The sequence below is a fragment of the Bos indicus genome, chromosome 1 (genome assembly GCF_029378745.1).
Source record: "Bos indicus isolate NIAB-ARS_2022 breed Sahiwal x Tharparkar chromosome 1, NIAB-ARS_B.indTharparkar_mat_pri_1.0, whole genome shotgun sequence".
In the NCBI taxonomy this organism is placed as follows: Eukaryota; Metazoa; Chordata; class Mammalia; order Artiodactyla; family Bovidae; genus Bos; species Bos indicus.
The window spans coordinates 22,619,730-22,763,908 of record NC_091760.1 but is presented as its reverse complement, the minus strand read 5'-3'; the positions used below and the strand labels follow the sequence as shown (position 1 = coordinate 22,763,908).

At 39.8% G+C, this 144,179-nt stretch overlaps 1 long non-coding RNA gene across 1 annotated transcript; it reads right to left on the bottom strand.

Annotated features, from left to right (window-relative positions):
- Nucleotides 1-115,570: 115,570 nt before the first annotated feature.
- Nucleotides 115,571-117,414, bottom strand: LOC139178213 (uncharacterized). The gene is made up of 2 exons (XR_011562640.1): nt 117,345-117,414; nt 115,571-115,762 (listed from the first exon to the last, which is right to left on the bottom strand). It is a non-coding gene; the product is annotated as an uncharacterized lncRNA (long non-coding RNA).
- Nucleotides 117,415-144,179: the final 26,765 nt, after the last annotated feature.

The following is a 144,179-nucleotide window of genomic DNA, read 5'->3' as shown; positions in this document are numbered from 1 at the left end:
ATCTTCCTGACCCATGGATTGAACCCGAATCTCTTGTATTTCAGGCAGATTCTTTACCATCTGCACCACCAGGAAAGCCCTACTGGAAGTATATGAGAATACAAGACACAGGTTTGGATTTCATTTTAATAGTCTACGAGTTGAAAAGTAACCAATTTTCTTTAGTCTAGGAATGGAAATGTACCTGGTAAGGAGGAAACTTAGCTAGCGCCATCGTGCCAAGCTGTCTGCTTTGGTAAGGAAAAAAATCTGCAAACTGAAAAATACCGTGAGACAAAACAAAACCAAACCCAAAAACCCAAACGCCTCCTATGTCAATCGTCAATCCTACAGGCTAGAAATTGTTGAGAAATGTACAAATGGTGACAGAGTTCTTTTTGCATACTACTCTGTCACTTTCTGTCTTTCCTTCCATTGTCACTGGGACTGTGAATGTACAGTAGTAACACTACCAGCGACTGACAAGCGGAACACAACCTAACAGGGTCATCTGGGAGGACCCCTTCTCACTAAGGAATTTTTATATCAGGGCTTCCTAGGTGGCGCTAGTGGTAACAAATCTGCCTGCGAATGCAGGAGACACAGGAGACGTGGGTTGGAAAGATCCCCTGAAGGAGGGCTTGGCAACCCACTCCAGTATTCTTGCCTAGAGAAGCTCATAGAGAGAAAAGCCTGGCTGGCTACAGTCCATAGGGTTGCACAGAGTCGGACACGACTGCAGCGACTTGGCACGCAAGCATATCAATGGAAAAGGAGAATAGACTTCCCCAAAGATGGTGGAGGAGCTCAGAGCTCAGGCTTGAGTCTGCCTGCTAAGCAAGGTAGCTGCGTGATTTGGGGAAGTTAATAAAACAATGCCTTAGTTTGCTCATCTCTAAAATGAGAATAACATAGTACACGTTCCTAGGGCTAAAGAGAGGATTAAATAAATTAAGATATGAGAAGCACTTAATAAAGCCTCTAAACCACAGGAAGTGCTACATCTGTTACCTTATATGTTGTTGTTATAGTAAGAAAATTTGAGGAAGACACCAGGTTTCACTTTAAAGTATGGATAATTGAATAACTTTTTATACCAGCTCCCTACAATGCAGTGAGAAGAAAATTAATTATGGATGAATTTCAGCAAAACTAAGGACTTCAAACCAATGCAAATATGGATTCTCCCTAATTTAGAAATTCCTCCTTCACATGGACTTGATATCAACTGTATGTTACTCATTTATTTGCTCAACAAATATTTATAGACCACTTAATGTATGGCATGATGCTGAAGCTGAAGCTCCAATACTTTGGCCACCTGATGCGAAGAACCTACTCCTTGAAAAAGACCCTTATCCTGGGACAGATTGAAGGCAGGGGGAGAAGAGGGCAACAGAGGATGAGACAGTTGGATGGTGTCATTGACTCAATGGACCTGAGTTTGAGCAAACTCCAGGAGATAGTGAAGGATAGGGAAGCCTGGTGCACTGGAGTCCATGGGGTTGCAAAGAGTCCAACACAGCTTAGCAACTGAACAACAATGTATGGTAAGCATTAGTGTAGAGGTTGGAATACCATAATGAACAAATATTACCTGAAAGAATGACTGGAGAGAGTAACATGGAAACTCACATTACCATATGAAAAATAGATAGCCAATGGGAATTTGCTGTATGACTCAGGGAACTCCAGCAGGGGCTCTGTAACAACCCAGAGAGGCAGAATGGGGAGGGAGATGGGAGAGAGTTCAAGAGGGAGGGGACACATGTATACCTATAGCTGATTCATGGTGATGGTATTTGGCAGAAAACAACAAAATTCTGTAAAGCAATTTTCCCTCAATTAAAAGATAGATAAATTTAAATTTAAAAAGTAAATAAATTTTGTATTTAGACTTTTGTCTGATGTTAGGTCCATGGCATGTGGTTCAAAGGGCCAAGTCGGTCTAGATGTCTATAATGGGGGTTTGAGGAAAATGTAAAGGTGCAAGTATCTAAAAGTCAAAAACCAGATGAACCAAAAGGTGGGAAAGGATGCCACAAGGGAAATACGAGGAGGCCAAAGGTGAGCTTGGTCATTTTGAAAATGTGCTTAAGTCTGTACTACAGAGAATAGACTGTTGCTCTTCCATTCTCTCTTCCTTCTCCTTCCTTACTCATCCATTTGTGACTATGACTTCCATGCTTCTGGACTAAATAGACATGCATAGAATGCCTGAGGGTCCTAACTATGACATAGGACATTATTTCTATTTTATGTGGTAATGACTTAAGCAAACTATTTGGAAATAAAGTTTTGAGAGCACAATCCATTTGCCTGTTGGAGTCTGTATTTTTATTATTGTTCTGATAATTTCTGGTTCTGATAGTCAGTGCCATGAATGTAGGAGAAAAAATGTTGATATTTTCATTTTCTTTATGTGTCCTACTTCCAGTTTTTTTTCCCCTGTGGAATTATTACATAGGTTAAAGGTATTAACTTTATTTTCAATAGTGAATTCCAAAATAACTCAGGGAACAACAAAAGGGACAGATGGATGGTTTATACTTGAAAAAGAGATTAATTTACTCAAATAGTACATGGCTTCAAATTGAAGAGATTTGCACATAAACAAAGCCAGAAAATGAAAAAGAGAAATCTAGTCTATTCCTGTCTCCAGAATTTGCTACCAGTATGGGTCAGTAAATGACAATACTTTCACATGTATTCCTTTTCTCATTAAAAAAAAAAAAATTGGAGAGTGAGAAATGAAACAAAAAGACAATTTGTTACACTCAGAAAAAGTTTTGTGGAAAATTCGGATTCTCAAAATTGTTTTGATTTTTTTCTTTTCCATATTAATCAATGGTTATTATTCCAAAGCTAGATATTATCTGGTTCTGCCATATGATGATGATTCAAGTAACTGACAATAAAAATATTGTGTAGTTTTCATTAACACATCAAATAAACATCAAAAAATGCTCAATTTATGATGTTAAAAGTAATGTTGTCTGAGAAAGCAATAGCACATAATGGCCACTGTCATCTTGCTACTCCAAATCACCAGGGAAATAAAAATCAAGTTTTCTTACATAGGAACTTATTTTAGATATGTTTTTTTGCCCAGAATTTCCCTAGTGCTGTTTGGCATTTGATTTTTACCACCAGCGTTCTCCTCCCTATGTATCTTTGAACTAATTTTGTGAAAGAGACTGGGATCTCATACATGTCTTTTTGTGTGCTTGCTTCCAAAACACACAATTTAGCATTGCAAAATTTTGGATGTCCAGATGTCTCATACACTTTTCGTGTGATTTGTAACTTGAGGGTTGGAACACTTTCATAAATAAGCTGCCATGTTCTGAAGCCAATCCCTGTTCTTCTGGTGTCTGATGGGGGACCTGGGTATAGTGAATGGGATTAGACAGATGCCTCTTCTTTCAAAAATCTCTTCTCTTCACTGTTTTTGAGATTTGTGCTTGTTCATTACTTGAGTCAATGAAGTGAGCTCCTTTTCTCCTGCGGACTGACGTGAACATTGAGGAAATGAGATTTGGGGGAGATGACACAGAAAAAGGAAGGAGGGACAGTTGTGTGTGTGTGTGTGTGTGTGTGTGTGTGCATACTACACTGGAGGTAGCTAACAGCTAGAAGATAGTATGAAGGAATGAGATAACTTGAGTTGAGAGAAGGTAGGTTTCTGAAAATAGGGGACAGGCTAAGAAAAAGAAATGTATAGACTGTCAATGGCCAGTTCTCTCCTTGATGTTTTATCTGGGCCCTGGGGACATCTTTGAAAGCCACTGAACACCAGGGATTTTAGAATTTGTTCCAACATGTTTTGTTGGGAAAATACCTCGGAGGACAGAGAATGGGGATGGAGACTGTATTTTACCAATGACAAACATAATAGTCAAAACGTTCTTGATTGGATGAAAATAATTGAATAAGCACATATGACTGGTTCTAAATGAACTGAGGGCTTTGCAGGGTGTGCATTAATAGTTATGCTCTTTATCCCAGACATCTGTATAAAATGTGATGAGCTACTTATTAGCAGTGGACTGACTTTCTCCATGATCTCATCTTCATACACAGACTGAAATTCCCCAGCTGTGACTTACAGAAATCCTTGCTCATGTGCTATGTCATGCTCCTTCCTTATTTCAACAAATATTGACTAAGCACCTACAACATTTTAAGGAATATATCAAGTACTAAAGATACAGTAGTGAACTTGGTGCCTTTTGAAAATTTATAGTCTGGGGAAGGCAGATATTAAACACAATGTTACACTAATAGAATTATTTAAGAGCTATTGTGCTAGATCCAAGGAAGAAACATGAAACGTCATGAGAACGTATAACAGAGGGAAGCAAACTTAGTCTGCGGAACTTAGGAAGACTTGCCTACTAGGAGTTAAAAGGTTAGGGGTCCATGTGCCCCCCATCCTGAATCCCCCTCCCACCTCCTTCCCATGGCTGATGCATGTCAATGTATGGCAAAAACCATTACAATATTGTAATTAGCCTCAAATTTAAATAATTAATTTTAAAAAAAGTTAGGGGCCCAATGATCGAATGTAAGGCATTAATGGTCCCAGCAAAGGGAAAACATAGGTAGGGACCCTGACTCTTTTTTTTAAACTTTAAAATTATAGACCCACAAGAAGTTGCAAAAGGAATGTGTAGTGAACCCTTCACTAGTCTCTTCCTATGGTAGCCTCTTAACTGTAGTGTAATATGAAAACAAACAAAAAAATGATATTGGCCTAAGGGTATGATAGAAGCAACTAGTCTCCAGTTGTGACTCAGTTGTCACCAGTTTTGATGCACACTCACTTGTGTGTGCATGCATGTGTGTAGTTCATGCTGCTTGGCCCCAGGTAAACAGTTGTGTAACTCCTGCCTCAGTCAGGGTACGGAAGCATTCCATCATCACAAAGGACCTTCCTCTTGTTTTTTCTTTAGTACCTCACCAATGCCTGTCTCTGTTCCCTAGAAACCATTCGTCTTCTGTCTCTACAATTTTCTCATTTAGAAAATATTGCATCAATGGAATCATACAGTATACAACCTTTTGGAGATTGGCTTTTCTCACTAATTGTGATGCCCTTGAGACCTGTCCAAGGTTGAATGTGTCAATAGCTCATTCCTTTGTATTGCAAAGTAGTATTCCATTGTATGGATGTATCAGATTTTATTAACTCACTGGAGGGCATCTGGGTTACTTTCAGTTTAAGGCTATTATAAATAAAGCCTCTATGAACATTTATGTACCCTAATGCACTTTGAGGAGTGAAGAAAAGGCTATTGTTGTTCAGCACAAAATGAGGCTTGTTAGCAGCCCAATTATACAAAGCCACAAATCCTTTTCTGGACATGGACTATAGAAGTTCAGAAATGAATGAATAAATAATAAGAGGAAACTGCATGTAAACACAGAGTGTTTTAAGGACTCTGACTTTTGCTGTTATATCAGATATCCAGATGGTTGCCGTTTCTTTTTCTTTTTTTTTAATCTGTTTGTACATAATGAGGTGGTCAGACTTGAATACTAGTTTACAGATGGATGGGGGGGTATTCTATACTTGAGATAACTAATTAAGACATAATCTCTAAAAACAGGCTTACAAAAACTTTTCTTCCCTCTGTTCACTGAGAAAAAAACTTATATTTAGCCAAAGAATTTTATTGGAAGGACCAAATTGAAAACTGTCAGCTCAGATTCTGCAGCCTAAGGAAGATTCTGCCTAGTGGTATGTTGATTAAGAATGCAGAAAAGCAAACTGGGAAAACATGAGTATATTGGGTTTTCTTTAAATTAGCAGGCATGGAAAAAATGGGCTACGAGAATCCCAATCAAGCCAAGTGTCTGCAGAGAACAGGTGATCTCTGACCAGAGGAAGCATGGTTTGAAAATTGAAAACATTTACCTACTTCCTCAGCATTCACTTTCTTGAGCATATTTAATTCAACCATTTTGAGGGAGGAGGTTTTTCAGTGAGATGAAAAGAGAAAACCACCAAGGAGATTTTAGAGTCAAACCAACCCTATTTTAAGTCAGTTTATCAAAACAGTTGTTCCTAAAGGGTTTTCTGCTTATTTGAACTTCTGAGTTTTCCTGTGTCTAGAACACATCCTTACCTCTTTTTGCCAACCTGGCTTCTATCAGTCCTTCTATGAAACTTTCCATTAGAGTGATAATTTCTTTCATTGACTTCCCATTATAGTTACAGGATCATGCAGGTTTAGACTTAACAGCTGTTATATTGTCACAATTCTTAGTCATGTATGCCCAACCAAATTTAATCTACTTAAATACTAAAGCAAATTAACAAAATATAAAGTTTGAAAAATGAGGGAGGAGCATATGGGGGAATATCCATAGTATCATTGCTCAGATTTTCCATTTCAAAAATCTTTCAAAATACTAATAATGCTCAATGTTGGAGAAATGAAGGAAAATATACACACTAATACACTCTTGGTGGGTATTTTCACTGGGACTAGTCTTTCAGGAAAAGCATGTGGACTCTTAAAATTTTGTATATTTAGGCCTAATACACACACTTCTATGAATTTTTACCGAGGTAATAATTTGAGATACATACACAAATTTTACCTATAAGATTGTTTTTTGAAATATTATTCATGACATAGAAAAATAAAAATAATTTGAAAGAGAATTGAATAAATTAATTTTTTGCAAGCATTAAATTTCAAAGAGTATTTAATGACATGAGAAAATTCTCATGTAATAAAAAAAAAATGCAATTACAGAGGACACACAGCTGTATATATCCTGTTCAAATCAGATCCAATCCAGGCTCCTTTCTGTTTCTCTTTTCTTTCTTATTTCAGCAGTTTTGCAAAAATATCCTTTGCATCTGGGAAAATTGGGAATTGCTTTGGAAACTCACATTCTGGCTTCAAAATCTAACACACATCTATGGTTAATTTCAAATAATTGGAACAAAATACATTCAACACTAAACCCATAAATCTAAAACTACAGAGAACAGAAGTTAATCTTTTGTCAGTTGTGCATTGTAAATGTTAGTTATTACTGTACTCATTAGAAGAGATTTCCACTAATAAAATGACAAATTAACCCACTTTATTGTACCATGATCTATATTATATTGTATATAAAGCCATATTACACTTGCATATTACCTTGGAAATTATTTTGTTCCTGTAGCTGAACCTCGATATAACTTGTTCTGTCTGGAAGTAGTTGTGTGACAATAGAAAGTCTTTTTACTTTCTGGATCTCAGTCTCCTTTCCTGTGAAATGAGTAGAAGCAGTCTGTCACATTCCCAAGGCTATTTATGTCCTTTTGTTTGGGTGTGTACCTGCACTGGTATGTTTGTGTAAACTTAAAAAGATGTAAATTTTGAATAATAGATGAGGAATTTGAAGCATATCAGCTCTAATAACTCTTCAAGACATGATTTTTTTGACTCTGTGATTTCATGGCATATATTTTTTCTCTTGTAATGTTGTTTACCTCTTTGGAACCGGTGATGTGTCTTCTACTGACTTCTCTTCAGGTGCCTTAAAGAACACAAATACTTGTGGATAAAACAAGTTCTTATTATGAAGGCTGAGATTTAAAAGTTTGAGAACACTTCATGTTGTGAAGGATAGGAGGAAACAGGCATTGTTGAAAACTGTTGGTGGGAATATAGATTGACTTTGGAAGGCAGTTAGGAATAATCTACCTGAATTTAAAATGAATATACCCTCTATTTAGCCATATTTAGCTAAGAATATTGTAGAAGGCGATGGCACCCCACTCCAGTACTCTTGCCTGGAAAATCCCATGGACGGAGGAGCCTGGTAGGCTGCAGTCCATGGGGTTGCGAAGAGTCGGACATGACTGAGCGACTTCCCTTTCACTTTTCACTTTCATGCATTGGAGAAGGAAATGGCAACCCACTCCAGTGTTCTTGTCTAGAGAATCCGAGGGACAGGGGAGCCTGGTGGGCTGCCGTCTATGGGGTCGCACAGAGTCAGACATGACTGAAGTGACTTAGCAGCAGCAGCTAAGAATATACTACAATTATCCTTGAAAGTATAAAGAGATTTATGTAAAAGGATATCCTTTGTAACATTCTCTCTAACAGGGAAAAAGGCATACAACTCAAAATGAGTATTGGATACATAAAGAACGGTTCAGTCATACAATGGAAAACTATTTGGCTCTTCAAAAGAATGAGTTGTATGTATCAAAATGGAAAGATGTCTAAGATATGACAGTAAATGAAAATAGCACATTGAAGAACAATTCGTATGGTGTAAATTTGTGCTAAAAGAAATATGTATTCACATAAATTTGAATAGTAAACTATTAAAATTTTGTAAAGGAGTCCTTAGGAGCAGTTGTCTCTAGGAAATGGAACTGAGAGGGGTATGTCTTGTTTTTACATATTGTTTAAATTGTTTACCATAGATATGCATTGTTCTTATAATAATGAAAGAGCAATTTTCACTTATAAGATTAGAACTAATAGATAAATTAACAAAGTTGTAATTATCATTTTTGTGCTAGATACAGTTCTCTTTTTTTGCACTATTTAATTTGGGGAGACTCCCAGAAATGTAGTGCTCAGTCATTGATATAAAAAATTATACATCAGATTGTTTTCCAAAGAATTGTACCATTTTAATATATTACTAGCACTATACGGAGAAAACGATGGCACCCCACTCTAGTACTCTTGCCTGGAAAATCCCATGGACGGAGGAGCCTGGTGGGCTGCAGTCCATGGGGTGGCTAAGAGTAGGACACGACTGAACCACTTCGCTTTCACTTTTCCCTTTCATGCATTGGAGAAGGAAATGGCCACCCACTCCAGTGTTCTTGCCTGGAGAATCCCAGGGATGGGGGAGCCTGGTGGGCTGCCGTCTATGGGGTCGCACAGAGTCAGACACGACTGAAGTGACTTAGCAGCAGCAGCAGCACTGTATAAGAGTAACAGAGTAATAGCTTTACTAGTATTATTTCTATAACAATTATTTTTATTAATTTGCAATGCAAATGTCAAATTTAATTACTGTTTTTATTCTATTAGCATTTGTGCTGCCCCATTTCCCATTTATTTTACTGTTGATAATTATGCTAAGGAAAAATCCTAAATACAAACAATAACAACAAAGAAATTTTATGACAAAGATTTTTATTCTAGAAATACCAACAATGGTAACAACTTAAAATCCATGAGAAACAGTTAATTATAGTATATCAACTCTACACCAAGGGATTATATGGTTATTATTTAGTTATTAACTGTATATGCCAACAATATAATAATGCAGAAGGAGTAAATGAAAAAAGTTAACATATAATTACTGAGTTGTTGGAGTTATGTAAGAATTATATAATCAACCATTTGTAGAAATAACAATGGAAGGAAAGCGAAATTAATTAAAACAGCATTTTTCTATTTGTTCAAAATTTACAGAGTTCGAATTGAATTAAACAAAGGCTATGTAAGTGTCTATTGGTACAAGGTTAAGGTCAGTGCTCAATAAAGACTAGTGCCCCTTCTACACTTGCTATAAAATAGAGAATTATAAATTCCACACTTTGCCTCTTTTGTATGTTGGGAAAACCAAAATTTTCTGTCATAAAAGTGAAGATCTACTCCTTTATCTCCTTCCTAATCTTTTTCTCAGTCATGCCCGATAGGACTGTGGATCCCCAGATGGTAATTCTGTACATGACTAAAATAAAATATAAAATAAACAAAAATTTTTCTCCATAGAATGCAGAAAAATGTAAGGTAGTCTGTGTTGCTCCAGAAAATTGTAAAGGTATAGAAAAGGACTGTTAACAGTCCTACCATATTGAAGAGAAAAAGCAGTGATATGGATGCCTAACATTTTGATGGATAATGAAAAGACAATTTCTCTTTCCTCTATGAAGAGCCATGACTTATGAGGTTAGAGTGAAAGCCACATACTGACTCATGGAATTGAGACTTGCACTAAAAATTAAGAACACACTAGCTTCAACTTTTCATTTATTTATCAAAATTGGCAAAAGAAACTTTTAATGATCTAGTTTGGGGATTATTTTGATTCTAAATTTGCAGTTGTTTTTCCTGAAATATCTGCGACTGTTGAAAGGAAGCAAAAGATTGTATTTCAGGGAAGGACTGGGGATGGGGTGACTGAGGAGAGGGAAGTTCAAATAGGAATATCTCTTCCAAAATGTATATGACAATCAAAGAAAAAGCTCAGTGATGGGATAAAGACTCAATCTCAGAGTCTGAAGATAGCATTCTACAATATGGTTAACTTAAGTATAAAAACAATCAAGAAGTATAGCTTATCTGAATACAAGCATTATTCTATTTGTTGAAAAGATGGTACAGAAAATTTAAAATTTTCTATTATAATTTGAGGAATGGTTGACCTCCAAAAAGATGTACCACAGCATCAATTACACACTCCATGTATTTTCTTTAATTTGTTAACAGTAAACTTTATCTGCAGCATGATCACTTATTGTACACAACATGCAAATGCAGTAAAATTGAAATATAGCTTAGCAATTTGTAACATTGTAAAGCCATAAATTATAAAATATGACCACTAAATATTTTGGTTTAATGGGCCTGGTGTTCTACTACATATTTATTTCAACTCACTCTTAAAATGTCAAAAATCTGCTTTAGTTCCAAATGTAGAACTATTAATTTTATGGCCTAATATCTGATTAAATGTAACTGTGCTTCTAAGAGTGTATAGGTTCCAAGCATTAGACGGGCTGTCTAATTCCATCATTTTAAGTGGAATTGAACTCCATCTTGCCAAATATGATAATATCCTGAGGGAGACAGGGGACAAATGAAACAACAGAGATGTTTGAAGGCTCTGTGAATTGATGGCCTCTACTTGGGAGGCTAAACAGAACATTTTAATAGCTCTAGTACCCATTCTGGGTAAGATAATGTAAAAGGGAAGAGAAAGAGTTTTTAGTGATTTCTCTTTCCTTGAGAAACCTGTTATCAGTGTCAATAGACTTCAAGATAAAATACATAACCAACAATAACTCTGTGCAATATGTTGTAATAAATGGGAAAATAATTTGAAAAAGAATGGATACTTGTATATGTATGGGGGCTTCCTCAGTAGCTCAGGAGTGAAGAATCTGCCTGCAATGCAGGAGTCAAGACTCAGAGACATGGGTTTGACTCCTGGATTGGGAACATCCACTGGAGGAGGAAAGTGAAAGTGAAAGTCTCTCAGTTATGTCCGACTTTTTGAATTCTCCAGGCCAGAATACTGGAGTGGGTAGCCTTTCCCTTCTCCAGGGGATCTTCCCAACCCAGGGAATAAATCCAGGTCTCTCGTATTGCGGGCAGATTCTTTATCAGCTGAGCCACAAGGGAAGCCTGGAGGAGGAAATGGCACCCACTTCAGCCCAGTCCCTGGTGGCTCAGACGGTAAAGCGTCTGCCTACAATGCAGGAGACCTGGGTTCGATCCCTGTATTGGGAAGATGCTCTGGAGAAGGAAATGGCAACCCACTCCAGTACTCTTGCCTGGAAATTCCCATGGATGGAAGGCCCTGGTAGGCTACAGTCCATGGGGTCGCAAAGATTTGGACACGACTGAGAGACTTTACCTTACCAGTAATCTGGCATGAAGAATCCCATGGACAGAGTAGCTTAGTGGGCTACAGTCCATGGGGTTGCAAAGTGTCGGCCATGAAAATGAAAGTAACTTTCACAACACACATGTGTATATCTGAATCACTTTGTTGTACACCTGAAGCTAACACAACATTGCTGAATCAACTGTTCTCCAATATAAAACAGAAATTTTAAAAATGCATAAGAAAAAAGTAAGTTTATGAAGTGAAAACAGAATGACTGCACACCCAGGAATAGGAGTGGGCTCTGAGGCTGTATAACTTCCAGTAGGCAGTTCTAAGACTGTTTCCTGATGGCTAGCTTTTGAGGTAATGGCATTCTTAGTCTGAGAAAAAGGGCACAGACAGGCTTATATTCATGGCCCTTGAGAATCCTGCTGACTGGTTCATTACATAGAACTGGCAACTGACTCCTAAGATAAAAGTTCTTGATGGCTTTCCAAGCCAGAGAAAGGGCGCTGAGTGACACATATAAATATATAAGGGAGAAAGGAGGGCGAGCTTGAATGGCAGTGACCTTTTCATGAAAGGTTTATGGAAGAGGTACTAGCTCTAAAACCTTAGACTGCATTCTGAAGAATTTGTCCACCACTAAACAAATGGTGAGGATTCTCCTCCTAAAGGGGGGAATTTGGGATATCTTTATACATACATGACAAAACTTTTGAAATAGCATAGTCTTAGAAGTGGATCATTGCATTAGACTACTGCATATATTCTTTTTCCTAGTCCTAGTACTAGATTCCTGTGAGACTTTGGGAAAATTTCTTGACGATTTTTTTTTAACAACCATTATTTTATTTCTGAGTATTGTGTATCTGTTGCCTAGTTGCTGATTTATATTATGCATGTAATAAAATACATTGAGTTCCACAGAAGAAATATATAATTAAGCAAATCATATTCAAATTTAGCTATTTTAAGATACAAATGGAAAACGTCTAAGTAGTGACTACCCTTTTCAAATGTAATTTTTTTCAGAAAAAATCTCTCAAAATCTACATGATGATAATTCACTTCAATTGTCCTTAGTCCTATACTTTTTACATCAACTAAACAATAAGAAACATTTCAGTTAGAGATTATTATATTATTATATTATATTATTATTATTATAATAGGCCCTAGGTCCTCTTAGGTTTTAAAAATCATTGACATTATAAATCTTTGGAATGCATCTACAGGAGAGAAACTTCTGGAAAAAAATTGAAGTATGGTGTTTAAAAGTAAACTTTCTGTGGAGATAATTGATAGCTATCTATATATTGATAGATAATGATAGATAATTGATAGGTGGATAAGATATACTATCATTCCATACTAATTCTATAAGTATGGAATGATACTTTATCTTATTTTTATTTAATACAATTCAGTCCTCATTGCTGTCACCAATTTCTGCAAGCATTTTAGCATCTTTCACTGATGTTGTATGAGCATTAAGCTTTTATACTTACCATGTTATTATCTTACTGTTAATTATATATCATAGATACTGTCTTTAAAATTCTCCTAATTTCTAAAAAAGATAATTGAAAATTATTTCTAGTGGTTTGTACAATTCAAATGTTTCCATAAAAATTCTAATGAAACAAGTTAGTAAGGTCCTTATTCTTCTGTATTTTCAGAAAGAAACAATGATTATGTTGTATATTTCAACTCCTTATGACAATGATTCTAATATGCTTCTCTATTTTGTTCTATGGAAAAATGGCTAGCTTAATAAATTTAATTTTAAATGATTCTAATGAAGTATTTATATACCAACCTTAAGATGACTATAACAGAGCCAAAAAAGTAGGTAAAACTTCATAAATGCTTACTGATGTGATCTAATCAGCCATTTACATTTGTGGAATTCAGATCAGAAGACATGAGAAAGTGTACATTCATGTGAGAAGAGAGCATAGAAAGATGACATACTTAGGAAAAAGAGAAGACAGTTGTAGAGAATTAAATTGATGTTAATAGATAACAATAGAAAAGCTTTACAAATAGTTTTCTCCTTAAAACAGAAAGAATACGAGAAATATGATGTGTATAAAATATGACAGCAACAATTCTCTTTTAATGATAATAATAAAAACCTAAAAAATTAAGATAAAAACAGCTACTACCATATCAAAACACTGTGACAGCTCATTTAATTTAAATGTGAGAAAATATTTTCATATCATATGAAATCATGTGTAAAATAATTGCTATACAGGATTTAGAGAAAATTGCAAACAATGAGAGTTTTTGTTTTCTTCAATAACTGTTTGATGATAGAGAATAGACAGTGAAGTAGAAAAAAGGAAGGGAAGGGAGAGGAAGGAAAGAGGGAAAGAGCAACATAACTTGAGGATACACAATGGGAATTAATGTGCTCTACTTGGGAGCCTAACCACAACATATTAATACCTAGTAATAGGACCCACATTCTGGGTAAGATAATCTGGAAGTGAAATCAAATGCTATTGAATATAAAATCTCTTGAGGTCTATACACAAGTTCCTAATGGACACTTCTATTTAACTCTATCACAGCCACTCTGAAGTCTGAAGTCTACATTCTAAATTTAATTCACTACCCCTCTCCTACCTCCGCCTCTATATTCCCTCCTGCTAGGTACCATTTCCCAGATCTATCCAGTAGATAACACTGGTGTGCTTACTCACACCTACCTTTGCTTCAAATGCTACTTGCTATTGCTTCAATATTGATGTTCTATTTCTACTGCCTCAACTTTCATAGTCCCTGTTCATTTCCTTTTTATTGAAGTACAGTTGATTTACAATGTTGTGCCAATCTCTGACTCAGTTTTACACAGGGATAATCCCTGTCTTATACTACTATTATCTTTCTGTGGATTTGGTCACGCCACTCTCTTACTGAAAAACCTACTCTGAGCAGAGATTAGATTAGGTGGGTATCTGCCACCCCCAGCCTGGCATTTGACTTCCAGATAAAATTAGCAAGAACTCTTCCTCTGCCCTGATTTCATGACTTATTGGCCAAAGCCTTCTCCAAGACTTTTAAAAATGCCTGTAGGAATTAAATTCTCTAGTCACCTCAGCCTCTGGGCCTTGCCTTCTTAATGTGTCTTATACAACTAACTCAGCCCACTCGATTTTCACAAACACTAAAATCCCTACTTACATAAATATTACAAATTCAATGAACTTGGAGATTTGGGAGAAAGACTGGAGAGTGAATTACACATTATGAATAAAAATAACTTTACATGGAACAAAGAGATAATCATTCTTAAAATATACCTCATTTACCCTTAAAATATCCCTCATTTATCCCTAAAATATCCCTTGCTGTGACTATTTACTAATGTGTTTATGAACTCTCCCCCTGCCCACTTTTCTTTATCTTGTTGAATTCTCCCTTCATTCCTCTGTTTCTGATCTGCTTACTAAGAACTCCAATTTCTTCTCTTTTCATTTTTTAGCAACTTTGGCTAACCTCTTCCCAGCTTCATGTAAGTTAAACCCATCAGACTTATTCAATAAAACACACAGACAGACTAAAGGGCCTGTCATTTGATTTGCTCCTCTCTTAGAGGGCAGCTATTGTCATAAAATCAGAGAAAATAGGTGAATTTAAAAAAAAAGTCATAAAAATAGACATCACCAAAGAGTCCTACTTACTATCTGATAAAATCCAGACTCCTTACTTTATTCCATGAGAACCGACTTTCTACCATATTTTCAGTTTTTCTTTTGATGGTTTCCCAATGTTCTAATTCTCCAGGTTCAAGAAACTTCTCATCTTTCCTCAAATACAACAGATCCTTTGTGAAATTTATTTCTCTTTCCTGGACAGTTCATACTACCTTTCTTTTCTTAATGGACTCCTACTCATGCTTCAAGATCCTTCTCAGGTGACCTCCTAGCCCCTGTGCAAAGTTAGTTTTGATCTCATGCAAAACATGCAGTTTACTTTATTTTATTTAAAAAAGTTTTTATTTTATTTTAGAGTACAGTTGATTTACAACATTTTGTTAAAGTGTACAGCAAAGTGATTCAGTTATACATTTACATACATATATTCTTTTTCATATTCTTTTCCCATGTAGGTTATTAGAGAATATATACAGATCATTGGACTTCCCTGGTGGCTCAAACAGTAAAGAATCTACTTGCAATGCAAGAGACCTGGATTTAATCCCTGGGTTGGGACGATCCCCTAGAGAAGGAAATGGCAACCCACTCCAGTGTCTTTGCCAGGAGAATTCCATGGACAAAGGAGCCTGGTGGGCTACAGTCCATAGGGGTCGCAAAGAGTCAGACACGTCTGAGCAACTAACATTTATACAGGTTATTACAGAATATTAAATAGAGTTCCCTGTGCTATACAGTAGGTCCTAGTTGATTACCCATTTTATACATAGTAATGGGTCTATGTTAATCCCAATCTCCCAATTCATCCCTTTTCCCCTGCACTTTCCCCCTTGGAAACATGTTTGTTTTCAAAATCTGTGAGTCTCTTTCTGTTTTGTAAATAAATTCATTTGTATCATTTTTCTAGATTCTACATATGTGATATTATATGATATTTGTCTTCGTCTGACCTACTTCACTTAGTAGGTCCATTTCTAGGTCCATCCATGTTACTGAAATTGGCATTATTTCATTCTTTTTTCATGGCTTAGTAAAATTCCCTTGTATATATGTACCACATTTTCTTTAAGCACATGCATTTTAATTGTTGGAAAATATGTATGCCTCCTTTGAAAGAATGGGCGCTGTTTCACTAGTCATAGGCTGCATTCTGGAAAAGTAAAGCAGTCTTGATATTTTATTCTGCTTATTTTGCTGTTTAGCCACTAAGTTGTGTCTAATTCTTTTGTGACCCTGTGGACTGTAGCCCACCAGTTCCTCTGTCCATGGGATTTTCCAAGCAAAAATACTGGAGTAGTTGCCATTTTCTTCTCCAGGGGCTCTTCCTGATCCTGGGATCAAACGCACATCTCCTGCATTGACAGGTGGATTCCTTACCACTTAGCCACTAAGGAAGCCCGTTCTTTCACTATCTTTGAGTGAAAGTGGTCGACATGACAATATTTCTTACATGTTTTATTCACATAATCTTATCCCTTTAAAGATGCATTATTATTATTTTAATTTTTATTTTATATTGGAGTAAAGTTGAATGGCATCACCAACTGAGTGGACATAAGTTAGAATACACTCCAGAAGATAGTGAAGGACAGGGAAACCTGGCATGCTGTGGTCCATGGGGTCACAAAGAGTTGGACACGACTTAGCAACTGAACAACAATAACGGATGATTTACAATGTTCTGTTAGTTTCAGGTGTACAGCAAAGTGGTTCAATTACACATATGCATATATTTATTCTTTTTCAGATTCTTTTCCCATATGGGTAACTACAGAGTGTTGAGTAGAGTTCCCCGTGCTATACAGTACATCCTTGTTGATTAAAACAGTATTATTTTTTATACAGTGTAGCTCAAGTTTGAATTTTCAGAATCTCTTTTTAAAATGGGTTAATTTTTTTTTATCCCAGTGATTCACTTTAGGTGGAAGAATTTATATCCTTGAATATATCTTAGAGATCATCTCCACCAGGAGATATCAACCTCTCTATCGCCCCTGGCCCACCTGAGGACTAACACTCTGTTGCCACTCATTCCCACTGGCTAAAGGGGCTTCTGGTAGACGATGTAGACTAGACTTTTGGCTCTACTGCAGCTGGTGCCAGGACTGGAACTCGGTCATACTCTGACCCAAGTCATGCCAGATGGACCTGTCAGTTGCTGTTCTGGCTCAGTCCTCCAATTTTACAGAAAGAAAACTGAGGCACAAAGAGGTTATCTAACTTGTCTTATCATCCAGCTAGTTAGAGAGTATCAAGACTTGATCTGGATCTCAATCATTTGAGCTTTTTGATGAGGTAATGAGAACTATCTGGAGTGAGAACTATGATTATTAGTGCTTTGAGATAACCCCCACCTCAATGCTTATATGACAGTAGTGTGGTCATATACACATTCTGGGCTTAAATCTCTTCATTTCTGTCTGATGTCACATGGATACTGTCTTGACTGAATTGAGCCCATGAAAAGAATTTATCACAGCACATTTTTTTCACACCTGATGTGAAATTAAGGCTTTAACAGTTTTTTCCACATTATAGTTCGAGGTTTACACAAATTCAACTTGAGGCAAGATGCTATTAATCAAGAATTTCAAAGAATTTAGAAGAATGTTAGCTATCTTCAGCGTACGTGTGACAATGACTTTGAACGGAGAGAATAGCTACCAGGTTAGTGGCCAGAAATAAACCTGGGAAGTAGTTGGTTACAAAATCCAACTTGGAGATCACATTTCCTAAAGTAGATCAATTCATTCACAAAAAATATTATAATATTACGGCAACTCAGGAATTCTCGAGTGTCTCTGCACACACCCTGTGGACAGTGGGAATTTTTCACAAAACAAAGGTTTATAATCAGTCTTTTTGGCAGATAAAGTGACCTGCCATTAGGATGATCTAACTGGAAGAGTTTTAAAATTATAATTATATATATAGTTAATTATAAAATTAATAAAAGCATGAATGAGCACTAAGCAAGGCAAAGTCTACCCATTTATTTCAACTAATAACAGTGTAATGATAGTGTGTCAATCTTTTAATGAGACATTGGAAAGGAAACACACACGGAGATACATACACACACTTAAAAAATAGCACACTCACACAGAGGCAGAGCAAGATTTTTAGTTGATACTCAAGAGCTGAATATTTAGGTCAGAATTGAAGTTCAAGGAGAGATGGCAAAAAGAACTGCTTGCTTTGAACTTAATGGTAAAAAAAATGGGTGCACACTTCTGTACCAACACTGTCTTGTAAATGTGATTTAAAAAAAAAAAGAACGCTGTTAGAAATCGCTGGCTTGGTTGAGAAATAGATTTCTTAGTTGTCATAGGAATGAAACCAATATTTTTTCCAGTGAACAGATCTACCCCTGAGCAGCCTTGATGAAGTGAGCAAGATCAAGGCCAGATTAGAGTCCCTTGAAGCATTGATGATAAGCACTCTATGGTTAAAGGACACAAATTACCCTTGGAATCATAATGCAGGTACCCTGGATGTAAGAATAATGTGATTCAAACTAATTTCAGACTGTGCCAAGCAGGAAGAGAAAGTCCTTTGGGCATTCAAGAAGAACATTTAGACAAAGCAAAACAAGAAGGGGAATTTGTGGTTAGCAGGAAGCTGTTGCTCATTTATATTTTATTGAAGATTTAAAATGTCGGGCAAAAGAGTGTAGCTATGACCAGTGGAGAAAGAAATTTGCAATGTACATGGTTTGTAACTAAAAGGATCAAATAGAAGGGATGATAAGCAGCAGGAAACTTGAAAAGGTGTTTTCTTTAGTTTCCTAAAAGTATTTATTTTGGAAACTCACATGGTTTAGAAATATCAACAAGACTTCTCTTATATCTCATTATGATGCCTCTTTGAATTACCACTCTTCTATGTTAATCAAAGCACATCCCTTCCAATTATACAGATTGCTATGAAAAATCATGAGACATCACATTTTACTAAACGGGAAATACTATTGATCTAACAGGATCCATTGAATAATGGAAGGGGTCCATTTTCATTACATATTCCCTTTAGCAAGGTTGAATGGATATACTGATGAAAGATGCAAGAATTAATTGATTTTTTTATAGTTTCAGATACCTACAGAGTTTCAGATACATATATAACAATTTGTTAATAGACATAAACAATATTTTACTTGTCTATATCCTCATATTACAGTGCTGGAAATTGTTTAGGATATGTTTAATAAACATCATTCTTCCATTTGGGAGTTTACAATCAGAAACTGATGATAATAAAACATAAATAGGTAAAAGGAGGGATAGCTTTGTAAACCATACATACAATGATGTTCAAATATGAATGTCTTGATCCATTACAAATATGGAAGAGATGTGCTTATCAAGAGGGGATAAAAAGACAATGTATGTCATTAGGAAGTAAGCTCTTGGTGCTAGCAGATTATATTAACAATTCTTTAGTGTCTGTGAGAAGTGATTTTGTTAATCTGTCTATCTATATATCTATCCATCCATCCAAATGGAAGACGATATAAAGTAAAATGATCAAACGAATTAGATAGTGAGCAGACACAAGATGTGGTTCAATTAGAGGGTATACAAGAAGAGAGAAATGACTAGGAAGGCATTTAAAAAATAGGAAGACTCTTACACATGATTTACAGGACAAATTGAAAAAAAAATAATACAGTCCAAGAAAAGTCTCACATATAAAAAATGACAGGTGAAAAAGTTTACTTTGGCAGAAGAACTTAAGATTTACAAGAAAGAAATATTGTAACTTGGGATTCTGGGGAGATGAGTCCATGCTTTATCCCAATAGGAGATGAAGGATTACATATAAACCAGAGGATAAATTTAAGAGTTGATAGAGTCTAGTTTTTGTTTTTTACTGAAGTAACAAATTGCTTTACTTGGACTATATCACTTTTTGAGATAATATAATTTGGTCATTAGGATGACTAAAATAAACAGACAATGGAACCACTAATTCATGTGCCTGGACTACATTCATGATCAAATTGAGAAACAGCACACATAATCCAGTTGTTCGTGTGGCCATCACTCAACAAATATTAATTGGCTGCTTTTTGTAATACATCAGAGCAAGCAGTTACTATACAACATGCCAATTGAACACTGAGTACTTTTGTATTTATTCTGTAAAAAATCCTTCAGAAGAGTTGAAAGGAAATCAGATTCAGAAAATGTCATGACTGAAAAAGCAGATTTAATTAGGAACTGAAAATAGAAGTCGAAGTCAAAAAACAACCAAAAGTCAGTGAGGAGTTTTATTTGGGAGCTTTCTGATTTATCAGTGCTATTTATCAACATATCTATGTTGGATGTGGGAAAATATAAAGACGGATGACAAATTTCTGTTTAATATGAATTGGTCATAGAACTTATCTTACAGCCAGCTGCAATGTGCACGACAGAGGTGAATACAGAACTTGATTTATTAGCTATGTGCACTCATTTAGCAAACATTTTTGGAGCCCATGTTATTTTGCAAGCACCATCTAGGCACTGGGGTTCCAACATGAGTAAAGAATGGACTCTGCCCTCCGTGAGGCCACTGAGATGAAATAGTTCTCTTGCCAAACAGTGGTTGGTTACCCCACAGAAAGCAAAAGCTGGGGTAAGGGGGATGCAGGGTCTCTAAAGCAGATGGGGGTGACAGTCAGACTAAATGAGGAAAGAGGCTCAGAAGCCAAGGAGAGAGAGTTGTGTAATTGGTTATCAGCAGTGTCAAATTCTGTACGTAGGTCAAGGAGCATCAAGATGGAGATGTGCCATTTCGTTTTGGCAGTGAGTGTGTTACTGGAGACCTTGGCAAGGCTAGCTTCTGGGAAGTGGCGTGGGTTAGGGCTGGACTGGATTGGGTTCAGCAGTATTTTCACGGAGGAGCTGAATGCATCTGGTGCACTCTAGGAGTTGGGAGAGGAAGGGTGAGGGGGAACAGTTGTTCGAGGGTGTGTGTATTTTTTGAGACCCGGGGATATCTGAGATGCAGGAACCCCCACCCACAGGCTTTTGAGTTCTATTCTGTGGAGGGGGAAAAAAGGCGCTTTCACTAGCTATGAGGAAACGGTATTTACATCTTCAAGTAGCCTTTGTTGAGCTTGTTTGTTCTCTCCGGCAGTGAGTCACTCTGTGACTCTGACCCTGCCAGTGGTCAGTGATTCTATTTGGAAGTCAGCAGATTCTATTTGGAGAGCATCGGTGATTGTGGGGGAAGTTGTTTAAAAAGTTGACAAAAACATTTACTCTCCCTGGTATGCTCAACACCTGCGTGTATTAGTTTTGACAACTGTATATCAGCCTGGGAGCATGTGAATGCTATATTTGAGTCCAAGTAAAGGGAAGTCTCGTTTTCTGAAGGAGCAAAATGTACATGACACAGGGAGAAGTTATGATACTTTCTATTTTGGTTGCCTCTCCTTTGCAAAGAATGTTAAAGAGAAAAGCGGTTCTGCAAATGCCAGCTTCAACTGAAATCCTAAATACTAGTTTGCAGTGCCCCACCTCTGCCAACAGGAATGTGTCCACTGTGAGCAGCCACCTGTTTCCCTTTATAAGAGCCCAAGACTGCTGCCTCGTCCAGCACACTGGACTGACACTAAATATCAGTGTGATGATGAATCAAAAGTCAACAGCAGCAGAGTTTTATTTACCAAGAAATGACCCTTAGTAAGGTCATCTCTTTTCCAGCAGACATTACAGTCATTAAAGCTGAAACACTTATCCAAAGTGTGTTTAAAGTCCCGCTGAAGCATGAGGTGGAAGGGTAGCAATCTTTGGTGTTTCCAACTTGATCTAACACATGTACATATATGCCAACATGCTGGCCGAGGATGTTTGAGTGGATAGTAAAATGGCACAGGGTTTGTGATGGCTTAGCTAGGCACAGTGAAGGTCAAAGAACTAGAAATTTAAGAATCAATTATGAAACAGGTTAAAATTGCAGTTAAGAGAGTGGATTTGGAGTTGGTAGGACCTTGATTTTAATGACAGCTGTGGCATTTACAAGCTGTGTGGCATCAATCAAATGACTTCAATTTTTTTTTTCTTTTTTTTTTTTTAATTAGTATACATGTGTTAAATGACTTCAATTTTTAAGCCTTTGTTTATTCATCTATAAAATGCAAATAACACTAGTGACTACTGTATATTATTCTTTTAGGGATGAAATGACACTGCATATGTGGCTTAACAAGGGGCCAGGCAGATAGTAAATTCTTCATAAAGAAGTCATTATTTCCCTCAAATCAAGTATCATCAATTCCTTATTGATCAGAAACATACAAACCATTAGTGTTCTTTAAAGGTAGGAAACCAAATATGAAAATGAATGTATGAAACAGCTTGTTGTGAAAATGCTGTATTTGAAGAACTATTGTGGTATGCCTAAGGGAGAAACAGTAAGCATCATGAGTTCAATCTAATCCAAGAGGATTGAAATAAGACCATCTTAATCACTAAACAGAACCCAGAATCAGAACCCAAAGTTATAAAAGTTACATTCACTCCTAAAATGTAATAAGATTCTGATTTTACTACGTTAAAAAAATCATCTCTATTAAAACACAGAAATTAGTTTTATTATATACATAAAGAGTCTCAGCACTCTTGTTCAAATTAATAGTAAAAAGTTATTCCAAGTAAGTTCTATGGGACATATTAGCAATATTCAGATGCCAATCAGTGCTCCTCTCTCTGGGTGTAAAAAGCCCTCCTCCATTTGCAGAATAACTTGATGGCTGAGCTCTTCTCAACCTTATCTTTTTTATGGTCCCTGGTTCACCATTTAGCATGGAGGCCCTAGAGCCCTTTCTGCCGTCAGTCAGACCCAGACCTTCCAGCAGTTCTCAGACCCCAGGTTTAATCGAAATGCCTGGCTTGCCAAACTCTATTCATGTCATTCATTTTTCCATTCTTAAGGGAACTTTGTCAGTTTGAGATATGTCATTCTATCTGCAAATAGAACTCAGAAAGGAAATCTGAACGTTATCAAGCATAGATGGTCAATTGTTAAAGGACTCTGAAACTCAGCGAATATTAGGCCTAAATGATCCCCTTTAGGAGAACCCAGAAATTCATCTTGCTAGTCCTCAACTTGGTGGCTCAGGAGTAAAGAATCTGCCTGCCAATGCAGGAAATGCAGTTTTGATCCCTGGGTCTGGCAGATCCCCTACAGGAGGAAATGGCAGCCCACTTCATTTCCCACTTGCCTGGGAAATCTCATGGACAGAGGAACTTGGTGGGTTACAGTTTATGGGGTTGCAAAGAGTTGGACAGACTAAACACACTCACACAGAGCCCGCAACTCGGCCTGCTGAAGGAAAAGCAAACTCTTGCCCTTTATCAAATATAAACTCGATTTTTCTAGGTGGGAATGAAAACTGCAAAGGCAAGGCCATGTGGAGAATCAGCCACTTACTGGGACAGGTTGACCGAAATTCCACTTGACAAAGACTTTTTTTGACTTTCTGTCCCAAAGTGACCTCTCTGCCTCTGGTTTGCTACTTAATTGATGTTTGGCCATTTTGAGTTCATATATCCTCAGGCTATGAGCCTGCATGAAGCATCCTCTTTAGATCTCCATTAGAGCAACAGATCATGGAGACTTGTTCTCCTTTTCTCCAAATCTCCTTACAGCCTAGGGGTCCTAGAGGCTGGGAGACAGGGAAGAAGAAAGAGGGAAGGGAGTTTGGATTCTGCATTTTCTTTGGTCAACCTTCTGGAAGTCATTCAGCCTTCCTAGCAGTGATTCTTTTGTATGATGGAGGTAATTATATATACCAGTTTGACAAATGCTTTGATATTCTCAAATAAAAGAAGCTCTAAAAGGGCAGAGGATAATTATTATTAGCAGCTCAATGGTTCTTAGCTTTTTCCATATGTAGCTTCCTCCAGAGAAGTGTAAACCCATCAAAATAAAACCAGTTTGAGAGAATAGGGACAATACAAAACTATTTAAACAAGGAAAGTGACTTCAAAAAGATGAGCCGGATGAAACGTAAAAGTGAAATAAAAAAATGGAAACATTGGCATGTTTCTAAATGGCATGTTTTCTAAAATGGCTGCACTCTTATCAAAAAGAAACAACATCACACCTAAGTCATGGTAGTCATAATGCCATCTTGTATTTGTATAATGTCTTTCCCAAGAAACATACAGCTCTTTTGTGACATAAAATGATATTTATTAAATCTTCAAGATGCTAGGGGGCTGATTGCTAGGTGAGATCATTGAAGCTGGATTCACTTTATAGTCAAAAATTCAAGAAAAATGAGAATTAGAATTGAGTTTTCCCCATAGACAGCACAGAAGCATGCCATCCTAGTATCTGCCATGTCGAAGTTTCCATAGACAATCTCTGTTGGAATTTAGTCAGCTGAAAGATACAGATGGAATTCTTGGCATTTGCTCTGACTTTTTTCTTACTGTTTAGCAAATATTAAAAAACAATTATTCAATATTTATGAAGGTCCTGCTAGGTAGCTGATGCTTGCTAACAGGATAAAATATAAGGAATGGAATTTAGAAAGATGGTAACGATAACCTTGTATGAGAGACAGCAAAAGAGACACAGATGTATAGAACAGTCTTTTGAACTCTGTGGGAGAGGGAGGTGGGGGATGATTTGGGAGAATGGCATTGAAACATGTATAATATCATAAAAAAAAAGTTTAATATCCAATGTCTAGCCACAAGAAGATCAGGGTGTAATTGAGGAGAAAAGATATACACAAGCAATTTGTGGACAACATATTGTTTTGTATTTCAGTAAAGTGGAGAGTGAAAAAGTTGGCTTAAAGCTCAACATTCAGAAAACGAAGATCATGGCATCCGGTCCCACCACTTTTTGGGAAATAGATGGGGAAACAGTGGAAACAGTGTCAGACTTTATTTTTCTGGGCTCCAAAATCACTACAGATGGTGACTGCAGCCATGAAATTAAAAGACGCTTCCTCCTTGGAAGGAAAGTTATGACCAACCTAGATAGCATATTCAAAAGCGGAGACATTCCTTTGCCAACAAAGGTTCATCTAGTCAAGGCTATGGTTTTTCCTGTGGTCATGTATGGATATGAGAGTTGGACTGTGAAGAAGGCTGAGCGCCGAAGAATTGATGCTTTTGAACTGTGGTGTTGGAGAAGACTCTTGTTGGAGAGTCCCTTGGACTGCAAGGAGATCCAACCAGTCCATTCTGAAGGAGATCAGCCCTGGGATTTCTTTGGAAGGAATGATGCTAAAGCTGACACTCCAGTACTTTGGCCACCTCATGCGAAGAGTTGACTCATTGGAAAAGACTCTGATGCTGGGAGGGATTGGGGGCAGGAGGAGAAGGGGACGACAGAGGATGAGATGGCTGGATGGCATCACTGACTCGATGGACGTGAGTCTGAGTGAACTCCGGAAGTTGGTGATGGACAGGGAGGCCTGGAGTGCTGGGATTCATGGGGTTGCAAAGAGTCGGACATGACTGAGTGACTGATCTGATCTGATCTGATTAAGTATTATCTAACTCTGAAGATTTTTCCATGATTATGGTACTGGAAAGTCACTTAAAATTAAAAAAAAAAAAAAAAAAAACTTGTGTAGCACTCCTAGAACTGTGTTTCTCCTAACATATGTAATAGGCATACATTATGTCACATCTTCACTCAGGGATCAGAATTTAAGTTCATCAAGAGTTAAGAACCATGTTTTATTTTACATTAAATTTCATTCCATGTTCACATGGTCCGAGGAACAACCTAAGGGGTCAACAATGTTTGTTGAATGACATACTGATATAATGATTTTCAAATATAGACAGTTAACTAGAGCACAAGGACAACATGTGCAACAAAATTGCTGAGCATGTTTTCATTCATAATTAAAATCCATTAGGCTCCAAACAATTAGGAAATTATTACTCCTGATGTTCTTTGAATGCCTTCATAGCAGTTACAAATTAAAGTTGAAAAGTTCTTTACCATTATTTCACTGTTCTTCATAACTATGGAAGTTAACTTTGATTTACTTTTTTCAATAGACAGATGATATATAAAATAAGAAATTCATAGGTGGTGCATTGGAGAAGGAAATGGCAACCCACTCCAGTGTTCTTGCCTAGAGAATCCCAGGGACGGGGGAGCTTGGTGGGTTGCCGTCTATGGGGTCGCACGGAGTCGGACACGACTGAAGTGACTTAGCAGCAGCAGCAGCAGTGGTAAAGAATCCGGCCTGCCAATGCAGGAGATGCAAGAGCTATGAGTTTGATTCCTGGGTCGGGAAAATCCCCTGGAGGAGGAAATGGCAACCCACTCAAGTATTCTTGACTGGAGAATCCCATGGACAGAGTAGCCTGTTGGACTATAGTCCATAGTGTCTCAAAGAGTCGGACGTTACTGAGCAAGCATGCACACATGTGGAATAAAATGAGAAACTCACATTATCATCCTATATTCAATATTTCCTTGTTATCTTTGCAGCCACTAACCCTCTTACATTAGCAGGGCTAAGAGAAAGAGGTCTGGCTAGAGAGAACAGAACCCAGGAAAGCCAGAATGTATTTAGAAGGACAGCTAATATCCTCCATAATGTTCTCCCCAGGTAGTGGCAGTTTGGGAAAAGAAAAGCCTGCCTGCCCATGTGTCCCTGGAATAAAGTCAGTTAGAGGTCTGAGATAGAATTGCAGGATAGTTTTTCCACCTCGCTGAAGGAAAGGAGGAAAGAGAATTGAGTGATAACTCATTTTCTTCTTTCTTTGGAAAAATGGTACCTACCTTGCATGGTATTTGATAACAATGTGTTTATGTAAAATGTTCCTAAATGAAATTAAGTTTTCCTTTCACCCATTGGGTGTAAAATAGTTCATACTTACATATTAAATAATGACCCAGGCAGAGAACTAGCCATACACAGTTAAGCATACAATTACCTTCCCTCTGAGATGCTCTCGGTCTTAGAAACAATGACTTAACAGGGATACACAGGACTTACCCAGAGAACTAAAATAGTAACTAAACTTCTTTTTAAATAGATCAGTATGTGATTTACATTATGCATAAGCTTAGGACCAATTTTGCCATTTTACTTCTCTCACAACCCTCTACCATTCTTCAGTGAGAGGGAGAAAAGAATAGGAAAAGAAGAAAGGAGGCTCACACTTGCACCCCTGGGGTGAATTGAAAATCCCATTCTTGAGAGGTTCTAGATTTGTTTGGACTATCCAGCACCATGAATGTTGCAGGCAAACACCCTTTTGTTTTCCAAACTGCTCACTATAACTTCTCAAGGGAAGCCATGATGTCCAGGCCGCCCAGGGTCAACCAAGGTCAGCTCCCGTTTCCACTATAGCGAGTGAAGCACTGGAATTGGCTTTGCCCAAAAATAGCCTGTGTCCATGTGGTAGAATGAGCTTGATATCACCAAGCTCCAAGCTCGGAGCCAGAGTCCTGCTTTCAGAGGGAAAGGACTCCAAGCCCTTTAACATTGCTGTTATGTAAGCTTTTAATTAGTCAGGAGGGCACTGATAGCCAGGGCCTGAGACAGTATCATGATGACCGGGTGGATGCCTCAGGAGGATGCCAAAGGGACGAAGGCTCTACTTTTGAGAGCATATTTTCTTTCTACCAACCCTGAAGGGAGTCCAAGAAACAAGCTGTTGGGTTTCTACTGGTGTAGGTTCATTAACCCAAATCCTTCTAACTCTCCATAATTTGTTACGGCATTCCCACCTTCCTTATTTTCCAAAAAGCAGTTCATCTCAACAACTTAATCCAAGTAATGACAAATTTGATTGATAGGCCAAACCTCCATTAGACAGATGGACTTTATATTTTGAGCCTTCTCTGGCACTTGAATACATGCATCAGAATGGGGTAGATGAAATTTTAACTGTAGAAGAGAGAAAATTCAGTCGACTATGTATAGAATGCTTATTTTTCTCCTGAATCCGTTCTCAGTAAAAATCTTATTTTTAAAAAACTTTTGCTAAACTATTGGTGTGCCATGAATAATGATTTATAAATGTTGTTTAATAAATCAATTTCCTGGCTCATAGCTAAATATTAGCATCCTTTTTGTTTTTACAGATAGACGAAATGAAAGTCATAGATTAAATTAATGGAAGGAAAGTGAACTACAAACCATGGTGACTTCTACTTTGGCAAAGTGAATTATTCATGAAAACTCTATTGAAAGTTTCCAGTGCCAAAGGTAGTCCTTAGGATGATTTTTTTCAACCTCTGGGCCCTGGAAGTAATTGCAAATGGGTAGCAATTACTTTTGGCATCTTCCCACTTCATATCCAGTGCCCTAATCCCACCTACTTTTCTGGAACCAAGTATTCAGTGACCTTACCAAAGCCTATGGATTTCCGAACTCTTTTCTGGGTTATCCGTTTCATCACTACCCTGTGCTGAAGGGCCACAGAATCTGTAATTGTTATAGTCAAACATACACAAGTGTGCACACACACACACACACACACACAGAATATCAGAAGACATTTTTTTCTTTTAGGCTCTAGATGGTTCATACTGAGGAATGAATGACCAATATGCTTGTGAATTCTAATAGAAGTTTGTTAATTAAAATGAAACTTTAGATGGATGCAATATGCTGGGGAGACAGTCTTTAACTTTCTTGTCTCCTTGTTTATGCCCTAATGTCCAAGTGCCCAATTCCCATCTTCCAAATGATACTGAGCAGAATTAGTTGGCAATTTTTATTCTGCTTCAGAATTGAGAATCTGGACCTTGACATGGAGACTCGGCAGATCTCGGTTATACTGGAAACAATCTCCTAACATATAGTCTGAGGAATGGCTGAAAACTTAACTCCATGTTCCCTAATTCATGACAGACGATATGGTACAGGAGTAAAATAGCCATTAGGTTCAACTTCTGATGTGTGAATCCTGCCACTTAGGAGCTGGGTGACCCTAGTCCATTTACTTAACCTTTTCATCAAATGGGGATGCTAATAGCTATTACCTCATCAGATGATTTTAAGGATTCATTGATATAATAAATACATAGTGCAGTACCTGGCATAAATTAAGTACTCAATCAATGTTAGTTATTATTATTAGAGCAGCAGTCTTTATTACATACCATGATACCATCTAACAGAAAATCCCCAAGTGAGCAGCTTCAGGGTGTACCTGTGGTCACATTCCTTACTGAACATCCTGGTTTTAGTGCTTTTTTTCTGTCTTTAGATATTTATTTGTGGATGCTGTTCATCAGGCACTGTGCTAGAAGTTGTGCTATAATGATCTATACAACTATGGCTCCTATGCTGATGAAACTTCCAGTGCAGAAAGAATAGCAGACAGAACTAATTGCAAAAGCAATTTCAATGATGATAGTCCTGTGCAAGAAATACACACACACGTTATGAAAGCAGGAAAGGTTTGAAGGTGAAGAAGTGAAGTGAAGTCGCTCAGTCGTGTCCGACTCTTTGCGACCCCATGGACTGTAGCCTATCAGGCTCCTCTGTCCATGGGATTTTCCAGGCAAGAGTGCTGGAGTGGATTGCCATTTCCTTCTCCAGGGGATCTTCCCAACCTAGGAATCGAACCTGGGTCTCCTGCATTGCAGGCAGACGCTTTACCATCTGAGCCACCAGGGTTTGAAGGTAGAAGGCTAATTTCCAGGATCGGGAAAGAATCCATTTTGAAGGATGAGGAGGAATTAGATAGTCCAGAGTTGGGGACAGAGGAGTGGAAAACAAGTGGATGGAAAATGATGTGTTATGGACTGAATATTTGTGTTCCCTGCCCGTGCTAATTCATGTTGAAGTTCAAAGCCTCAGTGTGATGGTATTTGGAGATGGGGCCTTCAGGAGGTTATGAGGATTAGAAGAGATCTTGAGACTAGAGCCTTGGAGATGGGATTAAGGTCCTTATAAAGAAGAGAAAGAGAACTCAGAACTCTCTCTCCTCCCTGTGAGGACTTAGCAAGAAGATGCCATCTGCAAGACAGGAAGTGAGCCCTCCCAGGAACTGAATTGGCAGGTACCTTGATCTTGGACTTCCAGTCTCCAGAACTGTGAGAAATCAATATCTGTTGTTTAAGGCTCCTAGTCTATGCCATTTTTGTTATGGCAGCCTGAAAAGACTAACACATGGTAAACGGTTGTATCTGAAGAGGTGGCAGGAAGCTGGTATGGCTGGAGAAGGGGAGAGTGGCAGTGGTGGTTGGGAGGCATGAAATGAGTGGTGCAGAATTAGAATGGAAGTCAGGTCACAGTCTGGATAGATCAATTGTTCTCAACTCAGGGCACATATTTGGCAATACTGGGTGATACTTTTGTTGTCATGTCTTGGGGTAGGGAGTTCTACTGGCATCTGGTAGGTAGAGGCTAAAGATGCTGCTAGATATCCTACAAGGCAGAGGACATCATCCCTCAACAGGAATTTTCAGCTAAAAGTATCAATAGCGCCAAACTTGAGAAACCAAGATAGACCAGTCATCATGTAGGATTTTGAAAGGCAGGTTCAAAACACTGTGTTTTATCATAAGAATAAGGGGAATCCATTGGAGGAGTGCAAGAAAATCTGTGATGTGATTATATTTGCTATGTTAGAAACCATCTCTGACTGCTGTTGGGGGAGACTTTTGCTAAAAAGTTTTGTTTGTTTTTTTAAACAAAGATGAGAGATGATGGTGGCTTGGATCTTGCTGATATATCCCCAAATTTCCTAACCTTTGAACTGGGGAGTGAATTAACTAGATGTGGAGGAGAAGCAAAAAAAAAAAATAATTGGACTCCAGAGAAAGGGACATGTGCTTTTTCTTCAGGGTTTTCTGAGTCTGATAAAAGCACCTTCTCGTCTCCTGCCTAGGATTCATGAGTCACTGCTGACTCGGCCCTGGTTGGCAGTTGCCATACAGGCCTCGACACCTGCTCCACTTTCTCCACCTGCTTTCCTACTTCCACTCTGTACTTTCTACTGAGAATTGTCTCTGTGGGCTCCTCTGCCCAGTTAGACTCACTCTAGAAGCAGATGTATGCTGATCACTGCTACATGGATACCCAGTCTTCCTTGGCCCAGGGTGGAATCTTCCGTCTATCAATTGCATCAAATGCTTTGAAAATAGAATATCTGTCTTCTACTTCAGAACTGCATTTCTAACAAATTCCACAAAACGGCTGTCTGTCATGCGTGATTCTGCCAGGGGCACAGTATCCATACAGTGAGGATTTTCTAATATTATCCAGATTTTATGTTGTTGGGTGCTTTTAAATAAAAACAATTCATCATGGATCTTTGTAACTACATCTAATAGCTATCCTATATCCTTTCTGAAAAAAGGTCAAAGTGGTAAAAAAAAATCTGATTGCGATTTACATTTTAAATAGGAAAGATTTTCCACTACCTAAATTCGTAAATCAAAAAAAATCCTATCTGGGTAGTAAAAAATAGGGTTGTAAAGTCTATGAATCATATACTTACTTGATAGGAATAATGGAGTAAACAGCCTGGTACTCATACATGGGGGCATCTAGAGTTGGATGTTCCAAGATGCAAATATGAACCAGATACAGACTACACCAGGGTCTTCTGCTTGGCTTCACTAGTGGCTCAAAATGTAAAGAATTCGCCTGCAATGCAGAGACCAGGATTCAATCCCTGGGTCAGGAAGATCCCCTGGAGAAGGGCATGGCAACCCATTCCAGTATTCTTGCCTAGAGAATTCCATGGACAGAGGAGCCTGGTGGGCCACAGTCCATGGGATTGCAAAGAGTTGGACACAGCTGAGTGACTAACACCATATAAGGTCTCCTGTACTCGGGGCTAGGAAGATTGGGAAAGTAAGTGTGTGAAGCAATCAGATATAAGACAATACTGAGTGCTTGCAGCTACTGGGAACTAGATATGTGGATATGGATATCTCCACCTACAGTGCTCCAATTTAAAAAATAATAAGCAAGGTTCTGCCACATAAAACACATGTACAAGCATCGATTGGCCAATTACTGCCAGTTTGTTGATTCTGATTAAGAGGAAAATGAAATGAAAACCTCAATTTGTCCCCTGGAAACTTCAAATCCAATGAAAGGAAAATATTGTTAAAGTATTGAAAGACCAAACACATGCACGCGTTACTGATACATGGATGTTTTTACAAAAACTCTCTTCTCTTTTTTTTTTGATGTCACAATGTTTATGGAGACCATATAAATCAAATTACTTCTTTCTCTCACCACCAGTCTCCTTCCTCCACATTCACAACATCACCACAACATTAGGGGTGGGAGGCCAATCAGAGGAAGCAAGGAAATTCACAATCATCGCCGATCCTCTGTCCTTACTGTGTGCTGCCGCATCTGTAAGCCCAGAAAGTAGGTCAGGAAAGTCTGAAGGGACATATTAACTGTAATGCCTGGTGCATAATAGAGCACATTAAAGACAGACATTCAGCCTTAACTCTTAATCTCTTTTCCAGCTTTGGTAGATTTAAAAATCTGATATTCTGAGCATAGTATTATGCTTCCCAGCTGTGCGTTGCTTTATATCTTGGGAGGAGATGTTTTTGCACAGGTCTAAGGAAATGCAGCACAAGGGAAATGCCATTTTAACAAATTTCAAGAGAAGGGGGGAAAGTGCTCTTCTTTTTGCTGCAACAGTATTTTGCAGGAGCAGCAATGTTGTATAGTTATCAAAGAGACACATAAAAATGGAATTTTCAATTAAAGGAAATTCAAGTATTTTAAAATTTATATAGTGCCACTTATTCCTTGAGAACCCAGAGGCCTTTACACATATTAGGCACTATGCTTATCCTAAAGTTCATTTCTGAGGGATATCCAGATCATTCTCATAGTTTCTCAACTTTGCTGTGATATAAAGAGAGAGAATGAAAGTGGAGGGAAAGTGCTGTGGGTTTTGGTGGTTATGGATAGCTTTTGCAAAGGCTAAAAGATGATGAAAGTATATATGCTGTGACTCCTTTGCGTATTTCCCAGAAACTTTCTGTAAGATTCAGACACATCAAACCCTGATTGGGTTCCATAAATCCTACAGTCAACAAATATTGATGAAAGCCAGACATTGTTCTAAGGACCCTAAGTGAGGTGGTAGCTGAGACAGACAAGGTTTCTATTCTCATGGAGCTAAAGTAATGGCAAGGAAGGCAGTCAGTAGACTAACTGGGAAAAACCACACACACACTATGCAGAGAATTAGCTAAAGGCTTGGGTGGCTCCTTAGATTATATGGTCAAAGAAGACAATGGGCAGGTTGAGACAAGAGTGACGAAGAGGGTCAGCCACGTAAAGGTTCTAGAGAAAGGGCATTCCAGGCACTGGGAATGGCCAGTGCAAAGACCCCAAGGTGGGTGTATTCGTTTTTGATTGTTGCTATAACAAATGAACAAAAACGTCATCGCCTAAAAACCATGCAGATTTGTTTTCTTATAGTTCTAGAGGTCAGAGGTCCAATATGGGCCTCACTGCACTAAGATTCAGACACTGACAGGTCCGTTTTCCTTTCAGAAGCTGTAGGGGAAAATTTGTTTCTTTGCCTTTTCTAGCCATCTACCTTCCTTGGTTTACGGTCCCCTCCTCTGTCTTCAAAATCAGCAGCGTGATATCTTCAAATCTCTCTGAATTTTATGCTTCTGATCCCCTCTGTCACTTATAATAACTTAGAGGATTATACATTTGGCCCACTCAAATAATTCAGGAAAATCACCCTATCTAAATCCTTAGTTTAATCATGTCAGCAAAGTCTCTTTTGCCTTGTAAGACAGTATATTCACAGGTTCTGAAGGGTGTGTGTTTTTGAGGAGCCAAGGTGGAAATGAGCATTTCTATGTTCTGGAGACAGAAAGAAGCAATGTGGTAGGAATGTAGTGGTAAAATAGAAAATGATGTAGCGAGGTCTTGTCCTGACTTCCAGTAGCAGTAACAGATGACATCACCACATTCGCTATTTAATTGGATGTCCTATCCATCTGATGCTTTCACGGGAGCATGAAAACACTCAGGCTTTGGGGTTTCTGACTTTCTTTGATTTTTAGTAAACCAGGATGAGAATCCCTTAGCCTAATTCTCTAGTTGTAAATACCACAAAATGTTAGCATTTGTCATATAGTATCTTTTCCTGCTTTGTAAAATCAGAGAATTTCAGCTTTCAAGAAAATTTGAAAGAGTGCCTTAATGTTTATGAAAAAGGACATTGAGATCTATAGAAGTTAAATGTCTTCCCTGAAAAGATGGATCTGAGACCAGAAGCTGACGGTGCAGCGTCCCTCTCCATTCCCCTCATGCATGATTATACTTAGGTATGTGTTACCTTTCGTAATGGTAACTGCTTCTGTGGGTGCAGGAGTTAGGCCGGTCTGGATGCTCCCTGAGCTAAGCATGCACTGCTTTGCGTGCATAAACAGTATGTGATGAATAATACTTGTTGAGTGAAAGGCTGAATTAGTCCATTGTCTTTTTTTTTTTCACCCAGAACAGATACAGTGGCACAGACCTCGCCTGATTTAGAGGATGCCTCCAGACACGTAGCATTTTTATCATTTGCGAGGTTCTTTAAATGAATAGCATGCAAGTTGGTCAAGACAAACCAATCACATGAGAGTGTATTTGAGCCTTTCCCGATTACTTAATACTCTTGGGTGAAGGTACTAATCAAAACTTGTTATGTAAGCATTAACTATTTGGAATCTATTGGGTATTCATATTAATATATGTTGAAGATTCTATTGTCTCTACAATAGATTTTTTTTAACATGATTAAAAAAATATTTCAGAAGAGTTTGAGACTTTTCAATTCCCCTTGTTAACCACCCTCGTCCAAATTTGACCTGTGGCAAAAAAATACATAGCTAGAACAGTTAGTGAAGGACTTGAGGAAACTCAAAACATGTGGAAGAAAGGAAATAGTCCTAATGATTAATAGGAATTTGGTTATGTAGATTAGAAGCTTGATTGACACCAGAGGTAAGTTTTGCAGTTTGGTTTGTGACTCTGAGCTTTGTAGATAAGGTAAAAACTGGTGGCAACTTCCAACTTGCTCCTAAAAATAAGCTATTGAAGTAACTTCTGAAAAATGCAGGAAATGGTGAGACAAATTGATTCACATAAAGAGGAACAAAAGAATTACTTAGAATCTGTACTGGGTAAGAAAGCTGGTTGGGGCAGATCCCAGAGGCAGAGCTGGGTGTGTCTCCTGGGTGTGTATCAAACCTGTAAAGTTCTGGGAAGAAGGTTTGCTAATCTTTGAGCAGTTGGCTGAAGACTAATCTACCTCCTGGACTTTACATGTTACTGCCCTCTAACTTTTTTCAAGGTCCCCATAGTGGAAATAAAAATATTTCTAGATTCTTTTTAAAAGTGTATATGTAGTCATCACTTCAAAATGTTCACCTATCTTACCAAAGGTAATTTATAAGCTTTACATATGCTGTGTAAATCACTACATTGAACCAAAAACAAACCACAATTTTTTTATACAGAGGGCTAGCTCTCAGAACATTCAGTTGAGTTTTCATTTCAGTGAGAAGTTAAGAGCAAAACACAAACAGCATTTTTTATGTTAATCACTGGACTTTTTGTTTTGTTAAAAGGAATGCTGTGTGTTTCTGCTAAGTCACTTCAGTCGTGTCCGACTCTGTGCAACCCCATAGACGGCAGCCCACCAGGCTCCCCCGTCCCTGGGATTCTCCAGGCAAGAACACTGGAGTGGGTTGCCATTTCCTTCAACGCATGAAAGTGAAAAGTGAAAGTGAAGTCGCTCAGTCGTGTCCGACTGTTAGCGACCCCATGGACTGCAGCCTACCAGGCTCCTCCATCCATGGGATTTTCCAGGCAAGAGTACTGGAGTGGGGTGCCATTGCCTTCTCCGGCTGTGTGTTTCTAGCATAGTTTAATTCTATGGGTTTAGAAAGTTCTTAGACATGTGTCTATATATCAAGTATTTAAAAAATAGTTTATTAGAGTTATGCTATTGAATGCTATATTTTCTCTGCTAACTATATTATATAATTGTAACTTATTTAAAGTTAAGAACTTTTAACACACTGACTGTCACTTGATGTTGTAAAATATGGTCCCAGATCCCAAGAAGCTCAATAAATACAATCGCTCTGAACAGGTTAAAATTCAACATGTGTTTACTGCTTATTTTTGAAAACTCTTGCTCAATAGAGACCCATAAGATTTTATCTTTTCATTTAAGGAACTTAAGATCAGGTTTGTGCCAACAAAATAGTATACTATCAAGTATGAAATATATGAAGAAAATACATCAATGATTTGAACCGGGAATAAAAAAAAAATGATTTAAAAGAGAACTTGAGTATTACACTTTAAAAAAAAATTTTTGATTGATTGATTTTTGGCTGTGCTGGGTCTTCCTTGTTGCATGGGCTTCTTCTATTTGTGACTAATGGGAGCTACTTTTTAGTTGTAGTGTGTGGGCTTCTCATTGCAAAGGCTTCTCTTGTTGCAGGGCACAAGTTTAGTTGCTCCATGTTATGTGAGATCTTCCTGGATCAGAGATTGAACCCGCGTCTCCTGCATTGGCAGTCAAATCTTTACCACTGAGCCATTAGGGAAGCCTGAGTGTTACCCTGTTGATTGATGAGTAAGTCTTAGAAGATGACAAGGGTGGAGAAGACATTCAATACTAAACATAATGCTGCCATAATAACAGATCATTGAGTGTCTCCAGCATGCCAGCTATAATGCTGAATCTTTATGTATATTTCTAAGCCTCAACATTACATGACATTATATATGCAAAGAATCACTAGGAGCCTTTTAAAGATGAAGCACCTAGGGCTCAAAAATGTCACAGGTAGCTAAGGACAGAACCGGGGCTCAAACACAGATCCAGCTGGTTCTGAAAACTACATTTTCTACCATAAAAGAATAGAAGCACAGACATAAAAATATTGTGAAGAAGTGGCTTGAGGAGAGGATTTATTACACATAAAGATGGACAGTAAGTTTGGCTGGGGCATACGGAGCTAAATTGTGGAAGGATTTAAATGTCAGGATAAAAAGGTTAGTGTGTGCATGCGTGCATGTTAAGCTGCTTCAGTCATGCCTGCCTCTGTGTGACCCTATGGATTATAATCGGCCAGGCTTCTCTGTCCATGGGATTCCTCAGGCAAGAATACTGAAGTGGGTTGCCACACCCTCCTACAGGAGATCTTCCTGACCCAGGGATCAAATCTGCATCTCCTGCATATCCTGCATTGCAGGTGGATTCTTTACCTCTAAGCCACTGGGGAAACCCCCAAAAGATTAGATAGGTCCCAAAATGGAGTAGGAATAACTTATGGTTCTTGGTTAAATTCTGATAAACACTAGATGTTTGGTGCAGATTTCTGGCTCAACTTTCTGTCCCTTGGGTAGAAATAGATCCATAAATTCTTTCAGCCTAGCATTGTGCCTGCTATATAGGATGTACATCATAAATGGCAATTTTCCTGTCCTCCCTGGCAACCCTGGAGTTCTTCTCTTTCTTCTCTCCCTCTAGAAACTTCTGCAGAGTAAGTAGGTCAATGGTCCAGCTTTTCTCTTCACTGTTTTCTTCCCACCAAACAACAACCCAAGCTTGTATTTTTATTGCCTTCTTTGCATCCTGACTGAGTTTAATAGATGGAGCCTGAACCATGGACAGAGCCTGTGGCCATGGGCAGACAGATGCCAGGTAAAGCATCATCTATCAGTCATAAGTAGAGAACATAAACCTACATTTGGAAAAATTAGAAACCATTTTGAGAGTTAAGTCAGTAAATAAGTGTCTTAAGGACTCAATACGAGGAAGGGATGCAGTAAAGAAAAGAGAACTATAATCTACCTTTATAGAGCTCAGAAATGGAAGAGGTAACTGGGGAAGGGATTGTTGTTATTGTCATTGCTTAGTCACTAAGTTGTGTCTGACTCTCTTGCAACCCCACGAACTGTAACCCACCAGTTCCTCTGTCTATGGGATTTCCCAGGTAAGAATACTGGAGTGGGTTGCCATTTCCTTCTCCAGGGGATCTCGACCCAGGGATCGAACCCATGTCTCCTGCATTGGCAGGCAGATTCTTTGCTACTAAACCGCCAGGGAACCCCAACTGGGGAAGGGATATATAACTGAAAAGTGAGGATGGGAAAAGCTGCTTGAAATATAAAAGGGATGAAGTAGCTGGAGCTGAGAGAACATACTTAAGGTCTGGCCTTTTCATATCAAATAATTTTGGTGTGCTATTTAAAAAAATTTTTTAATATAAATTTATGTGCTATTTTTAAAATAGGTAAGAAATATAAGAGGTGATAACCAGTAACACGGCATTCATGCAAACTCTGGTATTGAGAACCAGGAAGCAGATGTACACTTTAGAAGGGTATGCTATTCTTTTCTCAACTCAGGACAACTCTTCTTAGATCACTGAAGGCAGTAAACCTAAATGTAAGGCAAATATAAGTGCAAAATTAATACCAAAAAGAAATCGTGTGTGGAAATTAGGGAGCCGGAGTTGCTTAGGTCAAGTAATAACTAGTTGCTCTAACTTTGTGCTCTATCTAAATAGTTTAATAGTACGTAAAATTTACCAGTAGCCTTCATTCCTGTTTTTTGTTATGGTATCAATGTATTTCCCACAAAGAAGAAATCTGAACATGATGAGAAGGAAGGGGATTTGTCCAGAAATTTCAGGAGAGATTGGCATGATGGCGCACAGAAAGCAAAGCAATGGCATCCCTTTCGGAGAATGTACTTTCCCTCTCTCCATCACCTTCCTGCTCTCAGTGTGGAAAAGCCTTTGTTCTTGCTGGTTTCCTTTTCTTCACTTCTTTCCTTCATCTTTGCAGGCTGGGAACCAGTGACTATATTCTCCAAGTCTCATTTTCCAGATGAAAATACTGATCATTGAAAGTATAAGTGATGATGCTATCCTTTAGGCAGTTGGTACAGATCCTGGTGTAGAAACTCGTTCTGGTCAGCTGATCCTGCCCAGTGCTCCTTCTAACCTACATTGAGATTAGTGTCTGCTTTCTTCATCGTTTCTCTGTTTCCATGTGTGCTTGTGTGCACGTGTGTGTGTACAGCATGTGTGTGCAGTGGGAGAAGAGACCGAAGGCTCTGGACAGGAGTTGTTATAGGGAATTTCATGAAACACTAACTCATGTTAACTTGTAAATTCTCAGTCTTGGTCAGGAACTGGGATAATCATGTTCATTTCCCTGAATTCATCTTCACTCACAAAGAGAAAAGAAATTCAATAAACTTCATGTTTGTCATCTTTAAGCTTGAACTGTTATAATGAATATAAAATCAGATTAATTTTATTATGTATCTTACAGTTGTCAGCTACATAAGCTATAATAACCTTTGCTTGTACTTTGTTAAACCTTCCTGCCTGGAGCAGGTGGTGAGATTCTGGGAATGAGAGACAGGTGGAGTTGCGAGGAGGGGCTATAAATCAAGGTTCAATTGCTGTGTTCTGTTTGGGGTAATTGGTGTTTTGTTTATGGTAATTGGGACTGAATTTGGAGGCCAGGTCTGCAGTTCTGGCTGTCCTAAGTGTGCTGTCAAAGTACCCAACTGTATTGCTTTCAGGACAAAGGTAATTAGGTGTTCTTGAGAAGTTATACTATTATTCAGATTGAATAAATCTCAAACAGGTGCAGCCTTAATCCTGGGCCTTGGGATGAGTCTTTGGGGAACCTGGGGGACTTGAGTGCTCTAAGAGAAAAGCAGTGAGCAGAGAACCCTGCAGGAGGGAGCAAACCCAAGAGCCCTTTCAAAGAGCAGAATTTTAGAACTCAAAACATTGCTGACCTGGGTACTATGAATCTCCCGCCTCTCTGCTGTGAAATAGGGTGGTACCTGGAAAGCTAGGTCTAGAAAATGAGATACACAGGGTCTCTGGATCATCCAGGGGTGACATGACATTTTTCAAAGGATTTAACTTTGTTTTAAAGTTCCCTTCTGTCCTGGTGGCTCAGACAGTTAAGCGTCTGTCTACAATGTGGGAGACCCAGGTTCGATCCCTGGGTTGGGAAGATCTCCTGGAGAAGGAAATGGCAATCCACTCCAGTACTATTGCCTGGAAAATTGCATGGACAAAGGAGCCTGGTAGGATACAGTACATGGGGTTGCAAAGAGTCGGACATGACTGAGCAACTTCACTCTGTCCTTATAGATAATCCAAGCCCAGATAACAGGGTAAATAATTGGATCACATCCCCTTGCCCCAGCAGCCTTGTGAAAATACAGTCGGGGTGAGAGAGGTCAATGTTCACCCAGAAGCCCAGACCTGCTTCTGTACATTTCCACATGTGCACCAGTGTTGAGTTTGAAAACGGTGCCTCTGAGCAAGTTAAGGAAAAAGAAGAGTGTGAACGGAAGAGGAGAAAAAAGAAGGGGAAAGAGTGAGACGAGGAGGAGGGAGCACCGAGGGGCAGAAGGGGATCTAGAAGGAAAAAGAGGAAAGGCAGGCAAGGATGTGTAAACTTGGACTCTGACTCTCAAAGTAATTTTGGTTAAGCGGCTTGAGCACAGATGGACTTGGTGGCTGAGAGCTGTTAACAGATAGGTGGGTGGGGCTGAACTACCCTGGAGAGTGTGTGTGTGGTTGGGGGAGCGAGAGACGGCCTGGGAGGATGGTGAGTTTTTGATGTATGGTGTCCAGACAGGGTTGACTCCAGGGCTGACCCTTCAGTGACTGAGAGGTAGGCACACGGGCATTTTTAAACATAAAAAGAAAAATGAGAAGAGAGTGAATTATTGTCCAAGCTAAGTCTAACTGCTCCCAAAATAGACAAAGTAGCCAAGTGGTGAAAGGTTAATTTGGGGTTCCCCCAAGCCCTAAAGCAAAGCTTCTGAGGGGGCTTCTTGGTCTTTGTTAGTTAGTAAATGAACACCCTGTGGTCCCTGCCTCCCTGGTCCCAGAAACCAAAGCCTTCCCATTGATCATTAGTGAGCAAAACTTAGGAATATAGTCTCTACTTATTCTGTGGTGGAGGGCATGGAAGTCTGAGGACTTCTATGGTGACTCAGCTGGTAAAGAATATGCCTACCACTGCAGGAGTTGCAAGAGACATGGGTTTAATCCCTGAGTCAGGCAGATCCCTTGGAGAAGGAAATGACAACCTGTTCTAGTATTCCTGCCTGGAAAATCCCATGGACAGAAGAATCTGGCGGGCTACAGTGCATTGGGTGGCAAAGAGTCCGACATGAATGAACACACACACACATATTCAGAAGTCTGAGTATTTTCAGTAGGACTCGGATTTATTTTATAGATGGTAACTGGTACTTGACTTACTAACAACACACATTCCCTTTTTCGAGTCTAGACCCTTTCTTTAAATTGCTAATGCTTCAAACTGACTGGATATCAGCTTCTGGTGTATGGAAGTGAAGTACAAATGGTTTATTTGGGTAGGAGGCTGCTTGAACGTGCTCCTAAATTGCTTGGTCCCTGGTGGCTCAGAGGTTAAAGTGATACCTGGGTTCGATCCCTGGGTCGGGAAGAGCCCTTGGAGAAGGAAATGGCAACCCACTCCAGTATTCTTGCCTGGAGAATCCCATGGACAGAGGAGCCTGGTGGGCTACAGTCCATGGGGTCGGACACGACTGAACAACTTCACTTCACTTCCAGCTGCAACACAACATGTCTTGGCTACACTGACTGGGAACATGATGTATGTGACAGGCGTCACCATTATTTAACTCTAGCGCCACTGAGAGTCTGGACATGCAGAAAGAAATAAAGAGAGGAGGAGGAAAAAAATGGGGAAGGAAGAAGAAAGGGCAGAAAGAAAAGAGGTGCGACAGCCAGGAGAGCTGAAGTGACACCAGTCATTGTCTGGTGTGACCTTTAATGGTACCAGGACCCCGGTGACCTTCTCTGAGTGTAAACTGGCCTCCGGGGCAGTAATTGCAAAGTGGCACCTCTAAAAAGGGCCGGTTGCGAGCAGACGAAAAAGCCTTCCCCTTCGAAGGACCAGCCCTGTCCCAGCCAGTTAGTGAGAACCAGCCCAGACGCCCGTCCCCACGGCAGGAATAAAGGAGAGAGGGATCGTATTTTAAAGCTCCATTAACAAAGAACTTTACTCAAGGAGGAGCTGTTAATAAGTAATGAAACAAAGTGCCTGTTATGGAGATTAAATGCCCCTGTGTCTAGGTACAAAGTTCAGGCAGCAAAGTGCAGCTGTCACCCCGTCTCTAACCCCACCGCAGCCTTAGAACCCCCGGTTCAAAGTGTGTCTTGCTGCCTTCCTGTTACCAGGCTGCCCGGCGCAAGGTCCGGCCAGGGTGCAGAGTTCAGTGTCTGAGGCTCTCTGCTCACTGCCTTCTTTGTTTAGCCGGGGCCAGCTTTAGATAAGCCTGGAACTGCTTATTTAAGACGATTATTACATACAACTGACAGATTATTTTCTCATTCTTACAGTCATGCTTTACAGGCAAGTTTAAATGGTTCCAAGCTAATTTCTTGAGGATTTGTGCATGTCCAAAAGCAATTGATATAAAGACATGTGAAAGACTAGGTCATAAATCTATTTCTAAAGCAATAACTGTGGTCCAGGCAGACACACCAAACTAAGATCCTTTGAAGTAGTTTGTAAGTACTTGGGAGGGCAATTTCAAGACAGGTCAAAGAATTCTCTCTCTAACGATCAAAGATCAAATAAATACTAGATTTACCCTTGAGAATAGACTAAATCCTTTCCTTGGATGGCAGGAGATCAGTGGTATTCAATTCTGTATTGAGAAGCCCTCTTTAGTTGTTCATTTAATCTACGAAGGACTCAGAGGGAAACCAGTTTCACTTTTTCAAGTGGTTTCCATTGTTTGACCTGATCTAGCAAGGGTCTTGGGAAGGCGGCAAAATGTTAATTGGCACCCCCACTTTACAGACGAGGAAACTGCCTCGGAGATGAGAGCTGCTCGGCCTGGGTGCAATGCTAACATAACTGCAGGACCAAGACCAGAGCCCATCACTCTGCCTTTCCTCTCAGCACTTTTTCTTCTGGTCCAGGGCTACCCTATGTCCTGAGCCAAGTTTTCTTTAGAGGGGCATGCTTCTTTATCATTCTTTACTTTATGGAAATGAACAGAGTCCAGATAAAACCCAGGAGGGCAGGCAGTGTGGGAGATGTAATTCGAAAGAGCGGTTCAGGTCAGGGTTTAGAGACCTAGGATTTGAGTCCTCACTGGCCTTGTGCCAAGCACCTGTGTTTCGCATTCCCCTGCTTCCTGGCCCCAAGTGCCAGGGAGGCAGGATTCTAGACTAGTTACCCAGTGGGTCGGTTAGGGTGCTGCTCCTTACCAGTGATAGCATGGATTAATATTTTACCTTAGGAAGGAGCACAGCCCACAGAGATATACTAGCACCTCAAAGGCTTAGAATTTAGGAGATTAATTGCTTGCAATTCATAAAAACAAGCTAAGATTTCTTTTTCCATATTTATATCAGAATAGAGTTGAAAAGATCATGAGCAGGTTTCATTCCTTTAGTAGGTATCTGTCAAAGCTTACGATGTTTCAGGTATTTATTGAGAATTTTATGTGCAGATGTTTACATACATACATATTTTCACAGTTATTTAGTGTGCCCCAGTGCACATGAAGGAAAAGGCATAAATATAAATTCAGATACGTTCATTTCTAGTCCTCAAAGAGCATATGCGAAGAAAACAATGACAATGTACCCGGGACAGTGAGGACAGAAAGATACAAACAAAATGCTAAGGAATCAGAGAGAGCAGTAAGAGTTAGAGTTGAGTTTTTATTTACTCAGTACCTGCTCAGGATCAAGTACAAGAACGGATGTTTGACTTACGTGAAAGCTTCTTTTTAAAAAATTGTTTATTTATTTATCGTTGGCTGCACTGGGTCTTCATTGCTGCGGGAACTTTCCTCTATTTTCAGTGAATGAGGGCCACCCTCCAGCTGCAGGGCACAGGCCACTCATTTCGGTGGCTTCTCCTGCTGCGGAGCCCAGGGCACATGGGCCTCAGCAGTAGTGGCACGTGGGCTCAGTAGTTGAGGTTCACAGGCTCTAGAGCACAGGCTCAATAGTTGTGGCACAGCGGCTTAGTTACTCCGCTGCATGTGGGATCCTCCTGGATCAGGGATCAAACCTGTATCTCCTGCATTGGCAGGCAGATTCCCCACTGCTGAACTACCAGGGAAGCCCCTCCATGAAAGCTTTGAATCCACACCATCACACCATGTGGTAGATATTATCTCCATTTTAGAGATAACTGTACTGAAGCTCAGTGAGGTGAAGATACTTGTCCAAAGCCATGCAGCTTATAAAGAACAAAACACAAGTTTGAACCCACTTCTCCATCCAAAGTCCATTTAAGACTGGAAAAAAGTATAACGAGCCAAGAAGAGAAAATAAATGATTGGAATTGAAGGAAGGAGACAAGGCTTTTGTTATGCTGAGTGGCAAGATGAAAGGGAGTCTTTGGGTGACAGTGGGTGTTTAAAGACACCCAGGCATGGATGTCAGAAAAAGTGACATCAGTAGGTGGCTGACGAGAACATTTTATATAGCACAGGGAACCCTACTCTATCCTCTGTAATGACCTATATGGGAAAAGAATCTAAAAAAGAGTGGATATATGTATGTGTATAACGGATTCACTTTGTTGTACAGCTGAAACTAGCACAACATTGTAAATAAACTACATTCCAATAAAATCTAAAAAATTAAAAAAAAAAAGTAGAGGAAACACGTGGAAGCTCTAAGTATGAACTCCTAATGCCTTTATCCCATGATGATGGAAAGAGTTGAGTAAGATGCATTTTTAATACCATCTTTTACTGGAGCCTTTTCCCTGTACACATCTGCAAAAAAGACTATGTACTTTTTCTGTTGCTTTAGATATGCTCTTATTCCCTGCTATGATTGCAGCTATCACTTGTACTTTGAAGACACACCCTAACCTAGATCTCTAGCCCACATCTCTGTCTTCAGATACTGATTTGTATTTCCAGCTGCTCATTCATTGAGTCCAACTGGAAAACTCAGAGACACCTTCATCCCCTCCTACCAACCTACATCTTCCATTCTGTGCCTTGGACTGTAAGATTTTTATTCTCTCATTTATCTGTTGGCAGATACTTAAGTTTTTCCATAACTTGGCTATCATGAGTAATGCTGTAGTACACACCAGAGTGCAGGTATCTCTGCTTTCATTTCTTTGGATATATACCCAGGAGGGGAAATGCTGGATCAAAGGCAGTTTTATATTTAGTTTTTGGAGGAACCTCAATACTGTTCTCCATAATGGCTGAACTGATTTATATTCCCTTCAACAGTTTACGGAGTTCCCATTTCTCCACATCTTTGGCAACACATTATCTCTTGTCTTCTCGATGATAGCCAGTCTTACAGGTGAGTAAAGATATGTCATTGTGGTTTTGATTTGCTTTTCTCTGATGATACTATTCAATATCAAGGTAATCCAAGTCTATGCCCCGACCAGTAACACCGAAGAAGCTAAAGTTGAATGGTTCTATGAAGACCTACAAGACCTTCTAGAACTAACACCCCAAAAAGATGTCCTTTTCATTATAGGGGACTGGAATGCAAAAGTAGGAAGTCAAGAAACACCTGGAGTAACAGGCAAGTTTGGCCTTGGGGTATAGAATGAAGCAGGGCAAAGGCTAATGCAGTTCTGCCAAGGGAATGCACTGGTCATAGCAAACACCCTCTTCTAACAACACAAGAGAAGACTCTACACATGAACACCACCAGATGGTCTACACCAAAATAAGATTGGTTATATTCTTTGCAGCCAAAGATGGAGAAGCTCTATACAGTCAGCAAAAACAAGACTGGGAGCTGACTGTGGCTCAGATCATGAACTCCTTATTGCCCAATTCAGACTGAAATTGAAGAAAGTGGTGAAAACCACTAGACCATTCAGGTATGACCTAAATCAAATCCCTTATGATTATACAGTGGAAGTGAGAAATAGATTTAAGGGACTAGATCGGATAGACAGAGTGCCTGAAGAACTATAGATAAAGGTTCGTGACATTGTACAGGAGATAGGAATCAAGACCATCCCCCCCACCCCCCTAAAAAATGCAAAAAAGCAAAATGGCTGTATGAAGAGGCCTTGCAAATAGCTGTGAAAAGAAGGGAAGCAAAAAGCAAAGGAGAAAAGGAAAGATATACCCATTTGAATGCAGATTGTCAAAGAATAGCAGGGAAAGATAAGAAAGCCTTCCTCAGTGATCAATGCAAAGAAATAGAGGAAAACAACACAATGGGAAAGACTAGAGATCTCTTCAAGAGAATTAGAGATACCAAGGGAACACTTCATGCAATGATGGGCTCAATAAAGGACAGAATTGGTATGGGCCTAACAGAAGCAGAAGATATTAAGAAGAGGTGGCAAGAATATACAGAAGAACTGTACAAAAAAGAGCTTCATGACCCAGATAATCACAATGGTGTGATCACTCCCCTAGAGCCAGACATCCTGGAATGTGAAGTCAAGGGGGCCTTAGAAAGCATCACTACAAACAAAGCTAGTGGAGGTGATGGAATTCCAGTTGAGCTATTGCAAATCCTGAAAGATGATGCTGTGAAAATGTTGCACTCAATATGTCAGCAAATTTGGAAAACTCAGCAGTGGCCACAGGACTGGAAAAGGTCAGTTTTCATTCCAATCCCAAGAAAGGCAATGCCAAGAATGCTCAAACTACTGCACAATTGCACTCATCTCACACACTAGTAAAGTAATGCTCAAAATTCTCCAAGCCAAGCTTCAACAATATGTGAACCATGAACTTCCTGATGTTCAAGCTGGATTTAGAAAAGGCAGAGGAACCAGAGATCAAATTGCCAACATCTGCTGGATCATCGAAAAAAGCAAGAGAGTTCCAGAAAAACATCCATTTCTGCTTTATTGACTATGTCAAAGCTTTTGACTGTGTGGATCACAATAAACTGTGGAAAATTCTGAAAGACATGGGAATACCAGACCACCTGACTTGCCTCTTGAGAAACCCATATGCAGGTCAAGAAGCAACAGTTAGAACCAGACATGGAGCAACAGACTGGTTCTAAATAGGAAAAGGAGTACTTCAAGGCTGTATATTGTCACACTGCTTATTTAACTTATATGCAGAGTACATCATGAGAAACACTAGGCTGGAGGAAGCACAAGCTGGAATCAAGATTGCCGGGAGAAATATCAATAACCTCAGATATGCAGATGACACCACCCTTATGGCAGAAAGCCAAGAGGAACTAAAGAGCCTCTTGATGTAAGTGAAAGAGGAGAGTGAAAAGGTTGGCTTAAAGCTCAACATTTAGAAAACGAAGATCATGGCATCTGGTCCCATCACTTCATGGCAAATAGATGGGGAAACTGTGGAAACAGTGGCTGACTTTATTTTTTTGGGCTCCAAAATCACTGCAGATGGTGACTGCAGCCATGAAATTAAAAGATGCTTACTCCTTGGAAGGAAAGTTATGACCAACCTAGACAGCTTATTAAAAAACAGAGGCATTACTTTGTCAACAAAGGTCCGTCTAGTCAAGGCTATGGTTTTTCCAGTAGTCATGTATGGGTGTGAGAGTTGGACTATAAAGAAAGATGAGTGCTGAAGAATTGATGCTTTTGAACTGTGGTGTTGGAGAAGACTCTTAAGAGTCCCTTGGACTGCAAGGAGATCCAACCAGTCCATCCTAAAGGAGATTAGTCCTGGTGTTCATTGGAGGGACTGATTCTGAAGCTGAAACTCTAATACTTTGGCCACCTGATGTGAAGAGCTGACTCATTGGGAAAGACCCTGATGCTGGGAAAGATTGAAGGCAGGAGGACAATGGGATGACAGAGGATCAGATGGTTGAATGGCATTACTGACTCAATGGACATGAGTTTGGGTAGACTCTGGGAGTTGGTGATAGACAGGGAGGCCTGGCGTGTTTCAGTTCATGGGATTGCAAAGAGTCAGACACTACTGAGGGACTGAACTGAACTGAACTGATCATTAGTAGTGTTGAGTGCTTTTTTAAGTACCGGTTGACCATTTGTATGTCCTCTTTGGAAAACTGTGTGGTCCTCTGCCTATTTTTTAATCTGATGGTTTGATTTTGCTATTAAGTTCTATGAGTTCTTTGTATATTTTGGATGTTTAATTTTTATCAGATATATGGTTTGCAAATATTTTCTCTCATTCCATAGTTTGTCTTTTCATTTTGTTGATGGATTCCTTTGCTATGCAGAAAATTTTTAGTTTGATGTAGTCTCATTTGTTTATTTTTGCTTCTGTTGCCTTAGCGTTTGACGTCAAATCTAAAAAATCATTGCCAAGACTGATGACAAGGAGCTTAGTCTTTGCATTTCTTCTATGAGTTTTATTGCTTAAGGGCCCTACATTCAAGTCTTTGATCCATTTTGAATTGACTTTATTGTATGTTGTGTGCTTCTCTGGTGGCTCAGACAGTAAAGTGTCTGCCTGTAACGTGGGAGACCTGGGTTTAATCCCTGGGTTGGTAAGATCTCCTGGAGAAGGAAATGGCAACCCACTCCAGTACTCTTGTCTGGAAAATTCCATGGATGAAGGAGCCTGGTAGGCTACAGTCCATGGGATTGCAAAGAGTCGGACATGACTGAACAACTTCACTGGTGGTATATTGTAAGATAGAGGTCTAGTTTCTTTGTTTTGCATGTAGCTGTCCTGTTCTCCCAGCACCATTTATTGGAGAAACTATCCTTTCCCCATTATATATTCTTGCCTCCTTTGATTTAGACTAAGTGGCCATATCGGTGTGGATTTATTTCTGGGCTCTCTCTTCTGTTCCATTGAGCTAACTGTCCATTTTAATGCCAATATGATATTGTTTTCATTACTATAGTTTTGTAATATCGTTTGAAATGAGGACATGTGATGCCTCTGGCTTTGTTCTTTTTCAATATTGCTTTTTCTATTCAGGGGATTTTGTTGTTCCATACAAATTTTAAGGTTGTTTTTTTTCTGAAAAATTCCTTTGAGATTTTAATAGGGATTGCATTGAATCCATAGATTTAATTAGGTAGTATGGACATTTTAACAATATTAATTCTTTCAATACATGAGTATAGAATATCCTTTCATTTATTTGTGTTTTCAATTCATCAATGGCTTCTAATTTTCAGTGTACAGATGTTTTACCTACTTGATATTTTATTCTTTTTAATGCAGTTGTAAATGAAATTGTTTTCTAGGTTTTTCCTTTTGATACTTTGTTTTTAGTATATAGAAACACATGTAACTTCTGTACATTGATTTTATAGCCTGCAATTTTACTGAATTAGTTTATTAGCTCAAACAGCTTTTTGGTGGAATTTTCAGGGTTTTTCTACTACAAATAAAGACAATTTTACTTCTTTCTTCCTGATTTGGGTATATTTTATTTCTTTTGCCTGATTTCTCTGGCAAGGACTGTTAATACTATATTATTAATAAATGAAAGTATTGAGAGAATTCTTATCTTGTTCCTGGTCTTAGAGGAAAAGCTTTTAACTTTTCACCACAGAGTATGATGTTAGGTGTGGGATTAGTTAATAATAATGTATCATTATTTATTTATTAATTGTAAAATTTATACTGATGTAAAATGTTAGGAGAAACTGAGAATGCAGGAACTCTCTGTACTGTATTCACAATTTTTCTGTAAATTTAAAGTCTATTCTAGCTAGATTAAAAATATTTTTTGAAAAGTGAATCTGTGGCAAAACTATAATGTAAGCAATATATTTATTGACCTCTTTCCTATTTTTAATTCTTCAGCTTCTCTAGCTTTGATGTATTTATTAGTGACTCAACAGCAATGCATAAAGTACTATCTTCCATATACATGTATGTGTATGTACTCATACATATGTAAGAAAGGTAATAGATATGTGTGTTTGTCCATATATACGAAAGATAATATTTTATGTATTATCTTAGAGTTTTGCAACTCCTAAAGAACCAAAAGCCTTTAAGGCATAAAGGAAAACATTTCTACTGGTGAGGATTTAAGTTATTGTCATGTCTAAATCAGGAAGATACTTTGTGGTAGAAGCAGAAACTTCTGTAGCATATTCCAATCATAAAATGAGCTCTGACTATAATTAAGACATAAACTGAAGGACAAAGACCCATAAAAGTGGAACCAAAGTCACAAGGAAATATACACTTTTGTACAAGGTGCTAATATCACTTATGACCATTATTGACAGGAAGCAGTGAAGAAGAAGTAAACTCAACAAATTCAAAGATTTGTCCTACCCTACCTATGGAAATGGTCAGGTTCCAAAATAAGACACATTGCAGTTAATCTGCAAGGAAGGAAACATATTCCTGTGATCCTCAAAAATGCTGATTTGTGCATCACTTTCACTTTATTAATTTCACTTTGTTAATTATTCCCCATGGTCACCTCAAGGGGTGCATTGTTCTTTTCCCATTTTTTCAAGGTGAAGAAATTTTGGCTGAAAGTGTCTCACTGACTTTCCAGAGGTTATCTAGGGATTCATGAACAGAATAAGAATTAGGCTCCAAATAATATCAGTAAGCCATTGTTATCCTCTGCATCTTCCTGCTTCCCACAATCTAAAGAGGCTTTAAAGAAGGAGATAACATAATTCAATAATTTTAGGGAAAATGCAAATGAATAAAATCTGGGGAAAGATGAAGATAAATTAATCAGACAAAGTGAGATAGCTAAGGAATGCACAGTGTTCGGGAGACAGCAAATTAGACTGGCCATTTGTAAGTAATGAGGTAAGACAATGAGAAAAGCCAGGGATATTCTGGTCTATACTCAGAGAGGGATAGGATAACCCAATGAGAAAGAGAAGGTGTTGACAGCACATTGTGCTGAGATCATGCTTATTCTGGGGGACTCATATTGGGGTCTATGAGCACCAAACTTGCGGACTCTTTGGATGAACTACAAGGAGCAACATACATAGATAATATGAGAAAAGTTGTTCTTATTGTCCATTATCCTCTTTTTAAAAAAATAATTTTATTTATTTATTTTTGGCTGTGCTGGCCTTCCTTACTGCACAGGCATTTCTCTATGCAGAGAGCAGAGGCTCCTCTCTACTCTCTAGCTGCAGTGCATGGGCTACTTACTCATTGCGGTGGTTTCTTTGGTTGCAGAGCACAGGCTCTAGGGTGCACAGGCTTCAGTAGTTGCAGCTCAGGGGCTCTGGAGTAGCGGCTCCCAGGCTCTGGAACACAGGCTCAGTAATTGTGGTGCATGGGCTTAGTTGCACTGTGGCATGTGGGATCTTCCGGGATCAGGGGTCAAACCCATGTCTCCTGCATTGGCAGATGGATTTGGCAGATGGATTCTTTACCACTGAGTCGCCAGAGAAGTCCTGTCCATTACATTTGAAAGGCAAAATTAAGTCAGACGAAACTGACTTAGCAAGCTGAATAACTGGCATTGATTTGATTTATTCAATTTTTGTTGCTTTTCATTTTTGATACAGTAGTCTCCGTTTTGGGGCTTCCCAGGTGGCCCTAGTGGTAAAGAACTCGCCTGAGGATGCAGGAAACATAAACAGATGCAGTTTTGATCTTTGGGTTGGGAAGATCCCCTAGAGGAGGAAATGGCAACTCACTCTAGTATTCCTGCCTGGAGAATTCTATGGACAGAGGAACCTGGCAGGTTAGAATCCATAGGCTTGCAAAGAGTAGGACACAACTGAAGTGACTTAGCATGGACGCAGTCTCTGTTTGGATGGGGCAACCCTATCTGTAAGTGAAATCAGTGCCTTACTACCTACACAGAATGGCTTGTGAGATTCTGAAGGCCTGCCTGCCCCCAAATCTCTCTTCCACAATGTTACCACAATGCTACATTTTCCCTCTGTGGCCTGATATTCTCAGGGGAGAGATGAATGGAGAAATTCACTACAGGTGTGATTCCAAGAGCATAGGTAAACGTTTGTGTATTATTGGAACAAAAGGTCCTTTTGCTCTCTTCTTTAGAGCATCTTCACAGGTTAGTTCATGAACTGACCTCTTTGACATCAAGGAATTCATTGAGAAGTGCTTGCTCTAAGAGGGTAGCATTTGCCTTATGCCTGGTGATCAAAGATTGGTTAGTTCGTTCCAATCAATATCTTTTCCAGCTGATAAATGGGGTAATACCTATATACCTTTTTATGTAGGTAGAGCTGAGTAAACTAAGCAGAAAGGCTAATCGTGACCTGTTGGTGATAGGTGGGAGAAATTTCACTGGACCCCTCTAAAACGCAATTAGGTTAACACTATAGATAGAATTGGAGAAGGCAATGGCACCCCACTCTAGTACTCTTGCCTGGGAAATCCCATGGGCGGAGGAGCCTGGTAGGCTACAGTCCATGGGGTTGCTAATAGTCGGACACGACTGAGCCACTTCACTTTCACTTTTCACTTTCATGCATTGGAGAAGGAAATGGCTACCCACTCCAGTGTTCTTGCCTGGAGAACCATAGGGATGGGGGAGCCTGGTAAGCTGCCTTCTAGGGGGTCACACAGAGTCAGACACGACTGAAGCGACTTAGCAAGAGCAGCAGCATAGATAGAATGTGTTTCCCAAAATTCATAAGTTGAAATCTTACTGCCTATGTGATGGTATTAGGAGGTGGGGATTTAGCAATATGATTAGGGCATGAAAGCAGAACCTTTGTTAGTGAAATTAGTGTCCATATAAAAGAGACCCAAAGAGTCCCCTTACTCCTTTCTCCTTGGGAAGATAGAGTGAGAAAGTGACTATGAACTAGGGAGTAGGATTTCTAGTGGGAACTCGGATTTCTCATCAGACATCAAATCTGTTGGCACCTTGATCTTAGATTTTCCCCCTCGAGGATGGTGAGAAGTAATTTTCTGTAAGCCATCCAGTCTATGGAATTCTGTTCCAGTGGCCCAAATGGCCTAAGGCAGTGAGTCAGGTCTACATTTGGAGACAACAGCTGCTAAGTGGAGACAAAGGAAGTTTATTTTGGAGGAAGGAGAATTTAGAAGGAAAATAACTCTACCTACTTCACTCCGCCTGAACCCTGATGGCTGAAGTAGGGGAATCACCTTTTGACCTTTCCATCTTCTTACCTCTTGTCCTTCACTATAGATGTGATCTCCCTTAGAGGTCAACATTCACTAAGAAGAATGACTCAGTGCCTGACTAAAAACATGAAAAATTTGTTCATAGAATTAATATTCTAAATGAATGGGTCTGTGTTTTCTTCTGCCTGTAACACTGTTGGAATAATGTTTACCATCTGGAAAAATAATTTAATCAGGCAAAGGAATGGTTTCCGAAAACAACTACAGAAATTGCCATGAGTTGATCTTGTTCCATTCTGACCAGAAAAGGATCAGGAATTAAGTAAGTGAGAAAGAGAAAAACAAATATCATACATAAATGAATTTATGTGGAATCTAAAAAAAAATCATAAAATGAACCTATATGCAGGGCCGAATTAGAGACATAGATGTGTGGATGTAGATGGGGAGGTGGAGTGGGGTGAACTGAGAGGTTGGGATAGACATATATATATACTACTGTGTGTGAGCAGATAGCTAGTGGGAACCTGCTGCATATGGCAGGGAGCTCAGCTTGGTGCTCTGTGATGACCTAGATGGACAAGATGTGGGAGAGAGTGAGAGGGAGGTCCAAGAGGGAGGGAGGGGGTATATGTAAAAATAATAAAAAGAAAGACATAGTAGAAAAGCTTTGAGGGGCAATGAAATGTTAGAGGCTTGGCAAGTGTGTTTTGATCCCAGAAAGGATATGGGGAAAGGAGTCTGAAAGAAAACTTGGAAGTTAGAGAGTCATCTCACTGGGCTTCTGAGATGAAGGAGGGGATGAAGAGTTAAAATCGAAGGCTAAGTAGCTGAGCTGCTTTGGGAAGGGAGAGGGAAATGTCTACTTCTTTATTCTTTGCTCTGAGCCTGGAACAAGGCAGAAATCCAGCCTTCAGAGAGTGTAAATGTAATTCTTTCATGTTTCTATTGCATTTTTTAATACTGTATTGGACTAACCATTTGAATGCTTCTATTACTCCACCTCCTTCACTACATGGTGCTGATCTGGCATTGTGTAACTCAGGGTTTGAACCAAAGATGTCTGGAAGGGGTTCTTGGTTCACTTAGGACACGACAGTATCAGGTCAATAAGAATTGAATCTATCACATGGAGAAAGGTCTATAATCCTTCTGTTATTTGATTTCTATCACTTCCTAATTTTTACATTTCAACTGGCATTGACAGAATTTGCCACCACAATAAAAAGTTACATTTGCTTAATATTATGTACTTTGACTACCATGGCTATAACAACACATTGCTTAACATTTAATTAAAAACTGAAGAAACTCTGCAAAGCCTCAGAACAAGAATTCATTAGCACTTTTTTAGAGCAATATTGGGCTTCCCAGGTGGCATTAGTGGTAAAGAATCCACCTGCCAATGGAGGAGACATAAGAGACTGCAGATTTGATCCCTGGGTCAGGAAGATGCCCTGGAGAAGGGAACTGCTACCAACTCCAGTATTGTTGCCTGGAGAAACACATGGACAGAAGAGCCTGGGGGCTACAGTCCATAGGGTTGCACTACTGAAGTGACTGAGCATGCACACACACACAGAGGGATATTACCAGACACAAATGTCAAGTCAAGGAACAAAGGGACTACCTCAACTTTACTGCAAAGAATTTGACTGGCTTTACCTCCTGAACTCACAACTACCTCCAGTGTACTGTATGTAACACAATGCCTGAGAGCTTCCTTAACAATAAAGATTAGCTAAAAGCCAGACAGGCAGGGAGGCCTCATCTCTCATTGGGGCTTGGAAGACTTCCACAGGTAACTCCCATCAATACTAATGAGAACAATGTGAACGAATCCTTCAGCACAGAATAGAGCCCAGACTGGGTGACTAAGGACACATAGAACAAAGTGACCTGCTGAGTACACGCAGAACTCGGAATTTAGATGCAGTCAGAATAAGACTAGATATATTATTTAAACAGGTTGGAATCCATTCGCAATAGCTATCAACAGCTTTATGTAACTAATTTATATGGTTCATTCATTAACTAGCAGCTAAAATACTGCAGAAGTGCCCTAGTGAATAGATTTCAAAAATAAATTAGGGAGCGTTAACTGTTTTGTTCATGGATAGAATTCAGTGAATTATAAGGTAAGATGACATTCGTGAACAAGTGAATTAAACATTCAAAGAGGTGGGGGCGGATATCTGGAACTAGACTCTCCAACACAGTAACCATAGGCCACATTTAGCAATGTAAATTTAAATTAATTAAGTGACATTTCAAATTCAGCTCTTCCACAACACTAGTATATTTCAAGTGCTCATTAGTGAGATGTAACTAATAGCTATTATACTGGAGAATGCAGATAGAGAACATGTTCGTACATACTGAAAGTTCCGTTGTGCCATGCTGATCAAGACCTTCCAACCTCTGTGATCATTCCAGCCAACGGCATGTATAATTTTCATATACTGGCTTGTGATTTCAAGATTCATAACGGCCCCAGTGACACCAGAAAAAACACCCAGGGCAAAGTTGTTGCCACCATTACTGAGCAGCTAATGAGCTAAAGCCTGTAAGTTCAGTTCAGTTGCTCAGTCGTGTCTGACTCTTTGCAGCCCCATGGACTGCAGCACACCAGGCTTCCCTGTCCATCACCAACTCTCAGAACTTGCTCAAACTCATGTCCATTGAGTCAATGATGCATCCATCCATCTCATCCTCTGTCATCCCCTTCTCCTCCTGCCTTCAGTCTTTCCCAGCATCAGCATCTTTTCCAGTGAGTCAGTTCCTCCCGTTAGGTAGCCAAAGTATTGGAGTTTCAGCTTCAGCATCAATCCTTCCATGAACATCCAGGACTGATCTGCTTTAGGATTGATGGTTTTGATCTCCTTGCTGTCCAAGGGACTCTCAAGAGTCTTCTCCAGCACCACAGTTCAAAAGCATCAATTCTTCGGCACTCAGCTTTCCTTATAGTCCAACTCTCACATCCATAAATGACTATTGGAAAAATCATAGGTTTGACTAGATGGACCTTGGTTAGCAAAGTAATGTCTCTGCTTTTTAATATGCTGTCTAGGTTGATCATAGCTTTTCTTCCAAGGAGCAAGCATCTTTTAATTTCATGGGTGAAGTCACCATCTGCAGTGATTTTAGAGCCCCCCAAAATAAAGTCTGTCACTGTTTCCATTGTTTCCCCATCTATTTGCCATGAAGTGATGGGACAAGATGCCATGATCTTCGTTTTCTGAATGTTGAGCTTTAAGCCAACTTTTTCACTCTCTTTCGCTTTCATCAAGAGACTCTTTAGTTCCTCTTGGCTTCTGTCATAAGGGTGGTGTAATATGCATATCTAAGGTTATTGATATTTCTCCTGGCAATCTTGATTCCAGCTTGTGCTTCATCCAGCCCAACATTTTGCATGATGCATAGAAGTTAAATAAGCACGGTGACAATATACAGCCTTGATGTACTCTTTTCCCGATTTGGAACCACTCTGGTTTTCCATGTCCAGTTCTAACTGTTGATTCTTGATCTGCATACAGGTTTCTCAGGAGGAAGGTATAGTGGTCTGGTATTCTGATCTCTTTAAGAATTTTCCACAGTTTGTTGTGATCAGCACAGTCAAAGGCTTTGGCATAGTCAATAAAGCAGAAATAGATGTTTTTCTGGAACTCTCTTGCATTTTTGATGATCCTACAGATGTTGGCAATTTGATCTCTGGTTCCTCTGCCTTTTCTAAATCCAGCTTGAACATCTGGAAGTTCATAGTTCACATACTATAAAACGTCATTTGGAGAATTTTGAACATTACTTTGCTAGCATGTGAGATGAGTGCAATTGTGCAGTAGTTTGAGCATTCTTTGGCATTGCCCTTCTTTGGGACTGGAATGAAAACTGACCTTTTCCAGTCCTGTGGCCACTGTTGAGATTTCCAAATTTGATGGCATATTGAGTGCAACATTTTCACAGCATTATCTTTTAGGATTTGAAATAGCTCAACTAGAATTCCATCACCTCCACCAGCTTTGTTTGTAGTGATACTTCCTAATGCTCACTTGAATTCACATTTCAGGATGTCTGGTTCTTGGTGGGTGATCAAACCATCATGGTTATCTGGGTCATGAAGATCTTTTTTGTATAGTTCTTCTGTGTATTCTTGACACATCTTCTTAATGTCCTCTGCTTCTGTTAGGTCCATACCATTTCTGTCCTTTATTTTGCCCATCTTTGAATGAAATGTTCCCTTGGCACTTCTAATTTTCTTGAAGAGATCTCTAGTCTTTCCCGTTCTATTGTTTTCCTCTATTTCTTTGCATTGATTGCTGAAGAAGGCTTTCTTAGCTCTCCCTGTTATTCTTTGGAAATCTGCATTCAAATGGGTATATCTTTCCTTTTCTCCTTTGCCTTTTGCTTGTCTTCTTCTCTCAGCTATTTGTAAGGCCTCCTCAGACAGCCATTTTACCTTTTTGCATTTCTTTTTCCCAGGGATAGTCTTGATCCCTGCCTCCTGTACAATGTCATGAACCTCTGTCCATAATTCTTTAGGCATTCTGTCTATCAGATCTAACCCCTTGAATCTATTTCTCACTTCCACTTTATAATTGTTAAGGGTTTTGATTTGGGTCATACCTGAATGGTCCAGTGGTTTTCCATACTTTATTCTGTTTAAGTCTGAATTTGGCAATAAGGAGTTCATGATCTGAGCCACAGTCAGCTCCCGGTCTTGTTTTGGCTGACTGTATAGAGCTTCTCCCTCTTTGGCTGCAAAGAATATAATCAATCTGATTTTGGTGTTGGCCATCTGGTGATGTCTGTGTGTAGAGTTGTCTCGTGTTGTTGGAAGAGGGTGTTTACTACGACCAGTGCATTCTCTTGGCAAAACTCTGCTAGCCTTTGCCCTGCTTCATTTTGTACTCCAAAGCCAAATTTGCCTGTTACTCCAGGTATCTCTTGACTTTCTACTTTTGCATTCCAGTCCCTTATAATGAAAAGGACATTTTTTTTTTGGAGTCAGTTCTAGAAGGTCTTGTAGGTCTTCATAGAACCATTCAACTTCAGCTTCTTCAGTATTACTGGTTGGAGCATAGACTTGGTTTACTCTGATATTGAATGGTTTGCCTTGGAAACAAACAGATCATTCTGTCATTTTTGAGATTGCATCCAAGTACTGCATTTTGGACTCTTTTGTTGACCATAATGGCTACTCCATTTCTTCTGAGGGATTCCTGCCCACAGTAGTAGATATAATGGTCATCTGAGTTAAATTTGCCCATTGCATTCCAATTTAGTTCACTGATTCCAAAAATGTCTATATTCACTTTTGCCATCTCCTATTTGACCACTTTCAATTTACCTTGATTGATGAACCTAACATTCCAGGTTCCTATGCAATATTGTTCTTTACAGCATCAGACTTTATTTCCATTACCAGTCACATCCACACCTGGGTGTTGTTTTTGCTTTGGCTCCATCTCTTCATTCTTTCTAGATTTATTTCTCCACTCTTCTCCAGTAGCATATTCAGCATCTATTGACCTGGAGAGTTAATCCTTCAGTGTCCTATCTTTTTGCCATTTCATACTGTTCATGGGGTTCTCAAGGCAAGAATACTGAAGTGGTGTGCCATTCTCTTCTCCAGTGGTCCATGTTTTGTCAGAACTTTCCACCATGACCTGTCTGTCTTGGGTGGCCCTACATGGTATGGCTCATAGTTTCATTCAGTTAGACAAGGCTGTGGTCCATGTGATCAGTTTGGTTAGTTTTCTGTGATTGTGGTTTTCATACTGTCTGCCCTCTGATGGAGAAGGATAAGAAGCTTATGGAAGCTTCCTGATGAAAGAGACTGACTGAGGGCTGAAACAGGGTCTTGTTCTGATGGGTGGGTAAATCTCAGTAAATCTCATGCTCAGTAAATCTTTAATTGAATTTTCTGTTGATGGATGGGGGTTGTGTTCCCTCCCTGTTGCTTAACTTGAGACCAAACCATGGTGGAGGTAATGAAGATAATGGCAACCTCCTTCAAAAGGTCCCAGGCATGCACGGCTGCACTCAGTGCCCGTGACCCTGCAGCAGGCGACTGCTGACCCACAACTCCACTGGAGACTCCTGAACACTCACAGGCACGTCTGGGTCAGTCAGTCTCTTGTGGGGTCACTGCTCCTTTCTCCTGGGTCCTGATGTGCCCAAGGTTTTGTTTGTGCCCTCCAAGAGTCTGTTTCCCCAGTCCTGTGTAAGTTCTGGCAGCTCTGTGGTGGAGTTAATGATGACCTCTTCCAAGAGGGCTTATGCCACACCTAGGTCTGCTGCACCCAGAGCTCCTGCCCCTGCAGCAGACCACTGCTGACCCATACTTCCACAGGTGACACTCAAACACTCAAAGGTATGTCTGGCTCAGTCTCTGTGGGGTCTCCTGGTGCATACAAGGTTTTGTTTGAGCCCTTCAGGCATCTCTGATGGGTATGGGGTTTGATTATAAATGTGATTTTTCCCCTCCTACCAACTTGCTGGGGTTTTCCCTTTCTCCTTGGACATGGCGTGACTTTTTTTGGTAAGACCCAACAGTCTCCTGTTGATGGTTGTTCAGCAGTGAGTTGTAATTTTGGAGTTCTCACAGGAGAAGATGAGCGCTTGTACTTCTACTCCATCATCTTGGTAACTTTAAAATCCCATCCAAAGCCCATCCTATCCAAAGTCCATAAGGATGGGTACAATTTTGGAACTTGAGTTTTTGTGCCTGAGAAAGTCTGAACTGATCCTACAATTATCTAGCCATCTTCTGGATGGGTACAGTTATGCAACTCATCTTCTTCCTCCCAGCTGTGGTCATGTGGTCTACATTTAGTATTAGCCACTGGCTACTCCTCTAACTGTGTAGTCAGTAAGTACAGTGGATGAAGGTGTATGAGAAACAATTCTTTGTGGTCCCAGTCCATGCATTACCCAAATCCATCCCATCACTCTGGTCCCCTTGTTCATAAGAGAATGGTAACTCAAAGTGAGGGTTCAGCATCAAGAGGCAGACCATAAGGTGTAATAAGAGATCCTAGAACTACTGGGACAATAACCTATGAGTGAGCATGTACAAACTTCACATGTTTATGAAATAGGCTTAGTTGTCAAAACCATGTTCAATCCAAAATCTTTTTTTTCTTTTTTTCTTTTTTGCAATCATTTGCACAGGACTTTTCAGATCATCTTTGATTCTAGATAATTAATGTTAAAAAAAAAAAAAGAAAGAAATGGTCCACCACTCCCTGTCTTGAGCTCACCCTCCTATAACAGACCCAGTCTTTGAGAATGAACTTGAGCCAGTGCCACAGGAGGGGGCTGTACCTTCTCTTTGTGAAAACAGCTGCAAAAAAGAGTGGGTAAAGTGTTCCAAAGGTCCGTCTAGTCAAGGCTATGGTTTTTCCTGTGGTCATGTATGGATGTGAGAGTTGGACTGTGAAGAAGGCTGAGAGCCGAAGAATTGATGCTTTTGAACTGTGGTGTTGGAGAAGACTCTTGAGAGTCCCTTGGACTGCAAGGAGATCCAACCAGTCCGTTCTGAAGGAGATCAGCCCTGGGATTTCTTTTGAGGGAATGATGCTAAAGCTGAAACTCCAGTACTTTGGCCACCTCATGTGAAGAGTTGACTTATTGGAAAAGACTCTGATGTTGGGAAGGATTGGGGGCAGGAGGAAAAGGGGACGACAGAGGATGAGATGGCTGGATGGCATCACTGACTCGATGGATGTGAGTCTGAGTAAACTCTGGGAGTTTGTGATGGACAGGGAGGCCTGGCATGCTGCGATTCATGGGGTTGCAAAGAGTCGGACATGACTAAGCGATTGAACTGAACTGAACTGAACTGAAAGTGTGGTTATTTCTTTGTAACTGAAACCAATTATTTCTAAAAAGAAAGAATCAAGCTGGTTTTAGAAAAGGCATAGGAGGCAGAGATCAAATTACCAACATCTGCTGGATCATGGAAAAAGCAAGAGAGTTCCAGAAAAACATCTATTTCTGCTTTATTGACTATGCCAAAGCCTTTGACTGTGTGGATCACAATAAATTGTGGAAAATTCTGAAAGACATGGGAATACCAGACCACCTGACCTGCCTCTTGAGAAACCTATATGCAGGTCAGGAAGCAATGGTTAGAATTGGACATGGAACAACAGACTGGTTCCAAATAGGAAAAGGAGTACATCAAGGCTGTATATTGTCACCCTGCTTATTTAACTTATATGTAGAGTACATCATGAGAAACACTGGACTGGAAGAAGCGCAAGCTGGAATCAAGATTGCTGGGAGAAATATCAATAACCTCAAATATGCAGATGGCACCACCCTTATGGCAGAAAGTGAAGAGGAACTAAAAAGCCTCTTGATGAAAGTGAAAGAGGAGAGTGAAAAGGTTGGCTTAAAGCTCAGCATTTAGAAAATGAAGATCATGGCATCTTGTCTCATCACTTCATGGGAAATAGATGGGGAAACAGTGGAAACAATGTCAGACTTTATTTTTGGGGGCTCCAAAATCACTGCAGATGGTGATTGCAGCCATGAAATTAAAAGACTCTTATTCCTTGGAAGGAAAGTTATGATCAACCTAGATAGCATATTAAAAAGTGGAGACATTACTTTGCCAACAAAGGTCCATCTAGTCAAGGCTATGGTTTTTCCAGTAGTCATGTATGGATGTGAGAGTTGACTGTGAAGAAAGCTGAGCGCCGAAGAATTGATGCTTTTGAACTGTGGTGTTGGAGAAGAATCTTGAGAGTCCCATGGACTGCAAGGAGATCTAACCAGCCCATTCTGAAGGAGATTAGTCCTGGGTGTTCTTTGGAAGGAATGATGCTAAAGCTGAAACTCCAATACTTTGGCCACCTCATGCGAAGAGTTGACTCATTGGAGAAGACTCTGATGCTGGGAGGGATTGGGGGCAGGAGGAGAAGGGGACGACAGAGGATGAGATGGCTGGATGGCATCACTGACTTGATGGACGTGAGTTTTTGTGAACTCTGGGAATTGGTAATAGACAGGGAGGCCTGGGGGAGAAGGAAATGGCAACCCAGTCCAGTACTCTTGCCTGGAAAATCCCATGAATGGGGGAACCTGGTAGGCTGCAGTCCATGGGGTCCCTAGGAGTCGGACATGACTGAGCAACTTCACTTTCACTTTCATGCATTGGAGTAGGAAATGGCAATGCACTCCAGTATTCTTGCCTGAAGAATCCCAGGGATGGAGGAGCCTGATGGGCTGTCGTCTGTGGGGTTGCACAGAGTCGGACATGACTGAAGCAACTTAGCAGCAGCAGCAGCAGCAGGGAGGCCTGGCGTGCTGCAATTCATGGGGTCACAAAGAGTCAGACACGACTGAACGACTGAACTGAACTGAACTTTAAAATAATCACAACCATGATGATGGTGTGATGATGCTAATGATGGTGATGATAATGACAAGTTGCTTATTCCTCAGTATGAGTGCTCAGTAAATAGGTGTGGCTGGTAACACAGAGAAATCAGAGACACTTTTCTTATTCTGATGGGCCTGCTCTCCAGGAATAATTATTTTCTGGCAGCTTGCTCCTGAAAAGGTTAATGTACTTAGGTGCTGTATTTCATCTCAATTTCTGTTTCTGAAGCCCGGGCAAAAATGACATAGTATAGAGACCTCGGGACTACACTGACAATACTGCATGAAGAAAATCCTTATATTCTAGTCTCATTCACATTTTTGCAATAAAAACAAACACACTGCATGTTTGTGATATGTACCTGGAACAGATAGGGGAAAGCCATGTCTCTCTTCAGATGGGGGTGCTGCTTTCAAGTTAATCCTAAAATTTTCTGTGATTTGGCAAGGGAAGTTTTGAGTTTCAGTTCAGTGACTGCTGGTTAAACTGCAGAGCTGATGCACAAATGATCCATAGCACATTTTGGCATATTAAATCATCTTCACAGTTCTAATATGCCATGAAACCCAATTTACATATAACGGCGGAACAGAAGATGAAAAGCTGAGAACAGACTCCTGTTTCAAAAGGCATCAGGCACACTACTTTATTTTCTTGAAGCACCGCTAACTTCTAAAAATCTGTTGTTGGAAAAAGGTTATTAAGCTCCCAGGCCCTTCTTTCTTCTCAATCCTTAATTCCCCTCCTCGTCTCCCATGCCATATGGAAAGTCTCCTCTTTTTCCCTCCCATTCTTCTTTTGTCTTTTTATTCTCGTAGTTCTTTTCCCTTGAGCTCAGAATCTTTGGTCCACAACAAACATAATTCCTTTCTTACTGTTTTGACTTGTAATACGTTTGGAGTTGCTTTTACTTTTTCTTTCTTCCTTTTTTATTGGCCTATGGCAAGTGTGATATAGTAATAGAACATAGGAATACAATATGCAATAGACAGGGAGAAAGCTTCATCAGATTCTAGACCTACCCTCTTAAAAGTAGCACAGACTTAGAGAATGAACTTATGGTTGTTGGAGATAAAGATGAGAGCAAGGGATAGTTATGGAATCTGGGATGGACGGGTACACACTGCTATATTTAAAACGGATAAACAACAAGGACCTATGGTATAGCACAGGGAACTCTGCTCAATGTTATGTGGCAGCCTGGATGGGAGGGGAGTTTAAGGGAGAATGGATACATGTATATGTATTGATGAGTCCCTTCGCCATCCACATGAAAGTATCACAACATTGTTAATAGGCCATCAGTTCAGTTCCATTCAGTCGCTCAGTCATGTCCGACTCCTTGCGACCCCATGAATCGCAGCACGCCAGGCCTCCCTGTCCATCACCAACTCCTGGAGTTCACTCAAACTCATGTCCATCGAGTCAGTGATGCCATCCAGCCATCTCATCCTCTGTTGTCCCCTTTTCCTCCTGCCCCCAATACTTCCCAGCATCAGAGTCTTTTCCAATGAGTCAACTCTTTGCATGAGGTGGCCAAAGTACTGGAGTTTCAGCTTCAGCATCATTCCCTCAAAAGAAATCCCAGGGCTGATCTCCTTCAGAACGGACTGCTTGGATCTCCTTGCAGTCCAAGGGACTCTCAAGAGTCTTCTCCAACACCACAGTTCAAAAGCATCAATTCTTCGGCTCTCAGCCTTCTTCACAGTCCAACTCTCACATCCATACATGACCACTGGAAAAACCATAGCCTTGACTAGATGGATCTTTGTTGGCAAAGTAATGTCTCTGCTTTTGAATATGCTGCCTAGGTTGGTCATAACTTTTCTTCCAAGGAGCAAGTGTCTTTTAATTTCATGGCTGCAGTCACCATCTGCAGTGATTTTGGAGCCCCCAAAAATAAAGTCTGACATTGTTTCCACTGTTTCCCCATCTATTTGCCATGAAGTGATGGGACCAGATGCCATGATCTTCATTTTCTGAATGTTGAGTTTTAAGCCAACTTTTTCACTTTCCTTTTTCACCTTCATCAAGAGGCTTTCACAAAATTAAAAACATTTTTTTAAGGTAGCACCTAGATTATAATACAAGGTCAGGATATAACCAGTAGGCATGATATACCACTATATCATAATCTGATATCTACTGTCAATATAGCAATTAAATTCCATAGAATTCCAACCTACCATCCAACTATTAGCTGTGTGGTGTACAACCAGAAATATCACAGTTAGGAGAGAGGGCAAAATTTGGCTTTTGCCATACCTCAGAATACATAATTTCCTTGGATTAGATCAGTAAATACTAAAACTTTACTTAATAATATCTCTTGGAAAAATAATGAAATTGTTTTGTGCTATATTATTGTTGAAACCAATGTCCTTACCCTTCACTGTCAGTTGTTTGGCATCAGATAAAAAATACTGTCTGCCAAATTGAGACACAGATGTAGAGAACAAGTGTATGGATACCAAGGTTGGGGGGCAGGGGGTAGGATGAATTGGGAGATTGGGATTGATATACATACACTGCTGCTAAGTCACTTCAGTCATGTCCGACTCTGTGCGACCCCAGAGACGGCAGCCCACCAGGCTTCCCTGTCCCTGGGATTCTCCAGGCAAGAACACTGGAGTGGGTGGCCAGTTCCTTCTCCAATGCATGAAAGTGAAAAGTAAAAGTGAAGTCGCTCAGTCGTGCCCGACTCCTAGCAACCTGATGGACTGCAGCCTACCAGGCTCCTCCATCCATGGGATTTTCCAAGCAAGAGTACTGGAGTGGGGTGCCATTGCCTTCTCTGATACATACACTACTATGTATAAAATAGATAACTAATAAGAACCTACTGTAGAGCACAGGGAACTCTACTCAGTGCTCTGTGGTGACCTAAATGGGAAGGAAATCTAAAAAAAAAAGAGGGGATATATGTAAAAGTGTAGCTGATTCACTTTGCTGTACAGCAGAAACTAACAACATTGTAAAGCAACTATACTCCAATAAAAATTAATTAAAAAAAAATATCGCCCAAGTTTTGCTTTTCTCCTGGGTCCCTACAGTAGGATTTCTCAACCTTGGCGGTATTTATGTTTGGGGCCAGATAATTCTTTGTGGTAGAGTTGTCTCGTGGATTGCAAGGTGTTCAGCAGCATCTCTGTCGTCTATCCACCAGATGCTAATTGCATCATCCCCAGTTGTGATCACCATTGCCAAGTACCTCTTGGAAGGCAAAATCATTCTCAGTTGAGAATCACAGTCCTCAGACCACAAGTTATGGATCTTCTCCATCTTGTTTCCTTTTCCTCCTCTTCTTTCATGCTCAATCCTATCTCTACCACTAACAATGGACACCTACCTCCACCTAGCCACAGACCTTCTTCTAGCCTCCCCTCAACTCTGAAACTGATCTGTTCTAGTTACATGAAACTATCCATGTAAACCATAACAGATTCCCTTGAACCTCAAAAATTACATACAATGAATGATTCAATGGGAAAACATGAAGCCATGTAGAAAAAAAATAGCTAGAAAAAGTGTAAGGAATTCAAATCTATCTTTTTGGGTCTCTCTATGGAGGAATCAATGGAGAAGGCAATGGCACCCCACTCCATTACTCTTGCCTGGAAAATCCCATGGGTGGAGGAGCCTGGTAGGCTACAGTCCATGGGGTCGCTAAGAGTCAGACATGACTGAGCGACTTCACTTTCACTTTTCACTTTCATGCATTGGAGAAGGAAATGGCCACCCACTCCAGTGTTCTTGCCTGGAGAATCCCAGGGACAGGGGAGCCTGATGGGCTGCCATCTCTGGGGTCGCATAGAGTCGGACACGACGCAAGCAACTTAGCAGCAGCAGCAGCAGCATGGAGGAATCAAGTCTCCATTGACTGCTGAGGCTTAGAGTTTACTGTCTGGAACAATTTGAATGTGGTATCATGGGGTTAGTTTGAAACATCCTTGAATAAAAGACGAGTTTATATCCCACAAAACTTTGAAACACCCTGGACTATGCAGTCCATGGAATTTTCCAGGCCAGAATACTGGAGTGGGTAACCTTTCCCTTCTCCAGGGAATCTTCCCAACCCAGGGACTGAACCCAGGTCTTCCACATTGCAGGTGAATTCTTTACCAGCTGAGCCACCAGGGAACCCTGAAGAATAAAAGACTGGAGTTTATATCCCACAAAACTTTTCTTCTTGTGGAAATTTAAACTTCTTATTGATTTCCTTTGAAAAATTACATGCCATGAATTTTCCATAACTTTTTAAAATTTCTCTAAACCTTCCAAGTTTCACTCTTTTTGGTCTCCGCATTTTCATCTGGTAACAACCTTTCTGATTTTAAACTGTGAACATTGACAAGAAGATCCAAGACATATGACATGAGCTTTCTCTTTTAATCTTTCTTGAAAGTGAAAGTTGCTCAGTCGTGTCCAACTCTTAGTGAGCCCATGGACTATATAGTTCATGGAATTTTCCAGGCCAGAATACTGGAGTGGGTAGCCTTTTCCTTCTCCAGGGGATCTTCCCAACCCAGGGATCGAACCCAGGTCTCCCGCCTTGCTGGCAGATTCTTTACCAGCTGAGCCACAACTTTCACTTTCACTTTCTCACCAACACTCTCAGCTATACTGAATTATATCTCAATATATTCCCTCAGCTTCTTTTTATTATTGCCCTTGGTTTCAGTGGATGAAATAATCCTCCTTTTCAAAACTAACCTTTTCATCTATGTCCATGACCTTGAGCCTCTGATTATCTACTTCCTTTGCATCTTCAGTATCTTACTTTCTATGGCCACATTTCCCTCTGTCTGTAAATATCACTGCCTATGCTGCCCTTTGCCTTGCATTATCTCAAACTTTTCTCTCAAAATCTCTCAGTTTCTCTCCTGTCTTCCCTCTGCCTGCTCCCTTTCTCCCAATAGACCTCTCCAAATAATAACTTACACCCTTTATTTTAACTCTACAGCTTACGACAACAACAGCGTCCACCTCTTGAAGGCTTGTTTCTAAATCCACTGAAACCACATTTGTTACATTTATTGTTACACATTTATTAGTTACACATTTATTAGTGGTGATGTAATCATTAAATCACAGGATTTTTGGATCTTGACCTTTGAGAATTTGACACTATGATTACTCCCTGGATTTTCAAGCTTGCTTAGCTCCCATGCAATTAGTTTCCTGATTTTCTATCAGTTACCCTTTTTGCTTCTTTTCCTTGCTGTTTCCTCCAAATACTTTAGGAAAATGAATTCAAGGCTTCAAATGTTTGACTTCCTAACATACCCAGTCCTCAATAGCACTTCCATTCAGAGACTGCAATGCTGCTGTAAAAATAGATTCAGTGACTCCCTTTGAACTTAGAGGTAGCATCCTTTCTCTTCTGGGGGACTCCTCTTTCTATGATTTTCTTTTTATTGTAGGACAACATCTTCAATCACTTCAATCTTTGGAACTTGAAGACTTGCTTGACTCAGGCAAGAGGACTGTCACTTCATGATTCTACCAGGCTCTTTCTTATAAACACTGTTGCAAGTTTTGAAGAAAGCAGAAGATGAGGGAAGGGCATGATAGAAGGAAATTTTGCCAGCAAGAATCTATTCTATAAACACAAATGTGTATTTGGGGGGGCGGGTGGAAGATGGGAGAGAAATTGGTAAATCATTCCAGATTGATGTCTAAAACTGAAAAGTAGAAAAATAATATAATATTCTATTAGAACTGTATAGGTAAATACAGAAAGAATAAGCTAGAAGATTGAAATTAGCTCTGGGGAAAGGAAAATGAAAGGCTCGCATGAAGCTGTGTTTAATAGTTATAAGTGTTTAGAACTGAATAACCCTTTACCTTGCATATAGAAATAAAAGCCAAATACATATGTAAAAACAGTATCATCAATATACATAGAGAAGACACAGGATATAACCTCCACAGGGTAGCTTCCTGCAATGTGAGAGGTAATGACACCATTTCTGGTTGGGTGGAGGGAGGGAGGAGAGAAGAAATGAATTGAGATGTCATTTTGGTGCAGATTCTCTGGCTCATGCCAGAGGTTTGGAACCCATGGGAGAGACAGAGGCCATTAGACAGCTTAGGAATCTTAGCACTCAGGAAGATATGTCCCATTTCCCACTGATGACTGGGTGCCTCTCATCAACCTCACTGAGCATCCCCAGGAGTGAAGAAATGGTGTGTGAGGCAGATAGAGGGCCATGAAATAGTCTTCACCTCCTCACATGTCATGGTTCTTGAAGCATAGAGACGGTACTGGCCTTAGACCCCTGCTCTGGGCCTCCCAGTTTCAAGGAGGACACCTGGGCTTTCTAACCAGGTTCTATCCTACAAGACTAGGGGACCAAAGGGGACTTGCCCACCCAGAGCTCATCACACGCCTACCACTCTACGTTGTACTCTGGACCTTCAGGATCCTGGAAATTCTGTCAAGGCTCTCCTCAGCCTTCACCAGACTGTGTGTTTCTTCCTGGATCTAGTCTCCAGAGGGCAAGTCATATCACCAGTGTGTGCACCTGTAGGGCTGATTGGAGGTCAAGAAGTGATTATCTGTGTTTGTGTGTGCAGGGGTTTGTATGGGGGTATAGACAGGGTATTAAGTACATGGGTTCGGATGTCCACACAGGTATGTTAAAGGCATGGGGAAAGAAGAAGAATAGAAAGCGGGCTATAAAGTGGGTCTTACTCACCTCATGTGAACACATTTCAGCCTGGAACTAAAAGTACTCTAACGTTTTTAAATTCAAATGACCTAAAGTCATTATAAAAGTGTATTTGTCAAGGGAAAAGTATAGAATATATTTTATTTAACAATGTATTTGGTCAATAATATTTAGAATTATGGTGTGTGGGTCTTCATTAATATACTTGGCCTGAGCTCAGTTATTCTAGAAGTTAGTGAAGGGGTGCTACAATTCTAGAAAACCAGTGGACTGCAACTGTTGAATCATAAACACAATCCTTTTAACTTGTGACTGGAGGCCAAAGCAGAGACTAGTTTGTAAGGGTGAAGGTCAAGAAGGGATAGTTGGACTGCCCTGGCAGTCCAGTGGTTAAGACTCCGGGCTTCTAATGCAGGGTGCAAGGGTTTGAACCTCGGTTGGGGAATTAAGATCCCACATGCCTGCTGCAAGTTATGACAAAAAAAAAAAAGTTATATCACACCCCTCCTTACATTTCCCACCTCCCTTATAAATGAGAGTATATTAGATGAGCCCCTCTGGTACCCTGCAGGCTGAAGAAAGGACAAAGAAGTCTTTTGAGAGGTTTGAACAGCAATCCTAAGGAGATTAAACTATGAATTGAGTAAGTTTAAATCCTGAATATAAATGATTTTTTACCTCAAAAGGAATATTTTAAACAGGATGTGACTGGATAAACCACCTTAAAGGTAACATGAAAAAAATTTTTTTTCACTAGTGATTAAAGAGAGATTCAGAGGTAAGCTGGGGTCAGCTATGGAAAAGCAGCACTGTTACACTTCTGCACATCTGATTAATTAATGCAAATGAACTAGTAATGCTCTGAAATACGCCATCATGGAGAACTTTGTGGGGAAACTGGAGAAATTGAGTCCTTGGTATGGTATGAGAGCAATACCACGAGTATACACCTAGCAAATAGCTCATTACATTTTAGTCATAAGTAAAAACTAGCATCACAGCATTCAGAAAGGCTATGTGATGCACACGGGGATATTTTGAGATTCACAATATTTGGAATACGCTGCCTTAGAGAGTAAGGCTGAAAGTGAAGTTTGACTTCTAAGAGTATTTTGCTAGTGATTATTAACTACAAGGTCTTGGACAACTTTGCTAATCTCAGACTCACTGGGAGCCAAGGGATGTGATAAGAGGAAAGAGCCAAAGTCTTTAGCAGAGAGAACAATGCCTTCTAGAAGATCTGTCGCCTATGTGAACAGAGTTGGATCAACATCAAGCAGTTCTGAGCACTCAGCTGTATGGTACTAAGGCATTAGAAATATCTGAAGTGGTTGCCAAAATTAGATCTATTTATCCAATAGATCTGACTTCTTGACTTGATGATTTAGACCACAAGCAAAGGGAAAGTAACCTATAATTATGATTACTTGATTCTTTTATTCCCCTTGAGATAGCCGAGGTTGTCAAAAAATGGTTTGTGACTGACTCCTACAGTATTTCATGAAAAATCCTGAAAATTCATATAGCTTTAGGATCTGTGTACAGTTACAAGCCCTTAGAACTGGGAATTAAAAAAGCAATAAAAGAAACACAGGTTCCAGATCTTATAGAGTTTACCTTCTAGTGGAAATGACATATAATAGATGCTTAATAAGTAAATATCTGTTTAGAGCATTGTATATTATTAAACACATATGGGCTTCCCTAATGGCTCAGTGGGTAAAAGATCCACCTGCCAATGCAGGAGAAACAGGAGACGCGGCTTCAACTCATGGCTAGAGAATATCCCCTAGGGGAGGAAATAACAACCCACTTTCATATTATTGCCTGAAAAATTCCATGGACAGAGGAGCCTCATGGGCTACAGTCCAAAGGGTTGCAAAGAGTTGAGCATGACTGAGGGACTGCACACACAGCTCATTAAACAAATACATTCAGGAAAATGGATAAGTTCAGAATTATGGTATCAGGAGCATGACAAAACTTTCATACCTGCTCAAATATTGTGTAGAAAGTACTTTTTTCTCTCTGTGTGCTTCTTGCATGGATATATTTTGGTAAGGGAAGGGATGATGAAAGTTCTCTCTTGCAGGAAGAGTTTAGTTAGCCAATATATAAAAACCTGGGAGATCAATTCATAGTAACCACATGATCATTTCCTGAAATTGATGGGGACACTTCAACCATTTCATTTTCATTTTGGAGGGAAAGTATGGTGATGTGAAAGGCACAAACATCAGACCTAAGGGGATACTGAGAAGGCATGAACTAGGTTTTGTGGCGCATGGCATTATTAAGATTCCGGTGAATGACTGTCCAGCAGTGTGAGGTCCCGAGGAAGAGAGAGACCACAGGCCCAAGGTGGCACCATTCACGTGATTCTGTACTTTTCTCTAGCAGTACTCAGCAAACTGGTTCTTGGGACTCTAGAGATGGATAATTGATTTGAGCTAGGGTTGGGGTTCTACTGGGGAGAGGCACCATTTCAGAAGCTCTAGGGACTAACAAGTCTGACTTGCCAGGAAGATGCTGGTTCGTTGGCAGAGGATGGAATGGTCAAGGTGGTACAAGCCTATATCAAGTCAAACTTGGCACAGTGGGAGTAACGTATGGAAGTAGCAGAAATGGTAAGAGGTTTTTGGGTCCATGAATAGGATGCCAGCATTTAAGATTTCAGAAATGAAATATTTCAAAATTATTTCAAGAACTATGACATGGTCATGTGTGAGAGGTAGTTAAGCAGAGAGAAAATGGAAGATTGGGAATTAAAAATGAAGGACAATGTGAAGAAAATATATTGGAAAGATCACCTAAATGGCTATTTAACTTTCTCAGCATAATAGCAGAAGTTAAGAAGTTGACAAGTTAAAAGGAAACATGCAGTCCAGGTGCCCAAACTGGAGGGGAATAAAAGGCACTAACAGAGTGAGTAGCTAGTTAGCATCGACCACAAAGGGCAACTTTTGACATGTAGAGGAATAATGGTTTAGTGTAAAAGCTTCAGTGAGGGAAGGAGGAGGTAGCAGCACATCTTCTCTTCATGGAAAAGGTCTGCTTGAGAAATACTGGGGGACTTCCTTATTGGTCCAGTGGATAAATCTCTGCACTCTCAATGCAGGAGGTGTAGGTTCAATCCCTGGTCAGGGAACTAGATCCCCCATGCTGCAACTAACAATCATGTGTGCCACAGCAAAGACTGAAGATTGCGAGTGGTGCAACTAAGACCCCGCGCAGCCAAATAAATAAAGTAAATCTTAAAAAAAGAAAGAAATGCTGGCCTTGGGGACTGTTACATTTCAGTTGATGCAAGACAGGGTCAGAAGCATTTTGCAAAGAGACTTACAGTGTGTGGGTTCAGGTCACAGAACGGGGAATGCAGAGGCCATGACCAAGGAAGACAGGGAGAAATGGACGGCCAGAAGTCAAGTTTGGGACTGAGAGTAGGGGAGAGGGGAGATGGTCAAAGGGACTTGAAAATCGGGCAGGCACTGAAAATAAACAGGGGTGTGAGGTCTGGGAGGATTAACAACCCTCCAGGCTCCAAGCAGAGCAGAGGTACCAAGTGGTTTCCTGGCAGTGTTGGCTCAGGCCCGGGGGGTGACGCCAAGAGCTTCAGGATATTAGCAAATGGTCATCTTTTTTCAACTCTCCAAGCAAAATCTTGATGGGAAGCTCTTGCGTGCCTCTGAAGAGATCCTAGTTCGGGCATCTGCAAATAAGAAAGACTGAGCATCCTTAGGGGTTCTGAACCTTCTCAACAGCCAGGTTGTGGTCTGACTTAGGAGCTTTTTTTTTCCCTTGAGTAGAGTTGCATTACAACATTGTGTTAGTTCCTGCTGTACACAAAGTGAATCAGTTATGCGTAATCCACTTGTTTTCAGATTCTTTTCCCACATAGGTCATTACAGAGTTCCCTGTGCTATACAGTAGGTCCTTATTGGTTATCTATTTTATTTAGTCTTTCAGCAACCCTTTTGAAGAAATCTTAGCCAGGGGTAAAGGGATGCATTTTGCTTCTCAGCCCACCTTTCTAAATTAGCATCATGAATGCTCAAGGTTGTAACCAAGGCCCTTCCAAGGAGCGCCTGAACCATACTGGTTAACCTTTCTTAATTTTGAAGCCTGAGCTAAAATGTGGCTCCTTCACTGAACTATGTATGGACTGAATCACTATAACTGAATGCAAAAGATACAGTCACAGGAAAAATGAGAGACAGGATTTTAAGTAATATTAAAAGTATTCCGACTTCCTCTCAGATCCATAATTCCATGGTTTTCTCCCAAACTAGGTTTTTCCTAAATTGACTTGTGGAGGTAAAATTGGAACTTTATGAGGCAGGGTTTTAGTTGGCAGGTGAGAGAAAGAATGAGAGAAAGGGGAGCAGGGGAAGGGAGATGGAAAGGGGAAGGGAGATGGAGAGAGAAAGGAAGAAAGAGAGAGAGAGCCAGAGAGGCCCAGAGAGAGGTTTTTCAATCCTATCACCACCTTGGAAGCTATGAGAGTTCTGGGTGAAAAAGCAACTCCTTTGTTCTACAGGATAACTCAATTTGAAATAAATATATATGGATTTAAAATAATACATTAATTTAAATTCTCTAGGTGGAACCATTTTGATGGAAATTTCCCTAAAAAAGCAACAAATGATTTGCCTCTGCATCTAATCAGCCAATCAGACACCCCCATGCTGATTACTTAATGAACTAGAATTTTAATGAAAAAATTTATGATTATCAACAATTCTTCTGACTCCCCTCTCCCAAAAAAACCCCCAAACATGTTGTGCTGATAATTCTTACGAAATTAGTTAATCTTTCCTTCAACCATAGAACAGAATTCGTTAATCAAAACTGAATTCCTGGCCAAATATCTTAGAACAGCTAGCAAGGCATGCAGTCAAGCAGATAAGAACAAGTTGATGACTAACCAAGTGGTTCTCTTTATACTATCAAGAAAAAAATGATGCATGTAGCTGTACAAAAAGAAAAGAAAAGGTTAGGGCTTGTTGCATAAGTGTCATGGCAGAGAAAGAAAGGAAGACATCCCCTGGAAAAGGTTTCTGCTATCTCCATGTACTCTTTTGCCTTCCTTCACAGCAGGCACATTGGTCCAGTTTTGGGTGGGAAAGTGAGACAAGATGGGTGGTTCTGAGCCAGATTTAGTGAGTTATTGGTTTTGCTCTTTTCAAAATAAATAAGAGTTCAGTCTGCCTTAACAGACTGTGGTGTTCTCAGCTACTCTCAGAGCTCTTTGCTCTGACATCTGTCTCCTGAACTGGAATTCAAATGGAGTAAAAGTGAAAAGTGCGGATCTGAATAGAAGTCAAAATAATCTGTGGGTCCTGAATCATACAGGCAGGAGATTATTCACGAAAGGGACCAGTTTGCTAAACAGATATATACTTTTTCTTCTAGTGAAAGCATGTCTTGTTTATATAATTGATGATTTACAAAATCACATAGAAAATTTCATGAAGACTGAATTCTGTCTATTCCTTATTTTAAAAGTAATAAGTATGATTCTTTTACAATCCAACTATATTATCTAGAGGCTTTCCTGTTGGCTCAGCAATAAAGATTCTGTCTGCAACGTAGGAGACATGGATTCAATCCTTGAGTTGGGAAGATGCCCTGGAGGAGGAAATGGCAACCCATTCCAGTATTCTTGCCTGGAAAATCCCATGGACAGAAGAGCCTGACAAGCTCCTGTCCATGGGGTTGCAAAAGAGTCAGACATAACTTAGTGACTAAACAACAACAATATTATTTAGTATGATTTTATCCTACAATAATAGCAACTATTTCATGAGTTTGGTGTGAAGAGTCATTGAGCTGATAGATATTAGGGTGACCAAAAATTTCGTTCAGGTTTTTCTGTAACACTGTATAAGAAAACCAGGATGAACTTTTTGGCCAACCCAATACAAAGGATGTTAAATTCTGCCTTCTTCCCAGAAGCACATAATAAACATTAGCTATTATTATTATCACTCTAGATGGTAAATAATCCCCTTCTTACAAAAGAAGAGCTTGAATTTCAGAGCATTTTACTGACTTGCACAAGATACAAATTAAATCACTGAATTGAGAGGGCTGCCAGGTCATACTGAAATTACCTGAACTATTGGCCTACTCTTAAATCTATTTCCAAAATCATAAATTCAAGCCGTAATTGGAACAGACTCACATGAAGGTGCTCAGAAGAGACACTGAGCAAAATGTTGTCAAATCACATTTTACAGTAAATGCAGCTGCAGCAGGAACAAAGTTTAAGACTTTTTGCTGTTCATCTTCGTAATTCAGATCTTTTGCTGATGTGTATAGACTCTGCAAGAAGGACCTTCCAGGTGCTACCTTCATGAGCAGCTAAAGACCAACAAGCAGAGGAATTTATTGTAAGAAGACAGAGATTCAAGGTACACAAAACTGATTTTATAATTGGCTGTCCTCAGACAAGAAAGAAAACTTATAAGCAGCCTGGTGAATGGTGATCAGATTGCCCTACAAACTGAAGCTCCATGACTTAGCAATTCTGTGTTCAAGGGAAAAGAAGAAAACAGCAATAAAATTCCAGGACCAGAAACATCTCTATGAGCTGTTGAGAATAAAGGCTGGTCATGGATACTCAGAAATAAAATATGGTGTTTATAGTGTGTAACCTAAGTGGAGTGGAGGATGTTTTTCCTGCTAGAAGAGATAGCTGAGACTAAGTTGGCCTTCAGAAGAAAAGAGGTAAGGGAAGTGCAAACATATCAGAGGGGAATCAGGAGAGATCCTCAGAGACCTGGGCTGGAAGCATGTCTGTTTTCAGCATCAAGAGAGCAGTGTGGGATCCTGGGTTCCATCAAGTTCGCATTCCAAGATGGAGGGGAGGATTCCAGATGCTTCACGGCAGGCTGGAGAGTTTCATTTAGGAACACACATAAAATAGGAGCTTCCTTAACAAATAAGAGGCATTTCAAAGTTTCTACAATTATGTAGGTAAGAGACGAACAAGATTCTATTTAAACATTATTGTTTTGATTCAAGTTTTTCCCAAAAATTGTGGATACACTGCAGATTGGAAAGGGAATAAAGTAATCATAGTTCTTAGTCTCAAGGACTTAAAACTTTGTGGGGAATTGTAAGTTCTATGATGGCAGGTACTCAATTTTCTTTTTGTACTCAAGGACCGAAAGGGAATACCTAGGGTTGAAGAGGCAAATATCAAATACTCATTAAAATAATTTTATCAATAAATGACCTTCAGTTCAGTTCATTTGAGTCACTCAGTCATGTCCGATCATTGCGACCCCATGAACTGCAGCATGCCAGGACTCCCCGTCCATCACCAACTCCCGGAGTTCACTCAGACTCATGTCCATCGAGTCAGTGATGCCATTCAGCCATCTCATCCTCTGTCATCCCCTTCTCCTCCTGCCCCCAATCTCTCCCAGCATCAGACTCTTCTCCAATGAGTCAGCTCTTCGCATGAGGTGGCCAAAGTACCGGAGTTTCAGCTTTGGCCTCAGTCCTTCCAAAGAAATCCCAGGACCGATCTCCTTTAGGATGGACTGGTTGGAACTCCTTGCAGTCCAAGGGACTCTCAAGAGTCTTCTGCAACACCACAGTTCAAAAGCATCAATTCTTTGGTGCTCAGCTTTCTTTATAGTCCAACTCTCACATCCATACATGACCACTGGAAAAACCATAGCCTTGACTAGATGAACCTTTGTTGGCAAAGTAATGTCTCTGCTTTTCAATATGCTATATAGGTTGGTCATAACTTTCCTTCTAAGGAGTAAGTGTCTTTTAATTTCATGGCTGCAGTCACCATCTGCAGTGATTTTGGAGCCCCCCAAAATAAAGTCTGACACTGTTTCCCCATCTATTTCCCATGAGGTGATGGGACCAGATGCCATGATCTTAGTTTTCTGAATGTTGAGCTTTAAGCCCACTTTTTCACTCTCCTCTTTCACTTTCATCAAGAGGCTTTTTAGTTCCTCTTCACTTTCTGCCATAAGGGTGGTGTCATCTGCATATCTGAGGTTATTGATTTTTCTCCCAGCAATCTTGATTCCAGCTTGTGCTTCTTCCAGCCCAGCATTTCTCATGATGTACTCTGCATAGAAGTTAAATAAGCAGGGTGACAAGATACAGCCTTGACGTACTCCTTTTCCTATTTGGAACCAGTCTGTTGTTCCATGTCCAGTTCTAACTGTTGCTTCCTGACTTGCATATAGGTTTCTCAAAAGGAAGGTCAGGTGGTCTGGTATTCCCATGTCTTTCAGAATTTTTGACAGTTTATTGTGATCCACACAGTCAAAGGCTTTGGCATAGTCAATAAAGCAGAAATGGATGTTTTTCTGGAACTCTCTTGCTTTTTTGATGATCCAGCAGATGTTGGCAATTTGGTCTCTGGTTCCTCTGCCTTGTCTAAAACCAGCTTGAACATCTGGAAGTTCATGGTTCATGTATTGCTGAAGCCTGGCTTGGAGAATGTTGAACATTCTTTTACTAGTGTGTGAGATGAGTGCAATTGTGTGGTAGTTTGAGCATTCTTTGGCATTGCTTTTCTTTGGGACTGGAATGAAAACTGACCTTTTCCAGTCCTGTGCTCACTGCTGAGTTTTCCAAATTTGCTGGCATATTGAGTGCAGCACTTTCACAGCATCATCTTTCAGGATTTGAAATAGCTCAACTAGAATTCCATCACCTCCACTAGCTTTGTTCACAGTGATGCTTTCTAAGGCCCACTTGACTTCACATTCCAGGATGTCTGGCTCTAGGTCAGTGATCACACCATCGTGATTATCTTGATTGTGAAGTGCCTTTTTGTATAGTTCTTCTGGGTATTCTTGCCACCTCTTCTTAATATCTTCTGCTTCTGTTAGGTCCATACCATTTCTGTCCTTTATTGAGACCATCTTTGCATGAAATGTTCCCTTGGTATCTCTAATTTTCTTGAAGAGATCTCTAGTCTTCCCCCTTCTGTTGTTTTCCTCTATTTCTTTGCATTGATCACTGAGGAAGGTTTTCTTATCTCTCCTTGCTATTGTTTGGAACTCTGCATTCAGATGCTTATATCTGTCCTTTTCTCCTTTGCTTTGTGCTTCTCTTCTTTTCACAGCTATTTGTAAGGCCTCCCCAGACAGCCATTTTTGCTTTTTTGCATTTCTTTTCCATGGGGATGGTCTTGATCCCTGTCTCCTGTACAATGTCACGAACCTCATTCCATAGTTCATCAGGCACTCTATCTATCAGATCTAGTCCCTTAAATCTATTTCTCACTTCCACTGTATAATCATAAGGGATTTGATTTAGGTCATACCTGAATGGTCTAGTGGTTTTCCCTACTTTCTTCAATTTAAGTCTGAATTTGGCAATAAGGAGTTCATGGTCTGAGCCACAGTCAGCTCCTGGTCTTGTTTTTGCTGACTGTATAGAGCTTCTCCATCTTTGGCTGCAAAGAATATAATCAGTTTAATTTTGGTGTTGATCATCTGTTGATGTCCATGTGTAGAGTCTTCTCTCATGTTATGACCTTAGTTTAAATGACCTTATTTATAAATGACCTTAGTTTGTTTAATAAGAATTAAATAAAGTGATTTTTATTATATTCCATATATATATATATATATATATATATATACACCAAAGAAATTGAAAATATACATCCACATAAAATCTTGTATGCAAATATTCACAGTAGCATTATTCATAAAAGTTCAAAAGTAGAAAGAATCCAAATGTCCATCAGTTGTTGAATGGATAAATATAATGTAGCATATTTGTATAATAGAATATGATTTAACCATAAAAAAGAAAGAATATTGATTCATGTTACAACATAAATGAAACTTGAAAACTTTATGCTAAGTGAAAGAAGCTAGTCAAAAAAGATCATTCATCGTATGATTTGATCTATATTAATTGTCCAACATATACAAATCCATAGAAACACAATGTAGATTAGTGATTGTCAGAGGCTGGGGCGTGGGGGTGGGGAATGGCGAGTGATTGCTAATTGGGTATGGGGTTTCTTTGGGGAGTGATAGAAATATTTTAGAATTTATTGTGGTGATGGCTGCACAACATTGTGAATTTACTAAAAATCATTGAATTATATATTTTGAGTAAATGAATTGGATGGCATGTGGATTATCAATTCTGTATAAAAACGCAAGAGAAGGAGAGGGAAAAGGAGATGGATACAGAGAGAGAGAAACACCTGAAGGTTACTGTGAGAATACACAGAATGAACCACCACAAACCAATGCAAATGTAAATTATTCCTAACTTTTACCTTCATTCATTCTCCCATTTAGAGAATGTTTGAAATGATATTCTTATAGAGATTTGCAGCAGATGTGAAGTGAAAGAAAAATCTCATTCCAAAACACAACTTTTTCCTTCCTCGCATCTGGGGTCACGTGGCTCTCTCTGCAGACTAAGTTCTGCCCCAGGATCTAAAATCAATCTTGATTTTGATCTGGGGACACTTACTGAACTCAAATCCAATATTCTGAGGCCTTATCATCTCACTTTCTACTAGCCCAGTTCTGATCTAGCATTTACCTGTCAGCCTTATTCTTCAGTCTAAATTCCAAGCCACCCTTGGAGTTCTGGGCCCATGCCATCTAATCTTATATCTAAATACTTAGACTAAGATGGCATCTGTTGAACTGAAGCCTTATCTGGCTTTTCAGGGATTTTCCAGAATCTGGTCCTTGATTGTGTTTAGGTCTTTGACAGACTTCCTAGATGCTCACTCCCATTTGTTCCTTCCTCTTGCCATGCCCTGTAGTGTTATTGAACTTTGGTGATGTTGTATAGTTGACCAGGTGCCCTCTGCCATATATGGATTTCAGGGACTCCTGGACTCTGGCTGGACTTCCTTCCACCATTGTTGAATCTACCTTCTTCCTTTCAACCTCATCAACCACATAGCACATGTTCCTGGTCACCTCAATGACATCAGTCTTGGGGAAAAAACACTTAATAACATTTTTTATACCTAGATGTATCATCAGAATAACTTCAGTTCTTAGAAAAACTTATGACTTTTCTTTCAATTTATCCTTTGTAGAGATTCAACAGACATAGACTTATTAATTTAATGTTGAGGGTTTACTATATGAGAGGTATTGTTGCAGGTGTTGGATATACAAAACTAAAAAGTAAAACTCCTACTTGATGCTGATGATCATAGCATCAGACACATTTGAATATTCACTAAGTACAGTTACTAGACCAAGTGATAGAGCTTGGTTGTCTCATTTATTTTTTATAACAACTCTAATTTGTAGATTCTAATGCTGTATGCATTTTAAAGACAATAAAACTGAGACCCAGGGAGTAACATGCCCATTCTTCAATTCTTAGATTGTCTAATTTGTAATACTAAGCTCTTAACTGGCATGTCATACTGTCTTGAGAACCATGAGAATCCCAAATACTTTGCTATCACAAAGCAATCAGACTAAGATAACATTCATTTTCAAAATGTCTGCTGAAAGAACTATGAACAGACAGGCTTCCTATTCCCATTTCTAAAATAATCCATCTAGGACTAGAGTTTCACAAGATAGGGACAGATACCAGAGGTCAAGTTCAAGGATGTTATTAAGGGAGGGAGAAGCTGGTGGGTCCTCGATGTGCAAGGAGGCCCACTGGTGCACAACCCTGGAAGTTTAAGTTCAAAAATATGAGTGAAGATCCCTGAGACTAAATCATGGGTCAGTCTGAAGTACAGCGTTTCTGCATCTAGACAGAGGCTGAGTGACAGACAAGCGGAACCAAAGGAATAAGGAGCATGTTGGTGAGTCAGGAGATCTGTAATGTAAGGAGCCTTTAGAATTCCTTCCCAGACCTGATCTGTGGTAAGTGAGGTAAGTCACAGGTGAAAACAAGCAGGCACCTGTTGGAGAGTGGGGAAGTGAAGGGAGCAAATATTTCTAGCAACCTGTGTATCTGCTACCAGTGAATAATACAGCTCCATATGGAGACTAACCCATATCTGAAACTAGCAAATTGGATTCCGCTAAGTGATTCTTTTAGACATAACCAAAAAAGGAGGAAAAAGAAACGTCAGAAGAACTAGAAAAATCTTTAAAATGAGCTAAAGAAACATTGGGAATATCATAGAACATTCAATAGCAGAAATAGAAGTCTTGAAATTCACACAGAGCAGTGTTTCACCACTTTGTATTTTCCAAAGGTGGCCACATCAGTCTTTTCTTTCCCATATGTTCTTCCAGAGTCTTGCTACTCCCTCCTCAAGAGGTGGGGTCTAAGTCCCCTCCCTTGAATCTGAGTGAGCTTTCTGCTTCTCTGTAACCAATAGATTATGGCAGAAGCAAAGTGTGATTTGGGGGGATAGGTCACAAAAGGCCATGTGGGTTTTATTTTTTTAAATGGAACACTCACTTTTTACAGCCTTGAGATGCTATGTAAGAATACAATGATCCTAAGACTGCGGTGCTGGAGAATTCCAGATAGACCTTCTCTGCCAACAGCCCACCTGAGCCCCAGACAGCAGTCTGTTTCCACTGCCAGCCATATGAGTGCACCATCTTGGACAGGAAATCCCATTGAGGCTTCGAGTGACTACAGTCATCACCAACATCTGACTGCAATTTCATGAGAAACCCCCAGCAAGAACTGCTCCACTAAAAGCTGACAAATTCCTGTCTCACAAAATTGTGAGCCAAATAAAGCAATCATCCGAAGCTGCTAAATTTGCAGATAACCAATTATGCAGCAGTAGTAACCTGAATGCCATAGAGGGGAGAGCTATCACTAAGTTTCCAAGACACATGGTTCCCTTCCTCCTACTGTGGCCCTGAGGATAAGCGTGTAGACCCGGAGGGAGAGATACCAGTGTGGGAAGGAAGAGCCTGAGTCCCACAGGAGGTTAGTTTAGCATAACTAGTCATATAATCTATAAAAGTTCATTCATTATATATTCTATGATTAAACTTTATGAGATCTCCAAAATGTTTGATTAATTTTCCCTCAAGTTCAGTTTTTAAAATCTAATATTCATTTCCTGATCTCAGGTCCAGAAGGTGGATAAACCTCCAAGATCATAGCATAGGTTTATCCTAATGATGTTATCAGTGGCTCAGATGGGATACGTATCTGTGGATTTACTTTCAGCTCCAAAGCCACATGTTAGTGGAGACTCCAGGAATGGATGGTAAAAAGAAACCCTCTATTACTTCTGCTTTGATTCTAAGTCTACTAATCATTAAATGACATATTGAGAGTAATTGTTTTTAAACTATAAGTGGTTATTCAGCAAGCTATAAATCAGGATTCTTAATTCTATTACCTCTTTTCTTTCACCTATTCCTATGATTAGAATTTTTGCAAATGAGGCACCTTCTCTTTGTCTCAGCTTCTCTTCCAACCAAGACTCCCATAAAACATGCTATCTGCAGAATTCTCAGGGGGAAAGAGATGGAGCTCATCCATGACCTCCTGGCCTGTACAGCACACCCTTAGCCAGCAACCTCATTCTCCTTTTGGCATTCAGAGGGCTCTGGTGTGTCCTTTGCCCTCAAAAATGCTATCAACATAATGAAAGTTGAAATGAAAATTAATCACTTGGTGAGCTTCCTTCTGCATCTGTTTTAAAAACCTTTTTGGGAGGTGGGAGAAATCTGTAGAACCTTGGAAGTCTGTTCTGGGAATTCATGTTGGCTGTACTATACTGGGAAATCTGAGAAGATCGATGAAAACCAGTTATTAGAGAGAAATGAGATGATACTATTTCTCAGCATTTGAGATCAAGAACCTCAAACTGAAGCAGGCATTGTCCCTAATTTCCCATAGCTGTCATAACTTTCCATTTACAGCCTTATATTTATATTTTCTTACTGAGTTCTTTCCACTACTGGATTGTAAGCTTCGTATATGTCTTTGTATCCTAGAAGTGGATCAGGATATAATAAGAACCTAATAGACTTTTGATAAATTAACACCATTTTAGCTGTAAAAAGAAAAATAAAGGTCATGAATATAATGATGCTTGGGAAATATATGCTTGAGGGTTCCTACAGAGGCCTGGTTATCTTCATCCCAAGGCTTGACATCTCGGCCCTTTGGAATGCAATCAATTTGGACATGTCCTTAAATCTCCTCACAAATAAGAGATGGAATAAAAATAATGGTACTCTGTATTTGTATAGTATTTTGGGGTTTATCATATTGAATTTTATGGCAATAATTTTAGGAACTATTTGACAAACCCAATTATTATCATTTTAAGAATTAAGAAACTGAATGACTTGCCTGGTATTCCAGTGTTTAAGACTCTGCGGCCACTGCAGAGGGTGGGGATTTGATCCCTGGTTGGGGAACTAAGATCCTGCATGCTGCACTGTGTGGCCAAAACATTAAAAAATAGCACATTTTTTTTAAAAAATTAAAAAACTGAAATTCATAGAGGTAAAACTGTTTGCCTAGTTACACAGGAATAAAGTGACAGGGAAAAAGCAAAAGTCTCGAATCCAAGACCCTTGTCCTAATTCAGTGCTCTTTCACTACATCCCACTGTCAAATTCTTGAAAGAGTGGAAATCATTGTTTACACTAAAAAAAATTTTTTTAAGTTTGGATCCTGATCAAAATCTGTTGTTGTGGGTTTTTGCAATCCACCTTAGCTGAGAGGTATTCATTTTTCATTTCAGGGACAGCACTTCAGTAGCTGAAAGCAGTCTGTGCATTCATTTGAAATGAAGGATGGGAAGTTCCCTGAAAAGGTTTGAAGTCTTAATTCAATTGATATTGGCACAATAAACTCTAGGACACATCCAAATCCATTACTAAGACTTCGCGTGCCAGCAGATTTGCAAAACTAGATGTGGAATTGCACCAAGTTCTCTGTGCTCTGTGCTTTAAGGTAAAGTGGTGCAGATCTCCTTTCTTCACATGAGGTCTGAAGGGAGTTTGCTCAGTGACAGTCTCCCATGAATGACACCATAACAAAAGGGAAAAGTGAAATATCTAAGTTCTGCTTACCCTTGTAGTGTGCATAGCTAGGCTTCCTGATTCTCCATGCTGGAATGCAGTACGCACATATATGGCAGTGGGCAGTGGGGACTGGAAGATTCCATCACTCCCTATTCCCATGGTCATTCCACATTCTCAGGGTCTTTGACCAGACGTTATGAACATCAGGGGGAAAAAGTAGAATTTTTGTTGCTGTGCTTTAAAGCCACTATTTTGGAATTGTGAGAACATTTTAAACTAAATATTTTGGTTATCTGTTTTGCTATACTTATGCAAATATAACCTAATTCTGCCTCCTTCATTACTTTTCCTCATAGCTTCCTACAAGACCTAAGATCCCAAGGGAGGGCTCAAAACACATTTTAAAGTCTTGTTTTTAGACTCTCCAGGAAAAAAAAAGAAAAGAAATATAGAATTTTTTTTTATCAGAATGATTATATCTTCAAATAACAGAAAATCCTCATTTTCTTAAACAATAAGATTAATTACTTTTTGTAGCAAAAAAGCCCCGAGGCATAGTATAGTGAGGGCCCAGCTTTGGATTCCTCTGTGCCTTGGATTCTCTTATAAATGGCTCCTGTCAGGGTTCAAGTGGTTGCACCAGGTCTGGATGGCATATCCAGATAGAACAATGACCAGAAGACAAAAAATGGGGCCACTTTTCATGGGCAACTTTTAGAAGGAAAATAATTTCCCTCACAGCTGTCTGGCTCGTTAGCCAGACGTATGTCACATGGTCATGCTTCATTGGCTTCAACGGCTTCATTGGCAAAAGTATTAAGACTAACATGTTTATTTTAGACCAATTAACACTTACCCCTAAAGCCTGAAATTGGAGTGAGTTCTTTTAAGTACATGACTATAGAGAAAGTAGGTAACTGGAGAAAGGAAGAAGTTGATGTGGTTTGAATTGGGGAGATGAATTAATGTCAGACTGGCAACCAGCACTGATTGGAACAAGTTTTTTCAGCATATTTTATTATTAATTTTTCATTCTGACAAATTCCAGCTTTGTCACTTCCTTCGTCACTCTTACTATTGAGTGTTTTGTATGAACTGTATGATACTAAAATTTATATTTTAATATAAATTATGACAGTTATGGGAAAGTTATGGCAGCTATGGGAAATCAGGGACAATGCCTGCTTTGATTTGAGGTTCCTTATCTCAAATACTGAGAAATAGTATCATCTCATTTCTCTCTAATAACTGGTTTTCATGGATCTTCTCAGATTTCCCAGTATAGTACAGCCAACATGAATTCCCAGAACAGACTTCCAAGGTTCTACAGATTTCTCCCACCCCCCGAGAACTTGAGGATATTAAAATTTAAAAAGGTGATATCTCTGATCTAGAGGAATACATAACTCTTTCCATGCAATTAAGAAAAGGTAATTTAAAATAAAAAAGGAGGAAACTGTGCAAATATCAATCTTCCAAAATGAAGAAAAGCCTTAAGAACCTGCTGTTCCACTACTTAGTGAAGGTAAATCACAACACTTCCATACACAATAATAAAGGAACATGAGATTAAACTTTTACCCATTTTACACAATAATAAAGGAACATGAGATTAAACTTTTACCCATTTTGATAACACATCATTTAGTATCAATGCAGATGGATAGACAAGGGGAGCAGTTAACAATTAGATTCGACTGACCCCATACGAGGCCTTATGGTATTATAGGACTAGAGAGAACTAAGGTTTTTAATTGAAAATGAGATAAGTAATTATCTTCAATTCTTGTTCTAAGAAGGTAGTAATTAGAGTGGATCCCCACTCCTGGGTCAATACTCCCAGCCTACAACCTGATAGAATTCCCCAGCTTGACGTTAACAGAATAAATAGCACAATATATCCTCAAATCTGTGGGGAAGGCAAAAAGATGATGGGGTGTCTTACTCCTATAATTGTTCCCTCAGAGGATGGGAACTACAGGTAATTTTCATAAGAGATTCCCATTACTGGAACCTGTAACCCCCTGGAGTATCTTTAAGAAAGAAGAAAAGGACTCATTAGTGACTCAATCCTATAATCCTTTCAATTTTCATATATTGAAGTGTGAAGATGCAAAATGATGGAACCTAACTCCCAGCTCAGGTAATGGTTTAATCTGGAAAAGATATATGATTTAAAACAAATTCACAATGATGCCAGAGTATGGGAACAACTATTTAGACTACAGAGCAATATGAAAGAGCAAGATCACGAAATGGAACAGGGAATATGCCCCTCAGATTCAGAAAGATAAGGACACACTATCTCGAAGATTAGTTAGGATTTTGTATTTTATTTTATTTTTAAAAATTTTTTAAAATATAAATTTATTTATTTTCATTGGAGGTTAATTACTTTACAATATTGTTTTGTATTTTAATTGCTGATAAGGAACAGTGCTTAAACGAAAGAGTTCAATCTTTCTGCTGGGCCGTATGCTGTTTGCATTCATGAATCAAGATGGTTACACCAGTTGTAGGTGCCAGCATGAAGTGTTGAAAATAACTTGATCCTTCATCAGACCCATACCATAAGACATATTGAGGAGACTGGCATATCTCTCAGGTTGAAAGGAGGAAGATGACGAGCAGGAGGCAGATTGGATTTTAAGTGCCAGAGTGAATATATATGTATTGATAATTCTAATTGTCAAACTTTGAATCTTACAGGCCATTGAGGCAAGAAAGACTTTAAATATCTAGTTTGACTCTCAAATACTTAAGCAGAGAAGACAGTGAGAGATTTCATGATGGCATATCAGCTAGTTTAGAGGTGACTCTGGTTCCCTATTTTGTAAGAATTCCTGTGAAGATCAGTGTGAGATACCACGTGACAAAAGGAGGGAGAAATAAAATAAATGACTTTCGGGCAGCACCATTGGATAGCAGTTAAATTTTCTTTGGTTTGGATTAGGAATGCTTTACACGGAGTTAACAAGGAGGGCTGAGCATTTAAAACCTCCTGCACAGATATTTTAAAGCTTCTGCTGGATCAAAGAATGTATAGACGTTGTGTCTTTTTAAAAAGGTCTCTAGCCTCAGAACCCAGAAGCTTGCTGAGTCTTGGTAAAAGCACCAATTCTATTTCCATTTTTATTCCTCTTCCAATTTTATGTAAAAGGTACATTTTCATTAGAGGAATTAGGTAGCTAATTCTCTTGGAAAGATTCAGCTGTCACCGAGTAACACAATCTTTCCCTGCCCTCCTCACCCAGGCTGGCAGCTACTGGACTCCAGCAAAGAGTGGCTTTCTTTTGCTGGGACGCTTCATGCTGCAGTGACAGCTGACAGGAGAGTGGTAACAGCTAAGGTGTCAAGCCGTCCCTTCCCCAATTCCATTTGCTGTGGAAACGTGCTAACTTGAAAGTCCATAAGCCATTTAAGAACAAGAATTAGTAGACAGTATAGGTTTCTATTCCTTTCTATAGTCCTCTGAAGCAGGGAAATAATGTTTTTCATTTGAGACCATCATATTTATGTGATCTTTTGGTCACAGATGCAAAATACTTTGGAAAAACATCCCAGTGTGTGTATCATGTTGATGTTCAAGCAACAAAAGAACTAAGTCAACTTAAAATGTTTTTAATCCTCTATATTAAGGGGTAGTGGAGAACATCTTTTTTTCAATGAAGGATCAATCACAAAATACTATTTTGATATCAGATGGGACAAAATATAGATTAAATTTTCAGTGTATGTAGGAGTATATTTTCCATGGACTTAGAAAAAATTCATTCACAGACTAATATTCTTTTCAGTCTTAGCTGTGTTAATGGGCAGAGGAGGGGTTGGGTAAAATCCGCAAATCAACTATCCAAAGCGCCACTGAAATGAAGTAATCACTGCGGGAAATCAAATCTGTATAGGACACAGTTCCCACTTTGAAGGGCCTTCCTTACTTATTGGATAGATCAGTTCAGTTCAGTTCAGTCACTCAGTCGTGTCCGACTCTTTGTGGCACCATGAACTGTAGCGTGCCACACCTCCCTGTCCATCACCAACTCCTGGAGTTTACTCAAACTCATGTCCATTGACTCGGTGATGCCATCCAACCATCTCATCCTCGGTAGTCCCCTTCTCCTCCCGCCTTCAATCTTTCCCAGCATCAGGGTCTTTTCCAATGAGTCAGCTCTTTGCATCAGGTGGCCAAAGTATTGGAGTTTCAGCTTCAACATCAGTCCTTCCAATGAACATTCAAGACTGATTTCCTTTAGGATGGACTGGTTAGATAGATAATGATATGTAAGAGACATGTCATGAAATATTATCCCAAGTTTTACCTACAGTGATGCATTTTCCGTTTCAGAGATACAGCGTGTTTGCTAGAGTAAACATTTGCCTGTGAGTCAAATGCCCTGGTCAATGCCCAAACACCAAGTTAAAAGCTATTTAATGTCTCTGTATTCACTTCCTATAAGCAGGTTGGACTAGATTACATATTTCAAATTCAGACATTTGTCAGTTTATGATATCATAATATTTGCTGGGCTTCCCCGGTGGCTCAGGGGTAAAGAATCCACCAGCAGTGCAGGAGGCACAGGTTCAATTCCTGGGTCGGGAAGATCCCCTGGAGTAGGAAGTGGCAACCCACTCCAGTATTCTTGCCTGGGAAATCCTATGGACAGAGGAGCCTGGTGTGCTATAGTCCAGGGGGTTGCAAAAGTGTTGGACACAAGTTATCGACTAAACAACAACAGCAAATAGGTAAAATTAGTAAATTATTTAAAATTTTACCCATGATTTAAGTGAATTTAGGTTAACAAAAGAAGTTCCATGTTCTAAAAATGCTTTTGCTAGGTTGCTTCCCACTAATGTAATTAGGGCTTTTACAAATGAGTGTATTTTTATTATGTTTAAATAAGACAAACTGAACTTCTCTATGGAGCTGCTATTTACACACGAGGTGTTTACTTTTTAGTTTATCCTACTGACTTCTGTCAATCCCCCAAGTGGTTTTAAGTGAAGGCAAGGTTATCTTGCCACCCTTGATTTGGGGCAATCAGCCATCACAAAACAAGTCCTGGTAATAAACATTAGAAGGAGAGGCCTGCAAACACCTCCAGAATGATAAATAAGGATATCGTTTTCCAAATAGGAAACAGGAGGAGGTTAATTTAAAATAAACCACCAAGAGGTTTCTTACAGAGTTATCATCATGGGCCTTTCAAAATAAGAGTAATCATTACGTGTGAGGGCAATTGTTCATCGGAACATCTTGTTTATTTGGCTGATTGTTCTCCCCAAGTATCATGCTTTTCAACAGATCAATCAGCAGCTTTAATCGGCTTTCCCAGACTATTTAACAGGATAATTTGGTCAAATGGCACATGTTATATAAACGGCCCTGCCCTAGCGTGCCCGATCACAGACACACTCAAGAGTTTCATGCAGACCTGTCATCACATTCTGGCTCTGCCTGTTTCTTGGAAAGTTGGGAAAGTAACTTCAAATTTCTGCGTTTTGTTTTCCTCATCTATGACATGAATGGCATAAGACCCACTTGCTGACTTAACGTGAGGACAAAGCGTGTTCATATGTATAACAAACCTGATGTTGTGACTAGAATACATGGGGACCAAATAAATGATGGTTACAATGATCCAGTTGTAATCCTATACAATGATCCTTCTCCTATTGGAGAAGGAAATGGGAACCCACTCCAGTATTCTTGCCTGGAGAATCCCATAGATAGAGGAGCCTGGTGGGCTACAGTCCATGGGGTTGCAGAGGAGTCAGACATGTCTTAGCGACTAAACAACAGCAACATGATGATCCTAGCCTGTGAGAGGACTCATCATCTGAGTGGCTTGACAAGGCAATGACCAACCCTGACTTGCATGTCTGTTCTTTCTAAAGAATAAGTAGTAATGTGTCTTTACATATAGAATGCATGCATTCCTGAAAAGTGAGGGGCAATCCCCTCTCTGTAAAAAAATTCTGTGTTTTATTAGTTAATATCTTAGTCACAGGATTCTATAATGGCATACCGTAGACTCCATGGCTTATAACCAACATAAATCTAATTCTCACAGCTCTGGAGGCTGAGAAGTTTAAGATCAAAGTTGTATCAGATTCTGTGCCTGGTGAGAGCCTACCTATCTCATAGGTGGCCATCTTCTCAACTGTGTTCTTACATGGCAGGAGGCAAAAGGCACTCTCTGGGGTCTTTTTCATAAGAGCACTAATCCCTTTCATGAGGGCTTCAGTCTCATGGTAAAGCCCCAACTCCTGGTATTAGGTTTGCCAAAAACGTTTGTAAGAGTTCGTGGAAAACTCTAACAAACTTTTTGGCCAACCCAATATAATCACATTAAGGGTTAGGATTTCAACATATGAATTTTGAGGGGAGTATATACAGTCAGCAAAAACAAGACCAAGAGCTGACTGTGGCTCAGACCATGAACTCCTTATTGCCAAATTCAGACTTAAATTGAAGAAAGTAGGGAAAACCACTAGACCATTCAGGTATGACCTAAATCAAATCCCTTATGATTATACAGTGGAAGTGAGAAATAGATTTAAGGGACTAGATCTGATAGATAGAGTGCCTGATGAACTATGGAATGAGGTTCGTGACATTGTACAGGAGACAGGGATCAAGACCATCCCCATGGAAAAGAAATGCAAAAAAGCAAAATGGCTGTCTGGGGAGGCCTTACAAATAGCTGTGAAAAGAAGAGAAGCACAAAGCAAAGGAGAAAAGGACAGATATAAGCATCTGAATGCAGAGTTCCAAACAATAGCAAGGAGAGATAAGAAAACCTTCCTCAGTGATCAATGCAAAGAAATAGAGGAAAACAACAGAAGGGGGAAGACTAGAGATCTCTTCAAGAAAATTAGAGATACCAAGGGAACATTTCATGCAAAGATGGTCTCAATAAAGGACAGAAATGGTATGGACCTAAACAGAAGCAGAAGATATTAAGAAGAGATGGCAAGAATACACAGAAGAAATGTACATAAAGGTTCTTCACAATCAAGATAATCACGATGGTGTGATCACTGACCTGGAGCCAGACATCCTGGAATGTGAAGTCAAGTGGGCCTTAGAAAGCATCACTGTGAACAAAGCTAGTGGAGGTGATGGAATTCCAGTTGAGCTATTCCAAATCCTGAAAGATGATGCTGTGAAAGTGCTGCACTCAATATGCCAGCAAATTTGGAAAACTCAGCAGTGGCCACAGGACTGGAAAAGGTCAGTTTTCATTCCAGTCCCAAAGAAAGGCAATGCCAAAGAATGCTCAAACTACCGCACAATTGCACTCATCTCACAAGCTAGTAAAGTAATGCTCAAAATTCTCCAAGCCAGGCTTCAGCAATATGTGAACCGTGAACTTCCTGATGTTCAAGCTGGTTTTAGGCAAGGCAGAGGAACCAGAGATCAAATTGCCAACATCTGCTGGATCATGGAAAAAGCAAGAGAGTTCCAGAAAAACATCTATTTCTGCTTTATTGACTATGCCAAAGCCTTTGACTGTGTGGATCACAATAAACTGTGGAAAATTCTGAAAGACATGGGAATACCAGACCACCTGACCTGCCTCTTGAGAAATTTGCATGCAGGTCAGGAATCAACAGTTAGAACTGGACATGGAACAACAGACTGGTTCCAAATAGGAAAAGGAGTACGTCAAGGCTGTATATTGTCACCCTGCTTATTTAACTTATATGCAGAGTACATCATGAGAAATACTGGACTGGAAGAAACACAAGCTGGAATCAAGATTGCTGGGAGAAATATCAATCACCTCAGATATGCAGATGACACCACCCTTATGGCAGAAAGTGAAGAGGAACTAAAAAGCCTCTTGATGAAAGTGAAAGAGGAGAGTGAAAAAGTGGGCTTAAAGCTCAACATTCAGAAAATGAAGATCATGGCATCTGGTCCCATCACTGCATGGGAAATAGATGGGGAAACAGTGGAAACAGTGTCAGACTTTATTTTTTTGGGCTCCAAAATCACTGCAGATGGTGACTGCAGCCATGAAATTAAAAGACGCTTACTCCTTAGAAGGAAAGTTATGACCAACCTAGATAGCATATTCAAAAGCAGAGACATTACTTTGCCACACAGGTCCGTCTAGTCAAGGCTATGGTTTTTCCTGTGGTCATGTATGAATGTGAGAGTTGGACTGTCAAGAAGGCTGAGTGCCAAAGAATTGATGCTTTTGAACTGTGGTGTTGGAGAAGACTCTTGAGAGTCCCTTGGACTGCAAGGAGATCCAACCAGTCCATTCTGAAGGAGATCAGCCCTGGGATTTCTTTGGAAGGAATGATGCTAAAGCTGAAACTCCAGTACTTTGGCCACCTTGTGGGAAGAGTTGAGTCATTGGAAAAGACTCTGATGCTGGAAGGGATTGGGGGCAGGAGGAGAAGGGGACGACAGAAGATGAGATGGCTGGATGGCATCACTGACTCTATGGACGTGAGTCTCATTGAACTCCAGGAGTTGGTGATGGACAGGGAGGCCTGGCGTGCTGCGATTCATGGGGTCGCAAAGAGTCAGACACGACTGAGCGACTGATCTTATCTGATAAACACTCAGTCTCTAGCAATTAATTACATTAAAAATGAGTTTTTTGATTGTTTGTTTGTTTGTTTGTTTTTGTGGGAGGGAATCAGTCTAACCTTGATTCATTGCCTCTCTGACAGGAAATTTCATCTGATAGCTCACAGCTGTCCCAGGTGACGCTAGTGGTAAAGAACCCTCCTGCCAATGCAGGAGACATAAGAGACATGGGTTCTTCCCTGTGTCAGGAAGATCCCCTGGAGAGGAAATGGGAACCCACTCCAGTATTCTTGCCTGGAGAATCCCATGGACAGAGGAGCCTGGTGGGCTATAGTCCATGGGGGTTGCAAAGTGTCAGACACAACTGAAGAAATTTAGCATGCATGCGTGTGCTATTTGGGTGGGTTATTTATTGATCTCACTGCACAGACTGAAGGAAAAGCATGAGGTGGTGGGAGCAGGGAACACCGATGGGTGGGGTTGAAGCAGGTTGTGATAGCAGAGAAGGAACAGGTATGAACAAGTTATGAGGAGCTGGAATCCTTTAGAAGCCAGCCCTCAAAGCTCACTCTGGCCAGCATAGGCGAGGTCTGAATTCTGGAATGTAGCTGTTCAGAGGACAGGAAAGGAGTATGAGGAGGAGGCTTCCATGAGATACTTTACAAAGAGTTGAGACAGGGTGCCTATTTTTTTAGGTTTTCCTGGGATGGTGGGATTTTTCAGGATGTGGAATTTTCAGTCCCCAAACTGGTTCAATTTTGGCATCTAGTTCAGGCTCATTGGTAGTAAAGAGCCAAGGAGATAGTGACTCTGGAACCTTATAGTAAATTTTAAGGTTCACAGCTGCTAGATTACATGTAACATATACCAAACTGAAATTTATTTTCAGGATACCAAGATTAGGTAGAAGTTAAAGCGTCTGCCTCCAATGAGGGAGACCTGGGTTCGATCCCTGGGTTGGGAAGATCCCCTGGAGAAGGAAATGGCACCCCACTCCAGTACTCTAGGGAATCCTAGAGCCTAGGGAATCCCATGGACAGAGGAGCCTGGTAGGCTACAGTCCACAGGGTCGCAAAGAGTTGGACACGACTGAGCGACTTCACTTTCACTTTCACTTTAGAGTGGGTAGCCATTCCCTTTTCCAGGGGATTTTCTTGACCCAGGGATAGAACCCAGGTCTCCTGCATGGCAGCAGAATCTTTACTGTCTGAGCCACCAGGGAAGCCCTTTAAAATATATTCTGTCTAGAGCATGTATTAGCTGTTTTTATTTATTTGTAAATCAAACTGATAAGAAGAGGGAAATATTGTTAATAATAATCAAACAAAAGAGTGCTAAATAACAATAAATCTGGTTTATAGCTAATACCTTAATGTTGTTACTTAACATATTTTCAAATACTCTCAATTTGTGTGTTAAAAGATCTCATGTTTCACAGATTTTTACCTTTTTTTCAAAATGACATGATCAACTAAACATTTCTGATTGTATTTTTAAGAAACAAAACATTAACTTTGATTTCCAGAAGAGGAATTTTATTTCATATTTATTAACAATCAAAATATTCAATGTTAATTACAGATTTTACACTTTTCAAAAACCAAATCTTATTCCAAAATATATCATAAAAAGCAATAAGACAGTTAATAATGTATTTACAGCACAGTAAGTTTTTCTGTCAAATTTTAAATTCTAGGATTTGATTAGCTATTGGACTTCCCTGGTGGCTCAGATGGTAAAGAATATGCTTGCAATGAGACTTGGGTTTAATTTCTGGGTTAGTAAGAGCTCCTGGAGGAACTGGCAACCCACTCCAGTATTCTTGCCTGGAAAATCCTATGCACAGAGGAGCCTGGCAGACCATGGGATCCCAAAGAGTTGGACACAATTGAGCAACTAGATGACATGATGTGATTAGCTATTAATCTGTACCTTTTTCTGTTAGAAAAAAATACATCAAATATATATGGTTTTCAAAATGAAGAAGGATACACAGATGCTAAAGAAATAAACCTTTAGATAGTAACTTTTTGAACTGAAAGAAAACTTGTCAGTGTCCTACAGCCCACCTATTGGAACTAATGTCAGTATTTGGAGAGTCCTGAGCAGTATCAGAAAGATGTAGGTTAAGTCCAATAATAAATACTTAGCCCTCAACACAGCACCTGTACAGAGTGAACTCGATAAATATTAGTGGCAATGATTTAACAAGTCTTCTAGGTTAATTGGCCCTGGGATCTTTGATACTCTAGCTTATCCTCTTTAATCATTATTAATCCCATCATCTTTCAACAAATAGATTCGATATGTAAATAGTAGAAGAGAGAGAAGGCAAGAGTAAAAATAATATCTGTGAATTTTATTAATTATTAATAAACCCTTATAAAGGCAGGGAGGAATTAGGGTGATCTGAATGGTTAAAATCATGACTAAAAGTTTTTTTTTTTTAAAAAAACAAACCTCTTTCAATGCCATTTTGCACTCCTTTAGTACTTTTTAATCAAGAACTGACTGCAGTGACATTTTTGATGGTAAGAAGTGTTGAGAAAAGTAAAAAGTATGTGTGGTTTTCTGCTTCACTTGTCGAGAGAATTGCGATAAAATAACCATTTAAATTCATGGGGTCGCAAAGAGTCAGACACGACTGAGCGACTGAACTGAACTGAACTGAACCATTTAAAATCAAGAAATGGAGCAAGAGGCCCTACTTTGAAGAACACAATACTTTCAATGTTTCATGAACGTTACGAGTCACAGGAATAGCTACCCATGGGGCCCTTATCTTGAAGATTGAAAAACTGTGGGCAAAAGAAACTAGAAAAATAAAAAGGTAGGACTATCTCTCCTCCTCTGAAGGTCACCCTTTAGACTCCCTTATTCAACCTTTCTCATAGTGTTCTAAATCACTGCTTCTCAAACTTTAATGTACATATAAACCACCTGAGGATCATGTTAGAATACACATGCTGATTCTGTAAGCCTGAATTGTAGCCTGAGATTTTCCATTTTTAACAAGATCCCAAGCAACACTGCCAGTCCAGAGGCTGCACCGCGAGTAGCAAGCCTCCACACTACTTCCACTGAGTATTGTCTCTCACCCCTTTGGAGACTGTACATTCTGTACTTTTCAGGACAATTTCAATGTTATTGATATTTCATTATTTTCATCAGTCAGTTAGTTACTAAATTGATTTAATTGTTATACTTTTGGGAGATTGTTCATGTAAAAGATTTCTCTTATCAGAAAATATCAAATCAATCTGGATTACTTCAGTTTGGGGTTTAGAAGATAGAGTTACCACAAGTGACTTACCAAATAATATTCTCTTAAGGATTTCCCACTTACTCCAGTACCCCTTTTTGTGTCTGTATAACAACTTGGATAGAACAAAGAAACCATTATTTCCTACCAGTCAAAGCAAAATGAATGAATTAAAGGAAGAAATGCTGAGATGTGCCAAACCCCTGGGCTAGGTATTACAATTGGAATGAGAGAGAACTTGACTTAGGAAACTTTTTTGATGGTCATTTCTGGCTTCCTTCTCTATCAAGAAATAAATTGTAGAAAATCTCTTCTCTGGGCTCCAGTCTCCAAGCTCTAAGTCTTAATCTAATGCATGGATGAAATTTTACTGCGCTCAGAGGAATTGAGTTGTTTTCTTGCTCTGTCATCTACTAGCTGTTTGACATTGGTCAAACTACTTTATTTAACCTTTTAGAACTTCTGTTTTCTTTTTCTTTTCTCTCTCCCCACCCTCTTTTTTTTAATCGAGGAAAATGAGGTTAAGGAAGCACCAAGTTTAAAAAAAAATATGTCCATCAGAGATTATTAGAAGCCAGGGTTATTTAGGCCATATCTGAATTCCTAATAATAGTATTTTAAAACTTGCTGTACTATGTCTCTATTTAGAGTTAACTCTTAAGTTGAATGCTACTTTTGAGACTCACCTTAGCACCCTTGACCTCAAAGTTCATCTCAATAAAGAGAAAGAACATTTTTTAGTATGATGACTCAAGTCTTCTTTTTCAAACTCTAAATCACTGAGATATAAATGTGAAATTAAAGTAACATTCACCATTTCCTTCGAAGTGATGAACAGCAATACATGAGCATGTATGTTGGTCTGCTTTCTCCGAGACCTGAATAACTGCTCAATAAATAAAAGGATGAATAAAATAATGGATAAATTCTGCAAAGCCTGTAACAGAAGAAAAAGTTTTTAGTACCTAAATTAAAGCAGAAGCACCATAATTTTTCTCCAGCCTTTGAATTCCTTTCACTTCATGATTTTTTTTAAAGTAACAGTCTATCAACATTTTAGAAACATTCGAATTCTAGGCAGGAGCACAACACATTGCTATGCAAAAGGTGAAACTTAAACATCTACAAACTACCTCTAGAAAGCATTTTTGTGAAAGTTTATTTAAAATAATGCATCCTGAAGAAAAGAAATATTGATATGAAACACTGCAGTAAACCACAAAAATACCTGAAACCCGTAACTCGATAATTATTTTCAAATAACACTCCCCAAATGGAAAACCACAGTCCTACACACATGCAACATTTCCCCTCCCAACTTCTCAGCAAATTCATGGATTCAGACTGAGCCTTTCAGGGCACAGTTATTAAAAAAATAAGTGTATGTTGTCATTCTGTCGCTAGTCGTGTCTGACCCTTTGCGACACCATGGACTGCAGCACGCCAAGCTTCCCTGTCCTTCACCAACACCTGGAGCTTGCTCAAACTCATGTCCGTTGAGTCAGTGATGCCATCCAACCATCTCATCCTCTGTCCGTCCCCTTCTCCTCCTGCCTTCAATCTTTCCCAGCATCAGGGTCTTTTCTAATGAATCGACTCTTCGCATCAGGTGGTCAAAGTATTGGAGCTTCAGCTTCGGTATCAGTCTTTCTAATGAATATTCAGGATTGATTTCCTTTAGGATTGATTGGTTTGATCTTGCAGTCCAAAGGGCTCTCAAGAGTCTTCTCCAACACTAGCTCAAAAGTGTCATTTCTTCAGTGTTTAGCCTTCTTTACGGTCCAACTCACACCCATACATGACTAATGGAAAGTGTATGAGGCCCTGTCATTTTGGATCTCCCACAGTACCATGTAACATGGATCTCTGTGTTTGATTATAGTTTAAAGATTCACTCCAGGGAGCAATTAAGAACTGTTTTAACTTTAAAAATTTCAAAATGCTAAAGAAAATCCAGGAAATAAAACTTCCGTGATGACTCTGTTGGCTTTTTCCAACACTGATTTCTAGACGGAAATTGCTAAAATGTGTTGTCCTCAAAAGTCCTGATTAGAGGATCATCCTTAAAAGGTTCATCTTCTGGACACTAAGTAATATCTGGTGAAGGAATTAAACAAAACATATAAGCTTTGAGACTGGTGTCAAATGGGGGAAAGATTTCAATCAAGTAATCGTACTTTTACTCCATATTTGAAAAGGAGATTTCTAACCAAAACCACTTGGATTGTGCTCAATGGACTATATACAAATAATTTGTCACTCTGTTTTATATCAACTATACTCTTTTTATCCATAAGCTCAGTTCCTAGATTAAAAAGGAGCTATTATATTTTAAAAAATGGACATATTTGTCTTGGATAGGATTTCTTTTTGCAGGCTGTCCGAGAGAGAGAGAGAAAAATGGATTCTACCAACACTAACCTCAGTCTTTTTTAGTCATTTAGTTTCTTAAAAATCATTGTGTGCAGCAATCTTCTTCATACAATGTCACACAGTTAATCTTAGAAATAAAACATTACTAGGTAGAAGGAATACATAAAGAGAATTTAATTATTCTTTTACTGACCATGAATTAATAATAGAAGCATTATTTTTCTCATTGCATTTCTAATGAGTGAAGGCTAACAATCCTTTCTGAACACAAATTCCAGTAACAGAATCATGATGAGGCTGAAGAATTTTAAATATTTCCTACACTTAAGAACTACCCTTTCAAAAAGACTGCCACTATTGAAGAAATCCAAGGTGATCATAATGTGCATATGTAGTCTTAAAAGAAAAAAAAATGTCTGGGTCATAAAATAAATAATCTGACTTTCTTTTCTGTTTTACCATGTAGTTATGGGGCTTTCCTGGTGGCTCAGTGGTGAAGAATCTGTCTACCAAGTAGAAGATGCGAGTTCAATTCCTGGGTCAAGGAGATCCTCTGGAGAAGGAAATGGCAACCTACTCCAGTATTCTTGCCTGGGAAATCCCACGGACAGAGGAAACTGGTGGGCTACAGTCCATGGGGTCACAAAAGAGTCAGACATGACTTAGTGACTAAACAACAGCATTAACAACCATGCAGTTATAACTCTCCTCTTGCCACGGTAAGCATTCAGCTACTCAGAGTTCTATTGGAAGACACACTTTATTAACCAAAACTTATCAACTCCTCTCCTCTCACGGTATTCACAATGTTATAATACAATATTTAATAACAACCTTAAGGTGAAAATAAAACCTTGGAAGAATTAATTTCTGAAAAATCAAGGAGTTCATTACCTTATAGATTATCTGCCTCACTTTAGCCAACTCTCAGTTGGCTAAAACATTTGAGAAAACAGAATCCAAATCTTAATTATTCTAACAAAATTTACCCTGTATGTAGGTGATATCTAAAAACTGTAAGGAAAATTCACAGAATTAAAGAAAAGATAGTGGGGAGATAACAATATACATATTAGTATGGTATGTTGAAGGGGGCAGCAGAGGATGAGATGATTAGATAGCATCCCTGACTCAGTGGACATGAAATTTAGAAAGCTCCAGAAGATAGTGGAGGACACGGGAGACTGGTGTGCTGCAGTCTATGTAGTCGCAAAGAGTTGAACACAACTTAGCGACTGAACAACAACAAGCCTGTACACAGTGTTTATTAATTTAGATAAAGTGTTTAATTTATGAGAACTTAATAAAAATTAGGAGACTTAAAAACTAAAGCCTAGAGATAGAAGGGACTAAGAGAATGAATCTGATCCCCTCATTTTACTGAGAAAGCCAAAGCCCAGAGGTTATGTGATTAGGTTGGGACCATTATCTAAGTCTGATGTCCCACTTAATGTATTTTCCAAAACAGGACATAAGAAGAATATACAAAATGTAGGCTAAAGTTTGGGGGAGGGGGAAGCACATCTAAAGTCTGGAGATTATTAGCTTTTAGTAAGCAGTTATGAGGTTTCCCAGATGGCTTAGATGGTAAAGAGTCTGTCTACAATGCGAGAGACATGGGTTCAATCCCTGGGTTGGGAAGAATCCCAGGAGAAAGGAACAGCTATCCACTCCAGTATTCTTGCCTAGAGAATTCCATGGACAGAGGAGCCTGGTGGGCTACAGTCCATGCAGTCACAAAGAGTCAGACAGGACGAGTCAAGCATTATTCTAGACATTTTTATGTGTCTATTGTGCTTGATCACATAGCAACCCTATGAGGAAGTTACCGTCCTTGGTTTAGAGATATAGGAACTGAAACTCAGAGAGGTCATCCTGACTCTAATGTCTATGCGTTTCCACTATACTTGCCCCAGACACTTACTGATCCTATTTCTCTGGCCACTGGTTGACTTCTCAATGGCCAATTAGCTCACATACCCATTTAACAAATACACACCAAGTCTCTGCTGCTGCTGCTGATGCTGCTAAGTCGCTTTAGTCGTGTCCGACTCTGTGTGACGCCATAGACGGCAGCCCACCAGGCTCCCCCGTCCCTGGGATTCTCCAGGCAAGAACACTGAAGTGGGTTGCCATTTCCTTCTCCAATCCCAATCCCCTGGCAGTTGAGTGTATATTGATGAACAGAAGAGGTTTGACCTCTGCCCTCAGGGAGCCAGTGGACACGGGGACCAGCTCTACTATTTCTTAATCCAGGGGTGTCTCTTTCACACTTTCAGGTCTGGCTATTTCCACTTCAAATAACTATCTGTAAGCTCTGATCGTGATCAGATCCTCAGTAAAATTATTTGAAAACTTAATATTAGCCTTTCATATCCTACTTTTCCTCTGAAAGAATATTAATGCAAATAGTTTCAGTAACAGTTGGCAAGAACACTTTACACAGTGGTTTTCCACAGTATGGAACCATCAAATTCAAAATTGCTTCAGGATTAAAATACATTCTTGAAATTTTACATTTTCAAGGATTCCATAATTCAAACACAGTGGAATCTAAGCATAGTGCAATACTTTTTAAAAGTTGAGTTTATTTTTAGACTCTATTCAATAGAGATCAATTAGGAAAAAAGTGATCATAAAGCATGGACCACAGAAATTGTGTTGTATCAAAGTGACAGTATAATGCCTGAAACATCAGTTTTGAGTTTAAATCATTCTTATATGTAAAATATATTCTATGAATGACATTAAAGAATGAATAGCTTGGTATATGGTTTTTGTCCAGTCATTTTATGAATGTCCACTGTCAAATTCCCATACATAATTTGGTTTTGTATTTGAAAGCAGTGCTTATCATTCTATCACCAATCAGGCCTGTGTACATGCAGCCCAAGAAGAATGATGTGTATCAGAGAGGCCTGTCTACACTGCCTAGATGAGATTGGTCCTTGATTTGCAGCCACAGCTGCTAATGGCTAGGAATACAACTATTTTCAACCACTCCACTTAGATTCACATTCTTCTCTGCCCTGGTTGCTTTAAAAAGCACCAGGAGGTTTGCCTGTCTCCTGGCAGGCCATCGTTCTACAGACTGACTTTAATTTGAGCTTGGCATGTCATCGCACGTGTGTGGGAGCATCATCTGAAATCTTCAGAAATATTTTCTTTCTTCAGAACAAGTAAAATTGGCCTTAGGAATAAACAAGTGACCTAAGAGAAGCATGACTGATGAGTCACTCTGAATGTTGCTGCACAGTTCACAGGCTGTTATAGCTACAGGATCCCGTGTCCCAAACTCGACTGTTGGACTTTGAGAATCTCCCTCTGTTGTCCTGCCTTGCCTTCAGATGACCCTCGTAGGAGAAGATGATAGATGCATTAGAGAGACTCCTGACTGCCCATGTCATGAGGCATTGCTCACAAGTCTGCTCACCTTCACTCCTCTGAAATGGCCTATTCCCTTTAATTGCCTTATCATCTACATGCTGCAGTCTTTTTTCATAATTTTTCCAGAACCCTAATCTCAGATATTAGTCAGATGTTAGCAGATTTGATTATTAAAATGATATAAAATTTAGTCTGGATGATAGAATATATTTATATGATTTAAGCAGTCTGTTCAATTTACATACTTAGTCAGATATAAAACTAAAGCACTTAGATCTGGGCATCTTCCCCAACTCACCCATTTCCTGGCTGACAAGAGGACCTGAGGCCAGCAGCATACTTCCCTGTTACAGGCATACATTAGGATGAGTTTTAAAGCAAGTGAAATTGGTTGAGTTCCCAAGATGTCGAAGTAGAAAGACACCACCTTTCATGGGAACACCAAATTTACAACAACAGAAGAGCTATTGATGAAACAGAACTTACCAGAAAAGATATTCTACAACTAAAGATATAGGGAAGAAATCACAGTGAGATAGGTAACTGGGGGGTGAGCTGTTGTACAGTCAAGATTCATACCCTCCAAGTGAAAGTGAAAGCAAAAGTGAAGTCGTTCAGTTGTGTCCGACTCTTTGCGACCCCATAGACTGCAGCCTACCAGCCTCCTCTGTCCATGGGATTTTCCAGGCAAGAGTACTGGAGTGGGTTGCCATTTCCTTTTCCAGGAGATCTTCCCAACCCAGGGATTGAACTCGGCCCTCCAAGTGGGCAATCCACAAATGGGAGAATAATTACAGTTGCAGAGGTTCTCCCCAAGAAATGATTGGTCTGAGCCCTGTATTGGGCACTCCAGCCTAGGAGTCCTGTGCCAGGAAGATGAACCCCCATAATGTTTGTTTTTGAAGACTAGTGGTGCTTACTTGTGGAAGACCCAGAGGATGGGAGGAAAGAGACTCTGCTTATAAAAGGCACATACAAAATCTCACACACTCTGGGACCCCAGAATACAAGCAGCAATTTGAACAGAGCCTGGGTCAGACCTGCCTGTTGACCTTAGAGAGTCTCCTAGAGAGGTAGGAAGCAACTGGAGCTCTCCCTAGGGACATAGACACTGGTGGCACCCATTTGGGGGAACTTGAAAAGGCAGAGGAACCAGAGATCAAATTGCCAACATTTGCTGAATCATTGAAAAAGCAAGAGAGTTCCAGAAAAACATCTATTTCTGCTTTATTGACTATGTCAAAGCCTTTGACTGTGTGGATCACAATAAACTGTGGAAAATTCTGAAAGACATGGGAATACCAGACCACCTGACCTGCCTCTTGAGAAACCTATATGCAGGTCAGGAAGCAATGGTTAGAACTGGACATGGAACAACAGACTGGTTCCAAATAGGAAAAGGAGTACGTCAAGGCTGTATATTGTCACCCTGCTTATTTAACTTATATGCAGAGAACATCATGAGAAACGCTGGACTGGAAGAAGCACAAGCTGGAATCAAGATTGCCGGGAGAAATATCAATAACCTCAGATATGCAGATGACACCACCCTTATGGCAGCAAGTGAAGAGGAACTAAAAAGCCTCTTGATGAAAGTGAAAGAGGAGAATGAAAAAGTTGGCTTACAGCTCAACATTCAGAAAATGAAGATAATGGCATCTGGTCCCATCACTTCATGGGAAATAGATGGGGAAACAGTGGAAAGAGTGTCAGACTTTATTTTGGGGGGCTCCAAAATCACTGCAGATGGTGACTGCAGCCATGAAATTAAAAGACACTTACTCCTTAGAAGGAAAGTTATGACCAACCTAGATAGCATATTCAAAAGCAGAGACATTCCTTTGCCAACAAAGGTCCATTTAGTCAAGGCTATGGTTTTTCCTGTGGTCATGTATGGATGTGAGAGTTGGACTGTGAAGACAGCTGAGTGCTGAAGAATTGATGCTTTTGAACTGCGGTGTTGGAGAGGACTCTTGAGAGTCCCTTAGATAGGGAGGCCTGGCATGCTGCAATTCATGGGGTTGCAAAGAGTTGGACACGACTGAGCAACTAACTGAACTGAACTGACTGTTCTACCATGTGGGCACTGGTGCTGGTAAACACCAGTTTACAATCCTACCTTTAGCTTATAAGCCTCAGGACAAAGCCCCCTCCCTGCTTACCTGCCTGTAGGCACCAGGACTGAGATGCTTCAGGAACAAGCAACTGAGTTGGCAGGGACATAGCCCTACCAATGAGTCGACAGGCAGTCTTAAGATCTCGTGAATCTTCAGTCACCCCTGGACATGGCTCTGCCCACCAGAGTGCAGACCTGGCCCCACACATCTGTGGGCAGGTACCAGGCCCTGAATACCCTGGCCCCAGCCCTGCCTAAGAAGCCTGATCTAGCCTCAGTACCAGCCTTATCTGTCACCAGCCTAAGGATAAGCACAGCCCCACAGCCTGCCATGGCTGCACCTGTCCCACCTACCAGCAGGCCAGCAGCCAGCTGGGCCACAGCCAAATTTGGCCAACAAATTTCAGGACAGCCTGAACCCCACAGCCAACTCTGTCAGGAACTGCCCCAACTGGCCAGCAATCCAACACCAGCTCTGGGACACCTAGGAGACTCCAGGATCCAGTTCTGCCAGTCAATGTTCTAGCACTAGGCCCAGGACCTGGCTTCTCTCACTCGTAATCAGGTACCAGATCTAGGATCTTCTGGACCCCACCTCTGCCTACCAATGAGCCAGGACAAGCTCCAGGGCCCCCTGGGGTTCTGCAGCCAGATGCCTCCTGACCCAACCCCATCAACAATGGCTGGCAGCCTCCACACAAGGCAGGATCTGATAACAAAGCAGAGTGGAAGCCAGTCCGCCCTAGCAGACCACCCACTGTAGTTAGCCCACCACAATAGAAGGGCCCACATGACCCACAGCAAGACAATAGTAATAGGAGACTTTAATAGCTCACTTACATCAGTGGACAGGTCATCCAGACAGAAAAATCAGTAAGGAAGCACTGGCTTTAAATGACACATATCATTTATGTGATAAATGCTCTTTGTCACATATTAAAGATCTTTAATGATATTATAAAAAGCTCTACAGAAAGTGGACATAAAGTTTGCATGGAAGTGAAAGTGAAGTCACTCAGTCATGTCTGACTCTTTGTGACCCCATGGACTGTATCCTCCATCCATGTATCCTCCATCCATGGAATTTTCCAGGCAAGAGTACTGGAGTGGGTTGCCATTTCCTTCTCCAGGGGATCTTCCCAACCAAGGGATTGAACCTGGGTCTCCTGCATTGCAAACAAGTGCTTTTACCGTCTGAGCCACCAGGGAAGCCACCACTTCAACATAATAAAGGCCACATATGACAAACCCACAGCTAGCATCACATTCAATGATGAAAAGTTGAAAGCGTTTCCTCTAACATCAGAAAGAAGACAAGGCCGCCCATTCTTGCCACTTCTATTCAACATAGTGTTGGAAGTTCTAGCACAGGAATCAGACAAAAAAAAAAAAAAAAAAAAAAAGAAGTAAAAGAGATCCAAATGAGAAAGGAGGAAGTAAACCTATCATTGATTGCAGATAATATGATATTCTCAATAGAAAATCCTAAAGATGTCACAAAAAATCTACTAGAGCTTAACAGCAAATTTGTTAAGGCTGAAGAATACTAAGTTAATATATGGAAATCTGTTGCATTTCTATATGTTAACAACAAACTATCAGAAAGAGAAATTAAGAAAACAATTCCATTTGTAATTGCATCAAAAAGAATAAAATACCCAAGAATAAACCTACCTAAACAGGCAAAAGACCAGTACTCAGAAGACTATAACACATTGATGAAAGAAACTGAAGATGACACAAACATAAAGGCATATTGTGTTCATGAATTGAAAGAATTATATTGTTAAAATGACTATATTATCCAAGTCAATTTCCAGATGCAAGTTCTATCAAAATACCAATTGGAGTTTTCACAGAACTAGAAAAAAAATTTTTTTTTAATTTATACACAAATGTAAAAGACCCTGAATAGCCAATCTTGAGAAAGCAGAACAGAGTTGGAAGAATCATGCTCCATGACTTCAGACTCTATTACAAAGCTACAGTAATAAAACCAGTATCATACTGGCACAAAACAAGCACATAAATCAGTAGAACACATTTCTGGGAACCCAGAAATAAAGCCATACATTTATAGTCAATTAATCTATGACAAAGAAGGCAAGAATATACAATGTCTCTTTAATAAGTGGTGCTGAGAAAACTGGAGAGCTGTATGTTAAAAAAAATGAAATTAGAACATTTTCTTATATCACATACAAAAATAAACCCCAAATGACTTAAAGGCCTAAATGTAAGACTGGAAATCATAAGACTCCTAGAAGAAAACATAAGCAGAATACCCTTTGATATAAATCAGCAACATTTTTCAGATCTGTCTCCTAAGGCAAAGAAAACAAAAACAAAAAACAAATGGGACCTAATTAAACGTAAAAGCTTTCACATAGCAAAGGAAACCATTGACAAAATGAAATGATAACCTATAGGAATGGGAGAAAATATTTACAAATGATATGACTTACAAGGGGTGACTATCCAAAATACATGAACAGCTCTTAAAATTTATCAAAAAGCAATCTGATTATAAAATGGGCAGAAGATCTGTGTAGATATTTTTCAAAGAAGACATACAGGTGGCCAACTGGCACATGAAAAGATACTCAGCATCACTTATCACCAGGGAAATGCAAATCAAAATCACAGTGGGGTACCATCTCATACATGACAGAATGGCTATCATCAGAAATACCACAAATAACAAAGGTTGGCAAGTATATTAAGAAAGGGGAACCTTTGTACACTGTTGGTGGGAGTATAAATTGGTATAGCCGCTGCGGAAAGCAGTATGAAAGGGCCTCAAAAAATTAAAAATTGAACTACCATATAATTTGGCAATTCTACTCCTGGGTGTATGTCCAGAGGAAACAAAGAAAGCACTAACTTGAAAAGATACATGCATCCCAACGTTCATAGCAGCATTATTTACAGTAACCAAGATATGGAAGCAAAAGCAAAACGGCTGTCTGGGGAGGCCTTACAAATAGCTGTGAAAAGAAGGGAAGTGAAAAGCAAAGGAGAAAAGGAAAGATATAAACATCTGAATGCAGAGTTCCAAAGAATAGCAAGAAGAGATAAGAAAGCCTTCTTCAGTGATCAATGCAAAGAAATAGAGGAAAACAACAGAATGGGAAAGAATAGGGATCTCTTCAAGAAAATCAGAGATACCAAAGGAACATTTCTTGCAAAGATGGGCTCCATAAAGGACAGAAATGGTATGGACCTAATAGAAGCAGAAGATATTAAAAAGAGATGGCAAGAATACACAGAAGAACTGTACAAAAAAGAGCTTCACGACCCAGATAATCACAATGGTGTGACCACTGACCTAGAGCCAGACATCCTGGAATGTGAAGTCAAGTGGGCCTTAGCATCACTATGAACAAAGCTAGTGGAGGTGATAGAATTCCAGTTGAGCTATTTCAAATCCTGGAAGATGATGCTGTGAAAGTGCTGCACTCAATATGCCAGCAAACTTGGAGAACTCAGTAGTGACCACAGGACTGGAAAAGGTCAGTTTTCATTCCAATCCCAAAGAAAGACAATGCCAAAGAATGCTCAAACTACCACACAATTGCACTCATCTCACACGCTAGTAAAGTAATGCTCAAAATTCTCCAAGCCAGGCTTCAGCAATATGTGAACCGTGAACTTTCAGATGTTCAAGCTGGTTTTGGAAAAGGCAGAGGAACCAGAGATCAAATTGCCAACATCCACTGGATCATGGAAAAAGCAAGAGAGTTCCAGAAAAACATCAATTTCTGCTTTACTGACTATGCCAAAGCCTTTGACTGTGTGGATCACAATAAACTGTGGAAAATTCTGAAAGAGATGGGGAATACCAGACCACATGATCTGCCTCTTGAGAAATTTGTATGCAGGTCAGGAATCAACAGTTAGAACTGGACATGGAACAACAGACTGGTTCCAAATAGGAAAAGGAGTACGTCAAGGCTGTATATTGTCACCCTGCTTATTTAACTTATGTGCAGAGTATATCATGAGAAATGCTGGGCTGGAGGAAGCACAAGCTGGAATCAAGATTGCCAGGAGAAATATCAATCACCTCAGATATGCAAATGACACCACCCTTATGGCAGAAAGTGAAGAGGAACTAAAATGCCTCTTGATGAAAGGGAAAGTGGAGAGTGAAAAAGTTGGCTTAAAGCTCAACATTCAGAAAATAAAGATTATGGCATCCGGTCCCATCACTTCATGGGAAATAGATGGGGAAACAGTGGTAACAGTGTCAGACTTTATTTTTTGGGGCTCCAAAATCACTGCAGATGGTGACTGCAGCCATGAAATTAAAAGACGCTTACTCCTTGGAAGGAAAGTTATGACCAACCTAGATAGCATATTGAAAAGCAGAGACATTTGCCAACAAAGGTTCGTCTAGTCAAGGCTATGGTTTTTCCTGTGGTCATGTATGGATGTGAGAGTTGGACTGTGAAGAAAGGTGAGTGCCGAAGAATTGATGCTATTGAACTGTGGTGTTGGAGAAGACTCTTGAGAGTCCCTTAGACTGCAAGGAGATCCAACCAGTCCATTCTGAAGGAGATCAGCCCTGGGATTTCTTTGGAAGGAATGATGCTAAAGCTGAAACTCCAGTATTTGGCCACCTCATGGGAGGAGTTGACTCATTGGAAAAGACTCTGATGCTGGGAGGGATTGGGGGCAAAAGGAGAAGGGGACGACAGAGGATGAGATGGCTGGATGGCATCACTGACTCGATGGACGTGAGTCTGAGTGAACTCCGGGAGTTGGTGATGGACAGGGAGGCCTGGCGTGCTGTGATTCATGGGGTCGCAAAGAGATGGACACGACTGAGTGACTGATCTGACTGATCTGATCTGATCTGAAGTGTCCATCAACAGAAGAAAAGATAAAGAATATGAATTAAATGCTACTCACCCATAGAAAGGAAAAGAAATTTTGCCACTTGTAGCAACGTGGATGGACCTGGAGGGTATGATGCTTTGGGAAACATGTCAGATAGAGAAAGAGAAATAGTATATGTTATCATTTATATGTGGAATCTAAAAAATAAGGCAAACTATTGAATATAACAACAAAAAGAAACAAACTCACAGATACAGAGAATGAAGTAGTGGTTATCAGTGGGGAGAAAGAACAGGAAGGGGCAAAATAGAGAAAGGGGATAAAGAGGTACAAGCTATTCTGTATAAAATAAATTAGCTACAAGGATATAAGATGAGATAAGGACTGAAGATGAGATGGTTGGATGACTTCACAGACTCAGTGGACATGGGTTTGGGTAGACACCGGGAGTTGGTGAGGGACAGGGAGACCTGGCGTGCTGTGGTTCATGGGGTCACAAAGAGTCAGACATGACTGAGTGGCTAAACTGAACTGAACAAGGATATATTGTACTGCATAGGTAATATATCCAAAATTTTATAACTTTAAACGGAGTATAATCTATAAACATTTTGAATCATTGAGTTGTACATCTGAAATAATATTCTAAACCAACTATACTTCAATGAAAACAAAACAAAACTCCCCTGAACTTCTTGAATGGCAGGGAGAAACCATATTAGAGAATAAAATCTAATGAGGATAAAATTTTAACTAGTGAGAAAAAGATCTTTGTAAAGAGATTATACCAAATTCAATTCCTAATGAACTGAATTGTCACTCTTAAGTGAGAATCGAGTTGAATTATGAAAGTAGTTGTGTCATCTAATTTTTTGATCAGATCAGATAAATAATATATAAAATGATAGAGTGTACCGCATGCAGGTTGGTTGGAATGAATTGTGTAGCCCCTTTCCTCTTATGATTTTGCACTGAAGTCTGAAGATAACTAGGTATTGGCTTAGATGGAACTCTGAAAAGAGATGGAAACATTCCTATGAAAGGACAACAACTATAATTTCAAAGAAGTGTTTTGGGTGTTTTTTGGTAATTCTTGGGAGAAAAACAGAAGAGGGAATATAATCTTAAAACATAATGGGATGGGACACAGGCTTGCAGTTAAGATGTAGAAAAGTATACCTTACAAAAAAGAATTCTTTATAAATCCACAGGCTGAGGGGAAAGCAGGTTTGAGAATATTTGAAGTAAAAAGAAGAAAACAAGCGATGTAATTGTTGGAGCATATTATGGCTGCCTGGATGGATAGATACAGAGAAGTTATCTTGACAACCATCTCAGAGACTGAATAGAGGAGAGATTTGAACTCCTTATACAGATGCTGAAAATCTCACCATCTAAGAATAATGACAGAAAAGTTCTGTGATTTGCAAGCTTCGTCGTCCACAAGGAGAATGCCACTACTTCATCCTTCCATTCATTTCCTCAGTGAATATCTACTGCTTGTCCATTTTGCTCTAGGAACTGGAAATGTAAAAATAAATAAGAAAAATACTCTGAAATTTAAACTAACATGATGAACTACTGTGGCAAGGTCACAAATACAGGCACGCAACCAGTGAGCTCTGCAGGGTGGGGTCTCTGAAGGAGACCATGTGAACGACGTCACAGAGGAAGGTCAGTAGGTTGGGACCTGAGACACAGCTCAGCCAGGGACAGAGGTGAGGAGGAAGAGCTTTCTGTCTAGAAGAAAGCACATCTCAGAAGCAGAGAGAAGTTTGGTATGGCCAGAATCTCTTAAAGATGGAGTCTGGTAAAACAGGTGGCTGAAGAGGCGAGCATGTGAATTTAGGAAATGAGAAACTCGTCCTGTGAGTTAAGAAAACTTGGGCTTTAATTTTAAAAGTTTTATACGGACTCTAATGTGAATGTAAACGTGAGTCAGTTTTACACTGACTCTAAAATGTTTGAGAAGGACAGGATGGGGCTGGTGAGCCATAATGACTTCATTTTCTTTTGGCAAGTTTGAAAATTGCTAGATCAGGGAACTCTTCGTAGACATGCTTTTAGATTTCATCATGGCATTTGATGAGGTCTCTTGTCAACAAGTTCTAGAAATAGGTACTGGATGATAGCACAATTAAGTAGATTAATCTCTAGACTGCAACCTACCTTTCCAGTCTTGTCTTTTCTTGCTCCCTTACACCTCTCATACTCTGGCCATTACATTCCTTGTTGATGCCTGAACACACCCTGTATGCTCCAACCTCATTGCCTTACATGTTCTTGCCACCTGGAGTGACATCCTTTTATCTCCTAAGCATTGAAACTCTGTCCATTGTTCAGCGGGCCACCTCCTCATACACATATTTGAAATTTCCTTGGAGAAGGCAATGGCAACCCACTCCAGTACTCTTGCCTGGAAAATCCCATGGACGGAGGAGCGTGGTAGGCTACAGTCCATGGGGTCGCAAAGAGTCGAAGACGACTGAGTGACTTCACTTCACTATGATCCTTACCTTACTCTATCTTGCATTACAGCTATTTAGTAACTACCCAGAACTGTCTACTGCCTTTTAACATGTTTGAAGGAAGGAATATTTTCATATTACTTGGTATCATAATAAGGAAGCTTATACTAGCACCACAAATAACGTCTTTAGTGTTTTCTGCCTTCCAGACACTATAGAGAGATGCTTGTCATCTTTATTTCCAAGTAGCAGTAAAACGTACTAGTTGGAAGCAAAACTGTATCAGTCACTCAGACCCAAGTTAGGTCCTGGCTGTGGCACTTATTGGCTGAGTGACTTGAGGCAAGTTATTTGGCCTCTCTGAAGTTCAATTTCCTCATCTGTAAATTTTAAGGCTGTTTTGATAATTGAAGTAGACTAATGTTTAAAAGGCATTTAGAGGGGAACTCCCTGGTGGTCCAATGATCAAGAATCTGCCTGCCAATGCAGGAGACACAGTGCAATCCCTGGCCTGGGAACTAAGATTCCACATGCTGCGGGGCTGCTGAGTCCATACATCACAACTACTGAGCCAGTGCTCTAGAGCCCAAGCTCCGCAACAAGAGAAACCACTGCAACGAGAAGCTTCCTTGGCACAACCAGAGAAAGTCTGTGTGCAGCAACGAAGACCCAGCACGGTTAAAAATAAATAAATACATAAAGCTTTCTAAAAAGCGATGATATAAATTTAAAAAAATAAAAAATGAATAAAAGGCATTTAGAGGAATTCCCTGATGGTCCAGTGATTAGGACTCGGCACTTTCACTGTGGTGGCCTGCGTTCAATCCTTGGTCAGGGAACTAAGTTCCCACAAGCCAGGTGATGGACCCAAATAATACTAACAATTATAGGATAAAATAAAATAAAAAACATTTACTACAGTGCTTAACACTTAATGGGCTTCCTTTGTAGCTCAGCTGGTAAAGAATCTGCCTGCAGTATAGGGAGACCTGGGTTTGATCCATGGGTTGGGAAGATCCCCTGGAGAAGGGAAAGGCTACCCACTCCAGTATTCTGGCCTGGAGAATTCCATGGACTGTAGAGTCCATGGGATCTCAAAGAGTCAGACAAGACTGAGTGACTTTTACTTTCAGTTCAGTTCAGTTGCTCAGTCGTGTTCGACTCTTTGCGGCCCCATGAGCATACCAGGCCTCCCTGTCAGTCACCAACTCCCGGAGTTCACCCAAACTCATATCCATTGAGTCGGTGATGCCATCCAGCCATGTCATCCTCTGTCGTCCCCTTCTCCTCCTGCCCCCAATCTCTCCCAGCATCAGAGCCTTTTCCAATGAGTCAACTCTTTGCATGAGGTGGCCAAAGTATTGGAGTTTCAGCTTCAGCATCAGTCCTTTCAATGAACACCCAGGACTGATCTCCTTTAGGATGGACTGGTTGGATCTGCTTGCAGTCCAAGGGACTCTGAAGAGTCTTTTCCAACACCACAATTCAAAAACATCTTTCTTCACAGTCTAACTCTCATATCCATACATGACACTGGAAAAACCATAGCCTTGACTAGACGGACCTTTGTTGGCAAAGTAATGTCTCTGCTTTTGAATATGCTATCTAGGTTGGTCATAACTTTCCTTCCAAGGAGTAAGCATCTTTTAATTTCATGGCTGCAGTCACCATCTGCAGTGATTTTGGAGCCCCTCAAAATAAAGTCTGACACTGTTTCCACTGTTTCCCCATCTATTTCCCATGAAGTGATGGGACCAGATGCCGTGATCTTAGATTTCTGAATGTTGAGCTTTAAGCCAACTTTTTCGCTCTCCTCTTTCACTTTCATTAACACTTAACAAAAGCTCAGAAAACAAATTACGTTTGTGACTTCACTCACTGCTAAACCCATTTCACAGATACTAGGGAGATGTAAAGATGCATATGGACTCGTTTCAGGGAGCTCACAATTTAGTGGAGACCAAAACTCGTCAATGTCGTTTAGTTTTGATAAACATTCATCCTGAGTATAGGAAAACTTGAAAATGGCAAAGAAATGTTACAAACATTTCACCTTCAAATGGATGTTACAGGAAATACTAAATATGATAAAATCATTTTCCTAATATAGCACATTTAGATTATCTCTATGTAATCCATTAATATTTAACACAAAAATTGTAATTACCCATAAAACTTTTTTTAATGATGGGAAAAAAAATCATCATGGGAATATATCAAGAAAGAAAGAGAAAGAAGATGTTGAGACTTTTTTTAAAAAGCTTTTTGTTGTAGCAAACAACTGTACTTTTTACCCATTAACTTCCCTCTCTTTAAATATGACATTTAGAGCTGAGGGAAGCCACAGAGTCTTGGAGCTTGGGAAGAGCCCTACCTGCCATCTATCGAAGAGAGGGAAGAAAAGGCTCAGGACCCTGAGGTTTCACCTGAGGCAGAATCCAAGGTGCTGCTTTCCTTTCTTTGTCCTACAATTCCTCTCCATCCTTTACCACGCTGCTTTCTGCCCTGGGAAGCTGACCTCTACAAATTGTGTCCACAAGCTCTCTTCTTCTCAAGCTTTTGGTTGGTTTCTTTCTACCAGAAAGAATCACTATCAGGAGATGCTTGGAAGAAAAACTATGACCAACCTGCTGCTGCTAAGTCACTTCAGTCGTGTCCGACTTTGTGCGACCCCATAGACGGCAGCCCACTAGGCTCCTCTGTCCCTGGGATTCTCCAGGAAAGAATACTGGAGTGGGTTGCCATTTCCTTCTCCAATGCATGAAAGTGAAAAGTGAAAATGAAATCGCTCAGTCGTCCCCGACTCTTAGCAACACCAAGGACTGCAGCCTACCAGGCTCCTCCATCCATGGGCTTTTCCAGGCAAGAGTACTGGAGTGGGGTGCCATTGCCTTCTCCGATGACCAACCTAGACAGTGTATTAAAAAGCAGAGACATTCCTTTGCCAACAAAGGTCTGTCTAGTCAAAGCTATGGTTTTTCCAGTAGCCATATATAGATGTGAGAGTTAAACTATAAAGAAAGCTGAGCACTGAAGAATTGATACTTTTGAACTGTGGTATTGAAGAAGATGACTCATTTGAAAAGACCCTGATGCTGGAAAAGATTGAAGGCAGGAGGAGAAGGGGACAACAGAGGGTGAGATGGTTGGATGCCATCACCAACTCAATGGACATGAGTGTGGGTAAACTCCAGGAGTTGGTGATGGACAGAGAGGCCTGGCTTGCTACGATCCATGGGGTCGCAAAGAGTCGGACACGATTCAGTAAGTGAACTGAACTGAACTTGAGAGTCCATTGGACTACAAGGAGATCCAACCAGTCAATCCCAAAGAAAATCAGTCCTAAATATTCATTGGAAAGACTGATGCTGAAGCTGAAGCTCAAATACTTTGGCCACCTGACTTTGGCCAACTGACTCATTGGAAAAGACCTTGATGCTGGGAAAGGTTGAAGGCATGAGGAGGAGGGGACGACAGAGGATGAGATGGTTGGATGGCATCACTGACTTGATGGACATGAGTTTGAGTAAGCTCTGGGAGTTGGTGATGGACAGGGAAGCCAGGTGTGCTGCAGCCCATGGGGTTGCAGAGTCGAATACAGCTGAGCAACTGAACTGAAGTGATCAGGAGATGCCAATTCCAGGGAGAGTGAGGTATTTATGCACCCAGTACCTGCTCTGGTAAACTGTAGGCTATGTCTGGGTGCCTCAGTGAAAGATCCCATTGGAGGCCAGTGCCCTTTTCTATATCTCCCTTTATAGCTGCCTTACTTTCTTTGCTCATGGGGTGACAAAGTGTCAATCATGAGTGAGAGACTGAGGCCTTAGGCACTTTCTTTGGCCCTTTAACCATAGAGGTGGCAAAAGTAGCCCCTTCAATATTTCACTGTCTCTTGCTGATTGAATTATATCCTGTTTACATGTTTGTAAGTTGCTGTATCTTGATTTTTTCCTGTGTTTTTTATTTATTCATTGGCTGCACCGGGTTTAGTTGAGGCCTGCAGGGTCTTCGTTGCCAGCATGCAGGATCTTCATTTTGGCATGTGGAATCTTTATTTGCACCATGCAGGGTCTAGTTCCATGACCAGAGATCACACCCAGACTCTCTGCATTAGGAGCACAGAGTCTTAATCACTGGACCACCAGGGAAGCCCCTACTTCATCTTTCAAATCCTCAATTACTCGTCTTGAATGTGCCACCTGGGACATTGTTGGTATCCTGACTGACTTCCCTGATTTCTAGTTCAGTATTTTCCCCCAACACTATGCTTCCACAGAGAGATAAAAGAAGGATTGCTTTCATGGGACTGGGTTTTACTCCTTTATTCAAAAATTATCTTCTCTTGGAAATACTTCGATAGTTAAGAACTGACTGCAATTTCAGTCTCTTTTGTGATGACATTGCAATTTCTTTGTAGAGCAGTTCAGAAAAAAGATTGGAATTTTTCCTAGGTGAATTGCTGATAGAACCACATCTCTTTCTTAGTTCTTGTCCTTCCTCTGATGAAAATAAAAAAGAGGTTATTCTATGAGATATTGGAACCACAAAATAATGAGACAAACTCACAAATAAAATCCATCTTAAGAATAAAACAGATATCCATGAATGCAATATTTCAACTGTTACATAGTTTAAAGAGAGGGCAGGCTGGAAGTAAAAAAGCTGATGGGGATGGATTTTCTTTACCTGTTTTATAATAGTTTTTCTTTTGTAAAAGTAATGAAAGAATAGGTAGGGAGGAGGGGAGAATTGGTGGGAAGATAAGACACGCATGCCTGGTGCTGAATAAAAGACGATTTGTACCTAGCACATTGTAGAAATTGTTCAAGAACAGTTCAGCCATGTAAAAATATGACCCTGTAATACTGCCAAGGTCAATCAAACTCATAGTTATTGACTCAGAAAGAACTGGCCTTACAGGATACCATTGCTCCAAGCCTGCTAAAATTTATACTTCTAATTATTAACATTTAGAAGATATATTTGAATCCTGAGAAATTAATTGTACAGAAATTATGATAAAAAGAATTCATCCTTTTATTTTTCCTAGTGGATAAAACTTTAAAGAGATGCCATAAAAATCTAAAATAGCCACCTAGTCACTCTATCACAGCACTATTATTTTCATTATTTGAATAGCAGTTATTGCCATTGGATATTTTTCTTATTTACATATTTATTTGTTTGGCTTTATTTCTCTAATACAATTTAAGTCCCGTAAGAACAGATATCAGCCTTTTTATTCAAGGCTTGTTGAACAAATTAAATAAATATTGACTCATAAATAATAATCTGTAGAGAGTTACCCATTAAACTCCAAATCTACATACCTCAAAACCAACAATCACAGTGTCCATGATTGAATAAGAGTAAAGAATATGTTGAAAAGTATGTTTATTGCTATCCCATTTATGCAAAAGAATAAAACATGTTTGTTTGTTTCCCCAAAAAGGAACCATTTGTATGTGTATTACTTGTTAAAGGTAATGAACGTACATAAAAATTTACAAGTCTATAACATTTTTTTTTAATTACCAAACTGTAATCCATTTTTTTTCTTCCAAAGATTCAGATTTGGGAGGCTTAATATCTTTTAGACTTCTGTTTCATTTGATTTTGTTACAAGGAATAAATAGGCATTACTTTAATAATTTGTAAAAGAAAAAAATAAAATAATGAGGTCAAATTCTCTAATATAATGGCTTTGGAGACAGCTATTGGAACAAATTAGAATCTGAATTCATAATAAATTATGATTTTGGTTTTCTCTCTCATGCCCTGTTTCTGTTACTAGAATAATGAAATCTTTCCCAGGTTTCAGTTCCTATCCCCAACTCACCCAACAATATATTTTCCAACTACCTTTCTACCCCTGACCATCACCCCATTAACATTTTTCTGCCCAATAATATTCCTAGGCTGAGCCAACTTTCAGGTTGTATTTGATAGCAAAAGGGGAAAATGAACAATCTTAAGAGACAGGATTAAAAAAGATTGAAGTTGTCAGGGAAATGCGAGATGGCAGGGGAAAGGCTGGGGAAAAACGAGAAGAGCTCGAAAATGATTTCTTCTGCTTCCTACCTTCTCCCCAAAGCAGAGCACTTAAATGTCTCTCTGTACACAGATCCAGGCAATATGTTTTAGAACTAGAAATACTGGAGTATCAAGTATCCCCACGTCTGAGCTGGCATTTTGCCTACTCGTCCATGAACTCTCTCACTGGGTACGTCCTGAAGCCTTCTTGGAGATTGCAGGTCATAAATGTGTATGATTAATTGCCTATGTTGAAACCAAAAATAATGTTTCCAGAACATTCAGATTACAGGGTGAAGCAAGAGCCCAGGCTCTGTTAGGGAACCTGACAGGGATGGCTGAAGAAAGACTGCACTCACTTGGGGCAACCTAATAAACATTTCTGGTAGATAGAATAACAATAAGATAAGACCAGACAATAGGAATTTGTTACAGATTGTGAAGGACACCTAATAAATTGAAAAGGACACAGGCTAAGGGACAGAGACTTAGGTAAGAGAAGAGGTATATGTGAAGCAATTGTCAAGAAAGGGTCACAACTTAGCTTCTAAATACAATTAACCCATGTTGATAGGAATGTATTATAGAAGCAGTATGGTGTCTTCCCCATATATAGATCATTAGAGGTATCTACTGCCGATGGATAAGAGCAAATGATTTGTTATTTCCCTCTTCTGGTTTATAAACTATAATTGCCTCCCTTGGGATTATAACCATATGTACACAAAAACTTATATATATATAAATATATTAAATATATGACAGCAGTTCTGCCCAGAATCAAGCAAAGAGAAGCCAGTGGTGGCTTCAGTTGCAGCCATACACTGTTAAAGACCTGCTTCTCACTATTGAAGACCACCCCACACATTTGGAACAGAGCTAACTGGTCCAGAATCCTGCAGCCATCCTGCTTCTTCAGTTGTGAGGTTTGCCAAAGGCAGTTCATGTTTGAAGCCCCAGCAATTGCTGTTATACAAATACGGACAGTTTCTAAGTGCAAGCTCATTCCCAGAGGCAGGGGCAGATCCTGTCCTGATGTCTACTAGTTCCTGGCCCTTGGTCTTCCATCCCTCCTCCTCCTCAGTGACCTACCCAAGGGAGGAGTAGCTGATCTTGACTTCTTTCCTTACACCATCCAAATTCGTCATACACCTCGCTTTCACAAGAGGCAGCTTTCACTGAAGTAGAAAGGTGATATAACCTTCCAAGGGAGGTTCTGAAGTAAATCCAAGGTGTCTCAGTGGTAAAGAATCTGCCTGCCAATGCAGAAGATGCAGGAGACGTGTGTTGGATCCCTGTGTCGGGAAGATCTCCTGGAGGAGGAAATGGCTACCCACTCCAGTATGCTTGCTTGGAAAAGCCCATGGACAGAGGAGCCTGGAGGGCTATAGTCCATGAGGTCTCAGTTGGACACAACTGAGAAACTAAGCCCCCTATTTCTACCTACGTTTCTAAACCAGGCTACCGTCTGTGACTCTAAGGTGATGTCTGGTGATTTTTTTTTTTAATGCTGGCCTAAACTATGTAGTCTCTGGCACTTCTCTCTCTAAAGAAAAAGACAAACACAAATTTAATTTCTGATTGTCACTACCATGTAGAGGACCCCTATGCATGTGTAACTTCTGCTTTCAGAATTAGAAATAGTGCGGCAAGGTACAGATCACTATCTTTAGATGTCTTGAAAACCTCAAGGCTTCATGATCCTCTTCAGAACAGAACTTTGTACTCATGAAGACTTTTTGGATGTAAATGACGGAAGCATAACAGCATCTGTCAAAAGCCAGAAATGCACCTTTATTAGCTCACCTCACAGAATGCCAAGTAGGCCCATGTGGTGTTGTCAGGGCTCTCTTATTGTGTATCTCAGATCTGCATGAGTCACTGTGTCTTTTAGTGCTGACTTAAGGTTCTCCATGTCAGGAAAGGTTGTCAAACCCATACCCTTACAGGATATGAGCCAAAAGAAAGAGAGAACGCTCTTAAATATTTCGTGTGTATGTGTGTGTGTGTGCATATATGTGCAGTTTTACTCCCATTTATTGAATTTCATGAGTTTTGCTTGACTGTCTGTATCACACATGGGCCCTGTAAATCTTTGTGAATAGGGGCTTGGGGTTCCATGACTAGCCAAACCTGATGATAATTCCCTTTAGGGTGAGGTCAGTCAAGATTGCCAGTGTGGAACAGCCACAAAAACACACGGAAAGAGAAGAAATATTACCTCAATGACAAAAGAAAAGCCAAGTTTAAGTCAAACTGGGAAAAGGAGGTTGCATTGGGTCCCCTTAAGCCTGTGACCGGCTGAGTCTGCAAGGTTCTCCTGAGAGCCGTATGTGTATGTGGCTTCATCAGGCATTCAGGTAAGCACAAAAGAGTCAGTACAAACCTTTGACCTCATGTCCACAGATTTGAGCTGGGTCTTTGGGGCTAAACTACAGACTTGTTTGATAAAATGTGCTGTCACTGATGCAAATTGGAATGTCAGTAATAGCCTTATTGACTTTGGTGCCAGAGCATAAGACCTGAAAAGTCATTTGTTCTGCAATCCTTTAGAAGGACAAGGGCCAGGTAATATGATCTTCTTCTACTGTGGTATTACTGGAAAAAGGATTGGACTTTTGTTCTAGTTTCATTTTCTGTTAATATGTAGTTGTAGCTGAGGGCAGTTTATTTTACCTCCTTGGAACTTGGTTTTCTAACGTGTTAAAGGAAGTGGTTATGCTGGTTGATCTCCAGCATTTCTGATCTTTCAGCTCTGAATTTTTAAGGTTTAACTTTTTTCATTGGCTTTCTTCTGACACTTGGGCTGGAAAAGATGAGACCATGGTAAGAGATGGGCAAGTCATGGTACTAGACAATTGGAAAGGATATCTAAAAGATCATTAAAAGATACATGGTTATTTTTTATTTGTTTTAGTTTTCTAAAAAGATATCAACCCCAATGCCATTATTTGCTTTTTAATTAAAAAAAATTACATGCTTATTTTAAGGGACATTTTAAAAGGACAATTATAGAAGTCCAGTGAAGCAACTTTAAAAATAAGTTAGAAAAAAGACTTAAACCTTAACAAGTAAATGCAATGATTGGACCTTGTTTTGACTGTGGTTTGAACAAAACAGCTGTAAAATATGTATTTTTCACAATTGTAAAAGATTTGAATATGATAGCTATTAGAGGGTATTAAGAAATTACAATTATTATAATTTTCCTAAATGTGATAATAATATAGTTCTATTGCAAAGTATGGGGGACAATGAGAAGTTGTTCTTATTTTTTGGTGATGTATAGTTAAATACTTAGGGTTATAGTTATGACAGCTGTGATTCACTTACAAACACATATAATCAAATGAGATACAGTATTAGCAATGAGAAATATTGAAGTTTCTATGGTTATTTCTGTACTATTTTCTCAGTTTTTCTGTAATCTTAAAAATTAAAAACAAAACAGCACCCCAAAACACAATCAACTAGAGATGATTATCTTTTAAAATTTCAAGCTGTGCTCATCTTACATCTTTAGTTTAAATATAGTTCAAATTTTCAGTTTTCCCAGGTGAAATAGCACGTTAATGCCTTTAAGTCAGCTAGAATATGGCTCCTGGATTTTCAGTTTTAGCAAAGAGTTATAAGGTAGCAAAGTAGCAGTCTATTTCTTAGGAAATAATGGCCTTAGAATCTTTAATATTAAACACACCCTCCCCACACACATACACACAGATACCTGAATCCTTGTAGTTTTTGCCTATTGTGCAGATGAGGCTGAATGACGTAGAGGCTATGCATTCAGACCCTAAAGCCAAAGGCCTGGGTTGGCATCTTCCTTGCCCTGCCACTTATTACCTGTGTGACCTTGAAAAAGATACTTAACTCCCTGTGCCTCAGTTTCCCCAGCTGTAAAATGGGAGTAAATGTTATCACCCATGTGATGGGATCCTTTTGAGCATTAGGAGAGCATTAGGAGTACATTGCACTTAACACACTTCTTGGTGCTTAACAAATATCAATCATTGTTTGTTTATTTTGCTATAGGAAAGCCAGGAGTGGTCAAGGTCAATGCTCAACGAGAAAAATACCTTTACATTTCAAGTGATGAAACTTGTTTGTCCTAGTGTGAACAGCATTGAGATAGAGAGATTTTTAAAAACAGAATGGGCATTGTGGCATTGTGGCATCTCTTCCATCTTAGTAATTTCCCATAACAAGTGGCTTAAAGTTTTCTCAAAACCCTAGAAAACTAATATCAGATACAAAGTGTGTCTCAAGAATCTCCAGAAATAACTACATTTTCCCAACAACTTCAGGCTGGAAATATATTTGGTAGATGCTTCATGGTACTTGGCAGACATATTAAAATGATAGTGTGGTTATTATTACAACATATCCTGCAATCATTTATAACTAAGTAAGACTCCTTCATTAGCTTATGTATGTATCGTAAGTGCTTATTGAAAACCAAGGACTTGATCTCTTTGTAATACATTAGTTTCCCATTATTTCTGACCTTGTAAAATTAAATATTGCCCAAGAATATGAAACAAGAATTTTTTTTTTTTTTTCAGCAGAGCTACATCATTATCCTTGTGCTTTCTGGACCTTATTATGAAAATTCAAGGCTATTCAGATTTATCTAATAAAACTTTAGAGAAACTGCCAAAGACTTGGGTTTCATATTTGTGGTCAGGTTTTTATTTAATAATGATGCCTGCATTTTAACCAAAGTCAATCTTTTTTCCTTAGCAAGATTAAGTAGTAGATGACTTCTCTATTGAAGAATCTTCCATAGCCTTTGAGTCCTCTACCATGCCAACCTGATTCTTTGCACATCACAAAAAGCTGTTTAAAATAATGTGTATGGAAGTTAACTAGATTTCTGGTGGAGACCATTTCACAATATATATAAATATCAAGCCATTAAGTTGTACCCCTGAAACTAGTATAATCTTATTGTTCAATTATACCTCAATAATGGAGAAGGAAATGGCAACCCACTCCAATATTCTTGCCTGGAAAATTCCATGGACAGAGTAGCCTGGTGGGCTACAGTCCATGGGGTCACAAAGAGTCAGCCACGACTGAGCGACTGAGCACAAACCTTAATAAAAGATAATTTGTATAGCTCAAATTGTTGTATGACTAGAATTTGCATAAAGAAATTCTTTCGTGTCTTGGAGCAATTGTAAGAAGCGAAGTCCTTCAAATTCTTATGTTAAGGAGAAACCAGGTAAGAGACTAAATGACTTAGACTTGAATCCCTTATCCATTTGATTTCAACTGAAATCAGGGAAATCTGTTCCTCTCAGAGAGCTGTTGATACCCCTTTGGAAGCAAGGTCATTTCAGTTCAAATCACATCAGTCTCTTTGCAAACAAGTCCAACTGCACTGTAGCACAGAAAAGGAGCTGTCTAGACAGGAAGAAACGGACTCGGCTTCTTTTGGTCCCAGAAACTCAGTATCTGGTTAGAAGGGAAGCAATGACTCTGTAACTATATGGCACACAACTTTGCTAAGAGCAAAATAGAAATTTGGAATTTTTTTTTTTAGATAAAAGGTATCAGATTAAGTAAACATGCACACTAGAGTTCTCTAGTAAGTAAAAGTCATGTTGATAATATGATGAAGTCTTATTTACCATTTCCAACTATTGCTATCTCTCTCTTCTAACAGCTTTTAAGTTTTAATTGTTCTGCCCTAGTTTTAGAACTGAGAAAAGTACCTAAATCTTAAAAGTATCTATTCAACACTATACAGAGAGGTTTGTACACAAGTATGGGCTTCCCAGGTGGCTCAGCGATAAAGAATCTGCCTGCCAATGCAGGAGATACAGGAGAGGTGGGTTCAATCCCCAGGATTGGGAAGATACTCTGGAAAAGGAAATAGCAACCCACTCCAGCATTCTTGCTTGGAGAATCCCATGGACAGAGGAGGCTGGTGGGCTATAGTCCTTGGGGTTTCAAAGAGTCAGACAAAACTGAGTGACTGAGCACACACACAGAAATATGCTCACCAAATATTGGGTCATCCCAGTTCTCTTTTTCAGCTTCTTATGACATCATTTTGAACTATCACTACATCCAATATCTACATACTTACCAAAAAAATCTATTATATCTATAAACTTATATGCTTACAAACAAATATTATCATTATTAGCAGGTGGTGAATTTGTCCCATTTCTTCAGTTTCTTTAGGTTCCTTTGCTAACCCTCAATTCTGGCCCCACATGGTTACTAGAGGAATTTGCAGACTTAGTGAAAACATGAAAGGGTCCTGGTTCCAAGTCAGCTTTTATGGGTGGCTTTCTGTGAGGTCGAATTCGCCCAAGCATTTGTGTAGCGGTCCAAGAGCCCCACAAGGCGTGTGTCTGCTGCCTACACTCTGCAGTGGTGAACCGGGCAAATTTGGACACAGCAGCTGGTCCTGAAGACAGCTGGAAATAACCCGGTCTGATAGGATCAGCTATCAGAGGCAAGGCGGCACCACCGCGAGTAAACAGCATGCTATCTCTGAGACTCTGAGGCAGTGATACAGGCGGCCCCAGGCTCAACCTGCCCTCAAAATAGCAGTGAAGCCACTTCATAAGCAGTCTTGCCCCCGTAGAACGAGAATCACAGGCTTTTAGTTCTGAAAAACCCCTTGGCGCTTGTGTCACAATTCTCTTGTTTTGCAGATTAAAAACAACAACAACTGAGACTTTCCCGTGGCTAAGACTGCACTCTCAACCCAGGGGACCTGGGTTTGATTCCTGGTCAGGGAACTAGATCCCACATGCCCTAACTAAAGATCCTGTGAGTTACAACTAAAAGCCAGCGCAGACAAACTGGTAAACAAATATTAAAAAAAAAAAAAAATGAGAACAACAAAAATAAAAACTCACAGCCAGAAAGACAAGGAGAAGTGTGATATCCATCATTGTCATATGCCTGCATGGATGTGTGATTAAGCTCTCTAGGGATCCATGTAGATGCGTGTATCATCTGATTGCTCCTAAGTTAGTATATTTGTTTTCTTCCAAAAAGCTAACGCTGCAGATCAAAAAAAAAAAAAAAAGCTCAGATTTAGTCTTGAATATCAAAGTAACTATTTGGATTCACCCTCAATCCAAATACCCTCAGAATGAGTGATGTCACCCATTATGTGGTTACTTCATGACAGCCTTTGTCTGGGACCAGACACTGAAAATACTAAGACGAAAGGCATGGTGATCTAAGGGTGTTCACAATCTAGTGTCAGAAACAGATATATGAACAAATAATTAAGAGACGTTGCAAGTCACATAGGAGATTTACGTGAAGTATCAGCATGCGGCAAAGGAGCTGAGTAGTAGGTGGGTAGAAAATCTAGTAAAGGAGTCCAGAAAAACTCATATTTAAATTAAATCTCTATAGTAACATTTGAATTCTGCAGAAGGGAGTGAAAAGGATGTAGTGAGTATTTTAGGCAAGAAGGAAGAACATTTTGTTTAATCAAGCCAGTGTCTACTAGTCACCATTTTCTCTCTCAGTCTAGTTTACTGTCTAACACAGCTAAAATTTGTGTAAACGAAATGTTTTAAGAGTCTCCTTTGAAGCAACACTCATCACCTCCTTCATTTTCCTTCATTCTTAGAGACTCTTATATCTTATTTCTTGGTTTGTGTTTGTGTTCTATTTGATTGAGGTTGTCAGAAATATGACCCTAGGATGCACAAGAGGCATTATGTGTTGGAGGTCACTAAACATCAGCTGGTGTTAATTCTCAAATGAGGGGGAGCATTGAGAGTTTGGGAAATCATGAAAGTCATCCAGAGCAGAAGGACTTTCGTTATGATCTCAGATTAAAAGTAAACAAACAAGATATTCACAAAAAAATAGTAAGGACTAAAGGACACATTTTCAAAGTTCAAGTGTTTTGTAGTCAAGGACATTTAAATTAAGATAATATGCTATCATCACTGAGTTTCCCTGGTGGCTCAGCGGTAAAGAATCTGCTTGCAGTGCAGGAGATGCAGGAGGCACAGGTTCAATCCCTGGGTTGGGAATATTCCCTGGAAAAGGAAATGGCTACCCACTGCAGTATTCTTGCCTGGACAATCCCATGGACAGAGGAGCCAGGTGGGCTACAGTCCATGGGATCGCATAGAGTCAGACATGCTTTAGTGACTGAATACACATGCACCATATCATTATTTGTCTACAAATTGATACCCATGTGGACAATTTCTGTGTGTGTGTATACAAACTCACAACACACATACACACACATATATATATGCACAAATCTTATATATTTTAAAATAAAAAATAAGTACTTATATAAGTATATAATTGATATTTTGCCAAATTGCCTTTAAGATTTATAAGCCCACAGACCCCTCATCCCAAGAAGATACCATGTATGCTAGACCATGATGCAAAGATGTTCATGGCAGAAATAATTTTAAATACTCCACCTTCCAAACGGAATAAACCTAAATGTTTGATAATAGGATATACTTCAAATATCTTATGATATACCCAGTTAGTGGAATGTAATATGGCCATTAAACATGATGTTCTTCTAGAAATCATAAGGATTAGGATAATAGACATAAAGTACTTAGTAGTACCCAGAACGTAATAAATGCTCATTCCATGTTAAATTATCATCATCTTCATTATGATCATATCTTAAGATGTAGTGAAATGTTCCTATATGTAAAATGAAAAATAAATACAAAGCAGTTTGTAAATTATAATACCAATTAAATATATGTATACACATGTATTGGAGAAGGCAATGGTAACCCACTCTAGTACTCTTGCCTGGAGAATCCCATGAGAGGAGCCTGGTAGGCTGCAGTCCATGGGGTCACTTAAAGTCAGACACAACTGAGCGGCTTCACTTTCACTTTTCACTTGCATGCCTTGGAGAAGGAAATGGCAACCCACTCCAGTGTTCTTGCCTGGAGAATCCCAGGGACGGGGGAGCCTGGTGGGCTGCCGTCTATGGGGTCGCACAAAGTTGGACATGACTGAAGCGACTTAGCAGCAGCAGCATGCTGCTGTGCTCAGTCACTCATTCGTGTCCAACTCTTTGTGACTGCATATTTGAAGCCAGGTCTCCTGCATCTTCTGCATTAGCTGATCCACTTTTTACCACTAAGCCACCCGGGATGTCAATACATGCATACATGTATGTGTGCGTATATATATATTATATATATAACACATGTATTATATATATGTATTTTTACACATTTGGCAAAAAGATGGAGAGTGTATTAGCTTACTAAGCTGCCATAACAAAGTACTACAGATCAGGTGGTTTAAACAAAAGACGTTTATTGTCTGACAGTTCTGGAGGCTAGAGGTCTGAAATCAAAGTGTCAGCATGATTGGCCCTTGTTGCAGATGGTGACTGCAGCCATGAAATTAAAAGACGCTTACTCCTTGAAAGAAAAGTTATGACCAACCTAGATAGCATATTCAAAAGCAGAGACATTACTTTGCCAACAAAGGTCCATCTAGTCAAGGCTATGGTTTTTCCAGGGGTCATGTATGGATGCGAGAGTTGGACTGTGAAGAAAGCTGAGTGCCGAAGAATTGATGCTTTTGAACTGTGGTGTTGGAGAAGACTCTTGAGAGTCCCTTGGACTGCAAGGAGATCCAACCAGTCCATTCTAAAGGAGATCAGCCCTGGATATTCTTTGGAAGGAATGATGCTAAAGCTGAAACTTCAGTACTTTGGCCACCTCATGTGAAGAGTTGACTCATTGGAAAAGACTCTGATGCTGGGAGGGATTGGGGGCAGGAGGAGAAGGGGACGACAGAGGATGAGATGGCTGGATGGCATCACTGACTCGATGGACGTGAGTCTGAGTGAACTCCAGGAGTTGGTGATGGACAGGGAGGCCTGGCGTGCTGCGATTCATGGGGTCGCAAAGAGTCGGACACGACTGAGCGACTGAACTGAACTGAACTGAACTGAGGGCTCTGAAGGAAGAGTCAGCTCCAGGCCTCTCCCCTTTGTTTGCAGATGGCTGTCTTCTCCCTGTGTTTCCTTATATAGTCTTCACTCTGTGCGTGCTGCTGCTGCTGCTAAGTCACTCAGTCGTGTCCGACTCTGTGAGACCCCATGGCTGCAGCCTACCAGGCTCCTCCGTCCATGGGATTTTCCAGGCAAGAGTACTGGAGTGGGGTGCCATTGCCTTCTCCACCCTCTGTGCATAATGGTGTCCATATTTTCCCTTTTTATAAGGACATCAGTCATGTTGGATTAGGGCCACACTAATGACCTCACTTTAAGCTGATTACCTCTGTAAAACTCTTTCCAAGTAAGGGCACAGTCTGAGCAAGTGGGATTAGGACTTCAATATTTGAATTTGAGAGGGAACACAAGTTAACCCAGAATGTCTGTGTATCAGTAATTCTAGAATTATATATGACATTTTAGCTTGCTCTTTTTGCTTACTTGTTATTTTCTATGATGGACCATTGGCCTTAATTAAATTTTAAAATGCTATTACAAAAAAATACCATGCCTCAGAAAACCAGATACCCTATTTAAAATTTTAAATGAAAATACTTTTAATTCTCTGCACTTACCTATTCATTTTTAATATCACCTCCATTTCTACTGCATAAGACTAAGCCTAGAGCTTCTAAAGAATGTTTAATGTTTCTTATGCAGATTGAAGATTGAAACTCTGGATATTCAAACGATGTATGCTGTATATACTGTATGTGCTATGGTGCTAAGTCACTCCAGTTGTGTCTGACTCTTTGCGATTCTATGGATTGTAGTCTGCCAGGCTCCTTTGTCCATGGAATTTTCCAGGCAAGAATACTGGAGTGAGTTGCCATGCCCTCCACCAGGGGATCTTCCTGACCCAGGGATCAAACTCGAATCTCTTGTGTCTCCTGCATTGGCAGGTGGGTTCTTTACCACTAGTGCCACCTGGGAATTCAAGGTTATTATTTTCCTTTGGAATTTCTATTTCACTGTAAATTCCTGAACTGTGTTGATTTAGGATAAAATAGAATTATTATGTAGCATCAAAGTAAAGCATCATTTGGGCGGATGCTTACTCACTTGAAAGTTTAAGAACTTATCAAATCTAAAGCCAGTATTGCACATTTTTCCTGAATGGTGTGCATCGCTATTAAGTAGTAATCCTGTGTTAAAAAGTTATAGCAGAGGTTAAAACATGCTTTATACAATAGATACCCTTCTGAGTAATCAAGGCTTCCCTGGTTGGCTCAGTGATAAAGAATCTGCCTGCAATGCATGACCATGGGAGACTTGGGTTCGATCCCTGGGTTGGGAAGATCCTCTGGAAGAGGGCAAGGCAACCCGCTCTAGTGTTCTTTCCTGGAGAATCCCATGGACAGAGGAGGCTGGAGGGCTACAGTCCACAGGGTCACAAAGAGTTGGACACAACTGAAGCTACTTAGCATGCAGGCTTTGAGTAATCATAATTGTCATAGAAACCAGATTATACTTAAATGCAACAGGATAACTTGTCTTTCTGTAAAATAAAGAATGAACTTGTAAAACAACAAAGTCATAATTAATTTGTGCATAAACCTGAGTGTGCTGAATTGAACTTCTTTGAAATCAAGGATAGTCTTGCTTATAAGCATAAAATTGCTGGACTTAGAATATGCTACACAAAGATGTGTAGCTTTCAAAGAGTGGTGCTGGAGAAGACTTTTGAGAGTCCCTTGGACAGTAAGGAGATCAAACTAGTCAATCCTAAAGAAAATACTTTGGGCAGCTGATGAGAAGAGTTGACTCATTGGAAAAGCTCCTGATCCTGGGAAAGACTGAGGACTGGAGGAGAAGAGGGCGACAGAGGATGAGGTGGTTGGCTGGCATCACCTAGTTAATGGACATGAGTTTGAGCAAACTCCAGGAGATAGTGAAGGATAGAGAACCATGGTGTGCTGCAGTTCATGGGGTCATAAAGAGCTGATTATAACAGGCTGAGCAACAACAACAAAACAAAGATACCAAGTTTAAATGGGAAGAGTTCACACTTAAAAATAGTTTTGAAATCTATTGTTTGAAAGTGCTACTCATTTGACTGTAGGCTTCACTGTTCATTTATGGGTGGGGTGTTCTATGACATGAAGTCATTGTCCATAGTTAATATAAATTATCTATATATTATGTTAGGTGGCTTATATGTCTAATGCTTAACCAACCATAATTATTGATCTAGTTTTATAAAATAAATCAGATACCAAAAAAAAGTCAGGTTCTTTACTAATATTCCTAGTGATGCTATAGAACTGCAAAAATAAATTATTGAAGAAGGGTTGGTGGCTAATTCCTTGGAGGGTGAGAAAATTATTACTCATTATGTTAAGTAATGTCTTATATCAACATGTAAATAACTTTAGTGATTACTTGGAAAGAAAGCTACTCCAAAGACAAAGATCATGTGTCAATTTGTTTAGTTATTCATCTAATTTAGAGCTGAAAGATTTTTGGAATGATACTATATATGAAAATATGTCACTAAAATTTATTAGTGCTCTGAGCAAGGGACTTTACCTATAAATACAGATTTAAATAGTTGCATGCTTGGTTATCTCTGATAAGTTCAATAAGATAAGATATTTAACATATAATTCTCCATTTTATGTTAGAAGAGATCCTACCCAACTCCCTGTTTCTGTCAGTTTGTAGCTTGGATGGGAAATGAAAAGTTAATTTTGTCTTTGTCCTTTTCTCTTTTTCTTATCAGCAGTGCCTGGGAGGCACGGTGAAGTATGCTGAAAGTGACCTTGAGTTTACTCATATCATCTTGACACAAGTGAGCCAGGCTGTACCCTTGTAATTTTCATTATTAGCCACAAGAAGAGGAGCTTCTCTCAGTAGGAAATACAGCATCCAAAAATATATAGGTATTTTATACATCTCATGTGTGATGACTTAAAGAAGGCTGCAGGGTAGAGAATCAATAGAGAAGGTGCTGTGTGAAGGAGAGAAAATTATAGCTGAAACTGCCACCCTGCAGAGGGTGAAGTGATTTACGCAAGGTTAGTAGCAGAACTTGTCTTTAGGGGCACAGTCCGAACCAGAACCCAGGGGTCCTGGCTTCCAGTGCAGAATGCCTTCTCCAGTTCCTTCCTGCCTGAGCTGGTGGAAAAGCAAGTGAGTTTTTTTTGTTTGTTTGTTTGTTTTCCTCCCACAAATCAGTGAATATCACTGGTTTAGGCATTGCACATCCACATGTTAAGGGGTCATGTTATTTCTTTACCTCTGCCCTATTCATATTTTTGTCTCTCTCAACTGAAATCAAAAAGCACAGCTTGTAAGTTCAGAAAGTGGCTCCATGTCAACTTTCCCCCTGTAAATTATTTTTATGAGCATACCAACCAAGGGCATCTCGAAAACACATGATCGCTTTTGGCATCTAACCAACCCTTCTCTTTTCCCCCCATTTTATGGGTAAAAAAAAGACTTTTTCTGGTCATTCTTCTCAAACTGGGTCCTTGAAACTTCTGTAATGTATAATGTGAATACATCAAGTAGCGAAGAAAAAAAAAAAAGTAGCCCCAATGAAAGTAGTCATCTGGGAGTTCAGCCTCCTGAAATCTACTCCAATTTCTTAGATATATGGGACATGTGACTAGAGGCTAATCCTGCATCACTTTTCCCTCAGTAAAAAGCTGATTTTAGAAGCATGTCTTGGTTAGGAGTTGCTCCATTACAAATGCTAGAACTACAAGTCTCTTGCATTGTGGCTGAATAGATAGGTAGGGCTGTTAATGACTTTGCTGAGTGTTTGATGAAAGGTGCTGTGTCAAGATCTTAACTTGGATTGACTGAGTAACCACTGTGTGTTCAGTCAACACAGCACAGGGCGTCTGAATTCAGCAAAGGACACAGTGCTGCAGGCCCTGCCCTTGGGAGCCTTCTCTATAAACATGCCAGAGCAGAGATAGTGACCTCATGCTTCCCAGGGAACATCTTCCCTGGATTGTCCTGAAGTCACCTCAAATTCAACACGTCTGAAATAGAACGCAACCCTTCTCACACTTCCATGGGGTCACATCGTTCCTCCATTCGCTCAGACTAGAAATCACGTTTTCATGCCAGTGGGTCTGCACTGTCTCCTATTATTGATACTTTCCATCTGTCTCCTGTGTAGGCTGGCATCGTGCTTCCTGCCACTTTTGTAATGACTACAAGGATGGTCTCTGCAAATGCAGATTCACCCTCACTAGCCCACCCTCTGTGTTGTTAAAGGGATAACTTCCTAAAACCGACTATTATGTTAACCAGCTTTCCGTAAAACCTTCAGCGGCTCCTTGCTGTCTGCTGAATCAATTCTAAAGTTCTCAGCCTTAGAGGTAAAGCCCTTTCATGAAAGGGCTCCATTAACCCTTTTTAAATTTCTGTGGAAAATTCTGAAAGAGATGGGCATACCAGCCCATCTGACCTGCCTCTTGAGAAATCTGTATGCAGGTCAGGAAGCAACAGTTAGAACTGGATATGGAACAACAGACTGGTTCCAAATAGGAAAAGGAGTACGTCAAGGCTGTATATTATCACCCTGCTTATTTAACTTATATGCAGAGTACATCATGAGAAACGCTGGGCTGGAGGAAGCACAAGCTGGAATCAAGATTGCTGGGAGAAATATCAATAACCTCAGATATACAGATGACATAAAGAGCCTCTCGATGAAAGTGAAAGAGGAGAGTGAAAAAGTTGGCTTAAAGCTCAACATTTAGAAAATGAAGATCATGGCATCCGGTCCCATCACTTCATGGCAAATAGATGGGGAAACAGTGGCTGACTATTTTTCTGGGCTCCAAAATCACTGCAGATGATGACTGCAGCCATGAAATTAAAAGACACTTACTCCTTGGAAGGAAAGTTATGACCAACCTAGACAGCATATTTAGAAGCAGAGACATTACTTTGTCAACAAAGGTCTGTCTAGTCAAGGCTATGGTTTATCCAGTGGTCATGTATAGATGTGAGAGTTGGACTATAAAGAAAGCTGAGAGCCGAAGAATTGATGCTTTTGAACTGTGGTGTTGGAGAAGACTCTTGAGAGTCCCTTGGACTGCAAGGAGATCCAACCAGTCCATCCTAAAGGAGATCAGTCCTGGGTGTTCGTTGGGAGGACTGATGTTGAAGCTGAAACTCCAATACTTTGGCCACCTGATGCAAAGAGTTGACTCATTGGAAAAGACCCTGATGCTGGGAAAGATTGAAGGTAGGAGGAGAAGGGGACAACAGAGGATGAGATGGTTGGATGGCATCACCGACGCGATGTACATGGGTTTGAGTGGACTCTGGGAGTTGGGAGTTGGTGATGGACAGGGAGGCCTGGTATGCTGTGGTTCATGGGGTCGCAAAGAGTCGGACGTGACTGAGCAACTGAACTGAACTGAATGCCTTTTTAAGGCTCATCTGGCACTAGAACATTAATGCAATACATCAGTTTCCTCCAAATATGCTCTATATTCTTCAGTCTTAAAGTCTCTTCTCATACAATCCCCCTAATAAAATTCTCTACCCATTTGAACCATTTTTAAGGTCCTAGCAAACTTCTGCTTCCTTCTTAAGGATACAGAGTATGTGCCAACATTTGGGTTACCTTAGGCCACCCCAAGATGGAACTAGAGCAGGCTTCCCTCATTCACATATACAGTCAAATTATAAAACATGGAAAGATGAGAGGATATGATTATGGGAATGATTGGCTGGATATCAACAGGCAGGATTACCCTACAATATGCCATATTTTGAAGACAGACTCAAATTGTAAGCATGACCCATGTATCAGTTTTATTATAGAGAGAACCACAAAAATATATATAAGTTTGCCGTTTTATATATATATATATGTAACTGCAACCAGGGATGAGAGTTCAAGGAGATTGGAGGGCAGATATATACAGATGGTGAAGTGAAGATCTTCAGTGTCATCTTTGTTTTACAGTTATGGGAGGAGGGATGTTTAGCAATGGTTCCATTTCAGTACTCAAAACCCAAATCACTGTATAGGATGTTTATATTTAGACAGTAAATTAAGCTTTTCATTTTCTTTTACTTGATGTTGTTTCTTTCAAATATATTTATCCAAACACATTTTCAAGGAGGGGTGGGAAATGCCAGTTACACAAGAAAATCTATCCTCTGCCCGACTGAAGAAATTGTTCAAACAGAATGCATTCTTTCATAAGCACGGCTTCCTAACTCAACCAGGGTCAGTAAAGTCTTAGGTTATTAGTTATGTAATCCCTAGTTCCTCAAACTGCAGTTTTGATTTGAACACACGGTTTCAATTAGTTGCTTCAGATTCTTGCCCCTAGATAGATCTCATTTTTTAGAGTCAAGGCAGACTCAGATAATCTTAACATTTTAGAATCATTCCTGACTTTGCAGATAACACACCTGACTTCTGAGAGGTAACTTCACCAGAATCACAGCTCCAAGCCAAAGCTCCATAAAACCCTGAGTTGTGTTTTCCAAAAAGATATGGTGAAGTCCTAACCCCTGGTATCTGAAAATGTGACCTTATTTGGAAACAGTTTTTTACAGACATGATTAAGATGTAAATTAAGGTGAGGTCATCTTGGAGTATGTGGGTGCTTAGTCCAGTATAACTGGAATCCTTTTAAGAAGAGAAAGGAGAGACAGACACACAAGGAGACTACCTTGTTTACCTTAGAAATTCACCTTGGAACCCCCCAAGATTTATTTATTTATTATTATTATTATTTATTTATTTATTATGAAGTTCCTTCAGAATTTAGCTCCAATGTTTTTTCTAGCCTCATCTCTTACCATTACACCCTAACACACACACACACACACACACACACACACACACACCCCATAGGAGGATTTTTACATTCCCTGGAACACACAGGCTCTTTCTTCCCTCTGTTTCCTGCGTTCTCTTCTCTTGACCCCAGATACCTATCCCCAATACCTTATACACATTGTGAACATGACCCAGAAGAAACATTAGCCTCTCTCTGAGTCCCCTAAACTCCATACATAGTTGGGACCTTCCTACAACACTTATTCAAGCATACATTCTAACACTAGGCTGGGACTAGTAGGGTGAGGCTCATGAGTCATCCAGGCATGGTGCCGGAGGAGACAATTGAGGAGACACTCACTGTTAGGATCTAAAAACAGAATAATAAGTGGGATATTCATTTATATTCATTCCTGCAATAAGGTATCTCCTGGAGCAAATTCTGCTGTATTGGGGGCAGAGGAAATACACAAGAGGAAGACAAAGGAGATTATCCTCCCAGACAAGGCAGCGCATGGAGCTGGGTGAGTCCTAAGGGCCATGGGAGTCAGGCAGGCCCTGCTCTTAGTTGTTGTTCAGTCGCTCAGTCATGTCCCACTCTCTGCGACCCCATGGACTGCAACACCCCAGGCTTCCGTCATTCTTTATCTCCCTGAGTTTGTTCAAATTCATGTCCATTGAGTCAGCGATGCCATCCAACCATCTCATCCTCTGTCATCCCCTTCTCCTCCTGCCTTCAGTCTTTCCCAGCATCAGGGTCTTTTCTGAGTCGGCTCTTCCCAACAAGTGGCCAAAGTACTGGAGCTTTAGCTTCAGCTTCAGTCCTTCTGAAGAATATTCAGGGTTGATTTCTTTTAGGATTGACTGGTTTGATCTCCTTGCTGTCCAAGGGACTCTTGAGAGTCTTCTCCAGCACCACAGTTTGAAAGCATCAATTCTTCAGTGCATAGCCTTTTTTATAATCCAACTCTCACATGACTAATGGAAAAAATCATGGCTTTGACACTACAGACTTTGGCAGCAAAATCATGTCTCTGCTTTTTAATATTCTGTCTAGGTTTGTCATAGCTTTTCTTCCATGGAACAAGTGTCCACTCTTTCAAGCATCTACTCTTAATGGAACCCTGCAAAATAGCAAGACCACAGCCGGCAGGGAGAGCTATCCATTTATCTAGCAAATGGGTTTTAGGTAACAGGGTCCAGTGTCCTTGAGGATCCAGTGGCCTATGTGTGTCATGGAAGTAGTGGGGCTTCCAAACCTCAAGGAATAAGCTGGGAGTGAACCACAGGCATCCGGGAATAGTCTGTGTGGACCTAAGATTGTAGAGGGTCTCCTCATATGCTCTGAGCTTTGAAAAACCAAAAGACCTTTGCACGACAGAGGCAAAGCAGGGAGGGATCCTCAGAAATGACTGAAATTGAATTTCCTAGATGCCCTGCAAGGTTAGAGCTTAGAGTAGTATTTAATCTCCTTTCAAGAAGATAAAGACAAATAACATTTATTGCACACATATCTCAGTTTGTGAGGCATGATTCATACCCAAATTATTTGTTTTCCTGACTGTCTCTATTCCTGGACCATGAATCCAGGGCAAAAACTCATACCCTTTTGTCTTTGCATTCTCAGCCTTTGCATGGTGCCTATTGCAAAGCAGGCCCTAAACAAACACTTGCTAAATGGCTGAATGAATAAATGAATCACTCAGTCATGCAGTTAATCAGTCTCTAAGGGCTCTTCGTGCCATTTGATCCTATGAAGGAAATGAAAAAGTACCAGATCCTCCAATTCAATCTTTTATTTCAGAATGCAGCTGAAGTCCAGTCCTCTCCACCATGGGGCGGGGTGGGGGGGTGGGGGAACTGCCAAAGGCAGGGGGAGGGAGAAGAAAAGGTTGGTTACTAACTTGTAAAGGCTTCCTCCTCCTTTAGGTTTTTGATTCAGGAGGATGAATGAGTGATTTTTCCTCCTCTTTTATTTGGTGTAGCACTAGCTTCCTCCAGGCAATATGAGAAATCAAAGAGTTAGGCTGGGTACCCACATCAGAGAATTTGATTAAGGACTGTGGGAAGCCATCAGGGAATGTTGTTAGGGAAACAGAGCTGCCCCTCTGTTTTTCTTCATGCCTACTGAAAACTCAGAGCTTCACTAACCGGTTTTTCCAGGTGTGCTCATTCTGGAAGGCCATGACCTGGATAATTTGGCTAAGGGAACTTCTGCTCATGCTGGTGTGGCTGCCTGTGGTGTGCTTACCTGGCTTCCAGGAGCCAAGGACAACAGGATTCAAAATAATATTCTATGGTAGTTAACATTCACGAGGTTTTTTGTGATTTCTTTCATGCGCATTTGTTGGGACTTCTTTCCAGGAAAAAAAAAATATCTAAGAGCTATATATCTGAAAAATAGTCCTGGAGACCGTCAGGAAAAACGAACAGAAAAACAAATATACAAAACCTCTCATGGAGTAAGCAAGCCATCAGACTGCTCCTCTTTCTCTTCCAAATCGCTTAAGACAATGGTCCATTATTAAATATAATTAGCTAAATTGGAAATTTGATAAAAACCAGTCTGTATCATAGGAATCATTGGTTTCCCCAAATCCTTGATGAACAGCGGCATTTCCTTCTTCCTATTCCTAGGACTCCTAAGAGAACCCTGTTCCTCTCCTATCCAGCCTGGTTCAGCTCCTAATTAAATTCTTTTCTCTTAGACTAACAGGCTGGTTCTTTGTTCCCCATTCCAAAAGTTCTATACTGTATTAACTATCTGTAAGAGCAGAAGGGTGTTAAATCTCGCAAGAGGTGAGACACAGAGCCTCCGGGAACCTCTATCACCTGAGGGCTATTTGGTTATCTTTCCTCTTTTTTCTTCTGCACCCCTTTTTGAGGTAAGACTCATCCTATCCTTGCTCCATTTTGGTTCCACTGAAGTTCAAAGGATTAGGCAATGGGGTATGATTGCAATACTCTAGCCCCACCCAGGGGTCAGGACTTATGACCAAGTTTCTCACAAGAGGTCACTGTGGCTGACTGCTCCTGGGCAGTGGAGGCTGAAGTTGCCTGATCTCAGACACACAAGGGCACTTCTGGCTCTGTTGGCTGTAAGATTAGTTTGGCCTGGTGACCATGTGGACGTTCCAATGACCAGGCAGCTCTCCTCTTTCACTCCTGGGTTCAAGTCTGGAGACACGGATTTTGAAACTAGGAGAAACAGACTTGAGAAACCAAAACAGAGTTAGAGAGGAAAATGGTATAAAATTTACAGACTAGAAAAAAAAAAAATTTTGCCTCTGTAAGAATATGTTCTTGATTTCTGCTAGAAATAGTGTATATCCATTACATCTGTAAGCCAAATATTGACCCGACCATGGCTTTTAATGATAGTGTAAGGGCAAACTTGTAATCCCTACATCAAGGAATAAAGTTAAATGAAATTAGATAAAAATAAAACTAGTATCTCTAACCTTAAAATTTTCCTGGTGCTCAAAGTTCACTTTCAAAGTTCAATAGCAGCTGGTCTACCTTCATGACCTCCACTAGAGGAACCTGCTTTCCCTCAAGTGTTAGCATTCATGTTGTATTAAATTTGCTTCTCCTACTTTATTTCTAGGCTGTTCAGGTTTGTCAAAATAATCAGGTGTTTTAAAACTGCACATTGACTGTGAATCTATCTTATGTGATTCTTGATACACCTGTGTATTTAAACAGACACTTCGAAAATGTAAGGTTTTATTTACAACGTAAGCTTTTATTTACAATGTAAGTTTGGGCAAATTCACCCTTGCACTTGGGTTGAAAGGAGCCTAATCGATTTATTATCTAACTTGCATCACTTCCTCATTGTCTTAAGATTCTCTGATTCAAAACTTGTGGGGAGAGCCTGAAGTTGTTTGGTGCTCAAAGCACCTTTTATTTTTTATGTAAAATATGCTCTGGTGCTCATGCAGTTTTTAAATGTTATCCACAGTAAGGTAGGTCCCTATACCTTGACATAAGCATGCTCCCAGACAACCCAGAACCTGTCATTTTATTCCATTTCATTCTTCAGTTTCTCCCAGGATCCATTTTAAACAAAAGAGTAAAAGTGATTATATAAATAGGTTAGGTAAGGGGAAAGGAAGACAGAAATACTAAATTGCAAACAGGAAGAAGAAATTAGGACAAACAGGGCTTCGGAAAGGCTGCAAACCCATCTGTAAACAGAGACTGCCCTGGAGAACCTTGCTATTTGTCTTTGCTCTGATGGTGCAATGCGGTCTAGTGGTCTGACAAACTGGGAAGCTAAGACTTAGGTTCTCAGTTTTATTTCAGACTTGCTGTTCTGGGCTGAATAGCCTTGGACTGGCTGGCCTTGGTCAGGGCTTCTTGGTCTGGCAGATATGTAGATTTCTCAGCTGCAAGGCTCAACGTTTATGAGTGGAAAGGTTGCTGAGGGGTGAAGAACCTGGTTACAACTAAAGCAAGCCTATCATATGTGAATGGTCAATGCAAGGAGTTTGAGTTTTCACTTGCACATTTGGAGGCAAACTCCAATCTTCTCTGCCCCATACATTATGTTTATTTGTTTTCATGAGGTCCCTGATCATCTAGGCAGTTTGGAAAGAGGTGGGGAGTGTGTGTGAGGAGCAGAGAAAACCATCTATTGACAGTCTCGGGTGGTTTTCTGTGCTTTGCATGTCCTCTCTCCCCAGCACAGACCTCTTTGTTTAAACTTAGGAATTTATATTGCAGTGTAAGATTTTATAATTAGCATGACTAGTTATTTGTATTTTTTCCCAAATGATTGCATATTTGCATATAATAAAAAAGATATTCAAACATATCTAAAATTCGCTTTAAAGGTAACCAAGTTTAAAGAAAGCCCCACTTCTATGAAAATTCCACACTCCTTAGAATGGTTTGGTTTACCCCAACTTGCTGATCAGTGAAACCCATAAATAGTTAAAAGCCTCCAGCCAGTAGTAAAGCGGAAGTAAAATAGACTTATCTCATGACCCCAAAACACATCAAAAAAACTGCAAAATAATTAATTTTTTTTTACTTGGCATTTCAACAAAATATTTTAGACTGAAAATTTTGTTATTTCTGAATTGGGCTTTCATCTCAATGTTGGAGTCCAATAAACTTGGAAATAATCATGCTTTCTTTGTTTCAAAGTGCAGGCTTTAATAAGAAAATTACTGCTTCTGTTTTTTAAATCATGCAATCACTCAAGAGGAATGGGTTCAAAATTATTGCTATTAAGCCTATGAACAATTTACAAAATATAAAAGTTAATTCTTAGGAATAAATATCCCATTCTTAGTAAGTTTTTTTTTTTTTTTTTAATGTTGACTGTTGTTTTCTTTTTAGAGCTCATTTCTAGCTCTCAGAGCCTAAAAATATGATCTGAACTAATAGCAACTTTTCCCCTCTTCTTTCTTCCTTCTCTTCCCCTTCCTTCCCATCATTCTGTTTTTTTTCTCTCCCTTCCCCTGGCCTTTTTCTCCCCAAAATGTTTCAATGCCTACTGTGTACCTGGCACACTGATGCCGAGTGCCTTGGATCTAAAGGTGAAAAAAATCCAGGTTCTTCAGAGAGCAGTTCGGGGGGCAGAGGGCAGCAAACCCCACTTCCCTGTGCCAGAAAGTGTTGAGAACTCAGGCCAGACACCAGGATGCAGGAGAGAGCTTCTTAGAGGAGGTGAGCTTTGAACTAATACTAAAATACAAGTAGTGATTAGCCAGGGCTTCCCAGGTGGCACAGAGGTAAAGAATGCCAATTCTGCTTGCCAATTCTAGAGACACAGCAGACATGGGTTAGATCCGTGGTTGGGAAGATCCCCTGGAAGAGGAAATGGCTCTGCGCCAGTATTCTTGCGAGGAAAATTCCGCTGACAGAGGAGCCTGGAGTGCTACAGTCCATGGAGTCACAAAGAGTCGGACACTACTGCACACTGAGCAGCAGAACAGTGATTAACCAGGGACTTGAAGAGCATGAGTGCTGAGAACAGCATACACAAAGGCACAGAAAGAGAATGCTGGTTGATGCCTCTAATTTATTTGGGGTGGAAGGGAAGGGGTAGAAAAATGAGAGGAAGAGATGAAGCTGGAGTCTGAGGTAGGATCAGGGGCTTTTTATGTCTGGCTATGAAACCTGGATTTATTCCTGTGGGTACATGGAAGCCACAGAAGGTGATTAGCTAGAAGAATGTCAGGACCAGATTTGCATTTTAGAAAGAAGGATGACCTGGTTTCCTTCTAGAGGTCTCAAGAAGTTGGGTGTTGAAATTAAGAGGTTCTGGGAGATACTGTGTCATATGAATGTGAATTTTATTTCAGAATCAACCTGGGCCCAAGCGTGCATTCATGCAGCAAGGCTTTAATTAAACATCTGTTTTCCACAAGGCCCCCAGCTCAGTGCTGTAGCAAAAACAAAACGTTTTAGACATAGTCACTGCAGTGCTCCCAGAATCCCTCTTGAATACCATATTTTGGTGAAGCAAGCTTGCTATTGCCTGAATCTCCCTAGTGAACCCCCATGCATTGTCTCTAACACCCATTTTGTGTAGAGTTTAATTCCACTATTCTAAAAATGTATTTTTCTGTTGTTGTTTTGAAATGCAACAGTTCCGATAAGTTTAATAGCATCTGTTCTTCCTCTTTCTTAAGAAATATTTTCAGTGTCAACGACATCTCCCTTCATATTCACCATTAACAAAAACGGTAACAAAACGTAAGGCTTGTAAATCGGCACAATTCCCCAATCTAGGTGGGTGAATTTCCTTCATTTCCAAGAGTGTTCAAAGTGCTACAAGTTAATTTAAAAGAAAAAAAAAAGCTGGTTGAACATTCTCACTCTAATTCCACTTGTAGGAAATAAAGAAGGATAGAAATTAACACCTATCTCAGTGGAGTGTTCTGAGAAATCACTGTGTGAAAAGGCAGGAGCGTGATCTCAATCAGAACCCTCTGCAACAAGATTTTGGAACCAAATATAGCCCCTATCACAGTCTTGGCTTGTAAGTGGAATCAATCAATCTTACAATTAAATTTCTGGGGCTTCTAGATGAAAAAAAAAAATCCCAAATAATCTTCATTTATATCTTACATCAGTTTCTTGAGGTTTTCGAAGTTACAGAACTTGCCTATTATACCATCTTTTCTAAGGACACTTGTACAAAGTAATTTCATTTTCAAAAATTAGAAAAACTTTCTATAATGACATTGTTTAAGGTAAAAGTGAAAAATGACTTGGAAAGACAGTAACGCTGGAAACAAGACCATGAGCTGAACAAAATGGGTATCACACAAGGAACAGCAATAGAAAGCTAGATGCAGAACTTGCGGCTCATATATTAATAATGCAAGAAACATATACATTTATTCATAATTATTGACTAATGATAATTTGATGTGGAATGATTGAACCAGAACTAATTTTTGTTCTGTTCATTTTAACCCTATAACCTGATATTATAAAGATTTCTATACTAAAATTTAATATGGTTAAAATTGAGGCAGTATGTCTGATTATATAGCCACACAGTGTACGTATTATGGATGCAATGCAGCGCATGCGTGTGAAGTTGCATCTGACCCTTTTGTTACCCCATGAACTGTAACCCGCCAGGCTTCTCTGTCCATGGAATTTTCCAGGCAAGAATACCAGAAAGTGAAAGTGAAAGTCTTTCAGTCATGTCTGACTCTTTACAACCCCATGAACTATACAGTCCATGGAATTCTGCAGGCCAGAATACTGGAGTAGGTAGCCTTTCCCTTCTCCAGGGGATCTTTCCAACCCAGGGATCAAACCCAGGTCTCCCTCATTGCAGGTGGATTCTTTACCAGCTGAACCACAAGGGAAGCCCGAGAATACTGGAGTGAGTTGTTATTTCCTTCTCCACACATTATGGATACTATGAACAAATTGAACACAAAAATTTTTGAAATGGATATTGATTAAAAAAAATATGCATAGAGGGGCTTTCCAAGTCGTGCTAGAGGTAAAGAACCCACCTGACAATGCAGGAGACATGAGAGACGTGGGAATATCCCCTGGAGAAGGAAATGGCAACCCATTCCAGTATTCTTGACTTGAGAATTTCATGGACAGAGGAGCCTGGTGGGCTATAGTCCATGAGGTCACATACATCAATTTTGCATAATAAGTAATTCAAATCATTTTGGATCACCAGTTGCTAATAGAAGAAGTTTATTTTATGAGGGAAATAGGATTCTGTTTATATCCTAGAAGAAATCTTCAAAAATAATAATGGAGACTGAAGAACCTATAAAAAATATGAAGAGGAGGCTGACAGCTCTCAAGGAATCTTCAGACTGCTTGAAGTTTATTTACTTGGCCCACCCACAAGGACAGGGAGTCTTCATTGCTTTCCAGATTCTTCTGCACAGGACGTTTGGTGCTACAGGACAATTGGAACCAAAACAGTGCTCAGAGTGAAAAATAAATTGACAAATGGAACCAAAACAGCGCTCAGAGTGAAAAATAAATATCAAGGAAATGGTAGAAACATAAAACCACTGGTGCTATTCTTAGTATCCAGACACTTGACCTCCCAGTGGGCTTCCCAAGTGGCTAGTGGTAAAAGAATCTGCCTGTCAATGCAGAAGACACGAGTTCAATTCCTGGGTCTGGAAGATCCCCTAGAGAAGGGAATGGTAACCCACTCTGGAGAATCCCATAGATAGAGGAGCCTGCGGGGTTACACTCCATGGGGTCGCAAAGAAATGGTCACAACTGAGTATAACACAGCAGCAGCACACTGCTGCTGCTGCTGCTGCTGCTAAGTCGCTTCAGTCGTGTCCGACTCTGTGCGACCCCATAGACGGAAGCCCACCAGGCTCCCCGTCCCTGGGATTCTCCAGGCAAGAACACTGGAGTGGGTTGCCATTTCCTTCTCCAATGCATGAAAGTGAAAAGTGAAAGGGAAGTCGCTCAGTCATGCCCGACTCTTAGCGACCCCATGGACTGCAGCCCACCAGGCTCCTCCGTCCATGGGATTTTCCAGGCAAGAGTACTGGAGTGGGTTGCCATTGCCTTCTCCTGTAACTGCATAGTGATACAGCAATTCAACTTACTGCTATGGGGGAAAAACACCATTTAATGAGACATGAAGACAAAGAACAAACCCAACTAAGGGGACACACGCTGTGGACCACAGCACTGCTATGACCAGAGCAAGTGGGGGGATGGGGGAGGGGAGATGGATGGGTAAACTACAGCCCCAGGGGCTGGGGGCGGGGGTCTGGATTGATTCAGGTCAGTGCAATTCAGCAAACATGATTTAGGACTAATTCTGAGCCAGGCACTGTTCTAGGTATAGGGCAGTTCAATAAGGATTTTTTTAGATAATACCCTCAGCCCTCCTGTGAGATACTATCCAAGTCCATGCAATGACATTTGGGCTTTAAAAAGACAATCTGCTGCCAATCTAATAAACTAGCCATGTAAAAAAATAATTTTGAAAAAAATGGGGAAATTCAATATGGCCAGCTATTAGATGGTTCTTGGTAGTGGTTTAGTCTCTAAGTTGTATCCGACTCTTGCAACCTCATGGACTGTAGCCTGCCAGGATCCTCTGTCCATGGGATTCTCTGCAAGCATACTGAAGTGGGTTCCAATTTCCTTCTTCAGATGGTCCTTAATTAACATCAATTTTGTTTGTGATAAGACAATGCCCATTTTTTGAGAGATACATAATAAAGTCAGAGGAGGTGACTGATACATTCCTGGGATATACTTTTTTAAAAAACTCAGAAAGAAAAGAAAAAATGGAAAGACAACAAGGTAGATGAAACAAATATACTCAAATTCTGAGAACTGTTAAATCTAGATTAATGGCATTTGAGGGATTATTTATTATTTTTTTTCCTTTTTGTGAATGTTTGTAATTTTTCACATTAGATATATTTAAAAAATTGGTTGCCCAGACTTTAGCCTTTTTTCTTCCCCTCATCTACCTTGCTTTCAGCACTGGGGTTATACACTGAAACATGCATCTCAAGTGGTATGTCGTGTCTCCAGGCCCGCATCCAGTTCAAGGGCATCCCCGAAGGCCTCAGGTCACCTCTGCTGAGAGGCTTTTGTTTAGTGGCTCAGATAAAACCAATGGTTTCCTCCATCTCTG